Here is a 140,905-nt window from a genome sequence, read left to right on the forward strand (position 1 = left end):
TATTACTAAAACCAAAATAAAACCCTAGCTCCAATTGAAGCTCTAATTTGTCCCCAAAAAAAGTGATCTATAAACATGTGGAAAGACACCAAGGTGATGTGTGCTAAATGCCAAAACTTGCGTGGTTTGATTTAAAATATTGCGTGGATAACGATTAAGACGGGAGTAGTAACCCTAATTAATAGCTATAGCTAGGTGTTGAAATCTAACAAACCCTAGATAATAGCTCTATGAATATGCTATGATTTGTGACTATGCATAGCACCCAATTTTTTTATTTTTTATATTATGTACGTATTTAGATGCAATCAAAATTCAGCACCTAATTGTGTTCTTGTTTTGTGTGTGGCTGAAAATTAAGATTATAGCAGCCTAGTAATAATAAGTTAGACCTCAAAATTGATTCTAATAATAATATCTATACATAGATATAGATATTAGCTTTAAGTTGCTTTGTGGCATTCACGTCATGATTTGCTGTCACACTACACCAAGAAATTAAACCTAGCTATATATATATATTGATGAGATGAGAGGGAAAGCAAGTTTAATTTCTTCATTTATTTGATTCTATCTCTCAACTAAAATCTAACTTAGAAGTTCAGAAGTTGGGAGAATTTTGTCTTTAATTCATCACCTCAAATATTAAGAGTTAGATAAAAGGATGTCAAATATTATATTACGGATCAAGCAAAATCAATATCAATCACGCTACGTTACCAACAGCATTTCTGCTAACATCTGCCAACTCTTATTTATAACTGTTTAATAAAAGTGTATTTGTGGATGTGTCTAATAAAAATATCTTTTTTATGACTGTGTTTAATAAAAATGTCTTTATAGATATATTTTCTAGATGTGTCTTTTTATATATATGTTTAAAATATAATAATTAATTATTGTTGACAATAAATTGGCAGATAATATGTTAGTACCCTATACTTCTATATAATTTACTTAAAATTATATGATGAAATTCTAAACCCAAAATGTTAAGAAAAATGTAGGGTAAGAGAAGTGGGGAATGTCATGATATGTACAGTCACATGTCTCGCGCATATATATATATATATATACGTCTATGTTACAGTAATTACAATAAGTATAATATTTTAAATAATATTATTAAAATTAAAATAATATTTTTTATTATTTAATAATACTTGTTTTATATATGATGTTTTTTATGACCATTTATTGTAGGTGGTTAAATTGACTAGATATATATGATAGACGATGAAAAATTTAGCACTTGATTATAGAGAATTTAAGATATATAATCCTATCATATATATTTTATCTCCATCTCTAATATTATATATATAAATTATGTATGTAATGAAAAAAAAAAGTAGGTATTGAATTCATAATTTTTTTTTTATAAAAATTTGTAATAATTATTAAACTAACTGTTTAATTTACTAATTTAATATATTTATTGTTTTTATAAAATTAGTCTAAAATAAAAATAAAATTTAAAAATAAAATTTAGATTAAGATATCATATATTACACCAAGTGAATTCAGAAATCTTAATGCCGTTTCTTAAATTAGGTTCACTCAGTTTTTTATTAATATATATGAAATTTGAAATGATTGAATTTTATATTTGTTTGAAAAAATTTGATTTTCTACGAGTAAGGTAGAGTTTAGAATCTTAAGGTGTGCGTAGGGTTAAGGTTGAGAATTTCTTAATCCGCAGTTAGAATATGATATATTTTTTAAAAAATTTTTAATATGTAGATAAGTTAAGATTAGGATAATGTCCAAACCCTACTCTACCATATCCATTGCCATTTTTACTGGACAATTATCAAAAGATAAGGTCAATCGAAATTGATGATACTATAGCATTTTTTCACTTAAATCAGTCTATAAAAAAAGATAACCCTAACCAAAAGAAAGTACATTATTTATTTTAAATATATTTTATACTAATTTCACACTCTTTTATACTTGAGCGTCGGAGTGTCTTTACAGGTGTACACAGCTACCATTTTTCTTGAAGTCGACATATACTTCATCTATTCCAACACAAAGAAGAGCTCAACCTTAAACAGAACGAATTATACATCACCTAAAATTTACTATATAGGAGCATCTAGTATATTTTGTTTGTATTTTTAAAATTGCTAAAGAAAAATTGAAGAAATGAGGGAATAAATATGCATGATAACCTGTTGAAAGGTGTTAAATATCATGGAATAGAATATAAGTAGAAGATGTGTGCATGTGAGATGGGTGAGAGTAGTTAGTTGAATGTCACGACAGTGTTGATGCATTGGTCCATGAAATGATTCGTTCACATGGCGTGTAAAGTAAATTTAAATGATGTGGATAAGGATTTCATTTCTAAACTTTTCTTTTTTTCTTATCGTCATCGTCGTCATATCCTTCCTTTTTCTTCCCGTTTTGCATGCACTCTTTCTTCCTTTATTAAAGATTTGCATCACCATGTTTCGTAGCAAATATATTATTATTCATATATATGCATGCATTATGCAATAATGCTTTTTCTAATTGTTTTCTAATATTTTGCTTTAATTTGGTCATTTAGTTAATATCATAAAATTATTTTTTTTTAAAATTAAATTGATAATAATAATAATAAGACATGAATTATTATGTATTTAATACATATGTTTGCCGAATAACTCTGGTGGCGGTTATTCCAGCAATTCTTTAAAACCGTCGCTGTTGCTGTGCCGACGGTTGACCTGATCGCGTTTTATTCACCGCCGGTAGCTAATTCTAGCGGCAATACCCCCAAAATAACCGCCGTCGCGCTTTTTTATTGTAGTGTTGTGTTATGAATGTTGATTTAAATATTTTGGTTATGAAAAATATAATTTTGATATTATGTTTATCTCAAAAATTAAGTTGATTAGTAAGACAAATAAATAATTATTAATTATGCTATGTATGTACAAAAAATTAACTATAAAATCAATCATTTGTATGAAATATATGTTAGAATATATACAAAATATATATTAAAAATAAATTAAATATATATTATTATATGTGTATTTATATATAAATATATAGTAATAACTAATTTGGTTTTTAATATATATCCATGTAATATTTTTGAGTAACTAACTAACTATATATCTAAACTAATGTTAACAAAGTTTTTAAAAAATAACACCAAAATTAAATCATTTTTCTTTCCATTTATCATATATATGGTTGAATCTGAAAAGATGACATAATGAGGATGGGGACGAGACGAATATACGAAGAAGAACAATGAGGGGATTTTAATATGAAAGCGATAACATTACAAAAAATACTAAATGATTTTATATATATATATAAAAGAAGGGTAGTGTAAGAGAAAAGAACAAACAAGATGAAAAGTAGAGTCAAAGGAAGGAAATACCGAAAAAGTTAAAAAGCAATATATATATATATATATAGAGAGAGAGAGAGAGAGAGAGAGAGAGATGAAAAAAGTAACAAGGATTGGCTTTTCACGTTGTAAAAAAATTTCAAGATATTGTTTCCTCTTTAAAGTGTGCCTTTCATTAATTTGATGAATCTCCTTTTTCTTTGCAAATTCTATTGTTTCATAAATGTTTTATTATTATTGTATTTTAGGGTGTATTATTTTAGCATAATATATATTTTTGAGTTTTAATTTTTAACCTTTGAAACAACCTGAAAACTATATATCAACACATCAAAACATGTAAAAAAAGTATGTTCTGTTTTTTCTCTAACCAATTAGAGACTTTATAAATATAATATATTATTAAATAATGTATAATAATAACTTTAAGAAACTCATTTAATTTGGCATAATATAATTATTAATTAATAAACCTTGTACTTCAAATGTATTACAGAATTAGAAAGCTTTGAAGGGAAACCAAAAGTGATTCTTGCAAATGCAAAAGTTGGTAAACAACAATATTATTAGCAGGGGCGGATGCAAGTGCAGTGGTGTGTGGCAAGCCCTCCACTATAATTTGGAATTTTTTTGAGTAGTATATGATAATAATATTTATTTGTTTCCATTAGATTATTAAATTTGATCCTACAATAATTTTTTATTCAACTTTTGGAACTTAATCGTTAATTTAAAAATTTTATATTAGATATTTGTTAGAAGATCAATTCTCAGATTTAAACGAAATTAGTGTTTTTTTTTTTTTAAATCAACTCAAAGAATATTATTTATCTTATTTTCAAATTAGCTTTAATTTTTGCGTAGCAACTATATTAATTGAAAGAACTTTTTTAACTAAGAATATCAATAAGAGTCGGCTTCTAATTGTGTTGGGAAGTGAATTTTTAAATAATTATTTAGTAATATATATGGAAAGAGAGAAATTTTGATGGTAGTGTTAAGAGAAAAATTACTTAATTTTTTAAAAATATAAAACCTAAAAGAATAGAATTTTAAATTATATATTATTATTTAAATTACTATTTTAGTGTTTTAGTTTGTATATTAGATATTTTAAAGGCTAATCATATTTTACAATAACAAAATATAATCATAACAATAATCATGCTATATGTACATAAAAAATAATTATCTATATAAAATATACAATACATGTATTTATACATAGATATATAGTAGTTAATAGATAATTTAATATTTAATTTTTATATACACATATTATTTTTATTATAAAAATTATTATCATATTATATACATTTTGCCCCACTACTAAAATTTTCTGGATCCGTCACTGATTATTAGTATTTTCAAACTTTCTTTGAGAATTCGATCATATGCAGTTATTTTTACATAAAATTGATATTTAAAAATTATTAAATAATTTAATAAATTTAATTAAATTATCATCTAATAATTTTTAACTATTAATTTTATATAAAAATAACTATATATAAATTTTACTAAATTTTAATTTTTATTAGTTACTTTTCTCCGGTGAATAATGATCAATTAGTAACATAGGAATTGCACATGTGTTTGAGAATCTTTGAGATTATATGTGCCAATTGCCCAATTGACATTACAACACCAATCCTTAGTTTAAATTATGAAATCTATTATATGTGCCAATTCAATCATATGTATGTATACTAACATAGAAATTGCACATGTAACTCTGCCATTACTTTATGTTAGTATACATATACATGTGTATATGGATAGGACAAATTATTTAAGTAATTAAATGAATAATTTAATATTTTTGTTATTACCTTATCATTTTTAATTACTTCATATGGCAAGATATTGTTTAGAATTATATATAGTAAGACTAAAATTCTATATTTCTGAGAATATGAATTCCAAATTAATATTTGTTTGCGGTATTAAACAATATAAATTAATTAATTAATTAATTAATTAATTAAAGCTATATATATGTGTGTGTCTGAACACATACATATTCTATATAATTATTTGTTGATAGACAATGAAAAATCTTACATCATGATCACAAATAGAGTTTTATACCTAAGCAATAGTAGGTAAAGTGAAAAGGATCTAATTAATTCTATACATATCCACCTTTAATTTTGGTAGTAACTTTTTCAGCTTCATTATATATTAAGATGTATAAAGTAACACACAAATTTTAAAAATAAAAATATTATTATTTCTTTAAATACTTTTATAATAAAAACGAGTTCCACTAGCTAATTTTGTTTAAAATTATAGTTTTGGTCGATTATAAATACCCAAACTTTTTCATATGGTACCGAAATTTTAATACTATATATAATAAGTAGAAACTTTTCTAAATATGGAATATAGAATTGTCAACTACCACACCGAAAGATGCAAAGATAACAACATGGTTGCGGTTCATATAGGTTTTTTTTTTTTTTTTTTTTAATTAAGAGTGAGATTTGAACCCCAAACTTCTATTTGAAAAAAGAGAGATTATATCATTTAAAATATAGTTTATTGGCCGATTCATATATGTTTTACTTTCTCATTTTAGTATAATATACATTGTTTAACCTATAAATATTTCGGTGGTTGATTTTACAATTTGAATATGTAATTTTAAAGTTTTACAAAAATAACTCAATTATTATCCTAGGTTTTTTTTTATATAAAATGTACAAAAAAAATGTGTTTTATGATAATTAATCCTAATAAATATCACAAAAGGGTTTTATGTTTAGTTACAGACAATTATATTCAATTCAAGTAAAATGTTTTAGATATAGATTATGTCACGTGTATATAAAAATTAACAATTAATCAACTACTCTTATAGAATATATATAATAAAAATTTATAAAATAAAACAAGTAAAAAATTTTAATAGTATTTTTATTAAGAATTTGTTTCCTCCAAGCTTTAACAGAGTTGTACATTTAAAACTTGAAAGCTCAAACCTCTACTAAGAATTTAAGATAATATAGTGACCCACCCCCTTAGCCTCGCTCCCATACCAATTAATTGACCTATGTACTTATGAATTTAAATATGGTTAAAAATACAATTTGTATATAATATTTGTTTGATAATATCTTAATACACTATTAACCACAATTAATTGTCTGATGAAGTTATTACGTAGAGAAGAGTATACTAATTAACATGATATCTCACAATGACACACATATAATTGCTTTTCCTTCTTTTTTTTTTTTTTGAAAAACCACAATACAAGTTTGTCGCTAAAAAACATTAACGGCCCATAAGTTAAAGGCAAAGTTATGGGCTGATTATTTAAACACTTTTGTGAAGCCCACTAAATATTTCACTTTTGTTTCGTCATTTTTTTAATTTCTGTTATTAATTTAATAATAATATAGCAAAATTTGATAGTAGCGGATTAAAACATTTAAAAAAAAAAAAGATGTATGTAGATGAGATGAGATATATAGGTCAAAATTTTTAAATTTCTCTCTCAAATGTACATTCTTAATAAATATTAAATTTTAACCTACAAAAATAACATTACTTTCTTGTACAATTAATATTCAATTTCACCATGCTAATGAGGTGTGTTCCATTGGGTTGTTCTTCTCACTAAACATTCATTTAATTGAATCTCCACCAAAATGAAACTAAAATAGCAGTAATAGCTATTGTCATGTAAGTGGCTGATTCATGTTTGTGCTTGTGGCCTCTAGAGATATCTGCTGCCGTTGGAAATTTTCCATTTACTACCTTCATTGAACTGCATCAGTTAATCCTTAGGTCAATTTTCAGTTGTTAATTTGATAAAAAAATAAAAATAAAAAAGACAAATAAGTTTATAATCTTTTAATTCGAAGACACATAAGTTTTTAATTAATTAAAAATATAAAAAAAAATCATTACATTTTAAAATATGATATATTTAAGTCTTTTCATCTAAAATATATAAAGATAAATTAGTCTCTCAAAAAAATTATTTTTTAAAAATGTGAAATATTTTTATATTTTTAATTAATCGATAATTTATTTATTGTTAAAATAAAAGGTAAGAAAATATTACGTGTACATAAAAAATAGTCACTATTATATAAATGTATGTGATATTTAACATATATTTTATATTGACTATGTTATGTATACACTAAAATTAACTACTAAAATCAATCACAAATATAAAATACATATTAAAATATAAATACACATTAAAAATAAATTATTTATATAAAAATATATTAATAACTAATTTTAATAGCTAATTTTAGTATATAAATTACATTTTTGAATTTATATTAGGGACTAATCTAGTTACTGAGCGTAGTACATGCCTAATATAGTTGATTTGATTTGGATATGTATCACACTATCACATACTTTACTTGGCCAAAGCTATTGAATTTGGTCTCTAGTTTTTAAGATTGGAAAAAAATTTTAAGATATAGATATGTTAATTAAATAACATGTAACAAAATGATGAATACCAAGAATTTTAGTACCTTTTGGGAGGTTTGGGACAGAAAGTGATGAGATAATCCGCAGAAGCACAAGTGAAGGTGCTGGTGCCATCATCATAAGCGTAGCTATAAGCGCGTGGGCACGCGCTCTTGAAGAACTGCGAGTACGAAGTGGGCTTGCAACTCTGCGGCGTCGCGTAATCTCCACTGCAACAGTACTTCGGATCGCCGAACGCTTCACACGCGCTCTTGCAAGCCACGCCCTCGTCACGCGCTTCCTCTCTTCCCGCCTTCACCTTCAGCTCTGATGGACACCCACCATTCAAATCCGCCACGCATCCAGTCGCCGTACAGTTTCCGCTGCCGTGAGGCACCACCATCATCGGGAGGTTGTAACCGTCAACCAGGCTCACGTCATAGAAATCTAGTCCTCCGGCGCCGTTTAGGGTGAATTCCGCCAGGGTCGCCGGAGGTACGGCGCCGGCGCCGCCACATTCTACGGCGGAAGAACCGCAATCTCCGGTGAGACATGAGAATTTTCCGACGGAGTCTGTGGAGCAAAGGGTCCGGCCCCATACACGGCCGGACCATCCGGCTGGGATGGACACCACATTAGATTCGCCCGGTTGAAGGGCGAATCCGGTAGTGGAGAGTTGTGGTGTTCCGGCGCCGGACAAAAGTCCCGGCCAAACTGGGTAGCTGCACTTGTTTACAATATTGAATGTGGCTGAATTTGCACCTGTAAAACAACCATAATATTTAATTAACTTTTGATTTCCTCATTTAATTTGAGGTTGCTAATTTCAAACTAATTATAATGTGCATCATGTTCGTTAAAAAAACTAATTACTAAAAATGCATGTTGCATTATTTACTCATCAAATTAATCAATATATATGTTTTATTTTATATTTTTTTTAATATAAGTTATATTCTAATATATATTTTTATGTTAGTAATTGATTTAATAATTAATTTTTATGTATATAAGGTTAAATATAATGGTATAAATTTAAAAGGATTTTCGTATCCCTAATTATAGACGCATAATTTATACGACATTATAACTATATACTATTTATTTTATACGACAGAAAAATAATCAAAATTTATTTTATTTACCATTTATTAATAGTAAACTTTTGGCTAATTGTAACTAATTTTTTTTAGTTATCAAACATTTTCTAACCTAATTATGTACTCCATGAATGTCACCTATATACTCTACTAAATTAATATGGCTAAAAATAATTAAGTTGCACCTCATGTTGCATGGAAATATACGACGAACCACTGACTTTGACCTGAGTTTTAGTAGTTCAATTTTTATATTAACATTCAATTAAAATATATATATATATGAGTGAATTTTGTTGTATAATAGATGTATAACCGCAATTGATCGAATATCATTTCTAAGACAACTAAAACTCTATAGAAACGAACAAGATTCATTAAGTGATGATGAATCCAAAATGAATAACATAAAATGAATAATGTATGTTTACTTAGAAATGTTTAAAACATGCCATGATATGGAAGAATCACCTGTGATGAAGTGAAAGAGTGAGATGAAGAGTAGAATAGCAACTGCCATTGCTGAAAATGAATTAGCAAATTGATGAACTAATGCAGCATAAAATGTGAAATGTGAAATGACAATGGAGTATTAATCTCTATATATATGAATGAGTGAAGTGAAAGGGGTATTGTATTATATAGAGAGAATATTTGTGTGGGGAACATGTGAATAAGGGCAGAATATGGGTATGTTTATGCAATGCACATGTATGCATTATCCGTCATACTCTAGCTAGGTTTGAGAAAGTGTGTCTGTTTTTTCCTTTCAGCATATAAGATCCAGATCCAAAGAACCTATGCATATTAAAACATGGAGATTATCAGGCTTTTCGAATAAATCAAGAGTAGTTTGTTTTGTTCAGTGTACTGTGGACCCTTCTTGTTGAAAGCGGTCCAATGGGATTAAGGATGGAGCTACCAATTTTACACCATATTTAGGGGTATAAAATGAATATCTCAAATTAGACGCAATGACATATAATGTGTTAAATGTACTAGGTTAAAAGGACTTGGTGCACTAAGTCATTTATCGTACACTTTTTTCATGAAGTTTGATAAAATCCTGTCCATGATATAAGTTATAATTTATCGTAAATATTCTTTCAGGGAATGAATCACCTATATTATTTATAAAGTAGTGTTTGATAGAGAGACAAAGATCGAAAGACAGAGATTGAAATAAATCTCAATATTCTGCTTAGTGTAAATTGGGAGACAGAAATTAAAATAAGAATAAAGCTCTAATTTAATTTACACAAAGAGTAAAATTGAAATTAATTAATTACAATGAGAGTATTTTAGGTATAAAATGTTATTAAAATTTCAGCCTCTGTCTCTAAAAATTTCAATCTCCTGTGTTTCTATTTTAGTGTCTGTCCCAATATCTCAAAACAAACGCTACTTATAAATGTATTATTGTCATATTTTATAAAATATAAACATATCAAATATAATATATTACTTAATGAAATAAGATGAAATATATTTTTTTTTAAGAAATAAAGAGAAATTTGGTTGAATTTTACCAAATATTAAAAGAATTATATTTAATTTACCCTTAGAATTAGATTGTCTGTTTAGAATGAATGAATGATATTTAATCAGACGGAGCAATTATGAACAAATATTTGAGGTCACTTTAGGATTGAGCAGTGGAAGTAGTAGTAGTAGTGGTGCTTTTTGTAGTTAAAGTATTGTAGTTTCAATGTGACTTTTGTCCCTCTTGAATCTTGATACTGTCATCAAAAGTTGTCAGCTACTTGTGATCACATGCTTCCTACTATGAATCCCATAAACCCATATGCAATACGATGCATTTTGCAATTATAGATGTTTTATTTTCATTTCAAAGTTCAAACAGAATAATTGGCTTAAAAGCTTTTGTTTAAAAAAATATATCAGATTCCATTTGTCTTCTAAAAGCAGCTCTCAGTGAACATTAACTAAGTAGAAGAAGATTACAAAGATTTTTTTAATTAATTTATTAATCAATAATCAATTGTAGCTTCAAGGAATATTCAACGCTACCACAATTAATTACTCCATTCTATTTAAAATAATTGAGCTTTAGATGGATGTACGAGATTAGAAAGGTTAATATTTTTTTACTAACACAAGTAACCAATTGTACATAAGAAGAATCATGTAGCTAGATGACTCATCCTAATGCAAGTTGATGCATCACTTAAATGCCCCTTGATTAGTCTATTGGGCAAAAACATGAATACTACTATGAGGAACTGTTTTTTGATGAATTTTAATTCTCATACATCCATCAATTGAGAACCAATTCTAATTTTTAGCCTCATCAAAATTCACCTTTTTTGATGAGTAAGAAACTGACCAGCATTATCATCAGAACCATGAACATCACATTCTCAATGGTTGTTAGAAGTTAGAACATAATACAGTCGTTATATTAACAAATAATCAAAATACTTGTGACTTCTCCAATGAAAAAGTTAACTTTGATTCTAAATTTATATCAAAGTTGGCTATCTTCAAAGAGAATTTGATTCTTTTAGGTAAGACTACAAAAAGATAACTATATGAAAATATCTTTATATAAAAATAATAGTTCAAAATTGTTAAGTGAATAAAGTGATTTAACATGTTTTACCTAAAGAGAAAGTCTATGGACCAGCAACTTTTGTGTTTTGTGGCCAGCACTTAACCATCAAAGGAAAAGTGAGTGATCTCCCACCATTGGATGTAATCTCACACCATTAAAAACACTATTGATGGTTACAAAACACAAAAATTGCTGACCCCGTAGCACTCCTCATAGTTAAAATGTTGATATGTGTCAATGTTATGTTAAGTTTAGTTAAGAACATTGACACATATCAACATTTTAACTTTTTATCTTTATACGAAAATATTTTCATGTGAATAACACCATACAAAAACGATGCTTATTCTTCAAGCAGATATGATCTTCAATGAAAAAGGGTGCCATTAGGGATGTGTCTGTAGCATATCCTTTTTAGTTGTGAAAATACACACAACTACACCAGAAATAACCAGATTTTCTTTGGGGCAAGTAATAACAATTCGATCGAATGACCAAAACCATCTAGATTATTTGGTATTGACAACCATCTAGAATTGGAAGTTACCAAACACCAAAAGTTCCCAAGACCCAAGGAAAGGTCATCAGAAGAGAATCACTTCTATGTCAATGCAGAACTGAAAATATAAGAAACTTGTAATATTTGCCAAAGTACTAGGATTAAATCCAATCTAAATATCAGGTCAAATGGCTGCACTAAGATTAAAGGCAAAATTGCAGATGGAGTTAGTCATCTTTTTCATCTGCTGTTCTGACTTCTGAGTTAGTTAATGCAAGCTCCCATTGTTACAAATCTCAATCCAACTATTCTAAATGATAAATGAATAACCTGTGATCAAGTCCAACTCCACAAGACATGCATATTTGAAAAGATAAAGTCATAGTGCTTTAACATTCCAACATAAGAAAGACTCTACCATGGACTAATATCAAATTTTCGTTCTGCTTGTAAAAGGGAAAAACTTCACATTCACAATGTCCCATGAATTTCAGTCAAACCTACAAATTACAATCCTAAGTGGTGGAACCTTTCAGTTTACACTAACAATGTCAATGAACTCTATGCCACAACGCAGCAACATCCTTCTTGGGCCAAGGCTAACCCCTTCTCACACAAAAAAACTAGGATAAATTTTTTTTTCTACAACTCAACCTAACATTGCAGACTATAAAATCAGAACAAGGTATTAACACATGTCTGTTAATGACAAGACACACCAATAATGCATAAATATAAAATATAAATTAACAAGTGCAAATCAAGGCAAAATTGCCTATGAACTAGTACTTACTAATAGTCAAAATTAAGATTAAGATTCTATCTATAAACATCCCCAAAAAGAGATTAATAAGAGACTAATAACAATAATAATAACAATAATAAATAGGTTAACTGTTAAAAGAGTAGCCAAAAGAAAAACAAAAAGAGTTATGTACCATTCAACCTTTTTCACCCTTTCTTTGCAAAATGTACTAACCCCTCTGCTCCATATTCATCACTATTTTTTATTTTTTTTTATTTTATGTTTTTCTTTTCAATTCAACCAGAGGCTTCAACGCACTCCCTTGCAAAATGCCCAGGCTTACCACAATTGAAGCAAGTGCTTCTAGAACCATTACCATTGCCACCGCCGCCTCCGCCACCATACCTTCCACCTTCATTGCTGCAATCCCTAGCCAAGTGACCAACCTCACCGCACCTATAGCAACCACCACCACCAGCGCCGCCACCTGCACCGCCGCCAGTTCTCGCGGTAGCACAGTCCCTCGCCATGTGACCAAATCCACCGCATCTAAAGCACGAAACACCACCGACACCTCCACCACCACCACCACCGTGAACATTACCGTTACCGCCACCGCTTCCTCGCAAGCAATCCCTAGCGAGATGCCCAAATCCGCCGCAATTAAAACATGCACCACCACTACCGCCACCAGCGCCACCAGAATTGTTGCTCCGGTTGCAATCCCTAGCCAGGTGTCCGACTTCGCCGCAGTGGTAGCACCCGGCGCCACCTGATCCCGCAGCACCACCTCCACCTCCACCGGCGCCGCCGTTTCGCCTCCATCCGGCGCCAAATCCGGATCCGCCGGATTCCTTGGGACGAGAGTGTAGGGGATTGCCGTCGGGAGCAGTTACATCAACGGCCTTGGTCTTGTGGTTGTCGCCGGTGGCGATGGAGAACTGGACGCGATCGCCTTCGTGGAGAGTGCGGTAACCGTCGGATCTGATGGAAGACTGGTGGACGAAGAGATCTTCGCCGCCATCGTCGGGCTTGATGAAGCCGAAGCCCTTGGTGTTGTTGAACCACATAACAACGCCGGTGAACCGCTCTTCCGCCATCGGAGAATTTTTTTTTCCCTTCTTTATCTTCTGTGAGAGCAAACCCTAAACAGTGTTGGATTTGCGAAAGCAGTAAGAGTTTGTAACAGAATCTGTTTATATATATAGTGACGCCACTTGTGATAGGTGAAAAAGCAAAATAACCACCAATATATCATATCAGAAGAAAATAATTTTATTTTTTTAAGAAAAAAATTATTTTTATTTAAAATTCAATTCTATTACTTAAAATAATTATAATATATTATAGAATAAAAGTTAACTTTTAAAAATGTAAAAGTTGATTCAGAAATCAAATTTCTTTTAATTTAATTTACAAACGAAGAAAAAATGAGAATTATACTTTTTAAAAAAATTTAAATTATTATTTTTAATTATTTCAAAATAAAAAAATCAACTCTTGAATAAATTTTAATTTCTAACATTTTAAACAAGTTTTAAATAACTAAATTAATGATTTAATTAGTAAATTATTAGCAGGATTAGAAGTAAATTAAAGCACAACTCATCTCAAATTCAGCTCATTAACAATTTGATCAGGATTTATGGATATGTGTGAAATTTAAGCTTTAAATAAACTCAATTCATTGATTCATGAATTGATTATTACAAACACACACATAATTGTAATATTTATATTTATGTTTGTTAAATATAAGAAAAGATATTGTTTTCTTGTCATATCAAAATTATAATATATTTATTTATTTTATTGTAGGTTGAATAGATAATAAATTATAACCTAATAAATTTAATTAAATTATTTGTGAAAAAAAGAGCAATATATTTATATATTGATGTTTATAAAACATTATATTCATCTTTTTATATATAAATTTAATAAAAGATATAAATGATAATTAATAGATAAATAATAAATATAAATAATATTTTTATATAGGTTAATTTATTGTTAGAGAATGGTAAATTATAAATTACATGCTCATTACTTTTTGCTAAACTTCGTAAGTTCAGGCCAGTTAATAAATTTTTGGTGAATTAAACTTAGGTTTGGCCTAACTTAAGTTAGATGGGTTCACTTGGGCCCTAGTTATTAATCAAATCATTTATGAAGCTGAAAGATTTGTATGGATAATTAAGTTAGGTCAATTTAGTAATTAGCTTACTAGATTATTTAAGTGTTGAGAGTTTGAATTTTATACTGAATATATAACAATTTATTAATTAATGATAAATTTATAAAAAAAAAAGACTTGTATGCTGACTTTTCATCCAAAGTCACTTATTAATTGTGTAATTAGTGGAATTGAAAAATAATTATTTTTTAAAATTCTTTATATTAAAAATACGTGAAAATTAAATCTAAATTTAGTACTTATAAATTTATTTTATATTTCATCAAACATATTTATTATCTTTAAATAAATTTAAGGATTTAGTTAACATATATTTTAATAATACAAGTTAATGTTATTAATTAAAAAAATAAACAAAATACAAAATTTATTTTTAATGTATTTATTGTATATTTATTAAAATAAAAGATTTAAAAACTTTTATTAATAATAATCTTAATATATGTTCTAAAGACACATGATAACTAAACTCTAGATTTAATTAATATTGGTTTACATTCTAAGAACCGAATTTTTTCTAAAAAAATTGATCCTTTCAAATGAGAAGATGTTTATGAAAATTTTAGGAATAAATGACTATTTTAATACTAAAAAAAATATATTTTCCAATGAAATAATTTTTCGAAAAAAAAATGACATTGATATCCTAAAAGTCAACTATAGTTAATTCATTTTATTACTTAATATCAATTATTTTAATATATATTCCCTATCATATTAAATATTGTTTTTCAAAGGGATTAACTTTTTGCCCATTAACACTGAAACGATTTACCAAAGATTGTTTACAAGTACCGCTAACAACATGCTTAAATCATTTAAAATAGAAAACTTTCACCATTCACCAAGGTGTTTAATTTGAAGTATGATATGTATAATTTACTAATCTTCAACAAAAGGCATGAAATTAGGAAAATTGGTACAAATATGAAGGTGTGAATTTTGTCTATACTGCATCATCCCTCAAAAATTAAGGCCTTTTTTCCAACGAAGTTGTTACATAAACATGGTAAAAACAAATCATGAAAGAAAAATTACAAGTTGGTAATTTATCTACAGAATGCAGAGAAAGGGTAGTGACTATTTTGTTTCATCATAAAGCATGAGTTGATATATCTAATCAACTGAACTTAGTACACTTCCACATTCCATTGCTCTGCTTTCTTCAATTGTCTCTTGTACTCAATCCAGTCAATTCCTACAATATATTATGAAACACAATACATAAAAATGTTTAAAGTAAATTGAAATTTTGTTATGAGCACTCTTAGTCTTATAATATTAAAAGTTACTTCAAAGAGCAGAAATGTATAAGATTTATAAAAGTTATTTACACCTTATTTCTAAATAGTGTAAGACTTTAGTAGTACATTATTTTACTCTCAAAATTAGATAATGAATTAGAATTTGAAATTGATTAACTTGACAAATACATGAACTAACTCAATAAATATTGTCAAAGACTCAAAACTATTTGAGTTTATCTTTATTTCTAATTGATTGAAGACTCTAATAAGAAAATGACTTCTAAGTGAGACAAGAATTCAATAGAGAAAAAGAAGGTGGTTAAGATGCTAGAGGTGCTCTAAAATGCTAATATGGCAAAAGGAAAATGATTTTTTCTTTTTTAAGAAAAAATTGTTACCATCTCTAGCAGCCAAAGAGACCATAATGTCATCAATTCCTTTCTCCATTCCTTTAAGTCCACACATGTAAACAAAAGTGTTATCTTTCTTGAGCAACTCCCAAAGCTCTTCTGCATACTCAGCCATTCTGGTTTGGATGTACATCTTCTCTCCTTTCTCATTTGTTTGCTCTCTGCTCACAGCAAAGTCAAGCCTGAAGTTCTCAGGTGCTTTCTCCTTCATCTTCTCAAATTCCTGCCCCCCCAAAATCCATGTAATTGGAGTTCAATCACCAAATATATAACTCAACTTTTCGAGTAATGATTAATCACTGTCACGAAACTACTTATCCTAAAAATTTAAGTTGATACGAAAACATACACAAATGATTATATCTCTAACATGTCTACTCTTTTTATATTTGAAGCGTGAATTATTTTATTAAAGATATAACTATTTATGTATCACTTTCTATATCAGATAACTTTTGGGATAACTGGCTTCATGAATGAATGAAAATGCTTTGATTCTTCTTACCTCCTTGTAAAGCAGTGAGCTGCTTGTGGGAACACCCAAGAAGAGCCATGCCAAACCATTGAACTACACATGTGTAAATATATCAAAACATGGTTAATAATCAAATGTGATCACTACAATCACATTCTATTTTAACAATTGACAACAAAGAAGGATCGACTATATAGATCAAACAACTGTCACAATTCTCTATTATCTTTGATAGCAGTCAAATTTTAGTTGGCATATGCTAATAGAATTTTTTTTTTTTTTTGCTAATTCAGCAATACCTTAGAGCTAAGAACTATGAATACATATCAGTTATCAGTGTCTGGGCTTCAAATTTGTTTTATGATACTGATTGATATTCTAGGAATTCTATAGCATATATTGTCCATGTTAATGTTCATGCTAGATACTCTCAAGAAAGATGCTAGTTTCTGTGAACACTTACCTTGTAATCGTCGTGCTTTTCGAAGAACATTTTCCATAAAAATGAGCGGAATGGGGCAATTCCAGTTCCAGTTGCCAACTGTAAACGAAATCTCAATGATTTAATGGTACTAAAAATCAAAACAGCAGTGATGATCATCACATATATATAATATTCCTTTATATCTACTGATTAAGATGGTAAAATGAATGATAATGTACCATGACGATGGTGGCATTAGGATCTTTTGGCATAAGCATTTCTTTCCCAACAGGTCCAGTAATTGTTACTTCAGCTCCAGGCTTCAAGTCACCTGCATCAACAGGACCATTGTTAGTGACTGGAACAAAAGAAAATGAAAACAATTTCTTGATTATAAAAGACTATAAATTTCTTCTAAAACTATTGATTCTCACACAAGAAATTTGAGCAAACTCCTTTGACAATCTCTCCATTTTCATTTGTGTAAACAAGCCTCTTCACACATAGTGAAACCTGCATGAAAACATATACAACTCAATGTTGATGTCACTGATGAATGTTAGCATGCACTTTCTGAACTCTCTAATTAATTTGGCACAAAAGTTGATAAAGGCTCTATGAATGAATTTATGCAATCAAACTCTAACAATGACTCACAGTTTTGGAGTCTCCAAAGTCACCAAGGGCACTGCTGGCAATGGAATACAATCTGAGTTTATGAGGCTTCCCATTCTTGTCAACTCCCTCTGGAATTACCCCAATTGATTGCCCTTCTCTGTATGGAACCTCTCCTGAAATATATAATAATACACACTCAAACTTTTTTGCTCAAAACAATAACTTCTAATAGAAATCTTAGATATAAATGTTTAAATAAAGGATATGTTCAATTGGCCTAATGAAAATATTTCATAAACATCAATTGTTTTTATATAAATACGATAGTTGAGAACCATTAAATAATTTGACAATAAATATCTATATATCAGCTGTCATATTCGCATGAAAATATCTTCGTATAAATAGCCCTTACTAAGGTTAGATTAGATTATAGATTAACATAATAAAACTTTGGTAAAATTCAGGTATAGTTAATTTCATGTGAAGTTGATAGCTGAGAGTCAGTAAATAAAAATTTAGTCAAACATATTAAATTATTTAATGACTATGAAGTTAACTGCACCTGAGTTTCTCCCTAAAATTTTTAGAAATTGAATTAGGAAAATTGAAAATGTATTACCCTCAGTGCTAAAGACCATGTGCCAAGTTTCACCAGGAGCATCATCACCAGTGATCTTAGTGTTGAGCAAGCACCTTCCAATGTATGGGTTCTTAGGCTTGAACTTGTTCACAACCACACCTTCTTCCTGCTTCTTGTGCTCCTTCTCCACCTTTGTTGGTGTCTGTGTCGTCTCTGTCTCCGTGGTTGTAACTTGAGCTCTTATTGAGACCGAAACATCTCTCCATTGCAATGAAGCCTGAAAATTAAAGATTGATCAAAACCATTACATCAATTAAATTATTATCTAACAGTTTTTAACTACACAAAAATATTTGTACCTTTTTGAATACGACTCTCTCCGGAGCGACGATGGAGGTGCGGCTCGAGAGAGAGGCAGACTTGGTAGATGGGAAGGAGACTGAGGCCGTAACGGCGGCAGCCATTTTTTGAGCAGAAAAGAGTGAGAGAGAGCAATGTAGAAAAGAAGTGGTGGTGTCAAGTGAAGGTAGTTTAAACTTGAAAGGTTGTTATGTTGTGTTATTTTTTGTTTTGGTTTTTGCAGAGAAAGAGAGAAAGGATGGATTGGCGATTATTAATTGATTGAGTGGACGAGAATTGGAAAGCAATGCAGTGGAGGATATGACATGAGGATAAAATGTACGTTCTAGTGTGGAATCTATGACACTCATAAATTAGGAAAAGTTTAGGGGCAGCAACTTTTGTATTTTTTGGTCAGCACTTAACTATCAAAATAAAAGTGAGCAATTTTCTACTATTAGATATAATCTCACACCATTAAAAACATTATTGATGGTCAATTGATGGTTACAAAACACCAAAATTAATGGCCCCTTAACATTCCTCCATAAATTATTATGTGATATTTTCATCATTAACATGTGCCATATGATTTCCCAAAATAATAAATATTTGAATAAATATTTTTTTTCCTTTGGTGAACCTTTGAATAAACATTTAAGTTAGTCCAATGAATTTTTTATGAGATATTTTAGTTTTTAATAATTTTATGTTATTTTAGAAATTCTGAAAATTACTTATGTGTTTCAATAAAATTATACACTCAAATTAATCTTTACAAATTTCAGAACATTTTGGTTTTTAATAATTTGCATATGGAAACAAATGCTCATTTCATTTTCATTTTGTCCATACAAAAATAAACAATACAAAATAAAATGTGAACTAATAAAGTCCAATGTAGGTTGGCCCAACTCTAAGCCCAATTTGGGCCCAATACCATGTGCAGAATCAGATTACGCGGGAGTTGGGCTAAAAACGTTAGAAACTGGCGCCTTTAGGCGCTACGGAGCAGAAGCTTGAATTTTGTTTATTCTGAATAAATCTGTGTCACTCCTTTCACATTAACAAAACGCCATGAACTCATTACCGAATCACATTGCTTCAGCATGTAATTTGAATTTAAATAAAAAATTATATTTAATGTGCATACATGACTGAAATTTGTTTCTCTCAGAAACTACGTGCATGAGGAAGAAAGAACTGAAGAATCCAGCGTCGATTCGAGTGTCCTTTTCTCCTCGTCGGATTCAGATTTCAGGTACGCCGATTTCTCCGTTTGGACATTGATTTGATGCTATTATTATGTATGCTGCAATTTTGGTGATTATGTTTCTGATTAACACATTGCGAGAATCTGATCCAATTAGGTAATTTTATTTTCGATCTTTGTTCCTTGGTAGAGACTAGGGAACAGATCAGTAGATGCAGCATTTGAGTTTGTTTAGTTGCCAGCTGCTGGCTCTCCTTTTTTTATTGTTCAGATTTATTAATTTATATTTTCTAGAACTTAGATTTGTGTGCATTGCACTCAAGAAATTTTTGTGAGAATTGTTGAATTAGATATGTTACATTTTTAATTAGCCAATAGTGATTGCAATGTCTTGGAGATTCATAAATTATAAATTATAAGTTAATTGAAAGTTAGCTGGTAGATATGGAGAGGATTTTGATGTGATTTATGTAGAATCTGCTGGTTCTGCTCTCATGTCGACTTGTATAGCAAGTCAATTATTGTTGTAAAGATTTTCATGAAACTTGAGTTACTGTATAAATATATGTGGTCTGCACTTACTGTTTAATACTTTAATCAATGTTCATTTGTTATTGATTTATTTCCCTCCTTTTCTGTCTATGTTGTGTGAAAATGGAATATTAGATTGGTTATGATGTGGCTGATAGTTCCTTAAATAGTTTGAGAGAGAGAATACAAGATTTACATATTATTCTGAATTCTGGTTTACAATAAAAAAAATAGCAAGAGATTATTGAAGATTTGAAGTAATACCTATCACGTGAGAAGAAGAACAATGATAGATACTCAGTTGATAAAAGTGAATCAAATAGAAGATATAGTCTTCTCAAAAAGGGGCAATGGAAGACAAATATAAACATTTGGAGAAACCATTTAAAAGATGCTAATACTCTAAAATGGTTTTACTAAAAATATCAGTTTTTGATAGAGTAACATGGTTACATACATGGCATCGAATAATTCATTTAGCTACGTGGTGGCATAGGAAACTTTTGTGGATGTTACTTTATATGCCCAATTGGACAATAGGAAAGAAAAAACCCAACTTTTTCTCTTGCACTGCTCTGATTTTTTTTTTTTGTGACTTTGCAATGCTCTGATTTGGATCTTCATTTCAAGCTTTAGGATTTTTCTTTTAATTTTTTCATTTCTTGCTTTCTGTTTTATCTATTGTGAATAGAGGGATTCTCTTGTTTGGTTGAATTGATTCTCTTTGATATCTTGTTTGGTTTCTTGTCATGGTAGAAAGATACATATCAGTTTCTTAGTCTTTGTATTTTATTTCTTAATGGATAGTTTTTTATAAAAGATAGGATCTGAATTGTATAGTCATTTATTCCTTGTTAGAGTTTAGATGAAGCCTTATTCTTATTTATCTTATTGGATGTTAATATTCATTCATATGGGATTGGAAAATTTTTTTACAACACCAGCTTATGTGCATTAACCATTCCATTTTTTTAGCTAGTATCTAGATTCTTTTCAGTTTGACTAATTCGATCCGAAAAATTGTGACAATGTCTCTTAAATGAGTTCTTTTCATTTACAAAAACTCGATCTCAAGGCCAATGAGAAGAGCGCATTCATTAACCATTGCATTTGGAATGCTCATGTTCTATTTACCTTAACAAGATAAATCCTTAAGCCATCACCCATCAAAATTTAAACACATTATTTTGACTATTTAATACTTTTTTAGGGTTTATCTTTTGACCAAGTGCCGTGTGGATAATGATAAAACTATTCAAAATTATATATTCGTCAATTGATTGGTTATTAGAATCTCTAAATGCATACCACAAATGTGATCTTATTCAATAATTGACCCATGCCAATGACTTTACCGTTTGCAAGCCACGTGCTTTGACTGTCCTAAGGTCCATAGAGTTCTTTCTTTTGATCTTGCATTTGATTCTGAGTTCTTGTTTTTTACCTATTCCTACCATATTATTAGTTTCCTAAGAAAAGAAGAATTGTGATTTGTAAGAATATAGATAACTACTTTTTTTTTACCTTTTAAATGGTTGTTAGCGAGCAATTGGGAGGTTGTTTTCACTTTGCATAGACAGATACACAAGTTTATGGTCTTGGTTGTTATGACAGACTGTATGCCTTTGCAAGTTGCAATTAGTTGACACTTGACACTAGTGGCATACCTTAATCATGGTTCCACTTTTATCCTTTTAAAAAGTATAGTCAATTTCGCCTTTATTAGTGCATGATGAGGGATGATATTGTTTTAGAAAACGAGTGAGTTACTTGCATGTTTGCATAGTATTTTTTTTCTTGGTCAAAATTGGTGTGGCCATGTGTGACTGATAGTTACTTCAACCAAAATGAAAGAGATTAGAGTACATGTCAAATAAGTTGATTTACTGAATTACACATGGTGCATCATGAATCAACATTATTCAAATGTTTAGATATATTACAAATTACTTATACGAAGTTATATTAAAATTTATAACATTAGTTTTTCTCAGTGCATGATATATCAAAATAATAAAACACTTGGCGCCTTTGGATCAAATAAAATTTTCTTGTTAATCTGCATATGAAATTATGAACAGATGAGAAAATTATTAGAGTATTATTCTCACGGTATACCTTTGTGTTTCTTACTTTCTTCTGTATGAGCCCTTTTTCATATTAATAGAAATTAGTTTCTTACTTTCTTCGGTTAATTGAAATTAGTTCAAAAATAAATAATGAAAAAAATTGGGATGAGTTACAATTTCTTATATATATATCATAAATATTTAATAGTAGATTACCGGTTATCGAATCCTTGACCAAGAAAGATTAGCTACAGCAAAAGATCATTCCATTAGACTCTGCAAACATTCCATGTTGGTCATCATCCCTTCCCCCAAAATCTATTCAACTAGAATGCGGGAAAAATATCGGTGCTATAGTTAAAAGGGAAATAGAAACATCAAATAAGATGGGTTAAAAACTAAAAATAGCAGATGATGATGATGATGATAAATAAAAAATAAATAAAAAAGAAGAAAAACGAAAAAAGAAAGTGAGGGAAATGATATAATTTCATGTGGTACGTGTCAGTTGTTGTCCATGTAACTAAAACTACCTAAAGTGAAGTGTTTCCATCTGTTTGATATTACGAGTTGATTTACACAAAATCTATAACTTGATATTGACGTGTGGGGTCTTTACATTCTGCTACAATTGCCAATGCATAATTGGATTTGTTTCTGTTTTCAGGGTCGCAAACTATAAATTGACAAGTTACAATAAAGAAAACTTTTACCTAAACTTTATGTGTAGGTTATAGCTTTCTACACCAAACAACTCTGCAGGTAACTGAAAACTAAATCTTATCAATTTAAGAAGGCATTACATTTGATTGTATATACACTCACAAGAACAATAAATTAGAGATAAGAATAAATTGATTGAATAATGAAACCTTACAGAATAAATAACAACAATAACGCATTTGTCTTGCTATTGATGTAGTTTATGGAACCCTCTAGAACCTCTAGACTGGTAAAGCTCTAGCCTACTCTTGGATTCTTGCAACAAGGCTTCCAGCGCCTCATCTTGAGTCACATTAGGTTGTTTGGATGCCCATTCAAGCACTCCAAGAACCTCGGCTTGGGCTAGCTCTTCGCTATCCGGCACGTGCAATGCAATGTAAGATAGCAATACCAGTGCTGATTTTTGAACAATTTGTTCTCCTAGATACACAAGCTGAACCAAGTGTTTAGCGCCACCAGCGCTAATAATTGCCTTAGAGTGATCAACATGGAGGTAGTTGTCTTTGCCAGCGAACTTTGTGAGCGAAATTGATGCCTCTCTTGATATCTCGGCCTCCCTTTCGTCCAGAAGCCGCACCAAGGGGCCAATTATCCTTGTCTCTGTCGCCCTGAATGTCCTTGCCAGATTCCCAATAGCCTTGACACAAGGAATGAGGAGGTCCGAATCGCCTTTGTCTATGATCTTGAGCACTTGATCAACAACTGCCTTGCAAGCAGGGGAGTTAGGCTTGAAGGCAGACCTCCTTAACTCTGCATCTTTCTCTGCCACAGCCGTTATCTCCATCACGGCCATGGCAGAATTGTACTGCACATCTTCGCGCCCTCTCTCGAGCAAAACAGCAAAACAAAGCAACGCCCTTGATTCCGTGATGCTACGACAAATAGCCGAGTTTTCCTTGGCCAAGTGCCATAAGGCTCTGGCAGCCATGGCCTTCATATAAGCCTTAGTCTCAGGATCCTCAAGCTCCCTCCCCTTCATGTTAATGCCTGAATACGAATAGCTTTGCTGATGACTCTGCTTCCCATGATTCTGATTCACATCATTCCCTTGATTCACTTGCTGCTGGGACGGCTGCTGTTGCTGCTGCTGCTTGGAAGCAGCATGCATAGCCATAGTACTAGTAACCACTCTATGCATCTGGTTTGTAGAACGATCCCCCAAAGGATGCTGCACTCTACTCTTATCCTCATCTTCATTCCCATTAATCTTCTTCAAACCATTCCCATTCCCATTAACATTATTGGTATTATTTGCCATCACAACAGCGTGAATCGAATTTGGCTTATTACTAACAATAGCATACTTACTATGCTCCTGAACAGTCTCAAAAGCAAGATGACCAACTAACAATCTTATGATATTATGCTGAGCAAAAAGATCTTGGCATTTAGGGTAGTTACCTGCAAGCTCAGAAACAGCCCAAGCTACCACTGCTTGAACCTTCATAGGTCCTTCTTTAAGGATCTTAGCAAAAACAGAACAAACACCAGAATGGATCATATGCTCCACGCTCTCGGGATCACGCGCCAACAACCCAATCGCTCTTGCAGCGTTTTCCTGACCTTCCATCTTCCCTTCTTTCACAAGCTTCAGTAACGGACCAACGCCACCTTCTTCAATTATGAGCTTCCCGTAACGGTCATTATCACGCGCCAAAGAAACAAGCTGCGCCGCGGCATCGGCGCGTTCATCCACGGAGCTCGTGTGGAGCGTCGCGATGTATTCCCAGATTAGGCCGAGTATTGGCTCGTTGGCGGCGATTGGAGGAAGGCCGAGATACTCGTCGGCGCGGTCGTCGGCGGGGGCGGAGACGCGGAGAAGCCACGACACATCCCCGACGGAATTCTCAAGCTGTGACGACATCTTGCGAAACGCGGCGGCGGGGATGATGGTGAAGACGCGCTTTACGAGGCCGTTGTTGCGGCACTTGAGGACTAACGAGAGTGCCTTCTCGAGAACTATATCGGTATCGGCGACGATGCGGCGCGTGGGTCGGTCGTAGAGGTCGCCGCTTACTCTTGCGGCCTGGCGGAGGAGGGCGGCGAGCTTCTCCGCCTTGGATTTGAGCTCCTGACAATCGTTCTTGAAAGATGCGCTGGCCTCGTCGGCCGCCTTGGTTACTTGGTCTGCCAGCTGGATCGGCCTTGCCAGTAACTGCTTCACTGAGTCTCCCATTGGATCGATCTCTGATCTCAAAAGTCAAAACTTGACGAGACTTACAGTTGACCGTTTATTTGGCACTGGGAATTGTTTGATTGCTGCTTTGATGAAGGATCGGAATTTGTTTTATAAAAAGCAAAAGGTTTAGATGAAAGAAGATTGGAATTGTGAGGAAATGATTGATTAAGTGAATGAATGATTGGTTATGATAATGGAGTGAGAAAGGTGAAGAGGGTGGTGAGGGGGGTGGGGCTTATAGGTTTGGTGAGTGAAAGGAGAATGTATTGAACAGACGAATCTCAAGACTGAAGAAGTGTATACCCATGGTGCTGTGGTGTTCGACGGGGTTTACAACACACCAAACGCGGTTTCTTCTTTCTCTCTCTTGAGTAAACTTTGCCAAAATTTAGGACTTCAAATTTAGGAGACTATATTTGACTCATTTTAATAAATGGTTAAATCTACGTATTTATAGATTTAGATATTTTAAATTTTAAATTTTTATTTTAGAAAATAAAATAAAATATTTTATTTTTTAATAATTTTTTGTATTTTTTTATTTTATCTATAAAATAAATAATAAAAAATTATTTTTTATTTTCTAAAATAAAATTTAAAATTTAAATGATTCAAATTTCTTAGACTGCGTTTGTTTACAGAGACAGGACACTGAGACAGACAGGGACATTGAAACACAAAATTGTGTTTGGCAGAGGAGACATGGACAGAGACAATGTGTCCAGAGATATTGAATTAGTGTATTTTGTGTCCATCCTGACAGGAATGACATAGAAACACTAACAAGAGACACAACTTATAATTATATTTTTTATTGTTATATTTTTCATCTCAAATTTTTTGAATAAAAAAATAAGAATAAATTGAATTTTCATAATTTATTCTAGTTTATCACCAAACAAAATACAATAACACAAAATTTTGTGTCTTTGTTCATGTGTCTTGTCTTATCTTATTCTCAGTGTCTTGTCCTGTCCTCTTCTTAGAAACAAACGCACCCTTACTTATAACCAACTTAGTTGATTTAACACAATTCACTTAAATAAATATCAAGTATTTGAGTTTTACTTTATGTACACAGTAATTTATTGATTAGTTTTTGGTCAATTGAGATGAGTGATATTATTTTTTAAAAAAATCCATTTATTAACCCTCTAAGTTTTTAGGCTTGTGGTAAGATACTTACATCAAAATGGATAAAGTGGTTACTTGATTTTATATAAAAGGAATAGTTAAAATATTAGTACTATTATATCAGATAATATAATTAAATATATTAAACTATTTAACAGTTTTAATTATTATTTTTATATAGAAATATTTTTATCTGAATAATTACTCATAGATAATCAACTTGTGATTACTACAAACTCTTATGTTTTATATTAGTTTTATGAAAATCATCATTTTGACTTGTAAAATAAAAATCTATTGACAAACAACTATATTATTTTTGAAACTTATTATTTGGTTCACTTTCTTTTGCAACTTAATGTGCATATGTTTTCTTTCATTTTTAAGAGTGTATAGTGAGAAAATTTCATTTTTATCTCAACATATTACCAAGTATACCATTCACCATCAAAATTTGTTTTCACGTAACTTTCTATGTTAAAAAAAAAAAATCTTTCCATATTAGATGAATTTACACGCAAAACTAATCTTGCTTGTGGATATTATTATAAGGGAATTAATTTCTATGATGCACGGATACTAATATAGACACGGGACACGATACGATACGGATACGCAGATACACGAATTTTAAAATTTTATAAGATATAGAAATACATACATATAAAATATAAAGAATTTGTTAGATAAATCGTAATGATATTTTGATATTTTATTGATATTAAAATATAAATTAATTTTTTAATTATTTTTAATATCTTATTTTAATTATATCAAATATTTAAAATATTTTTTATTTTAATAAAAAATAATATATACTATATCTAAATTTATTTCAAGAATATATGTTAACAATAAAATTGGACACGCTAACACGGGATGGTATTTAGATGTGTCAAAACATGTTCGGAAAAAAAAATTTATTAAGACATGGTTAGACACAGCTGACACGCATGTCGGACGAATATCGGTGAGTGTCGTATCTGAAATGTGTCCGATACGCGAATATGACAGTTTAACAAAATGTCCGTGCTTCATAGAAAATTACTAACCTTTAAAGAATAAACCTATTTGTAAAATAATTTTCTAAAATTAAAATGATTTTTACATGAATAATAATGTTAAATCAAATATCATTTCATATCTCCCTCCGTTTCTTTTTTTTTTTTTTTTCCCAGTTTAAACCATTTAGGAATCAAACTCTATATCAAGTAGATCTTAAGCTATTTAACTACATGCTCCATCTTCTTTTGGTAATAAATTTATGTGAAGTGTAGTATTTTGAAGGGGTAAGTACGATTTTGGTCCCTTAAATTTAGTGCTAGAATCGAATTCGTCTCTCTTGTTATTTTGCCATTAAAGTCGTGCTTAATATTTTTTTTCGTATTAAAATCGTCATTTTCAATAAATTTTTTTGTTTTATTCCTAAACTACCCCTATCCTATTTTAATAATAAAAATAATAAAATTAAAAAAAAAAAGAAAACGCGTAAAAACGCGTTGGGGGGTGGGGGAAGAAAAGGGTATACGAAGGGGGGAGGGGAGGGGAGGGGAGGGGAAGGGAAGAGGGGGAGGGGGAAGGGGGGGAGGGGGACGGCGCCAGGGAGCCTCCGTCGTCGCCGCCGCCTCCTCCAGAACTCTGATGATGATGACGATGAATGGAGAAGAGAAGTCGCCGTCCCGCCGCTGCAGCCGCTGCCTTTCTTCGAACCAAATCTCTTCGTTGTGCTTTGAATTTCTGTTTCTCTGTGTTTGTCTATTTCTCTATTTCTCTGGCTTTGTGTTTCTCTGTTTCTGTTTGGGGGTGGGGGGAAGGGGAGACGGGGAGGGAGAGGGGACGCGGGGTGGGGGTGGGGGGAAGGGAAGACGCGCGGTGGGGGAAGGGAAGACGCGTGGGGTGGGGGTGGGGGGAAGGGGAGGCGGAGAGGGGGAGTGGACGTCGGGGTGGGGGGAAGGGGAAGGGGCGGGGAGGGGGAGGGGAGGGGGAAGGGAAAAGGGGGAGGGGGATGGTGGCGGCATTGGTGGTGGTGTTGGGGAGGGGAGGGGACGTCGGGGTGGGGGGAAGGGGAAGGGGAGGTGGGGGCGGGGAGGGGGAGGTTGTGGTGGTGCTGTTGGTGGTGGTCGTGGTGCTGGTGGTGGTGTTGGTGATGCTGTTGGTGGAGGTTGTGGCGGTGGTGTTAGTGTTGGTGGTGGTGGTGGTGGAGGAGGTAATTGTGTTGGTAGTGGTGAGGGTATTTTTGTCCAAAAAAAATAAAAAGGACAATTTTAATACAAAAAAAAAATATTAAGGACGACTTTAATGGCAAAATAACAAGAGGGACGAATTCGATTCTGACACTAAACTTAAGGGACCAAAATCGTACTTACCCCTATTCTGAACAACTAATTTTACTAGTCCACACATTATTTTTCCAATTTTCTTAGTTTCATTACTATAAGAAAGCAATGAATTGAAATCGTGCGCTTGGAGAATTATAAAAGTATAAATGTTACCATAGATGCTTTTTTCTACTCTTGCCTTTTCTTTAAAGCGATTCAAAACACCTACTCCAAAAAGCAAAGAACTAAAGAAGTTTAATTTATTTGATGTGTAGCTTATGTCTTATTAAAAAAAATATATTTTTAATAAAAGAAAAAAAAGAAAATCCTTGAATGGTTTTGGATGGGGAAAGAGTTGTTTTCTTTTTGTAGAAAAGAAAAAGCAAATGGCAAAAAAAAACTAATATTAACGGAGCACTACGTATCAATGGAAAGAAAAGTATTTTAAATAGTGTATACACACGTTTAAAGTTAGGGGAAATATAACAGGTTCTTAATTCTTAGAACTAAATTAGGAAACACAAAAATTATAACATAATCTCATTTACATTTTGTGTAAGATTAGTGAATAAGATTCAATGGTTTTATTGAGTATAGTATACACATAATGAATTATGACATTTGGAATGGTTTAAGAAACTATGGTTAGTAATTAGTAAAAAATAAAAGGGAAGTGTGAGGTGGTATTTGCATATAGTTAAAAGGAAGAAAGACACCTAAAAAAAGGAAAAACAAATTTTTATATTTTGACATCATAGCGATTCTGCAAACTGGCAACAAGATAAAATAAATGTCATATAATGGCGTGGTGGTGTCGAAGAATGTACTCAAATACTATGATTTATATATATGTGCTGTTTCCTTTCTTTTTTTTTTCTTTTTTTTTTTTTCATATTAAATTTTCTTTTCGTTCTTCTTTGTTCTCGCTCAAAGCGATTGTTTTAATATTCTCATCGTGTGTATCTGTCAACGCATATATTTAGTATTTACACGTAGATCTTATATTCCAACACATTTATGTGTGGATGATTTTTTTCTAGTTCTGTTTTATATATATAGAAAAAAAATGATGATCACCAGCCTTTAATAAATCGCCGAATGATATATTCCATGAGCCCCCCAACATCAAATCAAACACATTTGTGGTTCATACAAATAAACCATATTAGAAATAAGAGATTAAATTAAAAAAAATATGGTGTATCGTTGAGTCAATTTAAAATGATACAATATATAACAGTATATATAAGTATTAGAAGAATTAAAATAATAAAAATATAATATTTTATGATAAATATATAGATATACTAAATAATGTTAATTGATCTAATGATTCTAATTATATTTTAATATTCCCCTCAAACTCAAGTGGGAGTTAAAGATACTATTTTAAATTTGGACACTAGAGTTCGAAACGAGTAGGATTATGAGCTTTCGTGAAGATATCAACAGTCTGATCCAGAGTCCCAATAGCTACGAGACGAACAGCATCAATAAGAAGGTGTTGTCGGACAAAATGGTAATCAATCTCAATGTGTTTGATGCGTTCATGAAAAACGTCATTATGAGTAATCTGAATAGCACTGTGGTTGTCATAATAAATATCAGTTGGGGATAATTGAGGGGCACCCAAGTCTTCGAGAAGCCAACGAATCAAGACAACCTCAGTAGTGGTATCAGGGAGAGCACGGTATTCAACTTCGGTGCTTAATCGAGCAGTGAACGTTTGTTTCTTGGCTCACAAAGAAATGAGAGAATCACCAAGAAACAACCAATAACTAGTAGTAGAATAACGATTAGCGGGATTACTAGCCCAATTAGCATCTGAGTACACTTGAAGGGTTAAGGATGAATGAGCAGAAAAATGAAGACCATCAAATAGAGTACCTTTGATGTAGCGAAGAATGCGAAAAACTGCAATATAGTGAGTAGTACGGGGAGCTGACAAGAACTGGCTAAGAACATAAACTGGATAGGCGATGTCTAGTCTTGTGACAATCAAGTAGACGAGATCAACTAACCGTCGATAAAGAGTAGGGTTATCCAAAATAGTGCCATCCATAGGAGTAAACAGAATATTAGGCTCAAAAGGGGTAGACATAGTGCGACTATTTGTAATTTCGGCTCGAGTAAAAAGATCAGAAGCATACTTAACTTGAGAGAGATAGATGCCATCATCTGAGGATATGACTTCAAGACCAAGGAAATAACTGAGAGAACCAAGATCTTTCATCTTAAAAGTGTGGTGAAGGGATGCTTTAAGATTAGAGATACCATCAACATCATCTCCAGTAATGATCATGTCATCAACATACAAAAGTAGAAGAATACAAACCGCGTCCACTTTTACGAATAAAGAGAGCATTCTCATGAGGGTTGCAAGTGAAACTGAGATTGCATATAGTGGTGCTAAACTTTTCAAACCATTCACGAGGAGCTTGCTTAAGACTATAAAGTGTCTTACGAAGGAGACAGATTTTGCTAGAAGGACAAGGATATCTCCGGGGTGGTTTCTTATAGACCTTCTTTTTCAAATCCCAATTAAAAAATGTATTCTTCATATCCATCTTACTGAGAGACTATTTTCTGACCGCAGCAATAGCAAGGAGAGCGCGAACAGATGTGAGACGAGCAACAGGAGCAAAAGTCTTTTCATAATCAATACCATACTCTTGAGTACATCCTTGAGCGACTAATCGTACTTTATAACGGTCAATAAAACTATCAGAGCGAATCTTGATCTTATATACCCATCTGCTACCCACAATTTCATGATCAAAAGGAGGATCAACAAAGTTCCAAGTGTGTGCTTTTTAAGTGCCTGAATTTCTTCCTGCATTGATTGCTGCCAATTTAGATTTTTTAAGACTTCTCGAAATGACTGAGGCTCATGATGAAGAATTGTAGAAAAACAATGATAATCAAGAAGATGATGAGGTGAATTTCTTACCCTAAAAAAATGATTGGAGGGAGGAGGCATGACAGTAGGAGCAGGATCATCATCCGGTCTGGAATCATTGGGAGATAGAGAAAGAGGAAGAGTAGAAGGCTCGAGGGGTTGACTGGATATAGAACCTATAGAATTATCACTAGAAAAAAGATCAACATTGAGGTTAGTAAAAAACGGTGACTGAGTATAAGGAATAGACCCAAATGAGGAGAACTTAGAAAACATGTGATGCTCCCAGAATATAACATAACAAGATATATGAATACGTCTAGAAAGAGGATCCCAACAACAATAACCCTTGTGTTCAATGTCATAACCAAGGAAACAACACATGCGAGCCCAAAGTTCAAGTTTATTATGTTTGAGGCTGAAGGAGAACAAAACAGACACAACCAAAAACTCGAAGAGAACTGTAATCTGGAGAAGTATGATAAAGACGCTTAAAGGGAGTAATGTTACCAATGACAGAAGAAGGGAGTTTATTGATAACATAGACAGCAGTAAAAACAACTTCACCCGAAGTACGCTCAGGACACGAAGAAAAAATAAGCATTGCATGAACAGAGTCAAGAATGTAATGGTATTTGCGTTCGACTCATCCATTTTGTTGAGACGTACCAAGGCAAGAAAACTCAGACAAAATACACTGTTCAGCAAGAAAAGTTAAAAGTTTGGAGTTACAGTATTCCATTGCATTATCGCGTCAAAAAACTTTAATGACCTTGAAAAATTGAGTTTTAATCATAGTGGCAAAGTTAATATAAATCTAAGATAGCTCATGGCGATTAGTCATTAAATAAACCCAAGTAAAGTGTGAATATCATCAATGGAAACTACAAAATATCGAGTCCCTCTCATAGAAACAGTGGGAGTGGAGTCCCAAATATCAGAATGGATAAGATTAAAAGGAGAGCAAGTAAGAAATAAATTATTGTGAAAAGACAAAGCAGGTTGTTTGGCAGTTTGACAAGGAATGCAATCAAAATACTCATTATTAACCAGACCCAAAACACCCTTAGACACAAAAGGACGTAATTTTTCTAAAGAGCTGTGGACAAGACGGTAATGCCATAAGTGAAGGGTAGATGGAGAAAAAATAGTACAGAGATTTGACATAGGAATATGAAGATTCTCGAGCTCAAACAACTTTTTGACCTTACGTCTAATCCTGGTGATCTGTCCCATCCGACGATCCTGGACACAATAACCAGAAATAGAAAAATTGGCATCAAAATCGAGTTTAACAAGTTGACTAATAGAGATAAGATTAAAGTTTAATTTTTGAATAAAATAAATATAAGGGGATTAAGATTGGACTGTGAAATAAAATCTTTATGTGTCGCATGCAAGAGGGAACCATTAGTAGTGTTGACAGAAGGTGCATTTGTGGTGGTAAACAAAGATGAAAAAGAATGACGCAAAGGAAATATGTGATTAAAGCAACCATAATGAAAATACTATTTAGAATTACCTGAAGGAGTGAAAAGAGTAGCAAAGGTATTACCAGAAAAAGAGAGAAGTAGCTTAAGAAGAGACTCAATGTTGGATGGAGAGAGAAGGTGGATTGAGAGAAGCAGAGTTTGTGGATTCAGTAGTATCAACGGTAGAAGCAGGCACATTCTGATTAGTGTAGTTGGAACAAAAATGATACTTGTTTTGATCTAAACATGGTGGGTGAGTAGGACAAGTAGTAATCAAATGTCCCAAGAGCTTGCAATAATGGCATAACAGTGTTGGACAATTGGAGCCAATGTGACCTTTCTGTTTGCATTTTCAATATTCAATAGAAAGACAGTCTAAAAAGAGGTACCCAAAACGGTTACAGTTGCAACAGAATGTACTCTTTCTCTTTGTGACAGCAAAAATATCTTATTGTTCCATGATAGTAGATACAAAGACGAGAAAGAGAAGGAACTGCGAAATCAAGGCAGAAATCGAAAAAATGGAGGCTAGAATCGGAAAGAGCTTACAAAAAAATTAGGGAGAGTTCCACTATCCGCCATGTCAGTATGGGAGGACACGTGGTGAGACCGGATTGGAGGAAGAAGATACGTCAAGGATGACACAGTGATGAACTGGAGCGTGGAGCTGGCATTGGGTCGGGTCGAGACAACGTGCAGATCTGGCATCGGGTTAACTGAGGCAACGCGTCTTCGACACGTGGACGGTTCGGGAGCGTTGAACTTCGACGCAGATCAACAGTTTTGGATGCGTCTGGAAGGGAGAAGAGGTGATGGCGGGCAGGGAGCTTGCAGCGACGCGTCAAGGCGTTTCTAGCGACGTGGTTGGACTACAATATATAATAGTATATATAGGTGCTAAAAGAATTAAAGTAATAAAAGTATAATATCTTGTATAAATATACAAATATGTTAAATATGCTAATTGATTTAATTCATCTTTATAATAATAATAATAATAATAATAATAATAATAATAATTTGTTAAGGTGCATTTTGTTCTGAACGACAATTCCACCACGGCTTTCTACTCTATTTGAACAAATTCAATTCTGAAAAATAGTAAACTACTTATGTTTATGTACTAGTATCGATTAGTTGAACAGCTAATTATTTAGATCAAATGAATAATCAATTAATTAATTCATCCTCCTCCTCCTCCCCCGGGAATTGTTTTTTACTAACTAGAACTTTCCAAAGATCAATGGTATTTAATTTGTGGTCCTATAATTGTTTTTATTTACCATATGCAACAACGTTTCTAGCTTGGCAAAATTGTTAGCTAGCACATAAGTATAATTCAATTAACCATGTGAAAGCAATGAAGAAGATGTTAGGTTGTTCATATTAATTTTTGTTACCAGCAAAATTATATATGATAATATACTACGGAATACTCACCAATCTAGCCTATGCAACGTGTCTTGCACAATCATTTTGTTGCTTTAATCTTATTCTTATATACGGGACATTCAGAATTCAATGTTTTGAAAATTAGATTAAATTATATTAATTTAACTAAAGTGTGATTGTGTAACAATTATAGATTTAATAATTTAATCAATCAATTCAATACCCATATGCGATAGTTCTATCTCCCATTAAGAACTCACCAAAAGAATAAAATAAATAAGGAGATGTTACCATAAAGACGCAAAAAATGTCTTTTAAAAAGATATTTTTTAATAATTAAAATTTAACATATATAATTACTTAAATTATGTTATTTTTGTCAAAATTAGGTCAGACAAATTAATTTAATCGAAAAATAGTGAATCAAATTTTGAATTTGTCTAAATTAATATTATTTATATAAAAAATGACTACAATATTCTTATTATATAAAATGACTAAAATACTCTTATTATATATATATTAATTTTGAAAATTCTAAATTCTAGCCATTTTCTTTTCTATCGTTATAGGGTTAAAATTTAAAATTTTAAATATATATATATATAATAAGAATATTTTAGTTGTGTTTTATAATAGGAATATTGTAGTAATTTTTTATAAAAAATATTAATTTATACCAATTTAAAATTTAATTTATTAATTTTTTTTACTAAACTAATTTGTCCAGTCTAATTTTAATAAAAATAATACAATTTAATTGATTATATGTGTTAAATTTTAATTTTTTAAAAAACATATTTAAAAAAAGACGTTTTTAACATCTTTATCTAAGTGGCTCCCAATAAATAAACATAGTTTGGGTTGGTTTAATCTTCAAATCTTAAAACCTTGCTACAAATATAGTACATTTTATGATTGATAAATGGTTAACCCTAAAAAGTCGAAGCAAAATTTTGTACTAAAGATTCTTGGGACCCCATTGTTATTGTATACAAGATTGCTTGAAAAGAAATCTGCATCGAACAATGTTCAATAAGAACAATTTGCATCTTTAAATTTTAGTGGCAACAACACCAACCACCAATGGAAACTATATAAGCAAATTGAAATTTCACTAATATATTATGTTGCTTTTTTTTGTGTACCCTATTTTTCCTAACATCAAATGTTGTATCGTGGAAGCATCATGGTTTTGGACTATATATCTATGCACAAACTACAATGAAAAAAAGTTATAGCTTTCAATATTGTGATGATGTTTGCACATTGGTAGCATCTTGGCCATAGTAATGGTACATAACTACATATAGACATATTTTATGTCTAACTCTCATTATGTTTAATTTAATTTCTTAGTACTTATAATATATCCTATCATTAGAACATTGCATATAAACACCATTGAAGTTTCCTATTAACTTATTAACTATGTGACAGATTACTTTGTTTCTCACAAGAATTATGTGTATGAATTCGCCACATCTTAATTTGTAATTAGTTGGTAATAATGGAGTGCTAAATTTTATGTCCGAAAAATTTAAAATTCGATCTTTTGGTGAAGTCCAAAAATATAAAAAATAGCATAAGATAAATAAAAAAAATTAAAAAAAATCTATACAAAAGTCAAACAAATTTAAAATAAACTCTTACTTAAAAAAAATATTAGAAATATATCTATTTATATTGTCTTTTCTTATGAAAAAGTGAGATCACAACGGTTATTAAATTTGTGAAATGAACATTAACCAACAAATACAAAAGTATTTCTTGAGTTTAGTTGCTCCTTACACCTTCAAAAATAAATAAATAAATAATAAATAATTTGCATATTGTATTGTAAGATAAAATTACTGAAATAAGGTTTTAGTAAAACTTGGTGTAGATAATTCTAAAACTATAAATAAAAGAAAATTGTATATATTCTTTTTCTTTCTCCCCTTATATAGATTCCAAATGCTCAATCCTTACATGCATGTTGGGTTTAAAGTTCTTAAAAAATCCTCCAAGATCAAGATGATTCACATTAACGAATTAAGAGAGGAAAAAAATAAATATACATTTTAATTAATCTAAATTTAAATTATATGAGACTTTAAAATTCACACATGATTATATGAAATTGAAAACCAATATATAGTGCTAGCCCTTTTCTTCCTTACCTTTTCTCTTTTTGGTCTTGGCTGGGCCGAAGCCTCGAAAACGCACCCTGGTTTGTAGCATGTTGCATTGTTTTCAGCCCATTATAATTATTCGCCTATAATGTTTTTGTAGCCCATTTTTGTGCAATGAGAAAAAATATTTATCTTAAAAAGAATTTAAGGATCTTCTCATCTTCTGAACCGTGACAAATAAAAAAAAAAATCTTCTGACCAAAAGAGAAAAGTTTAAGAACCTAGTTCATGATACTTTAATTTAGTCACAAATTTTGGTGTCTCTTAAGATGTTATATCCACCTGACAAAAAAAAAAAAAAAGAGATCCTATACTGGATTTATTATAATGCTTAGGATTAAGAGGTTGTTGTTCAATCCCTCTAACAAAAAACCTAGTTCCACAATATTTTTTTTATTTATTTTTGTTTTCTCTTATTTACCAAAATAATTCCTACCTTTAACGAAATTTACTTTCGTTTACACTGTAAATGAGATATATACGTTTTTTCATCCATCTGTCTTATCTCGTTTACACTGAAAACGAGATACATACAAAATTATCTCGTTTACAGTATAAACGAAATAAGAGAGGGATATTTATTTCGGTAAATATTTTTTAAATTATTTATTTCGATAATTATTATAATTAATTTATGTATTAAAATAAAAATCCCTTTAACGTGTCGATCGTAACTTTTCATGAAATAATAATACACCATTCTAAATTTTTCTCAGAGTATGAGGTCATCTTGGAATAATGTAAAGTATATTTATTCATAACATATGATTTGATATATATAGAAAGAATGCTTGAATTCTTTATTGAATACATTAAATGTGTAAAACATAAAAAATTAAGGCTATTAATTCTCAAAATCAAAATTATATAGTTTATAATATATACATAATTATCTAAATTTGGTAAAGTAAATTTCAAAGATGAAAAATACTAAAATGTTCGTATATCTATGCCTAAAAGGTAAAAAAGGTTGAATTTTATGTGTGTTTCCTGTGTCAACATTTATGATTGATCTCTGTTTTGTGATTAAAATTATATATTTTTTTCTCAGTCCGAAAACCTAAATTGGTCAATTAGACATGCATAAATAATATTATTATTTGTAAAGAAATTCTACAAATATAAAATTAAATGAAAAATATCCAAAAAAAAAAAAAAACAAGTGGAGTTATATTGACGTAAAGAGATATGAATTAAATACGAGCATAGTTTATTAATTAGTTATAGAAATCAAAAGATTACGTTTGTGTGTACATTAATTGTATTATCATTGATGATTGATAATAAACGGATGAAGGGAATGAGAATATTTGGGTAAATAGATGGAATAAAAGAAATAGGTATAATATAATTATTTAAATTTTAAATTAATAAAATGAATAAAAATGAGAATACGTGCACTCTTATTTAAGTTGTTTATTAGTTATACACTACATGTTATATCAAATAAAATCCTCAAGAGTTTTGTGTGTATATAATATATAGTAAAAATTGAGATGTAGTTAATTTTATGTAAAATTAATAATTAAAAATAATTAAATAATTTAATTAATTTGATTAAATTTTTATTTAATAATTATTAATTATTAATTTTACATAAAATTGACTACATCATATATATATATATATATATATATATATATATATATATATATATATATATATATATATATATATATATATATATATATATATGTTTTTCATGGCTATCTATATTCTTGGCCTTTCCCTTTCAAGCACTAAAGTATTAACTTTTCCATCCAAACACGTATTGGAAGATTGAGAATAATAATGGAATTTTCAATCTTTTATAACCAGATATCCTTAGTCAATATCAATGGAGACTGAAGTTGAAGTGTATCCATTTTCTTCTAAAGACATTTTCAAATTGAATTAATCCAATCAATACAATTACACATGAATTCGTTACTTATAGCCCTAGCTAGAAGGTGTTGACTTTGGGTGCAATAAAAACTTTAGGATTCTAATTAATTGCACCGATGTAATGTTATTACTTATTACTTTTTACATTTCATTTCCACATAAGAAACCAATTAACGGGTTTTAATTGTTGACTTTTTGGTTAGTTCTTCAACTAGACTTTGTCCCACTCATATTATTATTAGAGTTTCATTTTGATGTATTAATATACGAAGACTAACAAATTTTATACAATTATCTAATAAATTCATATATTCAAATATTGCTTTTATAATAAATATAAAAATTAGTTATTTTATTAATGTGACAATAAAAATTAATTAAACGTATTATACAAAAGATAAAACTAAAAACATTGGGAGATTAATTACAAGAGAATCAACTTTCTAAGGATTTTTAACCTATTAAAATTAGCGGCACTCTTCTTCTTCTACGCATTTTTATACCGTAGTTGTAATAAGTAGAATACTTAAAAAAAGTGTACTAATAAATAGAGAGGTGCTTCTTTCTTTTGTATGGAATAGTAATGACATGTAGAATGTAACATATGTTGCACGCACCAACGTAATTAACTACTAATTAAACTCAAATTACAATCAAAGGCGAATTTAATAACCACGCCTAAGAATTAAGAGTTTAAGATCCAAAGTCCAGCTAACTAACTCGTTCCTCCTTAACTCACACCGAGTCAGCTCGCTACCAGCACTGATCCGTTTCCCATCTTCGCCCACCGTAACCGGGAAACCTTGACTCCGGCGTCGCCGCCGTCAGTGGAATCCGCCGTCGCTGATGCAAGCTCCTATCATAGCTGGCGCGCTTCTCAGGATCCGATAACGTGGAGTAAGCAGCATGGATCTTCATGAACTCGTCCGACGATACGTTCCGACCGCCGATCACAGTCGCGGCGTCGGGATGGCAAACCCTGGCTAGTCGGCGGTACGCAGTCTTGATCTCGAGGATCGACGCGGAGGCGGGGATCCCGAGGATCTCGTAAAACGACGCTGTTGCGTGGAGAGAAAGACTCGATGATTGTTGATTCTCCGACGTCGGAGAAGTGGTGGTTCCGGCAGCGAGTGTTGGCCGGGATCTGACGTGGCGCAGCGAAGAGAAAGATGAGGATAGCATGATACGACACCGTTTCGTTTCGTTTCGTTAAGTTGAAGAGTTTTAGAGGAAGGGAAGAAGAGCAATTTGCGGTGCCATATATAACGAAACCAAGAAAAAGTGAATTGTGTGATACGTGAACTCTCAAGAGTAAGAGTTGGAAAGTGGTGGGTCCCGGTGTTGTTTTCTGTTTTTTTTTTTTTAAATCGAACTCTCGCTGTTACGAGTTAAATTTTCATTTATTCATATTTTTTTAACTAATAAATTAATACATATATAAAATAACATTCAAATTATTGATATTTGTTTATGTTAATTAGTAAATTGACTATTTGATTGGCTGGTCCCAGTGTTAATTTATCCAATACAAATCAGACTTCAGCTTTTTTTATTCTTTATCCGTGCTGACTCATAGCATGAGTGGACACCTTATCGGCTTATCCTATCTTGCATATGGATTAATTCTTATTTATTGAGTTATATATATATATATATATATATATATATATATATATATTAAAATTAAGTTAACTATTAATATATTTGTGTATAAATATATGTATAGTTTAATTTATTTTTAATATGTATTTATATTTTAATTTATATTTTATATTAATAACTAATTTTAATGATTAATTTTAATGTATATGTAACATACTAGATCTAATAATTTTATAATTTAAATTTTATTAAAATTTTAGTTTTACTTACTTCATTTACTTTCTTGATTTCACGCTAAAATTTCAATTTTTTTCCTATTTTTGCATATGACAATAACTTCTACTTTGAATGAGAGCAATTGATTGATCATGATTAAAACTTTTATAATTTAATCGAATTAAGAAAGTCTTCTAAAAGAGAAATCAACTGTGCTACGAAATTCAAATCTTAGTGGTCTTATTGGGGAAACGTAAACTTGTATGTGAACATGCACACAACAGCTTCTTGAAATTATAATAATGGAAACAAATCATCAAACCGACATAAATAATTTATTTTTTTTGAGCGAAAATACTTTATTCAAATTAGTGTTTTTACTCATAATAACATTATGAGAATATAAACCTTTTAAAATTATGTCAAATACTATAGATTTTAACACAACAAATTTGTAAAATCAAATTACTTTTAAAAAAATCGTATGTATGAGACAAAAGTTTCTATCCAATAAAAAGATCATGATCTTCGTAGATTCAACGTGCATATGCGAAAATGTGCCTTATGAATCACTATTGTCTTTTCGTCTGGCCTAATTTAATCACAATCGGAGAAATGGATAACATTACATGTGGGGAAGAGTAGTTTTGTCATCACTCATCACTCATCACTCGCGTGGTTCCATGTTTTCGCCTAAAGTATATTTCCTCATGCATTGCACTTTGAACATGATTTGCGGAACAAATAATATTTAGGATTACCTTGGTAGTGACACAAGGAATGAAAGTAACACATCATATGAAATGAAAGTGTAAATAGTAAATACACTTCACTTCGCTTTACGATCAATCACAAATCACGCAAATCACAATAACTATTAACTTCGGTACTTTCCCCAAGTTTCAAACCCAAAGCTAAAATGAAGTAACTATGTTTTTGTCCACAGGTTGAGCTCGTATATGTCAAGTTTTTGTAGGCTTTTTTCTTTCTACTTTTTGTAGTTACATTTTCACTACTTTGGATTCACATTAGGCCCATTAGGCCCATTTTCATGTTAATAGGCCCACTTATTTATTATTCATCTTACATATAAAAAAGGCCCAATAAAACAAAACAAAAAAAAACGATATACAAAGACAAAGTCAATTCCCGTACCAGTCGCCACTCATTATTTCCACATAACCAAAACGACAACTGAAAACAACACAAAACGACAACGTGATACCAAGATAAGCAACAAAAGAAGGAAGGCGGAGCCACCGCCACCGCCACCGCCGATGACGGCGGAAATCAAGCAGCGGCGGTCTTAGAAGCTTCGAGATCTGCAGCTTTCTGGAGCAAGCTGTTGTCATCATCTTCGAGAACCATCTGGATCGGAAAAGATCCCAAACCGTCAGCGATTGCGAGCATGATCTTCTTCATCTCGGATCTGAACTCGTTCTTGTCGACGTCGCCGCTTCCATCACCATCGAACCTCTCGAAGATGGAATCGTAGAGTTTCTTGAGTTCCTCCGGCGAAGTAGCGACGTCGATGCCGAAGTGCGTCTCGATGAGCCTCATGGACTCGAAGGCGGTGCGGAGCTCCGAGCGTGACAAAACGCCGTCGTTGTTGGTATCAAGCGCCGTGAATTGTTCATCAACGCTCTTGTTGAAGTGTGCGTCGTCGTTAACGAAATCCCTAACGGTCGTGCCGTCAATAACCACCACTCCCATCCCTTCTCTCTTATCTGTGATGTGCTTTGTGGGATCTTAATTATAATAATCTTATGGCTACGGTGAAGTGAGATGAGATAATCTTACTAGTCTTGTTATATACTCAAAAAACAATAAATGAAAGATGGCAATAAGATTAAAAGGGAATAATAATTTTGGTACTCACATCAACATGAAAAAAAAAAATAAGATGCAGACATATGTTATATTAGATAATTTAATTAGATATATAAAACTTTTAACCATTGTCATTTAATTATATTTACTTTTTTTTATATAATTATTTATACAATTAATATAAAAAAATGTTTTTATTAATATAATGTTATATAATTAGATACATGTAAAAGTTTATACCGAATCAAAATTAAATTTTATTTTGATACAAGTGATCACCAATAATTTTATTAAGCTCACTGAATATAATTGATGCGTGGGCTAAAGGTGTCCATTCGATTTTTCAAGTTGAGAAGAAGGAAGATATTTTTCACGAAAATAATAATCAAATTGGTTTTTAAATGATAAGCAGATGGAATAAAATAATATTTCATAAAATCTGTGAACCGACGCTTGATTTGGTTTTACTTTATCAGGTTTTTCGCGGTATCACTATACTATATAGTATAGTGATGATATCATCATGTAAAAGCACTTTAGGATATATTTCCCACTCGTAATTAATTTATTTAGTCTATTAATTAAGCAATGAGAATTTGATGCCTTATTTTTTATGAATAAAAAGTATTTGTTTATTGAGAAGGGTATTTTGTTGAATTAATATTTAATTTAATTTATGAATTTATATGTAAGTTTTGAATTTCTAAAATTTTAATTGTTTTTATTTAGTTTTTAAATTTTACAAACGTGACAAATATTAGTCTCTAAAATAATTTTTGACATACATACGTTAGTAGAGTGTTAATATGAACATGCAAATTATAAAATCTATAAAATGACATTGTTTTAGTTTTGAAGTCTAAATAATCTAAAGATATTATCACATCACTTGCTTTGAGAAGATCAGTTTCAATTAACATCGTATCACTTATAATGTTATTTTTGGACTATTTAAGTATCAAAACTAAAATAATATCATTTTACGAAATTTAATGTGATATTCGACTGTTTTCGTTAATGTTCTATTAACATCTATACGTTAAAAATTGTTCTAAAAATTAACATGAATTACATTCATAAAATTTAAAAATTAAATATAAATAATTAAAATTTTATAAATAAATTGAAACTCATATATAAATTTAAAAATTAAATTAAATATCATCTCCTATTACCAATAAACTTATGAATTTCTCAACAACTTCAAAGAAAGGTTTATTAGAGTTTCATGTTGATGAGATATAGAGCTTGTCCTTTTTTCTTTTCATTGAACGAACCAATATCTAGGATTGATGAAATTCAGACAACTCTAACACAATGCTAAATTCTTTTTCTATATTTCTGTAAAAAAAAGTTAACCTGTAAATGTTCTATTTTGAACATAAATGAGATATATTCTATTGTCTAAAAGTATCTAAAATGAATTCAAAAGGTCATACCCAAAGAAACCCAAAACACACATGCAACCAAGAAAAAAAAAAACTGGTAAATTTTTTTTTTATTCTCCATAGTATTTTTCAATCCGACAGATTAAGAACTAATCCATCGTGGATCTGAGCTTCATTTAAGGGTTTGCCGCTAGTCAATGGATTGCTGCATGTATAAGGCGGGATTCGAACTCTCGACACTACGGATCTAAGCTTTATTTAAGGGTCTGCCAATAAGGCGGGATTTGAACTCTCGACACTACGGATCTAAGCTTTATTTAAGGGTCTGCCGTTAGTCAATGAATTGCTGCATGTACAAGGTGGGATTCGAACTCCCGACACTTGCTTAAGCACAAGGCGGGATTCAAACTCCCGACACTTGCTTAAGCGGACGAATGAGCTGACCACTCGACCAACTCAAGTTGGTTAAACAGGTAAATTACTTTAATCGCTGTTATTTATTTATTTATTTGATTTTTTTTTTTTTTGGTTCCGATGATCACTGTATATGAAAGTGACCAGTGTAAACCACTTTTAAGGATTTAGGGTTTTACCCAATGACATTCCTAACAGTGAACAAGTCTATGTTTGTGTGAGGCCTAAGGGCTAAGGAGGATTAGCATAATTGGCACAACTATAAGGTAGCGTTTGTTTTGAGGTACTGAGACAGAGACTGAGAAACTGAGACTCAGTATCGTGTTTGTTAGTTCAGAGACTGGTACTAAAATTTCTGTCTCTGTCTCTAAAATTTCAGTATTTCAGTACCTCCAAAAAGTAGAGACACAGGGGACTAAAATTTTTAGAGATGGAGACTGAAACTTTAATAACATTTTATACCTAAAATACTTTCATTTCAATTAATTAATTCCAATTTTACCCTTTGTGCAAATTAAATTAGAGTTTTATTTTTGTTTCAATTCCTGTCTCCCATTTTGCACCAAACAGAATACTGAGATTTATTTCAATCCCTGTCTCTTAGTCTCTGTCTCTCAGTCTCAGTCTTTCCGTCTCTGTCTCTCCACCAAACGCTACCTAAATGAAGCACACAGCTATGTTCAGTCCTATAAATATATTGAGCACAGTTTCGTTGAGCTTCAACCTCTAATTTAATGTGACTACTAACTGCTATTTTCTTGGGCTTTGGGGGTTGACAATGGGCCTCCCTACCCCTTTTTTCCTGCAATGAAAATGACTTTTCTATCAATAAATTCTACCTCTGCATTTTTAACTTTCCCAACTTCTATTTCTATGTTAATATTTTTTTGGTAATATATATATTGATATATTAATTTATTGTAATTAGTATAGTAATTTTTTTTACCAACTATTTGAGTTAAATTTCAATCATATTATTTATTTACAACAAATCAGTAATTAAACTAAGGGTAAAGTATATTTTTTGTCCCTAAAGTTTGACAAAAATTTTAAAAATATCTATAAGTTTTATTTTGTTTTAATTTTATCCTAGAAGTTTTTTATTTGCATCAAATATACCCCTGACATCTAATTTTTCAAAAAATTTAAGACTAATTCAATAATAATTTCATAAGAATAACCCTCAATACAAGCAAATCAAGCATAATTTTCATGCATTATTGTTAGATTAGTCTTAATTTTTTTGAAAATTTAGTCGTTGAGAATATATTTAATGCAAATCGAAAAATTTTGGGACAAAATTGAAACAAAATAAAATTTAGGGGTATTTTTAAAACTTTTGTCAAACTTCAAAGATAAAAAGTATACTTTACCCTTAAACTAAATATTTATAAAAAATAATACTTATTAAAATAAATGATAACATATGATATTAAATATATGATAGTAAATTTATACATGAATATATGATAATAAATTTGATAACTAGACTTTTTATGTATAAATAGTATATTTGGTTAAATTTAATTTTTTAATATTATAAAACTATTTTACATCGCAAATACATAATTAAATTTAATATATTGCTAGTATAAGATCTAAATGTTACAAAAATGATAATAAAAATAAGAGAGTTAAAATCAAGTATTAATAAATAAAAATATTATTTGTATACTAAAATTAATCACTAAAATTATTTTCTATATATTTTTATATAAAATATGTGTTGTTTGACTTATTTTCAATATATATTTATATATACTAGTAATTAATTTTAGTAGCTGACTTTAGTACATACATAATATAGTTCATTAATAAATTTTAAAAAAATAGATATAACTTTTCTTTATTTTTTTACAATATTTTATGCATTTATGTGGTGATAATTTAAAAAAAAATAATTTAAAAAATACAATAACATTATTATAGTCACTTTCCAACATTTTTCGAACATACATTATTTCAACTAGAGTACTAGCAGAGAATAATTATTGAAAGACATGGACCCAAAGGACAAGAGATGGAGAAGATCTCAAAAAATAATTTATACGGCTTTGCTTCCTCTTTTTTCTTATTCTAATCATTCTAATTATGATTTATACTAGAAATCATTATTTATCCGGTTTGGGAATAGGTGAAAACTCAGCCGAAGTCGACTTCACGTGAAATTGATATCTGAGAGCTGTTAGATAAAAATTTAGTCAAATCAGTCAAATTATCTAACAATTTTCAAGTATCAACTTTACGTGAAGTCGACTGCAGCTGAGTTTCCACTTTGGGAATAATGAAGTACTTGATCACAAATATCATATTAGTATATTGTTTTTTTTAGTTACACATAAGACTTTTTTTTTTACTAAATAAAAATGATTATGTTCTGTTACATTAAAATCCGTCACTAAAATTAATCATTACTATAAAATACATGTTAAAATATAAATACACATTAAAATTAAATTAAATCACATATATATTTATATATAAATATATTAGTGACTAATTTTAGTGTACGATGCACTTTTTTAATGAAAATTCAAGTTGCTATGTGTGTATGGTTCATACATATTTGTATGCATATGCAATTTCGTCATTTGATGTAACATTATTCTTGAGGCATTAAGGATGGTAATTGAAATGGAGCTTTCATGCATGGAGACATTGAAGTTTCACTTTCACCCCTTCTCTTAGTTCTGTGTTCTGTTCTGAAATGCTACCATTTATTACAGAAGACAAAATCTTGTTTTTCCTTTCTATTTGTATGTGTATGCACATGCCCTTTTGATATTTACATAAACTCTTGGAGTATATTCAAAATATATAGCTGTCTCCTTTGTTTTATTCTCCGGTGGTGATGTAGTCTTGTATCATTTCCAACAAGGATGAAAATTGAAATATATAAGGTAAAAAAGATAGAGAAAAATCCAAAACAGCTATTGACAATTACTTCGAAAGGATAACGAGGTTTTTGTGCCAAAAAAAAGTCAATGTTATTTTTTTTAGTATAGGGGTTAATCAGTCCAAAAAAAAAAAGATCAAGAGCTGGATTGAGTGTTTTTTTTTTTCTTGAGAACCTCGTTATCCTTTCGAAATAATTGTCCAGAGTCGGATGGGGTATTCACTCAAAAAGATATGAATAAAAATGAGGGCGATTCACTTTTATAAGATTTTTATGGGTTGATAGTGAAAATAATTTTTAATTAAAAGATATAATTATTAGTCAAATTAATCTTTTTAAGTTAAAATACGATAGACAATATAATTATTCTATCATATATCATTGTCTAACTGATGAAAAAATTAATTTAATTTATTTTTATTTGACTTATTTCTTTTAGAAATTAATTTAAAATATCTAATTTTTGAAGAACAAATCCGTACCATCATAAGTTTTCTAAAGTTATTTTGACTATTAACACAAACTTTATCTTCACATTTTAGTTTTGGATATCAAAGAGATCTTAAATATTAAATTAAAAGTTTAGTTTTGTAAGTTTTTTTAAAAATAAAATAAACTACTAAAATAATATTTAAAAATTTATGTCATTGATAAAAATAACTTGAAAATCGAATGATAAATAAACACTTAAAATATTTAAAAAATAATTAAAAATATATATTAGATATATATCTTCAAAAATTAGTTTAGAAATCAGATTTTGATTATGTTTTGAAGTTAAACTTCTACTATGAATTTTGGGGAGAGAATTGAATAATAAGTTACATACTACTTGTTCTATAACTATGAACATTTTACGGATTTAGTTAATATGTGGTCTAAGAAAATATGATAAATTTATTATTAGTAAAAAATTTTAAATATTTTTATTTAATAAATATAAAATAAATATATTAAAAACTTAAATTTTTCATATTTTTAATAAAAATTTTATTAATTTATAAATTTAATATGTGCTCATATTAGGACATAAGATAATTAACCCCATACCTTAATTACAATATTTAGATAATTTGTGCCAAAAATTTCTTGTGAATTAACATTCCCTTTTTGGAGCAGTGTCAGTGTGTCACATTGAAGTGTAGAAATGAATAAACAGTTAAAAACAAAATTGGTGGGCTACTGTGCTATAGGGCCTATACCATACTTGACCTGACAAAAAAAGAAAAATTAAAATTACTAGTAATTGGTAATTATGAGTGCAATCTAAAAATAAAGCATTGATAGAGGTCTAATTCTGCTTTTCAACTTTTCATGAATGTCTCATCACGTTTGCACATTGAAAGATGACTATTCTTCATATCAGGACCAACAGATGAATGTCGTGTTCGTGACAAGACATTTTAATATATGGTAATCTTTAAATAATATAAAATTATTTCATTTTCATAGATATATAAATTAATTTACCTAATTTAATAGATCATTTCTAGACAAATATTAATGTGCTCTTTATAAAAGTAAAAAGTCTAACTTTTTAAAAATTAATTTAAAATAAATATAAAATAAACAAAAGCAAAATATTATAAATTTTAAATTTTAAACTCTAAATTATAACCTCTGTTTTGATAAGTAATAAAATAGAAAAATCAAGAGAAAAAACAAATTATACTGTCATTATTTTAAAAAATATAGTTCCAACTAATCTGTAAAAACTAAGCATATATATATATATAAAACTATAAAAAATAAAAAAATATAAATAATTTTTATTGTATATTATTGTATATGAGAGAATAATACTATCTATTTATATTAATTATTAAACTAATTTTAAATTTTAAAATAAAATAAACAATTAGAATCTTTAGATAATTCTATTAGAAAAAGATAAACATAACTTATTTAAAAAAATAAACATAACAATAGCATATGTAACATATGAATTTATATAACAATAGCATATGTTATACGAATATATTACTCTTACATATGTAAGACTAATATATTCGTATAAGAATTTATTTCTCTAAATTCATAATGAAAACATCAATTTTTCAAGGTGTCATTAAAGTTTAGAGTAACTAATACTAAAAAATCTAAAAAATAAGACCAATCGAATCTTGAGAATACATAACCACAATTAATTTTAAGTCAATTTTTATATTTACATGAGCGAAATTCATAATTCTAAATAATAAATTGGAATAATTAATATGAAATATCATAAATAAAAATATAATTGATTTAATTAATCAAAAATAAAATAATTTAAAAAATTCATTTTTAGAGTAATTTGTATATATAAAAAAATTGATAAACACGTATTGTTTATAATAAACGGTAGTAGCTGTTTATTTATTTGTATATTTTTGTTGAAATAATTGAATAATGATTAACAACATTTGTTGCTGAATCCAGTTTGTTTTTTTTATAGGCTTAGTTAGCTTAAAACATGGAGAGTATAAAGAAGTGAGAAAGGACAAATGGTGTCGGAGAAAGAGGACACGTGGCAAGAGGAAAGGTATGTAGGTAGATGGGACTACCGGCTACGCCAGTGACCTGTGTGTTGTTGGCATCAGAAAAGACAGTGTCAGAGTCAGACTCAGCACCACCACCGCCACATCCAATGCCTTTGCTTCCGCTAACTATTTTACTCTTTCCGTTTCCGCTTTCTTTTCTTCCTTGTTATTATTTTTTTGGGTAAAGTATACTTTTTGTCCTTGAAGTTTGGCAAAAGTTTTAAAAATATCCTTAAATTTTATTTTGTTTTAATTTTGTCCCAAAAGTTTTCGATTTGCATCAAATATACCCCCGACGTCTAAATTTTCAAAAAATTTAAAACCAATCTAACAATAATGCATGAAAATGATGCTTGATTTGCTTGTGTTGAGAGTTGTTCTTATGAGATTGTTATTGAATTGATCTTAAATTTTTTGAAAAATTACCCGTCAATGGTATATTTGATGCAAATCGAAAACTTCTGGGATAAAATTGAAACAAAATAAAACTTAGGGATATTTTTAAAACTTTTATCAAACTTTAGGGACAAAAAATATACTTTACCCTATTTTTTTTTATTAAAGATAAAAGACTCGAACCCGCAACCTCTTAATTGAGTATATGGAAACTATGTCATTTGAGTTATTACTCATTGGCTTCCTTGTTATTTTCTTATTCCTGCTCTATAAAAACATGTTATTGACTTTTTTTTTTACTAAAGATAGGAGATTCGAACTCGCAATCTTTTAATTAAGTATAGAGATTGTTAATTAAAATGAGTTTAATTTTAATATATTCGGACAATATAAAATATTTTATAGTTGTATAATTATATTATTTTTTTAGATTATTATTTACGAATTAATATAAAAAATAATTATTTTTACTTTTTAATAATATAATATCATATATTTAAATGTGTAAAATTATTTTATATTGACTATGTATTAAAATTAAATTTAATTAAAATATGATGTAATTATGTAAATACGGTAATTACTTACATAAATATCTCTATGTAAATATTATAATTAAGATATTAATATATTATATTAAATATATTAAAAGTACTATGGAGAAAAGTACTATCAATGTCTTTGTTTTCAAAGATGTAATTAATCCTTGCACCCTGTCCAGAACTTCTAAATCAGAAGTTGCTGCAAAATCCAATCCATCACCTCTCATCTACAGCAACTTCCATCAACATGTCAACAAACTTGGGTCAAGACATGAATTCTCCAAAAAATTACCATTAAAAATCTTGTTTGCCTAAACATTTCTCATCAAAAAGAGAATATATTCAATGTATAAATTATTTATATATTTTTATTTAACTGTATTTAGAAAAAAAAATCACTATGTCATTTTTTTTGTTTACAATACATATTATACAATTTATAATAATTTTAATATTTAGGTTTTGTTAACTTGTGCCATAAAGACAAAAATTAAATATACCATAAAATAAATTTTTTTATTATTATATTTTTAAAATATACTTTTAAGACACAAATTAATTAAATTGTTAAAATATTTCTACTAAAAGAAATAGATAAATTTTCAAGTTAAACAAATAAAATTAAATTCTAATAAAAAAAACACTATTAATAGTTTAATACTAACCAGAGCTTAGCAGAGAGAGAGAGAGAGAGAGAGAGAGAGAGAGAGAGAGAGAGAGAGAGAGAGAGAGAGAGATTCATTGCATCCCTGTTCACATTCACATTCCACTTCAATTCCAATTCCAATTGCATTTGCATTTGCATTGCAGTTTTGTTTCTCTCTCTCTCTCTCTCTCTCTCTCTGCTCAGAGATTCTCCATTTTTTCTCACTCCTCAGCTGAAGAAGCCACAACCCCCTAAACCGAAAAACCGCTAAAGGTGGCTCCTTTATTACCCCAACTAACTAACTGTTTCATCGTTTTTCCTCCTTTTGTTCTTCATTTCCCAAGAGATTCTTTTTCTCTGAGCTCAGCCTTCATAACTCTCTCTCTATGCTATTGTTATTGTTACTGCACATTCCTCTCATTACATTGCATTGCAACGAAAACTCAACAACAATGCTGCATTGGATCCATTGAACCCGAAAACTGAAAAGATTCCCTCCACTGGTACTGGAATTTACAGAAATGCTTCCCATTTTTAACATTCACATTTACACAAACACTTCATCTACATATACAAATACAAGTACTAATTTTTCTTTTCCATTTAAACAGTCACTGAAATGGACTCAAATCAAGTTTCAGGTATGTTATGCTAATTGAGTTAAATAAATTATTATTCCTTTATTGGGTATATAAATAAATAATGTGGTAATTGTTGAAATGTGGTGTGGAAAAAAAAAGGGGGTTTTGAAGATGGGTTTGGTTTTGGTGTTGGTGTTGATGGTGAGAGCTGTGAAGAGGAAAGGAAGAGATCAAAGATTGGGAGCTTGAAGAAGAAGGCCATAAGTGCTTCATGCAGGTTCACTCATTCTCTGAAGAAGAGAGGGGGGAAAAGCAGAATTGTAGATTCTAACAGTAACAACAACAATAGGGTTCACATTGAAGATGTGAGAGATGCACAAGAGGAATCAGCTGTGCAAAAATTACGTCTGAAACTGCTACAAAGGTGTTCTTTGCGTCCAACTCATGATGATTATCATGCATTGTTAAGGTAATCTGTTCTTCTTTTGGTTTTTTTTCCCCCTTTTTTTCACCTCTATATACTCACATTAGTTCAAGTGAAAAAGTATCATCCTAATTTAGTGAAAATGACAGTTATTTTGAAACTGAGTGACTATAATGTTATATTATATCTAATGTATAGTAGATAGTGTCATTGATTTATTTATTGTTTGTTCTTAGTTGTGTTGTAGATTTCTTCTCATTCACTCTTGTGGTTTTCATTATTTGTGGGTGTGGTAGGTTTCTGAAAGCAAGGGACTTTGACATTGAGAAGACTATTCAGATGTGGGAAGACATGTTAAGCTGGAGAAAAGAATATGGAACTGATACCATCCTTCAGGTTAATGCTGCGACTTTATGAATGTAGAAAACTTAGTAAAAGTTTCAACTTTCAATGGATGCTTCAAAGTGTTGGAGATTAATTACTTCGGTACTGCCAAATTTTTTTTTCTCTTTTTCCAAGGTGTCGGTTAAATATTCCTGGGTTTCTGTTAAGGGAGGAAAGAATATATTTATATAAGGTAGGAGTAAAAACACTTAAAAAAATAACTTATTTGTTACACCGTAGAGTTTTAAAATATTTCTTAGAATTATCTAATCTTGGGTTGTGAACCTTAGTAAAAATGTTTGACTTGTATAAATATCATCTTAGTATAAATGTTGACTTAAATAAATATCATCTCTAAAGTTGGTACAAAATGAATACAAGATAACACTCACTGAATCTGTGAATCTGAATCATATGTTGATTCATGAATTGAAGGGATTGACCTCTCTAGATTAGATGATAGAGGGATTCTTAAATGAGTACATGAAAGTGGGTACTAATTTTATTCAAGATACTCACCCATTCACAGATCCCACCAACTTTTATGACAGAAAACTTGTGCTATACAACAATTTTTTTGGTTGATGAAGTAAAATAGGATAGTGTAAGTTTTTACTGTTATACAGATTCGTATACTCTTTGTATGATTTGTATATGTTAGCATTAGCATGGATTCTGTGCTTGGATTGGATACACTTGTTTCATGTACTAGTCAGCTAAGTGTGATGCCATGGTGTTTTGAAGGATTTTGAATTTGAAGAGTTGGAAGAAGTACTGCAGCATTATCCTCAAGGGTATCATGGAGTTGACAAAGAAGGTAGGCCAGTTTACATTGAGAGGCTTGGGAAAGCTCATCCGAGCCGCTTGATGCGCATTACCACAATAGATAGATATTTGAAGTACCATGTTCAGGAGTTTGAGAGAGCTCTACAGGAGAAATTTCCAGCATGTTCTGTTGCCGCAAAGAGACGGATTTCTTCAACCACAACAATTTTGGACGTGCAGGGCTTGGTATGTTGCATTACACTGAAAAAAAATTATCTGATTTCCAAAACACTGAAGCTTTGATGTGGTTCTGCGGGTTTTCAGCTTTTCACTCTTTGTATGTCTTATAGTTTGTTCTGATTTGAGGTAGCTGATTAGTCATTCACCTGTTCTGTAACAATGTATCAATTCTGGTAGTCACATTCTGTGTGCTAAACTCCTATTTGGAAGGGTGTTCTTAGTTAGCTAGATTTCAAAGTTAGGAGCTCCCCTGATTTTTGGTGCTACTTTTTCTGAACCTTAGCTGGCTCTTGATTGTGTATGATTCAGGGAATGAAAAATTTCTCACCTACTGCTGCAAATCTCTTGGCTGCTATGACAAGAATAGATAACAATTACTATCCTGAGGTTTCGTCCATATACCTTCTCAAAGTAACATGTTATTTAGTCCTTTCTCTTTGTATAAAACACTCCCTTGATATATTTACAGACATTACATCGGATGTATATAGTAAATGCTGGTACTGGCTTCAAGAAGATGCTTTGGCCTGCTGCACAGAAGTTTCTTGATCCCAAAACTATCGCAAAGATACAGGTAATGGATATAGCTTTTATTTCTGTCATGAATATTGTTCAATGTTTTTCCTGAAGTCCCTTTGATACTACATAAATTCCCAAATTTCCAGGTTTATGAACCAAAGTCTTTATGCAAGTTACTGGATGTCATTGACTCAAGGTATGCATTTATTCCTTTATATTGCCTCGAATATTCTGTTCATTGTAATTGAGTCATTTGTAATATGTAAATGCATCTGTACAGTCAGTTGCCAGATTTTTTGGGTGGTTCATGTACATGTCCTGGAGAAGGTGGATGTCTAAGGTCTAGCATGGGTCCATGGAAAGATCCTGATATCATGAAGGTATTGCCTTGTTCACGACTAAGGTGGTTTATGTCCTTTACATTTTGAGGGTTTTTTTTTTTATTCTCAGAATTGCCTTGTTCACGACTAATAAATGTTTTGATTGTAGGTGGTACATAGTTTGGAGGCAACTGTTATGAGACAAATCACTGAACTACCCGGTGAACAAGGGAAATTGGACTCTTTTTGGATTCACTCGCATAAGGTAAGTCTTGGCATTAGATAACTAGGATGTTAGAATTTTTTGTAGGATATTGTTTGGGTATTTCATCATATTCTTGAATCAATAGAAACATCTTAGAACTCTCTTTATATTTCTTGTTTGTTTCCAAAATTAGGTTATTAATCTTATTGTTTAGCGGGCTTAGAGATGAGCTAGTATCGATCGGACATGACCTAACATTACATCCCGTCCTTGATATGTTGGCCGAAGTTCTTAGCAGATATGGTTTGCACTAGTATGTGATTTACCTTATCTTCTCTCATCTTCCAGGAGCGATGGGGTGATGCATCACCGGTAGAATCAGGGTCTGATATTGATGATTGTTGCTCACCATACATACAAAGAAGCTTTACATTTCCTCGGTTAGCCCCAGTTCTTGAAGAAGTGAGTTTTGAATTTGATACCGTTCAATCTGATTCAGCTTATGATCACTTTGTTGTCTTTACATACTGTTTTCATGTTATGTGGGCGTCATCGAGCTTTTTATCATACAAAAGCTGGTTGTTCTGCAGCTCAGGGTATCGGATAGCTACTTCAGTTGCAATGGTAGCACACCTAGAGCTGAGAAAGTGCCCACAAGTGATGAATTTCATCGTCCTAACAAACAGTCATTGCACAATGATGTGGGGAAAATTGTTTCTAGCAAAAACTGTCAAGGTACTTTGTGTGGAAGTTAGGAAGTTACCATGGTTATATCACTAGCAAGTATTTCAGTATTGCATAATCTTATGGGCTTATTACAAATTTACATAATTTTCAGAAACCTTTTTTGGCATCAGCAATTGGTTCAGTCTTGTCAAAGCAATGGTGGCGAAAACCAAGTTCTTAAATGTGTCAAGAGTGCTTACATATCTATTGCAAAGACTAGTTACATTCTTCTGCAGTTTAAGATTTGAATTTGGTAGAATACAGAACGATGTTCTGCCGTCTATCCCCATCGAACCTAACACTGATAACATTTTGGCAACCAGTGAAGTTGTTTCCGAAAGGGATCATATTCTACCATGTTTACAACGCCTTCAGAGACTAGAAAATGCTGTTGAGGAACTTCGCGATAAACCAGCAAGTATACCTCTTGAAAAGGATGAAATGCTTAAGGGTTCATTGGATAGGATTAAATCTGTTGAGTTTGATCTTGAAAAGACTAAGAGGGTATTATATCTCTCTTACTTTCTTAAGTCAGCTACATCTTTTAGTTGACAATATGATACTTAATAGTTTGTGCTGTTAAATCATTCAGGTACTACATGCTATGGTGATGAAGCAACTTGAGATTTCAGATCTGCTCGAGAAGTTTCAGGTGTCCAAATTTCAAGTGAGTTGCTTTTCGCCTTTACGTGTCGTGCCATATATTCAATCTTAAAAAGAGTAATGATACAACATGTTAAACATGTTCCAAGATATCCAATTAAATACTAAGTAGATATATATAAATGTTTTGAAATGTTCTTTCTTTCAGTAATTAGGAGGAGGATGTTTAAGTAAATTTAATAGGAATATAGATAAATCACTTCTTGCAATTATTATTTTTTATTGGTGTTGACTGATTAACAATCATTATTGCAGAAAAGAAGGCTTTTCTGTTAAACAGTTGGAACCAAGATGGTTAGCAGCTCAGAAGATTAGTTTTTGTAATAGTCTATTGAATAGCATTTTCATGGTAAATAGATGGCAAAATTTTAGTTATGCTTAGATGGAAATGCTCCTGTATTCTGGGTTTTCAGTTTAATGAGGAAACTACCACTTCAAATGGGCGAAATCACAATCTTAATATTTAGTTCGAGGCATTCCTATGCAATATCAAAAGGAAAAATAAAATCCGAAAAAAAAAGGGTCCTATAAAAAATCGTGAGAGTTTGTTCTCCAATCCAATATTAAAATGCTAATATGTATCAATCATGCTATGCGTAACACCAATAGTGTGCCTCATTTTTGAAGTTTGTATATTTGCGTATGTTTGTAAATATTAAATTTTATTTAAACTAAAAAACCTATAAACTTTGCCCTAGTGAGAAAGGTCCATTTTCTTGATGACAAATAGAACAAAATAAATATTTAAATACTCTTAATAATGTAAAAACTTATGATTCCTAGTTTAACAATAGTTCTTCTCAAAAATAAAAATTTAATGTTACGAACGATTTTTATTGAACTTTATTTTGGCTCTTAGTAATTGTGCATTGCTTTTCTCTCTTTTTTAACCTCAGTTCCTAGATGGTGTCCTGAATGAATATCCACAAGAACCAGAACCTTTGAAATCACCCGCAAATTGGTTTAGAAATAATATAATTTGGAGTTGAAATTGTGCAGACAACAATTTTGATTACAAACAACAACGATTTAAAACAGACATGTTGGTTGGGAAGAATGATTCTTGTTTGCAGGTAAAATGACAAGTGGGAGAGTCACAAGGATCCATATTATAATGCCTTTTTATAAATTATTTGTTTAGTTTGTTGAGTACGAGGCAGACAAACTTTGTTCTTGGCCACAGTATCACACATCTTCCAAACATAAGAAAGAAAAACCAATAAAAAAAAATACAAATCCATCACAAGTTTTTTCTTGGCTCACCAAGGCAAACACAAATTAAATGACATTCTAATACACTTGAGTTCAACCAATGCAAAAGAAAGCTGACTTAATCACTAGATTTCAAAACTGACAATATTTTATGTCACTGTCACTACACTAGGAAAACATTTAAAAAAAAAACCTACAGATTTTAATATTATATGTTTCTCATTTCTCAAGGCTTAAATATTCAATTTTGGAGGGTTCAACTTCAAACCTTTAACTGTCATTCATTTCCCGGAACCTGGCAAGTGCCTTTTTATGAATAAGCATCTTATAACTGTCCCCTGCCTGCACCTCAAGGCTAGGATCTAACTTCTTCTGCTGACTTCCAAGTCCTGCTCTATTCTCCATGGCTTGTGCCTGCACTGGCTCTACCATTCCACTCCCATCCTTTCCAAGTCCCTGTGCATCAAATTATACATTCAAGAACAAACAAGCACAATATTAAAATCCTAGAATTCTTCAAATCATAGATATGTTGCAAGAGAACATCAAATTTCCAGGGATATCCCATCCAAGTCTACAGGTGCAATTTGATAAAATAAAATAAAAAGGGCAGCTCAGTGCACAAGCATCCCATGTTAACTAAGGATCCAGGAAAATACCGCACCTAAAGGGTGTAATGTATGCAGCCCAATCTGATAATTACATCAGTGGCTGTTTCCACGGCTTGAACCTGTGACCTTGTGGTCACACGGAGACAACTAATGCCTTTAGGATGTGTTTTGCCGGAGGGTGAAAATGGGGAGGAAAAATTTACATGGATGAGCTCCATATGTAATTTTACTCAAGAAGCTCATTCATGGAATTTCCACCCTCATTTTTAGCTTGCAACAAAGCATATCCTTAATATCAATAATAAACTAATGTAGTGCAGAGAGAATGAAATGATACCAAGCCTTCCTGCCATCCCATGTTGCGAAGCATACGATTGCCAACATTGTTTTCATCAAGTGCTTTTTCTGCTGTAATCACCTCAAAAGTATCAAGGTTGACTTCTCCAACTGCACGTCCTCCACCAACCCCAGGAGGAAAAGGCATAGGATCACCCTTCCTCGACACAAAATCTCGATCTTCAGGGTCACATAAGGTAGAAACAATTGTTTCTTAAAAGTCAGTCCATGTGTCCAGGATATAAAGTTACCAGTGAACCTAATGGCTAATGGCTTCTTGATTACTATTCCGTTACTCAAAACTCCAAATATCAAATAGTAATATCATACGAAGCATCAACAATTTGATACAAGAAATTTTTTTCTAATGCGCCACCCAAGCCTCACTAAAAATAAAATAAAATGAAAATGCAAATTCCTTTCTACCGGCTGGAATTGATCAGCACTTAGAGACTTAATAGAAATAATGGTTAATTTATATTTGTACAAAACATATATCCTAAATCATAAATATATTAAAATATATTTCACATACAACCCTACTAAAGTTTGATTTCCTTGCCTTGAAGATTTCTGAAATTCCCCTTGAGAATTATCACAAAAATAAGAGACAATCCTACATATTTACAGGCCTACATATCCCAATCTCAAAAATACAAGTAGAAGAGCAAGGCCTTACTTAGCACCTAATGTGAAGTTAAAGCTTCCTCTTCTACCAGAGCCTTTCAAAAGGCAGAGGACAATGATTTCAAATATGAGGAAATAATTGCTCTCTTAAGCAAATACTTTCTATTCACCTCAGTTATTTTTCAAAAGTAGTTGAACTCAAGAAATAATAAAAAATAATTTAAGCAGTCTTACTTGAATCCCCAATTTCATAATCAGCCAAATCATTCCCACCCGATGATGATGAGCCATACAAACTTCTCCTCTCAGCTGCACGATCCCTATAGGTTGTTTGAGGTTGCTCCTTATGAATTGAAGCGGAACTAGGCGCTTCTGAAAACCTTCTTCTGCCACTTCCAGCAGCCACTGATGGTGTATATGAACCCAAGGCAGAGACATCTGTTCTAAAAGGAGTTGAACTTATCTGTGCATCGACACTTGCAGCTGAAGAACTTGAGAATGATGATGGAGAAGCTGTAGAACCAGGGTAGGTATCTGACTTGACAACCCCTCTTCCTGAACCCCTTATAACTCCCATAATAGTTCCACCAAGACTATTACTAACAGGGCGTGCCTGCGCCTGAGAGTCCAAACCAGCAGCCTGGATAACAGTTGTATGTGTTCCCAAGCTAGATACATTGGTTTCCCTAGGCATAGATTCACCTTTTAACCTGTTCTTTGTAGGGTATGACCTATCGTCGGTGGAAACAGAGAGTTGATTGTCCTCCAAGGCTACTCGAGTAGCCTGCCCTTCATGGCTCCTCTGCTTCCACATTGACAACACATTGTTCATTTTTTTCTTGTTTGCTAGAATACTGCTTTTTGAGGCAAGTTTTATCTCCTTTGCCTTCTCTTTTTCTTTCTTCTCAGCAGCTAAAGCAGCCGTTGCAGCAGCCTGCACAGCATCTGCCAATGATGCAGGCTTCTCAACTGATGCAACAGTAGAAGCCGGTGCAGAAATTACCACCTTTTTACTACTGGCACCATCAGATGCCTTGGAAGGTTCAGACTGCTGGTTAGCTGTGTTGTTTTGGTTTTGTTCAGTGCAAGGGATGTACTGTTGAGTTTGGTGGTCATACGTATACCATATCCCATTATTACCATCGTAGTAAAGACCTACATGCCATAAAATGCAGAAAATGAAAATAAAATAAAAGGTAATATCGTTTGACAAGTATTTTAGTGTTTCTAAATCATAATGCTGCCCAAACTATGCCAAACCCATAAAAATAAAGGCCCAAACAATAAACTAAAATCCTAAAATTGAGAAGGTAACTCAAGAATTACTTCAGAAAAATGTTTTTTGAGAAACTTCAGTATGAGTTTTGTATCGAATAGCAACATACGCACCAGTATTTCCATCGTAGTAAAACCCAGATGCGGCATCATAGTAATAACCGGATGCTTCATCCCAAACAAAGCCTGATTGTGGAGCACCACCTGCGGTGCTTTGCTCAGGAGCAGTAGCTTGCTTATCATCGGGATTGTATTCTTTTGGAGCCCACCCCACAGAATCATACTGAACAGTAGGAAAAGTACAAGACAACAATCATATTCAGGACAAGTTGACAATTAAGAACACTGAAATTCATTAAGTACACGAAAATGAGGCAATATTATCAATGAAAGATTACTGCTTAAAATTCTACATCATACCTAAAATCAAAGAAAACTGCCGAAAACAGAGTGAAACTTCCAACAAAAGGGGGAAAAAAGGGCCTAAGTAGCTCTATGTCAAATTAGGAAATGAGCTCAGAACTATTTAACTACATATATTATTCTTAAAATATTGAGGATTCGAACAACTTTGGATAATGCTCACATTGCATAAAATCTTTTAAAATTAAAATGCTTTGTAATTTTTTTTAATCATCATTTGAAATCGACAATAATCACTTCAACAATACAAAATATATCTTAGTCATTTATAAATTCCAATAATATATATGTAAAGAATAGAACACCTGTTGAGCAAAGGTCGCAGCCTCAATAGCAGCTGCTGCAAGGCTGCTTGATTGGGAAGTTCCTGGTGCTCCTGATCCAGGGCCCAAGATACTTTTAGCATATGCCACTCTTAGAATTTGTCCATTCTTCTCAAGAGTAGTCCCATTTGTTGCCTCAAGAGCTTTGGTAGCATCCTCCACCTAAAAGTAAGTATCTTGTCAGATTATTAACCTTTTTCAGTTTTCACCACCATAGAAAAAAGAAAAAACTCTACTATTACCCTAAACTGTAACAGTGACATGACAATTAATAGGGATGTTAAATGAGTTAACCTAACAAGTTTAAGCAATGGATCCTCTCATGTAACCATTTAATAAGCAAAATGAGTCAATTCAATAGGTTTGGACTTGTTCTAATGGCACTAGGTTGCGCTATTGCAAATAGGAAATCAAATGCATACAATTTATTAAAATTAAGTTCTTACTGACCAATTCACGGCAAAGATATTACTTTTTAACGGAGAAAAAAGAAGGAATAGATGAGGTCATGAGGAGAGCATGCAAAAATAATTCTCAAGCATTTATCATAACTTGTACCCACCGAATAAAAGTGTACAAATGCAAATCCCCTTGAGACATGTGTAAACTTGTCTCTCACAAGACGCAGATCCTGTAATTGATGATAAAATTACTCTTAGCACATAGATGATAAAAGCAGATGCAAAACAAGACTCGTAGCATCCCAATCTAGAAGAAGGATGAATCATTTTAATAAAATTATTTATCAATAGAACCTTAATTGGAGCATGTTTAGAAAACTCATAGCGGAGCATTTCCTCATCAGCATTTTCATCCAATCCGCGAACAACCAAAACATGAGTTGGACCTGATTACATAGAAACTTCATTAATAACAGATAAATTTAGGGCGCATTTATTTCTAGTTCTGAAACAAGTGATTCCACAACTTAAATTTTCTATTTAACGGAAAATGTTGAACATTGATTTTTAAAAAAAAAAGTGAAAAAGGTGAATTTTGTTTGTCCAAAAAATGCATCCACACACACACAATTTATATTAATCTCAAATAAGAGTGCTATACTAACCTGCCTCCAGACCCTTCTTCCCTATGGCTGATGAATTTGTTAATGAAATATCTGCTGCAGGAGCATCCTCAGTTCGTGGCTCATTACACTGCAATTATGATAGTGAAAAAATTACTTAATAATAGAAGCCCATTTTCATGCTGCTATTGATCTAGTATGGTCCAGTGTGTACTACTTTTTACAATCAATGGAAGTACCTTATCTGGGGGTGGTTAGCATATAAATCAGGGAGAATATGGCTTATTATTAGCACCAAAAACTAATTTAGTCATTGCCAAAGTTCAAAGCAATATCCAAGAATGAATACTAAGCTTCAAGATAGCAAAACCAATTACTGAACCAATGCAAGGGAAAGTATGAACCTGATAACAAGAGGTACGACGTGCAAAATTGATGTAGCCACATATAGTGCACATCCAATCAGATGGTATTGTAATGCTCTTATGATTATGGCCTGATTTCATAGCTCCATCAGGACCTGGACCACCAGTAGGTTTACTACTGCAACAAAGTACGGCTGTCATATTACAGATGCTCATAAAAAGGCAATTTTACAGAATTTGAGAATGAAATAAAAAATACCTATATTCGAAGAAAAGCTTTCTGCCATCCACAACAAGACCATCATCTCCTAGCTTGTCCATCATTGCTTGTGCGGCTCCCTAATCATAATATTATTCTCATTTCAACATTCTAGAAACTGCCATAAAAATGACATTGGAAACCAGACATGATTATTACCACAGAAGGAAAATCGATAAACGCAAATCCCCGAGAAATGCCAGAATTTCTTTCCTTTATAACACGAACATGACGAAGGGGTCCCCACTCCGCCTAAAGAGATCCATGATAATGTCAGTAAAATAAGACCACAAAAGCCACATAAGTACATAATAATGCTGAAGCAAATTCAGGGGCACATACAAGTATTTGGTACAGATCCTCCTCAGTAGTTTTCTGTGAGAGACCTTTCACAACAATAGTTGCAGATGGGGCCTGGTAGAATAGCTTTTTACATCAGATCGTCCAGAATTTGTAAGATACTCAATTAAAACATATAAGTTACATTGGGCGCATACCACTGAATAATGTTCACGCTGACGTTTATCCTCACGATCCCTGCGTCTTTCACTTCTATCGTATCGACTGTCACTATAGCTATCTTCTCTATAACTCCGACTATGGCTTCGACCTCGAGGGGACCTTGATCTTGGATGATCGTCGTATCCACGAGACTGGGAGCGGGATCGGGAATGGGACTGAGATTTGGACCGGGACCGGGAACGGGACCGGGACCTAGAATGAGAATGCTCACGCCTCTTACGCGGGCTTACATCTCTTTCCCGACTAAGACCTCTTCTATCATGTTCTCGATCACGTGATCCACGTCGCCTCCAGTTACTATCTCTTCTACTGCCTCTTTCATAATCAGAATCATAACTATGGCGGCCATGATCATAATCCCTCTCATGGCTATCCTCCCTACGATGATGAGAAGCACGGGACTTGTAGCCATAGTCATCATATGCATAATCATCACGGTCATGTCCTCCAAACCTGGCAGGTTTATCATATCCTCGATCACCATAGTTTTCAATGCTGCCATAACCATCTCGAAACTTATCATATTCTGGGAACGTGTCAATATCGGCTTCCCTGTAGGCATCAATCTGATTATATGGCTCATGATAAGGCCTCTGAAAACGTCTAGATTCTCTGTCAATTGGATAATCTTCCTCATAACCTCTCCTTTTGGATTGATTCCAGTGGCCAACAGGAGGTCCTGGTGGCATATAGCCCTCCCTATCCAAAATGTCACGATGGAAAGCATTTCTCTGGTATATGGCATCCCTTGGATATCTTTCATCTACAAAGCGTCTATCCTCATAAGCACCCCCAACCCTGCCAAACAAATGGATAAAATGGGAGGAAGGAAAAGATAAAACTCGATAATATGCATCCAAACAAATACATTATGCAGCACAAAGATCAATAGAAGATCTTGAGACAATCATGTACCATATTATACCATAATGAAGCATTTCTATCTATAAAGTATAAAATAATATAAATTACATATACAAATTTGCCCAAGGCTTTATATTACCGTAGTGATGATAAGCAACAAGCAGTTGCACTCACCGATAATTTGGCTCATGGACCGCACCATAACCCTCAAGAGCCTGTGGATTCAAGAGAATAAGCTATGTCAGCAACAAATAATCAATGATGAGAGGAGTGTTAGGCAAATCCAGTCCTTATCCTCACTGCCCCCACAGCTAGCTTTCTTTCATAATTTCTCTAAGGATGACATGACATTTTCCCCGGTAAAAAATTCAATCACATTGAAACCCCCTAATAGTTTCTTTGAATAATCATCCCCACTATAGGTGAATTTATTTAAGGAGGAAACCACAATTACGCTGTTATTATCCCAGCCTTGATGAAGACCATAGCGACCAGGATCCATTTCTTGCCGAGCCAATAGCCCCCCGAGGCGAGAAACTCTCTCAAGATGGATTTCGAATTCGAGAATGCAAAATTGGGTCTCAAAACCTCTCTCCCCTGTAATATGCATACAAACAGATAGAGTTATCCACCATTGAACCAACAACCAATAATTCCCATGACCTTTTGTTGGCCCTCTCTTCTTTCATAACTCGAATAGGAATTTGCAATCCTCAAAAACATAATTACCTTCTTCCAAATCCTCCCCTTAGGTATACCACACAACAAAATTCATCAGCTCTACAACTAATTTAAAATTAAATCACATAACAAATTGAGCTTTAACATTTAAACAACCATCAAATATGAAAAAGTCCAATCGACAGTAACGAAATCAGCACAATCACACAAAAACAATGAATATAATGTTTCCGATTATCATATGAAAATCAAAGGCCAGAATAGTTAGGGTTTTTACCGATGATAGGACAGGTTTGGTAAGATTAAGTCGGATACCGCGATTCAGGTGCCCAAAATGAAGATCTAGGGTTTTCAGTTGGCAGGGAGATAGCGCCAAATTGGAACTCAGAGAGAGGTATTTTGTGTTGTTGGAGAAGGGGAAACGATTTGTTTGTGTTTCAACTTTCAAATGAATGTGCTGCTAAGTGGCAATGATTCCATAGGCCAGTACATTAATCATGCAAAAAATCAAGATCCTATTTAATTATTTAATTAATAATTAATAAATTAATACATGTATTCATAACTATTCATCGTTTAATTTTTTAATCTATAAATAAAGAATTTTATACATGAACAATAAATTTTTTTACATGTTATATAAAATGAGAGATTAATCTCTTTTTATTATATTAATATATAAAAATACTATTTATATAATAAAATCAATCATTAATATATTTATGTATAAATATATTATTTTATTATAAAAATTTATTAATATTTATCTATTAATACTAGTAATTATTATTTTTAACTTAAAAAAATCTTTGTATAAAAATTAATTATACATTGCATAACACTGTTCCATCCTCTATTTATAAAAGTCAAAATAATTTTATTATTTTTTTAGTATATATTAGTAGATTCTACTTAAATATAAAAAACTATTATGTTTGTATATTTAAATAAATGTTACATTCTGTTACTATTATACAATCAAACAAAAAATTGACAAAAATAGTTTATATTGTATTCATATAAACAGTGAATACTAATTAAGTGATATTTAGTTATATTATTAAATTTTTAGTGTATAATTCACTAGGTGCAGATGATCTACTTAATCTATTTTAATACTATCACACATATAATTATACTCAATTCGATTGAATTGTTTGATCTTAAAAGGGATCTTCTATAATTTCGTACGTGAGGAGTTATTTTTTAATTACATTCTATCATTGATAACTTAATTATTTTTAGATAATAGTTAATAAGCTTATAAAGAAGTCCTGTTGAAACTAATAAATATAGCCTGCCTGCCATCCACACCAGAATAAATGAAATTTTTCGAAAAAATCTGTTAGTAGAGGAAGACATCCTAAGGATAAGAGATATAGGGCTAAGAGAGAGTAAAAATAGATCTTTCGTATATAATCCTACATAATCTCAAATGTTATCAATTTCGGTACGTAGACCAAATAATATAATGTAAGCAAAGTTTTTAGATTCATAGAGATATAGAACAGCATATATTGTACTTGTATATTCACCATTTGAGTCTATAAATTGCAAAATTATCTTTTTTTCTTATGTCTATCCTTATTAGTCGAAACCAACGCTTTGATTTTTTGGTTGAGTAATAGTTCGAGTAAGTCATTTATATGAATACTAAAATGACTTTAGGACATTATAATAATTAATAATATGTCTCCTCACTTTTTTTTGAAAGAAACTAGCTCAACACAACAGGTGGAGCATACGAAGACGATAATAAGATCAGCACAAACTATATAAAAAAGAACTAGGCAACACAAAGAACGCTAAACTTTATCCTTTATCATTTTCGGCATTGCTATCAACAACAGAAAGGATTCACATCTAACCACTTCTTGTAGTTTGTAAAGGAAAAATGGATAATCTCGTCAATCCCTTTTTCCTTGTGCTGGAAATCCTTCTATTTCTTTTTAACCAAATGTTCCAAATAATCATATAGAAACACACCATCCATTTCTTAGGCACCTCTTTACTAATGGATATCTCAGTCCAACTTAGAAAATGTTCTTTCAACATTCTTGGGAACGATCATTGCCTACTAAAAAATGATAGTCAAGCACACCAAACCTGTAAAAAAAAAACACAACCAAAAAACAAATAGTATCCATATTTCACATCTTTGTTACATAACACAATACAAATTAGACAAACAATTCAACTCTTAACGACACTAATTCTTTTCAAATTGTCCTAATAAAATTGTAACTTGTTATATCGTCCGGAGTTATTTCCGCAAGCAATATGTTTCCTCACTTCCGTCGCATTTTAAAAGATTAAACAATTGAAAGTTTGAAACTCAATTATTATATCCATATTCACCTTTCTAGATGACAAATTTTGTATTTCTCCCAAGGGATAAGGTTTGTTCATTACCATCCAAAAAAAATTGCATAACATTTCATATACTAATTGACTATTTGGCTCTTTAGGTAAACTGTAGCTGCAATTCAATACACAGAAGATTTATAAGTATGTTTTATATGAATCAAGAATATGTGAATTTTCATCCAACAAATCCTACAAACCAAGAATGTGTAAATTTACAATAAAATTATACTCAACCAATAAAAATTTGACAATATATTCTTATTAGTTTACAAACCCTAAAAAGCACATTCTAGTTCTTCTATCTATGCTATACACACTTATTTTATGAGGTGCGGAGAATCCAACATACAACAATTGAGTACATATATAATTTTGGGGGCTTTATTTGCAAGTGCATATAAATACCATCATCTCCTTTGGAAATTGAAGGATTTAATTGCAAAGGCAAATATTATTGCAAAAAATAGGCAGAAGGCAGCAACCATAATAGCGGCAACGCACAAGAAATCATGCCTGTATCCAAACACAACTCTGAGTACTTGCGAAATAGCCATGGAATTCCCATTAGATAGCTTCACAGATTTTTCATCACCACCATACTGTGAAGTCAGGAGACCATAAAGACTCCAGGCTACAGGGTTTGCCCAGTAATACCATCTCCACCAAACAGGGATTCTCTGAGAAAATTAAAGCCACATCCAGAAAAAAGTTCTTAAATGGATCATTTTAAAGTAATGTATGAAATTTAACCGGAAAATCTAACTAAAATATAGACTTGTTTGGAGCTTTTAAAAAAATATGATGCACGACACGATACGGGACACGACATGGATGACACATAAATTTTAAAATTTTACAAGACACGGGGACACACATATATAAAATATAAAATATTTTTTTGGATAAATAGTAATAATATTTTGAAATTTTATTGATATTAAAAAATAAATTAATTTTTTTAATTATTTTTAATGTCTTATTTTAATTATATAAAGTATTTAAAATATTTTTTGTTATAATAAATAATAATAATATATACTATTTTTGAATTTATTTTAAGAATACATGTTAAGAATAAGGCTAGACACGTTGACACGTGATAGTATTTAGGTGTGTCCAAATTTGCCTCGACAAGAATTTTTTACACTCGTCCGACACGCGGACACGGCAACTCAACGAAGTGTCCGTGTTTTATAGTAAAAAAGTAAAAGTAATTTTATGTTTGGATATTTTTATTTATCAATTATGTTTGGGTATAACAATATAAAAATATTTTTTTGTTTATTTATTACGTGAAAATTTTTTTTTAAAAAAAATCTTTTAAAAAAATGTAAATTGTAACTTCTAAAAAAGATATATTTTTTTTTTATTTTTCTAATACTTTTACTTTTACTACTAAAAATTTACCAAACACACTAAAAAATAAATAAAAAACTTTTTTTAATCAATTTAATAGTGTCCAAATAAACACTATATGTAGTAGTAAATAATAGTTACTGGCTGCTGGTTATTCAACAGAGTAAACTATTATTATATTCATCAAGATTTTCTTCATTAATTAAATCCTTGAAAGAATGCTACATCATCAAATCATTCTGTTAACACCAAATAGTCCAAAGTTACAGTTTAATTACTCAAGACCTTGGCAAATAATGCAGAATAAATGAATTAAAGATTGAGGTTGAGGTTTCATACCTTATGAGGAATCATAAAACCACTGAAAAGGTTCCATAACATATAAAATGGAGCAGCGATAATGGCAGCAACATTATGATTTGGTGTGACAGCCGTTGTCATCATTCCATAGAAGGTAAAATACAGCATAGTAACATACATGAAGAACAGGTACCATAGGAACCTATCAACACTCCAGGCAAAGGAAGCCATGGAATAGAAAATTGTGGAGTATATCATAGCCTGTGCCAACACATAAGGAAACTCAATAATAACCTGCACATCCAAGAAGTACAACATATTAATCTACTTATTACAAAATAAATCTTTCTCATCTGAAATTGTGGGTGTTCATGGATCGGGTGAAACCGAGTTTGATGTGACTCAGACTCAGCCCGAAATATATACCGAGTCTATTTGTTAGATCTGAATCCAACCCTAGACCCGATGAAACCTACACACTTTCGGGCTATGATTATACCGGATAGAAATCGGGTAAAAACCGGGCCGTTAACATTACCTTATTATAAGTTAACATGTAAAAATATCCAAATGTCTAAGACTCCAACCATTATTTGACATGGTAAAATTCACTTAGAAAAATATAACAAAAATCAACCCTTTCCTAAAATTAAACATAACCACAATCAATATTAATATTGTCTAATAATACCAAATATTTAAATAAATACAAATAACACAATATTATGCATTAGTCTAAAGTCTTATGTATTTTAAGTATAAAACATTAACTTATAGTCTTATAATGACTAATAACACAAAATATTAAGATTTATAATACTTAAACTCCATATAAAAATAGCCATCATCTATCAATAATAACACAAAATATTAATTGTGTATGATGACTGAGCCACCGGCTGAGTTCGGGTGACCCGAACTATGGACCGGACCGGACCCGAAATAATGACTGGGTCTATTTTTGAGACCCTTACCCAGCTCTAGACCAGGTAAAATCACACAAAATTAGCTCCTAAAAGATTCGGGACCAGGCCGGGTCTTCGGGCCGGACCGGACCATGAACACCCCTATCTGAAATGTAAGATACCTGAGCAAAAGCAAATGGTAAGGCCGAGTACATCCCAGCAGCTCTTTCTCTATATGAAACAAATCTTTCAACCGAAACAACAGGTTGAACGGCTGTGCCATTTGTTATGCCAATGAAGAGGATTGCAGAATACATGGATCCCATGGCATTGAATAGATCTTGCTGCATGTCTCTGAAAACGGTAAGCAAGAGTAAAACATGTTGAGAAATTCATGAGATTCAGTGGGAGTGTAAAACAAACTAAAATTAGCATGAAAAAGAAAAAAGACCTTTTAGCACCAAATCTCCAGCATATTGTGCCAAGCATCAAGGAGATGATGACAGTGTAAAAGAAGCGAACAGCAGTGTAGTGTGGGTTACGCCAGTAAGATAGATTTTGCTTCCAAAGACAAGTTAGGAACTGATCAAAATATGACCGACAATACTTGGTTGGAAAATGCAACTCTTTTGAATTATTGCTCGGCTTGCTCAAGCTTTCAACCAATTCTTCATTATACCTTTACATGAATGGTGTATTAGTATACAGAAACTGGTTATTTATTTAGTACTAATTTGAAATTTATACATACTGGTATAAACTTGATCTTCTGTATATTTCTGCAAAGTCCACTCCTAAACGGTTTTCTTCTGTTGAAGAAGTAACCTCCAACATCCATGTTGCAGGGTTATATCCAGACCTGATCTTCGGAACCCCTTCCACTGCCTACAATCACATAGATAAGTAATTGAGGATTGTTTCATCACCATTCATATATCACATAAATAAGTGAAAGCTAAGCATCAATTAGCTAACCTCGAAATAATTGATAAGTTCACTAGATTTAGGGCCAAGTGGACCAGCATATATGAGCTCTCCTCCACGCTTCATAAACAGAAGCTATAAAAGGAATTGGATTTTGGTTAGACTAGTGTGTCCAAGGCCGTGACGCTAAGCTATAAAGTATAAACTATACATTTATATAACAGAAACTAGCATATGTTGCATGTAGTTATAGACAAAAGGATATGAAAACTGAAAAGCTTCCTACTGGCCTACAATATGTACCTCATCAAACGATTCGAATATGTCTATGCTAGGCTGATGGATTGTGCACACAATGGTTCGGCCAGTATTCACTATATTCCTAACAGTTCTCATTACAATGGCTGCAGCCCTGGCATCCAATCCAGAAGTGGGCTCATCCATGAAAACTATAGATGGGTTTGCAACCAGTTCAACTGCTATTGTTAATCTTTTTCGTTGTTCTGTTGACAAGCCATCAATTCCAGGTAGACCAACTAGTGCCCCTTTCAATGGAGTGAGTTCCACCAGTTCCATTACCTCCTCAACAAAGGCCTGCCATGCCAATCAAACTCTTCAAAAGCAATAATGCATACTTTCAAAAATGAAATAGTAATGACAAGTTCATATGATTTTGGTAACTGTATTGTCTAGTGTCTAAACAAAGACTGAGTTCAAATAATATAACTCTTCACCTTTTGCGTTTCAAAGTCAACATCTGAAGATAACCGGAGCCAAGCAGAGAACAATAAGGACTCCCAGACAGTCAAGCAAGGGGAATGAACATCTGTCTGCTCACAATAACCAGAAATTCTTGCAAAACTGTCTTGCCTTTTGGGATAACCAGATATGTATATGTTCCCTTCTATAACACCTCCAGTTTTTCTTCCAGCCAAGACATCCATTAGCGTGGTTTTTCCAGCTCCGCTTACTCCAACCAATGCTGTCAACACTCCAGGCCTAAAAGCTCCAGTAACATTAACAAGCAGCTGCAGCCTTTCTTCTTGTATCCCTTCTTGTTTCAATTCCTGAAGAAATAATAAATCAAATATCTTTAAGAACACTTTTTAGGGGCGAAAGGGGGTTTCTTTTTACGCACCAAAGGGACATCCACATAGTAATTGATATTGCTGAAAGCCATGGAAAGAGGTTGAAATGGGAGAACCATTCCTCTTTGTTTGAAATGCTTTCCTGGGATGACAATACAATAAAATGAATGTCATATTTCCCAGCTGAACAGAAACAGGCAAAGAAAATATGTATAGACATTTTACAAACCACTAGATGCTGAATGCTGCAAGTACTCTCTCAACTCAACAATAACACTTTCACCTTTCCTTCTCTTTTCTCTTTCTTCTAGCTCACTCTTTGAAACTACAGCTTGTTGTTTTCCCAAAGCTGAAGAAAATAAGGAGAACAAGATCTTAAATTGTCCTATTTTAAACAATTAAGGGGACTAGTATACAGAGGAATTTGTCTTACGATTAAGGTAAGCTAAGAAGATAGTAAATAATGTGTTGAACAAAATTGTATATCCAACCATTGCTCCAAGACCAATCCAATACCAATAGCTCTCTTGATACAAACTTCGCTGTTTCAACACTAGCTTACCCAAGGGATAGTTGGTGATCTGATTTTGTACTGTCTGTAATAAAGAGAAGAATTTCAAGGGAGTAAGGAAATTGTTGGATTGAATGCATACTAAATAGAGATCATCACTTTACAGCATTAACCTGTGAATAAATACTGTTACATAGCTCTCAAAGTTATGATTAAAACGGTTTAAATGATACCTTATCCCAGGAATGCCCAAGGAACTCATTCACGGAAGCCGAATTTTGTGCATACATTAAAGGAGAAATCCAAAAACCCCATATCCACCAACTTGGAATGCGATCTATCAAAAAATGACAAAGACTTCATAAAACACAGTTCAATAAATAAATCAAACTAGGAGAATGCAGAGTGGAATTCCTATATAACCTCTTGAAATGATGTATCCGCCAAGAGCCATCACAATCAACATGGCAAAGGATCCAAAAGTATTGGCCACTATCATATTCCGCCCCAAGGATCCTATCAGACGAAATAGGCCTAGAGACATCTGGTGCAGAAAGAAATAAAGCAAGAATTGCCGAAAAAATCTGCAAATCAAGAAACACAAAAATGGCTCATGAAAAAAACTTAAGAATACACAAAAGTCCAGTTAGAATTGAGAGTTACCTGATAATTGAAGGATCATATCCAATTGTATAGTAAGAGACAGCAACCCAGCAACCAGCTTCCATGAGAGAAGTTGGGATGCTAAGGAACCAAGAAGGGATTGTATATGCCCAGCTAGGATAGAAGTGCAAATCTCTATGCTTGTACAAAACTGGAAGCTTTGCAACCAACATTGACACCTCGGTAAAACCATTGAAGAGAATAATAACCATTGAAAAGTACAGTGAACCAAGATATAATCCACCGTCATCAATTGTATTATGGTGCATCGTTGTCCGGAAAAATACACTCATTGTAATTAAAGCTACCAAAAACAGCTGCAAAGAATAAATACATTCTTCTTTGTCGGCTTCTGAAGGTGGTTGATTCAATAAAAACAAAATCTAAAATTAGTGGAAACTCAGGTACAGTCGACTTCACGTGAAGTTGATAGTTGAGAGCCGTTAGATAGTTTGATTGATTTGACTAAATTTTTATCTAACTGCTTTCAGCTATCAATTTCACCTGAAGTCCATTGCACCTGAGTTTCCACCTTTAACTATATAGGCTAAACACAGTACCTGAACAAATTTGAAAACATAGATGAATGAATTCCGTTTCATAAGAAGCTTCTGCCACTGGTAATTTGTCCTGAGAAGGTCAAGCCTGGTGGCGCCATAGGTACAAGTAGCCAAGGCTGCGGGATGATTGTAGCGTTTATCGAAAGGAACTCTTAGCTCCTCTGATAAGTTCTTTCCCTCGCGATACAATGAAAACGCTTGGGCAAACTTCCCAACAGCTATGTACTGATAAGGCTGGTCCAGAGCAGACCAGTACTGCTCCTGGTCCTTCTTTGACGTAACCTGTTAACAAAAAATTAGTTAGAAAGTTTCAGAGGCCAGCACTTTTATTAAAAGAATCTCACTAGGAACCAATGGAGTATTTGTACAATGTGTACAATGAGCTATTTATTTGGTCCAATATGAATTAAAAAATGAACGTCCAGAGTAAAATACTACTAATTTCTCAAACACAATACACTCATATTATCCAGAATAACCATCCGGATACCAGAACATCTGATATTCTACTGAATCTAACATCCCTAAAATAAAGAATCAAATATTGCTACCACTTACTTCTTGTAAGAAATCTGCTACATTCTTTCGCTCAGGACAAGTGAACCCCATCATTTTGAAAAACTCAAGAGCAGATTCACGGGGCCCTTGATAAACAATCTGACCCTCGCACAATAGAATGACATCATCAAACAATTCATAGGTCTCAGGAGCTGGTTGGAGAAGAGATATGATAGTGGTTGTATCAAGTGCACGGGTAGAATGTTTAAGATATCTAATGATTTGGTAAGTGGTTGCACTATCGAGGCCGGTTGATATCTCGTCCATGTACAGAACTCTTGCTGGACCAATTAGTAACTCGCCTACAAATCTCACACATCAATTGGTTAGCATAGCTCATACTAAAATGTAAGACAAATTATATGTCAATGTTATAATAAACCTGTTGTAAGTCGCTTCTTTTGTCCTCCTGAGATTCCCTTGAGCATTTCATCTCCCACCAATGTGTCTCCACATATGTCCAAACCTAATATCTTTGTGAGAAATATCTCAGCTCTATTCTTACATTTTTATCGACTCAACAAATACTAAACTATTTCGCAATTTGCATAATGAATACCTTTATGATGTACTCTACCAAAAGATCTGTTTCCTGTCCTCCAAGAGCAATTGACTACAAAAGACAATAGATTCGATTATTAGTTTGTGTAACAAGTTTTCGTAATTAATGAAGAGCATACCTTCATGAAGAGATCAAGATCAACATCTGGTTTTATTCCAGCACTCTTTTCTCTCCTAGCAAGCTCTAGCAGCATATCTGTTAACGCTCAAAACTTTAGTACTTAGAATTGGAAGTATTTTCCAAGGTAGCTTTTGTTTTGAGGTACTTAGACAGAGACTGAAGTTCACTATCATATTTGTTGGTTCAGAGACTCGTATTTAAATTTCTGTCTCTGCCCCTAAAATTTTAGTATTTTAAGGGACACAGGGACTAAAATATTTAGAGATAGAGACTGAAACTTTAATAATATTTTATACCTAAAATATCTTCATTTCAATTAATTAATTCCAATTTTACCTTTTGTACAAATTAAATTAGAATTTCATTCTTGTTTTAATTTTTGTCTTTCACTTTATACCAAACAAAATACTTATTTCAATCTCTATCTCTCCATCAAATACTACCTAATGAACTGAATATAAAAATCAACAACTCAACTTAACTTGTTTATCATAACACATTACCAAATTTAAATCCGACGCCTTGACAGCGGCCTGCAAACTGGAGAGTTTCCCTCACGGTCATCTCTGCCACGTGCCAATCTTGTTGACTGACATATGCAGACGTTCTCTGAGGAACAAACTCATTCAAACCATGTCCATTGTAAGTAATGTTCCCTGACATCTGTGGATGACATAAGAACAAAAATGAGGTGGTGACAAAAAGAAAAGAAGACAAAGATACAAGTCCAAAATAAAATGTAGACATAACTCCTACCAGTGCTTATTGCCTTCGGTTATTATCAATTTCAAAACCCAAACAACCTATTGCTCCATTCACATGATGATTCATGTTATTAATTTTTTTTTTCCAAAATTAGGAGTAAGACTCAAACGAGATTATGTCATTTGAACTAGAGCTCGTTGGCTCATGTTATCAAGTTTAAAAGAGACTCTAGCAAGGATTCTTATACTATTGTTCAACGTGAGTGTAATTAGCCTACTTAATTAGTATACCTGTAAACCAGGTCCCAGCCTACCAGCAAGAGCTAATAGAAGTGTCGTTTTTCCAGAGCTTGGTGGACCCAACAGTAGCGTTAGTCTGCAACAATGACAAAACAATATCCTATCATATACATAGCGAATTAATTTATTAATGGTTATTTTAAACAATCTTGCTACGTCTGTAATTTTTTTATTGTAAATACCATTTGACTCCTGACAACCAATATTTTTTTATTTTATTGATTAAAAAATAATTTAAATACATAATTAATTAATAACAATCATATTTTAATTTAATTTATCAATATTTTTATTGTTTTTTATATGTGAAATTATGAATAAATTTTGAATAGAAAACTTTAGCCAACATGGATGATAACAAGTTGCGACAACTAAAAATTAAACAAAATTTTTTTTCTATTGTTCGGCACATATCAATGTAATACAGGGACAATGATTCTACAAAAGGATGCATTATTAAATACCCAAAAAGAAAAAGGGAAAATAATTGATAGAAAATAAAAATTCGAAGGAAAATACTTGACGGGATTGTGTGATGAAGTACGCTGATAATAATATTTTAGTTTTTTTTTCTTAAATTATTTATTGTCAATTGTAAAAAAATTTGTATAGATGTGTATTGCTATATAAGTAATAAATTCTTAAATTCATTACTTAAAAAATTATTTAAACATGAATCTAATTGATTGAATGACCATATCAAATTTTTTATATTATCAATAAAATTGAACTTAACAAAAATTGAGAAGAAAAACTTTAAAAAATAATAATAACCATTCTTCTATTAAAGAATATTCTATTTGGCCAATGCAAATCTATAAGCAATTAGGCATAACCACATATTAAAATAGACAAAAAAAAAAAAAAAAAACACATTAAAACTTAAATAAAAAAGTTTTAACAAACAAGCAGGAATACTCTCTGACTCTCTGTTCCCACCAATTATGTACTCATTAATTTCTTTTAAAAAAATTTAAGCATCCATAATTTCCACCAAACCACTTAAAAATGATCATGGCTAATAATTGTATATATTATCTAACAAGGTTCGCATCCAACAAATCGTGAACAATATCAGCACTCCAAAAAGGACAGAAATTAAACATTTAGGATTTCTATTTATGAAAGATACAGCCGACTGTAATACTAACTTTGTCTTTCAATTTTGAAATCTCCAATATTACACAAATTTGCGATAAAAAATACTCAAACTATTTCTTGTGGTTCTCAATAAGACATTAAGGCCAGTATGAATCTAATAAAATATTAGAATTAAGTGAATAATAACTTTGATCACTGACCTTGAAGGTCTTATAATCCCACTAATATCAGCAATAATTGTCAATTTGCTTCTCTTCCTTCTTAATATTCTCATTTGTCGTAGAAGAGCCTATAATACAAACCGAAATCAAATTAAAAAACTATATAAAAAAACAAAAAAAATTGTTGATTCAAGTCAACCTAAGAGAAATACAGGAAATACTATATATTACCTCACTCATATTGCAAATGAAATTGGAAATTGTAGGCAATGCTCTGCTTCCTACATGGACAAAAGTCTCTATTGTCAAGTTTTGAAACCGAACTTCAATCTTCGGAAACTCCAAATCTACTCTGCGGACACATAAAAAAATAAAAGGATTATTAGCTACATTCAAAGCAAAAACGAAAGATCCAGTCAAAATAATAAGTATACAACAAATCACAAACACTATTTCCAACTACACATGGAAGAAACAGAGTAAAGACAGTACTTATTACCTACATCATTTTCTATTAACAATAATATAGACTCAATTATAATTAATTTTATAGTAAGAGTACATAACGAGTACATCAAATGTAACACCTAACAAATATTTTTTTTAGATTTTTATTTTGAAAAATATACTACTTCTGATTTCAGAACTCTGAATTATAAGTTTACTAGATTCTACATTTTCCTTATGAATGCACAGAAAAGAAGTTATCATTACGCGTCGAATCGACTTCTCATGAGCTGAAAGAACGTCTCGGGATCATCATCGAGTGCATCGGCGAGCCTCTCGAGAAGGATCCGATGCTCCTGCATACCAAGGTCTGCGACGTCGACCTCCCTCTTGTCGCCGCCAAGATTCTTAAAGATTCCCCTCCGCGCTCGCCTGTAGGTAGGGAGCCTCTCAAGCGCGGCCCACCGCAGCGCCTCCTCATCCTCCCCTTCCTTCCGAAATGACGTCGATCTCGCAAACGCATTATCCGTCGAATTCCACATTGCGCCCCCTCGGCCACCTTCTCTGCCAGCGGGCAGCTCACGAAACCCCTGACTGTCTAACAAACTCGAACAAAATAGAATATAATAACAATAATAACGTGAGATGTTGGTGGTGGTGTGAGGGTGGTTACTGGTCAGTTCAACGGTGGTGTTAGTGTGTGAGAGACAGAAAGAGATGAGAAATGACGAAAAACTGAAGAAGGTACAACGATACAACTACTATTACTGCTACTACAAATATAGATTAAGTGTTGTTTGGACAGGTAGTTGAGGTGTGCATTAAATGATAGAGACTTGAATATTTCTTCCCTCTCCACATATATTGAGGTTTGAGTTGGTGCACTACGATAAAGAGCACAACACTCTGGTGTCTTTCTTTATCTCTCCAGTTAGACCTTCCCTCATTTAATAGCCGCGGGAAAGGATAAACAAACAATAATTCAGAAAAATCAAAATCAAACACGAGGCTCTCGCACTGTGACTGTCACGCGCTACCGCTAACTAACTACCCTCGCGATAATGCCTTTTAATCCTTAACACTTTAACACTAACACTGTCTCTGGATTATGATTTTAGAAATAAATAAATAGATTTGACTTTGATAAAGAGTTAAATAAATGCATAACTGTACCTGTACTTGTATGTGTATGGACTTGTTAATGGGTGTAAAATACTAATGGTTTCGACTTTCAGCCACAAATTTTAATATGAATTTTACTTTTCAATTAATTTACAAACACTGTGAAACATATTCCCTTTAATTCTTAATATTTGTGAAAAGATAGATCGAATAATATTTTCAATAAAAGCCAGTTATTGGAAAAAAAAATATACTTTTTTCAGTATCGGAAGAGTACGGTGGTCATTTAGAATGATATAACAAGTAGACTAGAACGGGATGGAGAATTTACAATCTCATCCTTGTGGTGAGTGGTGAGTGGTGACCACGATCCAACGGTAGACATGGTGGGTTAGTACTGTCCCGATTTTGGGAAAAGGGCCACAACTTGAAAATGAAGTATGAAGCATTATTGTACATTACGGTGGTTTACTAGTCGTGATGATTGAAGGGGCAAGCGTTTTCGGAACTTTTACGTTTGATTTTACTTGCAACTTACCTCCCTTTTCAGCTTGTATTTTGGATTTAAGTGTTGTTGCGAGTTATATCTCCCTTTTTCTTTCTTTACTTCCATGCACAAAGCCAAGAATCATCAAATGGAAACACACGTAAAACGTTATTCTCCTCTATTTGTTCTACGTTATTGAAAGAGGTTCATGCACGAGATTTAGTCTAAAGAAAATACTCACATACATATTAAAATAATATATAAAATATAAAAAAATATACATTACAACAAAAAAAATTCACATATTGATTTGTCTTCTTTTTTATCTTTGCACACTTGCAAAGTGGTTGCAATATATATGAGAGCACAGATATTTTAACCTAAAACAAAACTGATTTTATACAAATTATTTTAATTATTATATTACAGACCTACTGAAAATTAGTCGTCTATTTACATAAAATACATATTAAAATATAAAATATACATAAAAATATGTATAACAATACATGTATATATATAAAAATGATATGTAATAATTGATTTGATGATTAAATTTTTAGTGTATACATACTATTTTTTATTATTTTAATCTCTTAAATGGTTGTTGATCAGAGGTGAAATTAATTCTCTTATTGAAATAATTTTTTTTGTTGTAAGGGATCACGAAGGATTATAATCACGTGACATGTCACATAATAATTGATGATATGTCACATATATCATATAACATGTCACTATCCCACCAACGAGACTAAGAAACAAAATTAAGTTTAAGAAACTAATTTAAATCAAGACTATTTCATAAATTGAAATATTTAAATCCGTGTAACTATGGATAACACAACTAAATTAAAAACTGATCCGCTATTAAACCTAAAATGATTCCAAATTTCCAATTCTAGAAGACGTAGTTGAGTGTATCACAAATTCGAGTAGTTTGAGAATTGATCGCTATAGGCATATATAGTTATATTAGTTTGATGTCACTATAACTTTATCTCAAAAAAGAAGGTTTCACAAAAATAATCCATCACAGCTCGATCTTTCTTTAACACCAAAAGGACAAAAAGAGTGGTTATAATAAATCATATTTAAGATGCTAATTAGAACCATCCCATGATAATATTGATCTTAGTCCATGTTAAAAATTAATGCCATGTGAAAGGTATTGAATTTTCAAGACTCAGAAGAATGAGAATTAGAACACAAAATATAGAGATATCAGAGATATGTAAAAGAAAAAAAAAAAAAAAAGTAAAAATTGTATTAAAATTAGAGTACATAAGAGTACAATTTATGTTAGGTTATATACATAGACTTAACTAATTTCATTAGCTGTCATTTACTATTATATCCTTTTGCCATGTAACTTATGATGGCCCATTTAAAAACATATCTCATAAAGCATATTCATTGATGCTAGCATAATGCAATGTACGTATATAATTGTCAACTTTAAATATTATTTTAAAAAAGAAAAAAATTGTTTAAGAGTGAATTTGCCTAAATAAAAATTATTAGTAATAAGCTAGTAATAGGTCATGATTAAGTAATAAATAAATGGTCAAAGATTTAAATATCTGTAATTTTAAAATATATACTCTATCGTCTATATATATGCAAGAGAGGATGAGAATGGATAAATATATATGTGACAAGCTTGAGTTAAAAAATAAGTTATCAATCAAGTTTCAAATAAAGAGAACATAAATAATATTTGAAAATTCCTTTTCTTACAAGGATATTTTGAATTCCTTAATTCAATATTTTAATAATAAAAAAGAACATTCTTTAAAAAATCAATATTATTCTTAATTAAACTAATAAGGAACACATATAGGTGAGATTATTTGCCACTCAGTCAAAATGTCCAATAGCAAAATGAATGTATGCGTGCTACTCAAATATAACCCACCAATAAACGGTGAAAATATTATTAAATAATGAATTCAAGTGAAAATTGAACCAAAACATACAATGCAATCACCACACATATATAAGGCCTAACGAACTTGCTTCAACCTTTTTCTATTTATATATCCAATGAATTTTCTTGTAGGGTCTTTGTCATTCCAAACATTTGGTAGATTTCTCGTTTAATAATCTTATGATATATATTATATTGACTTATTGAGAATAAGGTCACCCACTTGATAGAAGCGTATATCTATATATGACAAAGTGCACATTAAGGAACAAATGGTAAGTTTTTGAAAAAGTACAAGACATGGAATGACACTTATATGGATCTTGTTTATGTTTTTTTTCCCATGAGTTGGGCAACTACTGTGGAATCGTCAGAGATCATATTAGGTGAACTAGTTTTGTAAATTGGTGCCAGAAAGAATAATATGGAGGAGTAATTATCTCTGAAACTAGGTTTTGACAGACATAATTTAATTTACCTCTTTCTAAACATAGCTATTGTTGGGAGATTCAATAATATTTGGTGCAATTAAAAAAGAGGAATGCTAGGGACAGCAATTTTTGTTATTTGTAGCCATCAAATAGCCATCAATGATAGTTTTAATGGTGTGAGATTGGTGTGAGATTTCATTCAATGACTCACTTTTCTTTGCTGGTTACATGCTGACCAGAATTGAACAAAGTTGCTGGCCCCCTAGACTTTTCATTTAAAAAATATCATTAACCATAGTATACCAATCTCTTTTTTTTTCTAACTTTTTGTTTTACAATATAATGAGTATTGAAACTAATTAATTATAGGATAAAGCATATTTTGTCTCTAAAATTATCCAAAATTTTTAAAAAATTTTCTAAATTTTATTTTGTATCAATTTTATTCCAAAAGTTTTCGATTTGCATCAAATATATTTTTGGCAGCTAATTTTTCAAAAAATTTATGACTAATTCAGCAATAATAATTTCACAAGAACAATCTTTCATATAAGCAAATTAGACATAATTGTCATGGATTATTATTAGATTAGTCTTAAATTTTCTGAAAATTTAGCTGTCAATAGTATATTTGATGTAAATCGAAAATTTTTCAAACAAAATAAAATTTAAGAGTATTTTTAAAACTTTTAACAATCTTTTGAGACAAAATATACTTTCCTCTTAATTATATTGAGGAACTTCTCTCATTGATCTAGTAGGTATGTTAATAATGTTATGTTATATACTGATATATATGCATATTAAATTAAAATGACCAAAAATTATATATACATTGTATATTTTTATAATTACATATACGACATATATGTTATGTTTAATAATTTATTATAATTTATGATGAGAACTGACTTTATTTCTTTTTAAAATATCTAAAATGCTAAAAAAAATCTAGAAATAAGATTTAAAGGAAAATTCTTCATAAAATTTCATAAAAATTCTATTATTAATGAATTTGATGATTTAAAAGAATATTGTATACTACTTCATATACTCTCTTTATAAAAATACAACATATATTTTAATGCTTATATGATGGTAATTGATATCAATTTTTAGTCTATGTATTATGTATATATATTCTTGGTCTCTCTGTTTTCTATTATTCTATTTTGACTTTTTTTTTTAATGTGAATAACTCTTTTATGGACACATCTTGATTTGTGAATGTGAGATTTATTCTCCATGGAACGTAAGCAGAAGTAGTACATTATTCATGAGAATATAAATTTTTATTTCAAGAAGAGGTTTCCCACCGGAAAAATGTACCTTCTCCCTTATGTCATGTAAACTTGCAAGAAAATGTTGGTGGGTCCTGGCTGAATCCCATTCAACAAATATTATTAGAAAATTAAAATTTTTTATTCTTAAAATTGATAATTTTATGACAAGTGAATTTAAAAAAAATGTGAATGACCAAATCTTATTGAAAAATAAAAAATTCTAGAAATCAAATTTTGATTCGATTTTTGTATGCACCTTCAAAATAATTATTCAAGTGTCACCACAAAAAATTTAGATCAAATAAATAAATCGTTTGCTAAATACAATTTTTTTTGTCACTTATAAAAATGTAATATTTGTTGATTATTTTTGTCATATTTTTAAATTATTCAAAAGACTTATTCATTATTTATATTTTGAAGGTTTTTTTATCTGTAGCATAATATTTCGAGTACCAAAAAACAATTCTCTTTGGTGCATTTTAATCTTTTTATTATAAGTATATTGATCTTATCAATAAAGATATAATTTTAAACAAGTAATTATTCATATGAAGATATTTTTTTATATAAAAATATAACTGAAAATTGTAAGATGATTCAGAATGTTAACTAGATATTTTCTTTTCAAATAATACATACATGTAATGCTTAACGAAAATTACAAACTAATATACATGTTTGAATTTAATGCCTTCCAATAGAAATTTACATTATGGGAATCATACAGTTACTGGTGCATATTGCCAGCATAATTGAGAAAAATAGTAACTTGAGATGCAAGTAATCACCATATCCGATTAGTTTTATGCTTTTGACGGAACTGCTTCTTTGTTATACACCATGGACCAGGAAAGGTACTTAACTGTACATAATCCATAAACAGTTAGAAATTAGAGTTACTATTATTGAGTAATCAAGATAATAATGAAAATTAAACATGAGTATAGTAATAAAAAAAGAAAAAAGCAAAACATTATAAAAATACGATTAAGTCTTTATAAAACATTCAACATGAAATATATTGGATTGATAAACACAAGTTTGTCAATGTTAGTGAATAGCTCACATTGCCAATCATCTTTGCTCCAAACCATGCCGAATCCGCGCCATATGGAGGAGGTATGACTGTGATTCTGTCTGACAGGTTGGGATCAACCAAGGCATGAAGTTCTTTCTCTAATCTCTCTGAACCAGAGTGATCACAGAAGTAGCATTATTAGAACTTGTTGCTAGTATCTCATCACCATGTGTTCTCAGTAAGTTTTTAGTTCAATTTCATTTTTCAGCTCTGTTATAAGGATTTAAAAGATAGAATGCAACAATTAAAGGGATATTTACCTGCCAAACCTGGTAAACATGCACTGCCCCCACATAAGACTACGGTCTTGAACCAATTCGTGTCCGCGGTTAATTCTGCAGAATGGCAATGGTCGATGCACAGAGCAACGGCCTGGTGCAAACCCATTGCTCGTCTGTAAAACAAGTGCGAAATGTGCTTAAGCTACAATTGAGCAAAAATCTTGAAGAAATAAATAAGATAGTGACTAAGAACTCTCTAGATGTTGAATGAAATATTTGTCCATAGATAAATGTAGATGAAGATTTTCATTTGAATTTTAAACTGAATCCCATATTTGTCCAACAAAATGTCCTCATCCTTTTCAGAAAACATCATGATGAATCAATCTTTTTTGGATAGAAAGATGAAGGATCAAATTAGAAGCTTAATAAAATCCTATTCATTTTTTCGAGACTTTGAAGCAATGATTGAGTTGTCTCTATTTGACTTCAAGGTCATCGATTCAAGTCATGGAATCAGCCACTGATACAACTATCAATTAGGCTACCTAGATTACACTCTTTGCATGCGGCTGTTCGAACTATACATTAAAGAGGGTCAGAGGGATGCTTATGGTGCTCTTTTTCTTTGTTGATATTTGTTGACATATCTACTAAAATTAAAAAATATTGGCACTAACAAATGGCTCAACTATAAGCTTAGGTAACAAAACCCAAGTTCATTCAAAGCACCAAAAAAAGGAAGAAAAAATAAATTGCAATTTAAGTTTTATTTTAGATGATTGAGATGCATTTTTCCTATAATGAAACTGTTGAAACGGTATTGTAAGAAAGTACGAAAACTTACACTCCGGCAAGACGTGGCTGGAATAAGATCTCTCCGGTTTGAAAGCGCTCTTTTTTAAGTATAAACCATCCTTCTCCTGCAGCTTCAAATGATGCTTGTGTATCTTTAGATAGCTCTGCTTCATAATCAATAGCAACATAGCATAGCTTCTGTTACCATGCAACCAACAAAATATCAGACAATAACACTGAGATTATTTCAATGTAGAAGTAGTCCCTCTCACCACACTGCAGAGAAAAATCATATGAAAGGGGGAAAGAATAATGAAAGTCACAAAAGAAATCAGCAATCCTATTCCTGTTCCGTGCATTTAATTACTCATAAACAAAACTCAACTCCACCTGAATTGTTAATTTAACCTTGGTCTTATGGAATCATATATAGGAATACATTACATTGCTCTTCTAAAATTCAAGCAAAAACAAAAAGGAATGGTATTAATAGTTTAGTACCTCTTTCAGCATTCGAACAGTGTACATTGATTCAAAACTCATGTTATTCTGTTGCATTTGTTCTCTAAGGAATCCAGTGAGCTTTAGGGCTCCCAACCCCACAACCTCCACACCCACTTTTCGCATCACTTTGCCATTTAAAACTGTAAAACAAACCATTTAGATATGCTTCGGACAAAAACTTTATACATCACGATGCAAGAGGTGATTATTAAGAATTGACTACCTCTTAAAGCCACTAAGGCAGCAGATTTCAAAGGTACTTCATGCAAGAAATTCATTGTTATACATAAACTAGAAATTTAGAGAGAGAGATATGAGGAAAGAAGTTACAGAACATACTTGGAACAACAGATGTGACTTGAAAACCTATATTCACAACTATTCCAGAAGTTTGTTTGGCAGCAAAAAGAGCTAGAACTGCCTACATTTGCAAAAGCGAAATATACAATTAAAAACATTAATCGTAAAATGGAACCGGATTGCAGTTCTTTTCATTTTTTTTATTCTTTATTTTAGTACTATCAAAAGTTACCTGATTTAGAGCACAAACAGCAGGAACATTCATGTCAAACAGGGCAGTATAGATTGCTTCCTTAAGCTGCCGCCTTGAGGCTTTGGCTGATTCAGTATCTGCAATGAGAAACATATATAACAAATATTTCACTTGGGTGATGACATATAAAAAAGTGTGTTGTATAAGCTTCTTCTTTATCTACAATATTGACCTGGATAGATTGCAACTCATAACAGCTTTTGAATATAAAAGCATCAAAAACAGTATATCATGTTTGCAGCCCATTTTTCATTTTTCTTTCAAATTCCAAAACAATGGAAGAAAATCATAAAATGTAACTGACCGTCATAGTGGCATATTGGTATAGAAACAACAACTGGTTGAGAACTTGGTTTCGCCTTCATCCTGCGAGAAAGCAACAAATATATTATACAGATTAGACATAAGTAGCAATATTTCTATCAGCAGCATACTAATCATCACCGAAGCATAATAAATTACTCATTTATCAGCAGTGAATTATTGCACCAAGAATGACTTGCACCTGCTATAAATAGTCCAAAAAAAGTGTCTGAGTCTGGTGTATATTGGCGTTTCCACATTACCAAATTCCTGCATATCAAATTCCCAAACATATATTAACCTTTTAAATACCATGTAAGCAGCAATGTTGAACCTTGCAATCATTTGTTTCAAACCAAGATAGCCTTACCAGAAAGGTCGCCGACCGCCATGATGGACAAGGGAGTGTGCTCCAACCATATTTGCAATAGCCAGAACCACCTGGACAAGAAGAAAAAGAACACCAACTAAGTAACCACATTAAATATGACAACAAAAGCAAGCATACACTCAAGCAAATTGCGAGACTCACCATCAATGATAACAGAACAAGGCAGTCTTGCACGCTGGCCATAAACTTGCTTGAATGACACAGATGGCATCTCAGCAACTGAGGTTCTGCAGTTGCAAATGCATTTGGATAATAGTTAAAAATTACAACCATAGTACACAAAAGTAGTTAGTTACTAAACGAGTATAAAATACACGTTGAAAATGAGTTAATAAGCACATGTGCTAACACAAATATATAATAACAATTTGGTGGGTGGAAACTCAAGTGCAATCGACTTCACGTGAAAATTGATACTTGAGAGCCATGATTTGACTGATTTGACTAAATTTTTATCTAACAGGCTCTCAGATATCAACTTCACGTGAAGTCGATTTCACCTAATTTTTCACCCAATTTGGTGACTATTTTTGGTATGTACGCAGAAATCATATTATTGTTCAAACGAATAAAAATGAAAAAAATTCTAGAAATCGAATTTAGTATCGTACTTTCTACTTAATTATCTAAATATTCCAAAACAAATTCTATCAAATACATCAGTCTCCCACTAAAATCTAGAATTCAACGCCAACATGAAGATACGACAACTCATTTCCTAACCTCTAACCAAGCATGAATAATATCACTATCGCAGAGCAAAACAGCGCATACAAAATCACCAAACAAAGATAATCACAACGATTTGTAATCCATAGTTCCAAGATGGAAGGTGCGTTACTCACGGAAGAGGAAGAAGAGGGTAAGCAGAGGCCAGAAAAGTCTCGGAGAAAAGCACGGAATCCCATGGCTGAGGATGGTGGACCTCAAGAAAGTGGGCCCAGAGTTCGTTATCGGAGATGAGGGATCGCCACTTTCTGTTAACCACGCTGAGCTGAGCGGCCTGCTTTGGGCCCAATAACCGTACGATCTGCATCACAATCTCGTTTGGAAGTGATTCCAGCAACGAACCTGAAGAAGCAGCAGCTTCGGATGAGGGTCGGGGGTTGTTATACGACGCCGTTTCACTGCAAACGCATAGTTTTCTGAAGAGTGTTGCCATCATGGTTTGTGTTTCAGAGTCAGAGGAGTGTGGACTTGCAACTTGCAACTTCCGAAAAATCATGAAAGCGGTTAGCTCTTTCAGTACTTACATTTTATTTCTTCCTCTCCTCGCTTAACACGTGGCAGAAATAAGATAGGAAGAGTTTCAGGTATACGGAGAATACGGTGTTCCAATTATTTTAACTGTTGATTTTAATTATAAAAACGGTTAAAATAATTAGAACATCGGTGTTCTCCGGTACACCTGATAACTTTCCAATAAGATATGAGTAAATAGTTAAATTAGTCTCAGAAAAATGATTCGTTTTTTAACTTGTTCTTCTAAATATTTTTTTAATCAAATTCGTTTTTTAAATATTTTAAATTAGTCATGTAAATCATTTTGCCACTTTTTTTTATGGTGTCAAAATTTGTTAAGGTAGCACATTAAATGACACTACAACACACTTTTAAAAGTTTCAATTGACTATTAATATAATAAACGAAAAAATTTGAGGTATTGAAATTCATCAAGATTGATTTGATCTAATTTCTTAAATTAACCATGTTAATAGTCAATTAAGATTACTAAGTATGTGTTGTGATATTACTTAACGTACCACATCAACAAACTTTGACACCGTTAGTAATAAAAATGACAGAAAAACTAATATAATTAATTTAAAATCTTTAAATGATGAATTTGATTAAAAAAATCTTTTAATATTTAATTTGAAGAATGAGTAATTTTTCAAGTAGTAATTTGATTATTTATTCAATAAAATATCATCAAATCAAATGGAGTGCAATTACCTTCACATAAGATTAATAGTTAGAACTGTTGGATGATTTGTATAATAATTCTTAATTATCAACTTTACAAAAAAATTATTTACATATAAAGTTTTACTTTGAAAAAATTCTTTTTGAATTATATTTGACTGAAAAAATATGAAACTAGTTTATAATTCGAAACTAATAATTTTAAGCTAAAAAGTAATTTATAAACAAAAAAATAATTTTTATAGTAGATGATTATAAGCAAAAATTTAGTTTTTAAATTATAATAATGATATCAATCTGACTTTATAAGTATTAAATATCAAATAATGTAAATAATCCTTTTATACCTATTAAGTATTAAATATCAAAGAATGTGTGTGTAAGTGAATGCACATTATTAGCATTATTTTAATCTCTTAGGTTAATAACAATGAGTCAATGATATGATAGTTTTTAGAGATTAAAAACCACTCAAAACCATAGAAAATGATAAAAATTATACTTCAATTTTTGTTGTGGATATTAATATTACTTTATTACTATTTTTGTAAAAAAGTAAAGAAGAAACAAAAAGTTTAACTATCATGTATTAGAATATATATTAAAGTTATTACTTATTACTAATAAAAGTTTTTGAGAATTTTAATTTTAATAAATAATAAAAAAATTTAATTAATAACTTCAAGTTGTGCATTAAACCAAAAAAATATATAAAATAAATAAATAAAGTATCTCTCCAATTTTTCGCAATCCTTCGTGTTCTGTTTCGAATTTGAGGTAACTATCTCTATTCTCCTTCTTTTATTCTACTTTGGCATTCTTAATTTCCCTCTGTAGTTAAAATTTCAAGATCAAGTTCTTCTCTTTGTGTCATTACCAAAAGAGAATTTCAAACTATTAACAGAAATTGTTCCTTTTTTTTTCTTGGTGGCCAAGTTAACTCAATCTCTTAGTTTACCCTCTTCCGTTTCCTTAACTTCAATCTATTTATGCTTTTTGGGTTCAAATAATTAACATTCTCTCTTACTCTCCATCGATCACCCCAAAAAACCCAATAAAGTTCGTTTCTTTTTTGTTTTCTTAGCTAAATTCTTTCATGGAAGAAGACCAAGAGTCACACCCACAAAAGGGTCATCATCAACAAGATGACAATTACCAAAACAACCCTTTTGATGATGATCAATTCAAGCCTAGCAACAAGAAGTTATGCATCAAGTTCAAGGTCACAAACACAACAGAAGAAGCTCATAACAACAAGAAGATCAGGAAGAATGAGCATGATCTTGATCATAATGTGTGCCTTTTGTGCTATAAATCATTTGGTTCATGTAAAGCTCTAGCTGGACACATGAGGGTTCATGCCTTAAGCACCAAGAAATTAGTTCGTGATGATGCTAAACAAGGAACAACAAAGGACTCAAAAAGTTCCAAACTTTCGCTTACCCTTTTGAAAGGTTGGTCTGTGACAGCCAAGAGAGGCAGAAAAGGTATATCCTTTGGTGAAAAATCAGGTTCTGTTGGTGTCAATTTGGAATATGACAATGATGAGATTGAGATGCAAGAAGCAGCCAATGAACTAATGCTCTTAGCTACCGGATTCAATCACAAATGCGAAGATTTCTCTAAGGTTGGTGTTGATCAGGTTGAGTTGTTGCCAGTTTCTGGCATCAAGGAGCTGAAGATTGAAGAGAAGAAGCCATTAAGTCATGAAGAGGGGTTTGCAACTGTTTGGGGTTCTCAGGCTTCTAATGGCAGCATTGTTAGCATTAATAAGAAGAAGAAATGGATAAAAAAAATGAAGTTAACTGAATTAAGAACAGCTGAGGAGAAGAAGAAGGAGGATTTGGATAATGGCTCGGTGAAAAGGAAATTAAGAAAATCAAATAACATTCAGAAGATTATGAACAATGAATCTAAATCATGTTTTGTGTCTGCCACAGAGAAAGTAGCAGGATTAGTAGTGAAGGAAGAACATCAAGTCAGTGTTGTTGTTGATGAATCTCATGAAAATGGGAATGAGAATTGTCCCAAGATTTTGAGTTTTGATCTTAATGAGGTTCCAACTATGGATGAAGAAGGTGATACTTTTCAATCAGAGTTATTTATGGCATCATCATCATCATCATCTAGTTATGCTTCTTCCCAAAGTTCAGTTACTCATTGGTGAGTTTAATGTTTCAATGTTCTGAAGATTAAAGTATTAGATTCTGATGTTCCAATTGGTTTTTGTCTTAGTCTCAAGTCTTTGGACACTTGCAAGTGAAACCATTAGTCATAATAGATAAGGAACCATCATGGTTGTTTCTTTAGTTTTTTGGTAGGGTCATAAAGGTCTTTGTCTTTATGTGTTTTACTTCATTCATGTGAAGCATGATGTTTCAGCAAGTTTGTTTTGAAGGAAAACAACCAAATAGGCCTAAAAGCTTAAATGCAATTTGACAATACCTTTTTCATTGTTACAAATTATTAGATAATCATTTAACCATTATCACTTTCTTTGTGGATTATTTACTTGTGGCCCCTTTTTTTTTTTGTATTAGTGCCTAATTAAACTTTGTTTAACTTCATTTTAAATTCTCTAGTGCCTAAATGGCATTCTTATTTTCACACTAGTATTTAAAAATAAAGATAATAAAAGGAAGAAAACAAAAAGAAGGAGGAAAACATAAAATTACATGAAGGATTTATCCTAGACTTGTTCTTACTATTTGATGATTAATATCCTCTCAAATTTTGCGCATAAAAATGTCTATAAAAAGGATGAAGACAAAAATAAACAATTCTCAACTTGAAATAATTTTTATTGTCAATTTTTGTCCATTCAAAAATTTAAAAACTACAAATCCAAAATCCATGCAGGTCGATTATTAGTTTATCACAAATTTATCCTAATTATTAATACCATAACTATTGTACTTTCAAATTAGAGGAATAGGACAAAAATGTCTTACAGCCCGTTTGGGAAGTAGTAGAAGCTACCTTTTTTTTTAACTTTTTTTTTTCACGCAAGGTCTGCTAGAAGTATTGGCCTTCCACCATCATTCCACCATCATTCTCACTCAATGTTCCAAACTTCACCATTTTCACGTAATGATTCATGTGATGGAAGTATTGATCCTCCATCACCATTTTCATTTTAGACAATATTGCATCTGAACAACCTACTACATATATTCCTTCTAAGTATTTTTTTTTATCATTTTATCACTCTATTTTTTATTATTAAATTTGTATTTAACTGTGGTATGAAATTTCAGTTTTAATTTTATTTTTTTCACATGTGATTTTATAACTTGTTATTATTTTCATAGTTAATTATAGCAAGTTCTTGACCTCAATAAAGGAGAAGGAAGTTCTAATAGGAGTAAAAAAATAAAAAACAGCAACAAAATATACATTGACACACATTTTATATTTATTTTTTATTTTCACCTATCATATCATACACAATATTAGTGATTAGGTTATGTAAAATCAACATTCGATATTGGAAAGTATTTGTTATCATTGTTATTTTAATATTCATTCTCTTCTGTAAAAAAATTTTATTTTTTGAGTTATTTATCCAAACACTACAACTTTAAAATAAGTACTTTTATAACTAAAAATCCAAACACAAAATAACTTATTTATAAGCTGAAATTAATAAAGTTCTTATGCTTTAAGCTCTTTTTCCAAAAGAACTTATTTAAGTTATTTATCCAAACTGGACCTTATACTCTTATGGATGATATTGAAGCCTATTTTCGTAATTTCCAAGACATAAACCAAACTATAGGCAAAGAAATGGAAACCTCTTGGAAGTAACTTAATTTGTTCTGAATTGAGCCATTGGAAAGAGTGGTGTATTTGAATGTGCAAAGTTAAAAATATAAGGAAAAAAAAATGAAAAACTTCTGAAAATTTATTTCATTTGAAGTAGCTCAATTTTTTTTTCCATGTCAAAGTAGTTCTTTCACAATCCATTTTATGTTGTAAACTGTTAAGCATTTATTCTAGCACAAATTTGAAGTTCTGAAAAGAAAAACACTTGATATTCAAAGAATAGTTTATAGAAGTAAACAAAATGAGATTAGCATACATAATGAGACTGAAATTTAAGATTCAAACATAGAATCTTCTGAGAATGAACACAGTGAAGGTAACTAAACTCCTCGGATTCATGTCGGAGCAACGACAGCAGAATCAATTGATAACCGGGAGTCAAAAAGTAAAAAAACCAAGATCAATAATATGAACTGTAATGAAAATAAAAATGTGAGCTTACACACACTTCTCTCAATCATACAAGTTTCCACAACTGCTATGATGTCACCAAAATCTTCAATTTTGTTAGGAACTTGCACTTGAATTCTAGATAGTGATCCTTGCTTCTCCAGTGTCTTGACAGAGACTGAATTCGCATCGGCGAGGTACTCATCCTTGGAATCTTCCGATTTGCTCAATGCCTTGAGTTCCAAGGAAGTTGAAGCAGATAACAGAGGTTGGTTCCAAATGTCACCAAATTTTTTCACTTCTGAAGGAGAAAAGAATGTTTCTTAAGAAGCATGCAAATCAAAATTTTTACAATGTTAATTACATAGTAGTAAGAATCAAAGAGAAGCAAACCTTGTTCAAGTGCTTCCTTTGCAATCTGAAGGCTATAAATGGACTCAGTTAAAGGATCCTTGGCCTCAAAAGATTGATGATACTCCATTTGTTCATCCTTTAACTTCTCCATTACTGCATAGTTTTGTAACCACCAACTTAACTTTGAGACATAACTCTACTCTTCTTTTAATAACTGTCTCTAGAAATTTTGATTGTAAATTGTTTTTAGCACAAAACATTTATCCAAAACAATCCTCTAGTCCTACACTACAATTAAGGTTCTCATTAATAGTCACAATAAAGATGCCTTGCTTAAAGTTGGAGTTCCTTGAATCACACTCAATCTAGAAATGAGAATTTTATCCTTCTCCCCTTTTCAACTAGATTTTAGTTCAGGGTTTTTATTTTTATTTTTTTCCCCCTAAAGAGTAGAATTGGATGAAGAATGAAAATTTTCACTAAATTTGTAGAGAATAATATATTTTTTGACTTTTTCTGTAATAAAAAAAATTACAATCTTCATTTTATTTAAAGATGCAATGCATCATATCATTATTCTCCACTATAAGACAATGCTATAATAAACACCAAGTCTTTAACATAATTTAATATCAACAATTTCCATTAAATGTACATTTCACTTATTTTAGTGTATCATTCATCATGGAAACAATTAAATAAATTCTTCTAGTTATATATATTACTATTGAGATTTTGTATTTTAATTATTTTACCAATTTTATTTATTATACTACTAACATATCGTATAATATTTTGTATTTTCATGTGATATTTGTTTACATATCTCACATTATCTATTTGCATGATAATTAAATACACCAATAATTACTTTTTGGGGGTAATATTCTTAAATGTTGTAAAACAAAACAATGACAGTAATCGTACAATCAGTAATCAGTAATGGATTTCAATAGATGAGTTATAACTTCTAATTCAGGAAAAAAAAAATTTCTTGTTCCTACACGAATGAATTCCCCTTGACAAATAGAGATGGTATTAGAGACCTGCAAAATATGGAATACTCTCTAATCTAAATCATGTTCTCAGAATGAGAATGAAACAAATAAAATAGCATTTAAGAATACAATAATAATAAATAGAAGAGAAAATTTGGAAGCAAAAATAGTTGAAAACTTTTGCACACTACTAACAAATATATCATTAATTAACCACAAGAAACCCCTTTTTTTTACCAAAAATGTATAAGCCATATGCGGATTTGAACCACCATTCACCAAACACCAATACCCAAATAAATGATCAATGGCATGCAATTTGCAAACTATATAAGCATAAATTATTTTTATGCAGCAATCACAATAAATAATCAAAGGTACAAAAGGGGTCGCTAATCAACTTTTGGGTACTGGCTTTTTTTTTCCTTTTCTTTAGTATTTTCCAAATTTTTCAACCACTTTTTTCACTTTTTGGGGGGCCTTTAAGACTCGGCTCGTCATGCATGCTGATCTTTCACCAGATATGTGGTGTTGTTCAGCTTTAGTCAATCCTTGCATAATCTTTTCTTGCGCGAGATGTTGGTGGCATGCTTGAAACCGGAGGATTCATTCTTCGCCCTATAACGATTCAACTCAAGTTAGAGATTATAGATATAGTTGCATGGTAATAGTCTCTTACTATAAGAATAGCATACTATATACCCCATGTCATGTTGTTGGAGAATGAGCTATTCCTGGGAGAGCGTTGGCCTACACTACCGAAACTAGGAGGAGGAGGTGCAACCTTAAGCTGATTCCAGTCGCCACTCTGGGGAGGTCTACCATGTGGAAACCTTTGAGTAGGTTGGTGACCGAATCGGCTTGGAGAATTTTGTAAAACATGAGGTATATAATGAAAAGGCTTTGACATGTATTGAAGATCATGATGCATTGGAGAGCTACCCATCTCACCAGAAAATGCTTGACCTGATGCGGGTATTCTGAGGCATACAGATAATATAATATATTTAGATTTTAACTCGATAGCAATTGCAAGAGAAGACAATATTATATGGATTTCTCCCTAAAAGTTTACAAATAAAATTTCAAGAAATATTAATGTTCTGATAGTTTTATGACCATAAGAGTTTACCCTCTTAAAAGTAATGTTATAAGGAAATTAGATCAATAAAAAAACCTTCAACCAAATCTTTGACCATGGAACCACTCATCAGCACGTCAAACAAAATCTGTACATGGGATAATACAAAAACTGAGGAGCAAGCAAAGCTAATTTGAGAAACATTCTGCAGCAGACAACTCACCTCTGTACGATCATTGGAGAGCTTGTACTGGTTCCATGGTTCAACCTTCCCAATCCAACCCACGGTTCCGTGGAACCAAGACTCATGCTTCTAGAAAAATCATTTGTCAAGGAACTTTCATCTGCACCATCATCTTGCAGTAGTAGTTCATCACTGAAATTAAGTTAAAGTTGTTCAGTTCATGTTATAATATCTTGTGTTGCTGTTAAAAATAATAATAATAATAATAACATACTCTTTTATAAAAAAAATTACATTTCAATTTTAATTCTTTTAGAAAAACCAAATCAAAATATCTGTCAGGGAGCTAAAAGTATACCTATAATTAGGATCCCAATCTCCAGGATCAGGCATGCCTGAATCTGCATTGTCATGAGCCAACTCTGTTGACTGCACTGCCAAATTCGAAGATAACCCTCCACTTCCTCGCTGCTTCCAGGTTCCAGGATTCATATTTGACTGCACGTAAGACGGGGAGCTGCCAAAGGCTTGGGATGTTCCCTCGGGAAGGCTTGAGTTGTCAGGACCTTGTCCTTGCCAATGTGAAGAAAATACTGTTTCTTGAGGTTGAGGACTTCCCGAATATCCCCAGTTTTTCCGTCGATTAAATTGGCTAACTGCAGGTGTCTTCCCTAAAGGTGATCCATGAGTGGTTCCTCTCGCTGGAGATGTAGGTCCATAGTGTCCGGGAGAACCAACTTGACCAAAGGAACTAGGCGGAGTGAACTGAGAGGGGCTGGCACCAAGAGGCATGGGGGTAAAATTTCCTGCTGAAGGGCTTATACCGAGCCCACTCCCGGGTTGATACTTAACTCTCCTCCGAGCATCAGGACTATTTCCAAGCATTGCCATACCACCTTGGTTATGCATGTTCATACCAGATGGACCAACCGGTGAATAGTAAGGAAACATGTTACTATTGTCTCCATAACTTCCATAGCTGCTACCAAGCCCAATGCTCTCATTATAGCTCCCATGGCTTCCTACGCTACCATAACTATTAGAAGGAGGATACTGCATCATCTGAAAATGTGCGTTGCTATAGATCGAAGCTCTATTTTTTCCTGGAACCTGGATCGATTACATATAACAAAATAAAAGTAAAAAATGAAAAATAATTATTTCTGAACTGAAAATGGTGTACATTACTCCGAATTCTGTAGTAGCCGAATTGAAGAGAGTAAATAGGAGTTTCCATTAGAGGCTGCATGACCACTTTAGAGAAGTATGTCTCGGGGAGGAGAGATGGAAGCTTTGCTATATTGTTTTTTTTTTCTTTCATCTGCCTAATCTTTTGTTTAAGTTGGTGACAATAATTGTGTTTCACCCTATTAATGTATTCTTCGATGAAATGCACTCAACTTCTCTACAGATATTAAGGCAGTAATATTTACAAAAGTAGCAGGCTCACATTAGGTGATAGGCCAGCAGCAAACCAGTGCCCTCCACCTGGATGATTATCCACCTTGACAGTTTGAACCACCGGCTAAACAGAAAAATAAGATGTATATTACATGAGGTAGATATTAGAATGAAAATATAGTAACAACCAGACAAATTAAATGGCAGAGTTAATTTAAGTCAAATATTAAAAGTATAACCTACTACCTTATGAGAAAAAATAGATCCTTTAGGATTGGAAGTTACTTACCACACGAGGGGTCTCTGGGGGAGGCTGATAAGGTTGTGTAAAAGGCTCTCCAGTTACAAAAGGGTGTTTTGAGGCCTAAAGGAACATAAATTAACAATCTAAGGACTTACAGATTAAACTTCACATCAATACAAGCCGAACTTTAGTTTGAAAATGAGTCAAGCAGGGGTAATGGGACAAAGGGAATTTACCTGGAAAGGTGACCATCGTTTCGCAGGATCGAACTCAACAAGTCCTCTCAAAAAATCAATAAGAGCCAATCTTATTTGACTTTCTGAAACAAGTTTGCACAACATCCCTTAATACTGTCAATTTTGATGCAAGAAATAAAATATAAAATATGGACATATATGGTTGAATAAAACAAAACAGCAAAATCATGCTGTGCATGCATTTCCAGCCTCTGGCTTTTACCAAATTATGGAAAAGCTAACCTTTGACAATATCTTCCTTGGGAAGGTTTTTCCTATAGGGATAGTTTGTAACAATTGCTTCAAGGTTCATATGATTAAAATACTCCTTTCCAACAGTTGGCTTCTTCAATTCTCTCTGAACAAAATCAGAAATGTAATGATAAACATCTAACCTTAAGAAAAAGCGGGGGAGCGGGCGCAGGCAAATGAAAACATTTAGAACCATTTTCTACGAGAGATGTGACAATGTTAGTTTTGGAGAAAACATCCTAAAATAGATAAAAAGAAGCATGTAAAACTTACAACTTCATACTCTTCCTCCGTCAATGCTTGATAAACACTTCTTCCATTTTTGGAACCCTCACTAATCTCTATGCTCTGGAGACTTCCAATACACTTGAAGAATTTACTTGTGTTTTTGGCCTCCCTCAATACATAATCAGGTGGCTGTCCTCTGCAATATATTCACAAAATCTAAAATCTTATTCAAAGCAGGGAAACAAAGGAAGCTAACTGATTTGCATACTAGAACAAAATAAAATTGTTTAGGCTTTATTCTGGCTTGTTCTTTATTTAAAGAAATTGGCATGCGCTGTTATATAGTTGAGAGACAGTAACTATGTAAGATGTTACTAGCATCCCATTTGCTTTTGGCATAGAAAAATTGAATATAGTAGGATAAGTAAGGAGAACCAAAGAGAGAAAATATCTATAAAAAAAAAAAGATCAAATAAGAAGAAAGAGGTATAAAGTGGTTAGAGAGGAAGATACGCGTTATATATAACCCGTTAGTTGTTTTTGCTCTTGTATAGAGTAATTCTTATCCTCTATCTTTTATTATTCTTCTCTTATTCTCAATGAAATTCTTCTTTTATAAAAATAAAATAAATGAATAAATAAAAAGAGTGATATTCTCTGAAATCGGAATCTCAAATGGGGTAATTCCTTTATAATTTGAGTTCCTAATCAATCCTTTCAGTCCTACACACTATCTTGAAGACCTAATTATATTTCAGAGTAACCTTATTGCTACCGTTTGCTGTCAATTTGGTGTTCAAATGTAGGACCATTCTGTTTCCATATGATTGCTGAAAAGACACTGTTAAATGAATATAAATACTTGAATTTTATTTTTGACCATTTATCTTTTTGGCTGGATATATATAAGTTCGACGGACAAAGGAAGAAAATATGTTGTTGATATCATATTTTTTCTACACATATATTGGAAGCACCAGATATAAAATATGCATCCAACTTGAGAGATAGAAGCATACCCAAGTATTTCAATCATCCGCCTCAAAAGATCAAATTCTGAAGCCCCGGGAAATAATGGTAATCCAAGAAACAATTCAGCCACTATGCACCCAAAGGACCACATATCAATAGCTGTTGTGTACCTTTTAAGCGTTAAGGACAAATATGAAGCAAAGAAGAGTATCTCAAAATAATCTGACAAGGTAATCATTAAAAAACAACCTTCTTCCAAACAGTATGCAATAAGGTTTTCAGGCATGCAATCAATTTAAACAAAAGCATGCCTCTCATGTACAAAGGACTGCATGTTCTAATTACCATTACGAATTACAACACTTGCGGATATCAACAAATTAGCCAAATTCTTTAACACACACCCTGCCCCAACAAAGCCCCAACTATGGCTACCCCATCCGTAAACAAGGAAGGAAAACATGTAACGTGTAACTCTAAAATGTTCAATTGCTTCCCAATCTGAACCCACAGTATGCACGAGTTTGACATCGTCGACACAGACCAAACTATAGCTCCAAATGCTAAAGCACAACCTCGACTTTGGTTAAAAACGTTCAATGCAAATACTTAGCCAATCAAACACAGGTATCACACTGCAGCAAGAAGCAGCAGCAAAAGAAAAAAGATAGAGCAGTGAAAAGAAACATCAAAAATTGAAAAACCATGAGGAAAAAAGTTTCAACAACAAATTTCATTGATTAGGATACTGATATCCAAGAAGAACCTCAGGGGATCTGTAATATCGACTCTGCATAAAAAGGGAAAGATTGTAAGTACCAGACAACTATAATTACAACAGGAAGGATCAAAACGGCTATGTTCAACAGTAAATGTAAACCTGAATATAGGAGTAAACAGTGCGGTTTTCCATGCATGCTGATCCAAAGTCAATAATTTTGATTTCTGCTGGCTTCACAGTGCTACACATGAGACACAATTTCATTAAACCACAAGATGAAATAGCTACAACACTCATTTCATTATGTACACCACGTAAAAAACCAACCTTGTACATAAAAGAATGTTTTCTGGCTTCAGATCACAATGAATAATGCCAGCATCCTTTAATAGAGCCAGTCCACATAAAATCTTAAAAATATAAATTAAAAAAAAAAGATTATGGTAAGATATCAAAGCCAGCGGAAGATAAAGCATAAAGGTCATTCAGAGATTTGACATACCTGCTTAGAGAATAGCTGAACAATGCTAAGCGATAATCCTCTGAAATGATTCATCTTGATAAGCTCATACCTATATGGCTACAATGTCAATACCAAAATATGCAACAAGATAACAAATCCAGAATTGTAATATTGCAAAATCCATCAAATATTTTAATCCAAAATTTCAACTGGAACTTGAACACCAATCATGCTTTACATGCATTTTCAATGATCATAGCAGGACAGATACTAATGGGAATAGAAGTCCAGAAGGACCAAAACTTACAAGTTTGTGTCCAGTAGTTCAAAGCATATGCACAAATGCCGTTGATACACAAAATAATCATATATACGAACAATATGATGCTTATCCTCAGGATCATACTTCTTATTTAACTGCAAGAATGAAATGATATATCAAATTAACTTCTCTTGGTTGCATTTTAAAGAAAATAATTACAATTAAAAAAAATCATAATATGATACGTTACCGTCGTCAATATAGTTACTTCAACCAGTGCCTGTTGATAGTATGCAGGTTGATTTTTAATGATCTTCACAGCAACAAAACTGTTGGTATCTGAATCCCAGCACTTCGCCACTTGACCAAATGTCCCATGGCCAAGAAGATCTTTGACAATATATCTGCAATATCAGAAAGCCAATTCATAAAAGACATGCTGATATTACTAGGTGAAGGGCAACATGACACGCTTGCTATCAACTACCAATCTGTCTGCACTCTGTATTGATTTTGATATTCAAATAAACATAAAGCGTAAAGGAAAGAAATATTTATGACAAACCTTTTATTTTTCTCTACATGGACCAAGACAAAATTCACTGTCAGAATAAGATCTGAGTTTACATTATCATAGCCATCATTAAGCACTCCAATTGATGGACTCGTCAAAAATCTTTTTGGATTTAGATCTTCAGAATATTTAAACTTTGGATTGCATGTTTGATATGTTTCAACTATCTCCTTGGTCAATCTTGCCACCAACTGCAAAATACAAGCAAAGCCAAAGCTCCGAACAGTCAGATATTATTGGGCACAAGATCATGTATCAATTGATGACAAAAAAACACAAGTTAGTAATTTTTAATCGCCTAGCTTGACGAGTGATGATAATGAAATCACTTGCTAAATCATACCATAAGTTATCTAGACAAATTGAAAAAGAAATATTATTAGAATAGAAGAGAATATAAAGATAAGCCATCATGGCATATATACAAAAGGTAAAGGTAAAACATAAAAAGCATGTAATAAGGTATGCTAGTCTCTTTGCATATTAGCTAAAGAAACTCCAATGGCCATTGAACAGCCCAAGTTCTGAGCACCAAGAGGAAGTCAAAAAATATAATCGTATCCCAAATGAAATCAATATTAAAAAAATATTAAAAACCCTAGAATTTCTTTCCGATCATATGCACCAAAGCACCGCAAACACTGCGGACTACCATAGAATCTTTACTTTTTTATGCAAGCCAGAACTTCAATTAGTGAGGAGAAACTTATGCAAGTCTATAGGGCAAACCAACAAGTCTCAAAGATACCAAAAAGCCCTGTTTTGGATGAAAGCAATTCTTTTTCTCCCATAATCTAAACATTAGACACAGAGTAAACTAAGGTTGAATTTTTTAATCACCGTCACTGAAAAGGAAACTAAAATTGAACTAGGACTGTGCAGATCCCACTACTTCTTCCATAGGCCATACCAAAGCACAACCCCAAAAATTAACACAACTGCTAGCAGAGCCCACAAATTCCATATGAAAGCTCAATATTTCTGACATTGCTCATCCAAACATAGGCATGATCCCCTACAAACATTGGAGTATTCAACCTTCTACATTTTCTGCTCTCCTTGTCATTGAGCTTAGAAAGAAATTGCAGCGACATCCCATTAACCCCATCATTCCAAATCAAAGTTTTGATACCATTTATACATGGCACCAAATTGGCAAACACTGTTGCATTGACATCACACTAAAACACCTGCTGCTGTTGATATTCGACGGATACTAGACTCAATTTAGGAGGAAGGTGCGTATATACTCATAAATGAGAAAGGTGGAACAAAAAAAAGAAAGGCTAAGATGCTGCAAAACATTGCAGGTCTCCTTCCTCCCCACCTAAAGCCTCCAATTCCTCACTCAATAATTACATGGCCCCTAAAGGATCCTTCATAAACATTTCAAATTTGCTTCCCAATGTGATGCTACTTGTGAGCCAGCATCTTGCCTTGGCATGCACAAAGAGAACTAGAGTAATCAAACCATGGCACTTGATAATGAACATGAGTACAAAGATTTGCACCCTAAATAAAAGCTATAGCTCTTAGTCTAGTAGCATTTGTGAGTTTGATTCCTATAGCATTCTACATTGGGAAGGCCTAACAGGGCCAACAAGAAGTATTAAAGCTACATTCAAGAGTTTGATTCCTATAGCATTCTACTGTGGGAGTCGCAAGGCCTAATGGACAATAGTCCGATTGATTGGATAGTAGATTCTCAAAAACCCCTTAACTATGCAATGTAGGTGTTAGAGTGGATTTTCTGTTATGGACAAACATCTAAACTCACGTCCATTATATGGTCAATGTCAGATTGCATCTACTTGATAATGTTCTTAACCAAAAGTATTTACAATTTAACTAAAAATCGCAACTTTTGACCTAGTGATATACACACAGTAAGTTAACAGTTAATTAAGCTAATTCAAACAAAGCACATCTATGACATCTAACTATGATTATAAGGGAATAACTTTCAAACACAATCATTTAAAAGATCCAAAAAGAAACTTACAGGCTTCCTCACTGTCACTGCCACTCTCAATCTCTGTGGCCTTTGAGCTGTGGCTTCTTCACCCTGTGGTGGCCCATAAGGAGCAAACACAGCCCGGCTCGGACGCCATCCGGAAGACACCGGCAACCGCGAAGCTGAAGGCGATGATGATGATGCAGCAGTTTCATTATTCCGAGGTCTAGCCTCATCCATGACACAGCAAGAAAAAGACCACCCTCAAAGATTAAAGAACAAAAGCTCCTCCAAACTCAAAGATTCACTTTCCCCAATTCCAATTCCACTTCCACCATCATCATTGCTCTTCCTCTTCTAATATCTATTGCATCATCACCACACCAATCACAACATCACAAAGACATAAAATCAAACACCTAAAGGGCAATCCCCAAAAGGGAAAGAAGAAAAGAGATTACCCCCAATCAAATAATCAAAAACACCCACCTTTTGTGCTACAATCGGTGTTTAGCGAAGAACCCACCAACGGATTTCAATCCCATCGTAAACAGAACCTTCTAGAATCATCGCCGAACGCCAAGATACCCAAGATCCATTCAAGGATTTTTCCAATTGAATCCAACACAGAAGCGAAGACAGAAACTATTTTCTCTGGGTATGAAGATAACAACAAGAGAAATCGTTGGATCGGAAGTGTTCTCACGAAAGTGGGACACCTTTTTTGCCCCAATTTTTTTGTGGTTTTTGGTGTAAGGGTGGTTTTGGTGTATGCTTGGAAAGAAGAGAGTAAATGGTATAAGAGGGTTGATGATGATGATGATGATGATGATGATGACGATGATGCAAATTGGATGTTTTTGTTTCGTTGGTGTCTCTGTGCGGAGAGAGAGAGAGAGAGAGAGAGAGAGAACAACGCCGTCTTGCTTCGATCATATGAAATAACAAATAATTATAATTATAATTATTTCTATTTATTTTGTTAATTATTAAATAATAATTATTATATAAGTAGTTTTGTTTCTTGTACGTTTCTGTGTGTGATTGTGAACAATAATTCTCACTTCACTTGAGTCATACGCTCGGTAACTATTTTATTTTTTTAAATAAAATATTTTTTAATGATTAGAGATTTTATCTGAAATTGAAATTTTATCTTGAATTGGAATTTTATCTTAAATAATAAGAGATCTCTAACTTACATTTTTAGTGATACCAAAATTAGTTTCAAAAAAATTTCAATTTTAACAAAATTTTATATCCAAAAAATTTTGAGAATGGTTGCTATCAAACACAATGGATTTTTTCTAAATTTAGTTTGCCAACAAAAAATAACATTTTTTATATGACCGTCAATATACTTACATAATCGTTATCTATAATGTATTAAAATAATAAATTAAATTTTTAAAAAAAATTAACTTTTTGGAATAAGAAATTTTATCATACATTACAAATTTATCTTAAATTTATTTTATCTTGAATTAAAATTTGGTAGGTTAAAAATTTAATAACAAGAGATCTTTACTTATATTTTTAGTGATACACTAATATTCTGAATTAGTTTTTTAAACTTTTCGGTTCGAATATATTAGTTCCAACAAAATCTTATATCTAAAAAGTCATAAAAATTATTGCTATCAAATAGACAGATTTTTTATTAATTTAATTTGTTGATAATTAATACAAGTTTTTCATGTGATTAACAATTCGCTGACACATGATCGTTATCTACGATGTATTAAAATGATAAATTGATTTTGTTTTTAACACAAATAACAATGTTCTTTTGTAAAAGTATAAAATAGTATTATTTTTAATAACTTAAATAGATTTTATCTTCAATATAGAATTTTGATTGGTTTAATCTTTAACAATAAAAAGAGATAAAAGAAATCCTACTTTTTATTTTGTGATACACTAATATTTAAAATTGGTTTTAAAAAATTTTTAACTTCAACAAAATTTTATATCTAAAAAGTATTGAGAATTAATGTTATCATCCAACAGACAAGTTTTTTCTAAATTTAGTTTGGTAACAATCAATAAAATTTTTTATGCGATCGTTAATTTGCTTACATAATCTTTATCTCCAACATGTTAAAATAATAAATTGATTTTTTTTAACACAAAAAATAATGTAATTTTATGAAAGTATAAAGGTGGAAACTCAGATGCAGTCAATTTTTCGTGAAATTGATACTTGATAGCCTTTAGATGAAAATTTAATCAAATCAGTTAAATTATTTAACGACTCTTAACTATCAACTTTACGTGAAGTTGACTGCACCTGAGTTTTCACTAAATATAAAATAGTATTTTAAAAAGGTTATTTGTCTTAGAGTAAACTTTATTTTTTGAGTATACTTTTGGTAACTATTTCATTTTAAAACATTTTTTTCTGATACACTAATATCAAAAATTTGTTTCAAAAAAAAAACAATTTCAATAAAATTTTATATCTAAAAAGTCTTGATAATTATTGCTATAAAAAAAACCAATTTGTTCTGAATTTAGATGCCGACAATTAATAAAAGTTTTTATGTGATCATCAATTTGCTTACATAATCGTTATCTACAATGTGTTAAAATAATAAATTAAATTTTAAAAAAAGGATATTAGTTTTTTGGGATAAGAGATTTTATCTTAAATTAAAATTTGGTAGGTTAAAAATTTAATAATAAGAGATCTCTACTTATATTTTTGGTGATATACTAATATTCTGAATTAGTTTTTAAAAAATTTTCAATTCGAATATATTAGTTCCAACAAAATGTTATATCTGAAAAGTCATAAAAATTATTGCTATCATACAGATAGATTTTTTGTTAATTTTATTTGCTGACAATTAACACAAGTTTTTCATGTGATCACTAATTCGCCGAGATAATCGTTATATGTGATGTGTTAAAATGATAAATTGATTTTGTTTTTAACACAAATAATAATATTGTTCTGTGAAAGTATAGAATAGCATTATTTTTAATAACTTAAATAGATTTTATCTTAAATAGAATTTTCATCGATTTAATCTTTAATAATAAAAAGAGATAATAAGAAATCCTACTTTTTATTTTTACTAATATACTAATATCCAAAATTGGTTTTTAAATTTTTTTAACTTCAACAAAATTTTATATCTAAAAAGTATCGAGGATTGCTGTTATCTTCGAATAGACAAGTTTTTTTTAAATTTAGTTTGTCGACAATTAATAAAATTTTTATATGATCGTTAATTTGTTTACATAATATTTACCTGCAACATGTTAAAATAGTAAATTGATTTTTTAACAAAAAAAAAAAACAATGTAATTTTATGAAAGTATAAAATTGTATTTTAAAAAGGTTATTTGTCTTAGAGTAAACTTTATTTGAATATACTTTTGGTAACTATTTAATTTTAAAACATTTTCATTCATACACTAATATCAAAAATTTGTTTCAAAAAAAAAAATTAACTTCAACAAAATTTTATATCTAAAAGTCTTGATAATTGTTGCTATCAAACAGAACAAATTTTTTCTGAATTGAGTTTGTCAACAATTAATAAAATTTTGTATATGATCATCAATTTGCTTACATAATCATTATCAACAATGTGTTAAAATATATTAGATTTTTAAAAAATATATTAGTTTTTTGGAATAAGAGATATTATCTTAAATTAAAATTTGGTAGGTAAAAAATTTAATAATAAGAGATCTCTACTTATATTTTTGGTGATACACTAATATTCTGAATTGATTTTTAAAGAAATTTCAATTCAAAAATATTAATTCCAACAAAATGTTATATCTAAAAAGTCATAAAAATTATTGCTATCAAATAGATAGATTTTTTGTTAATTTAATTTGCTGACAATTAATACAATTTTTTCATATGATCATTAATTCGCTGACATGATCGTTATATATGATGTGTTAAATTGATAAATTGATTTTGTTTTTAACACAAATAACAATGTTGTATTTTGAAAGTATAAAATAGTATTATTTTTAATAATTTATTAGATTTTATCTTGAATAGAATTTTTTATCGGTTTAATCTTTAATAATAAAAAGAGAAAATAGAAAATCCTATTTTTTATTTTTACTGATACACTAATATTCAAAATTGGTTTTAAAATTTTTTTTAAGTTTAACAAAATTTTATATCTAAAAAGTATTAAGAATTGCTGTTATCGTCGAACAGACAAGTTTTTTCTAAATTTAGTTTGTCGACAATTAATAAAAAATTTTATGCGATCGTTAATTTGCTTACATAATCTTTATCTGCAATATGTTAAAATAGTAAATTATTTTTTTTTAACACAAAAAGCAATGTAATTTTATAAAAATTTAAAATAGTATTTTAAAAAAAAATTAGTTGTCTTAGAGTAAACTTTACCTGAGAACACTTTTGATAACTATTTCATTTTAGAACATTTTCACTGATACACCAATATTCTAAATTGATTTTTAAAAAATTTTCAATTCGAATATATTAGTTCCAACAAAATGTTATATCTAAAAAGTTATAAAAGTTATTGCTATCAAATAGATAGATTTTTTTATTAATTTAATTTGCTGACAATTAATACAAGTTTTTTATGTGATCACTAATTCGTTGACATGATTGTTAATTTGTTATTTGTGATGAGTTAAAATAATAAATTGATTTTGTTTTTAACACAAATAACAATGTTGTTTTGTGAAAGTATAAAATAGTATTATCTTTAATAACTTATTAGATTTTATCTTGAATAGAATTTTTAATCAGTTTAATCTTTAATAATAAAAAGAAAAATAGGAAATCCTATTTTTTATTTTTATTGATACATACACTATTATCGAAAATTGGTTTTAAATTTTTTTTAAGTTCAACAAAATTTTATATCTAAAACGTATTGAGAATTACTGTTATTGTCAAACAAACAATTTTTTTTTTAAATTTAGTTTGTCGATAATTAATAAAAAATTTTATGCGTTCGTTAATTTACTTACATAATCTTTATCTGTAGCATGATAAAATAGTAAATTGATTTTTTTTAACACAAAAAATAATGTAACAGTTTAATCTTTAATAATAAAAAGAAAAATAGGAAATCCTATTTTTTATTTTTATTGATACATACACTATTATCGAAAATTGGTTTTAAATTTTTTTTAAGTTCAACAAAATTTTATATCTAAAACGTATTGAGAATTACTGTTATTGTCAAACAAACAATTTTTTTTTTAAATTTAGTTTGTCGATAATTAATAAAAAATTTTATGCGTTCGTTAATTTACTTACATAATCTTTATCTGTAGCATGATAAAATAGTAAATTGATTTTTTTTAACACAAAAAATAATGTAATTTTATGAAAGTTTAAAATAGCATTTTAAAAACATTATTTGTCTTAGAGTAAACTTTTTTTTTTTTACCAAAGATAGGAGACTCGAACCCGCAACCTCTTAATTGAGTATGGGGGAGACTATGCCATTTGAGCTATTACTCATTGGCTAGAGTAAACTTTACTTGAGTACACTTTTGATAACTATTTCATTTTAAAACATTTTCACTAATATCGAAAATTTGTTTCAAAAAATTTTCAATTTTAAAAAAATTTTATGTCTAAAAAATCTTGATAATTGTTACTATCAAACAGAACAGATTTTTTCTAAATTTAGTTTGTCGACAATTAATAACATTTTTTATGTGATCATCAATTTACTTACATAATTGTTATCTACATTGTGTTCAAATAATGAATTAGATTTTTACAAAAAGATATTAGTTTTTTGGAATAAAAGATTTTATCTTAAATTAAGATTTAGTAGGTTAAAAATTTAATAATAAGAGATCTGTACTTATATTTTTGGAGATACATTAATATTCTGAATTGGTTTTTAAAAAAATTTCAATTCAAATATATTAATTCTAACAAAATGTTATATTTAAAAAGTCATAAAAATTATTGCTATCAAATAGATAGATTTTTTGTTAATTTAATTTGCTTGATAATTAATACAATTTTTTCAAGTGATCATTAATTCACTGACATGATCGTTATCTGCGATGTGTTAAAATAATAAATTGAATTTATTTTCAACACAAATTACAATGTTATTTTATGAAAGTATAAAATAGTATTATTTTTAATAACTTATTAGATTTTAACTTGAACAGAATTTTTGATCGGTTTAATCTTTAATAATAAAAAGAGAAAATAGAAAATTCTATTTTTTATTTTTACTCGTACACCAATATCCAAAATTGGTTTTAAATTTTTTTATGTTTAACAAAATTTTATATCTAAAAAGTATTGAGAATTGCTGTTATCGTCGAACAGAAATTTTTTTTTTAAATTTAGTTTTTAAAAATTAATAAATTCTTTTATACGATCGTTAATTTGCTTACATAATCTTTATATGTGTCATGTTAAAATAGTAAATTTATTTTTTTAACACAAAAAACAATGTAATTTTATGAAAGTTTAAAATAATATTTTAAAAAATTTATTTGTCTTAGAATAAACTCTACTTGAGAACACTTTTGATAACTATTTCATTTTAAAATATTTTCACTGATACACTTATATCGATAATTGTTGCTATCAAACAGAACAAATTTTTTCTAAATTTAGTTTGTCCACAATTAATAAATTTTTTTATGTGATCATCAATGTGCTTACATTATCGTTATCTACAATGTGTTAAAATAATGAATTAGATTTTTAAAAAATGCATTAATTTTTTGGAATGAGAGATTTTATCTTAAATTAAAATTTGGTAGGTTAAAAATTTAATAATAAGATATCTCTACTTATATTTTTGGTGATACATTAATATTCTGAATTGATTTTTAAAAAATTTTCAATTCGAATATATTAGTTCCAACAAAATGTTATATCTAAAAAGTCATAAAAATTATTGCTATCAAACAAATAGATTTTTTGTTAATTTAATTTGCTGACAATTAATACAAGGTTTTCATGTGGTCACTAATTCGCTGACATGATTGTTAATTTCTTATCTGTGATGAGTTAAAATGATAAATTGATTTTGTTTTTAACACAAATAACAATGTTGTTTCGTAAAAATATAAAATAGTATTATTTTTAATAACTTATTAGATTTTATCTTAAATAGAATTTTTGATCGGTTTAATCTTTAATAATAAAAAGAGAAAATAGGAAATCCTATTTTTTATTTTTACTGATACACTAATATCCAAAATTGGTTTTAAAATTTTGTTAAGTTTAACAAAATTTTATATCTAAAAAATATGGAAAATTGCTGTTATCGTCGAACAGACAAGTTTTTTATAAATTTAGTTTGTGGATAAATAATAAAATTTTTTATGCGATCCTTAATTTACTTACATAATCTTTATCTGCAACATGTTAAAATAGTAAATTGATTTTTTTAACACAAAAAATAATGTAATTTTATGAAAGTATATAATAGTATTTTAAAAAGGTTATTTATCTTAGAGTAAAATTTATTTGAGTATACTTTTGGTGACTATTTTATTTTAAAACATTTTTAATGATACACTAATATAAAAAATTTGTTTCAAAAAAATATTCAATTTCAACAAAACTTTATATCTAAAAAGTCTTGATAATTGTTGCTATCAAATAGAACAAATTTGTTCTGAATTTAGTTTGCCGATAATTAATAAAAAAATTTTATGTGATCATCAATTTGCTTACATATAATCGTTATGTACAGTGTGTTAAAATAATAAATTTGATTTTTAAAAACGATATTTGTTTTTTGGAATAAGAGATTCTATCTTAAATTAAAATTTGGTAAGTTAAAAACTTAATAATAAGAGATCTCTTCTACTTATATTTTTGGTGATACACTAATATTCTGAATTAGTTTTTAAAAAAAATTCAATTTGAATATATTAGTTCTAACAAAATGTTATATCTAAAAAGTCATAAAAATGATTGCTATTAAACAGATAGATTTTTTATTAATTTAATTTGCTGACTTTAATACAAATTTTTCATGTAATCACTAATTTGCTGACGTGATTGTTATTTACGATGTGTTAAAATAATAAATTGATTTTGTTTTTAACACAAATAACAATGTTGTTTTGTGAAAGTATAAAATATTATTATTTTTAATAACTTAAATAGATTTATCTTAAATAGAATTTTTTATCGGTTTAATCTTTGATAATAAAAAGAGATAATAAAAAATCCTACTTTTTATTTTTAGTAATACTCTAATATTCAAAATTGGTTTTAAAATTTTTTTAACTTCAACAAAATTTTATATTTAAAAAGTATTGAGAATTGCTGTGATCGTCGAACAGACAAGTTTTTTCTAAATTTAGTTTGTCGACAATTAATAAAATTTTTTATGCTATGTTAATTTGCTTACATAATCTTTATCTGCAACATGTTAAGATAGTAAATTGATTTTTTTAATACAAAAAATAATATAATTTTATGAATGTATAAAATAGTATTTTAAAAAATTTATTTATCTTAGAGTAAACTTTATTTGAGTATATTTTGGTAACTATTTCTTTTTAAAAGATTTTCACTGATACACTAATATCAAAAACTTGTTTAAAAAAAGAAATCAATTTCAACAAAATTTTATTTCTAAAAAGTCATGATAATTGTTGCTATCAAACAGGACAGATTTTTTCTAAATTTAGTTTGCTGACAATTAATAAAACTTTTTATGTGATCATTAATTTGCTTATATAATCTTTATCTACAATGTGTTAAAATAATAAATTATATTTGTAAAAAAGATATTAGTTTTTGGAATAAGAGATTTGATCTTAAATTTAAATTTTATCTTAAAAATTTATTTTATCTTAAATTAAATTTGATAGGTTAAAAATTTAATGATAAGAGATCTCTACTTATATTTTTGGTGATACACTAATATCTTAAATTGGTTTTTAAAAAATTTTCAATTCGAATATATTAGTTCTAACAAAATCTTATCTCTAAAGAGTCATAAAAATCTTATATCGTTTTTGAACACAAACAACAATGTTGTTTGTGAAAGTATAAAATTGTATTAAAAAATATTTATCTTATAATAATATTTTTAATAACTTAATTATTTTATAATAAAATTAATTTGATTCTCAAATACTCTTTTTAATATTTTGGATATCCAACTAAAAATGATAAGTATGCCAGAAAACAGTTTCAAATATCATTTTTTAGATTTACATGTAAAAATGATCTAGCTACTTGCTAAATTTGATGGATCTCATATAAAAATGACAATTTCGTTGGTTAAGAAGATATATGGAATTTAACGGTTGTCCTAGCCAAAAATTCCTAAAAATATAACATATTAAGAGATTAAAGGATATTTGGAAAAAAAAAGTATATACACACACTAGTATATTAAATTTAGAATAATTAGAAGTAGCTGATTAAAATAATTGAAATGAGATACATTTAAATGTTATGTTTATGTTAGTAATTTTTAATTATATAATTTTTAAGATTATAAATTACTATTATTTTATTTACTTTTTATTATAACTTATAATGAAAATGAAAGTGCAAATATATATAAAAATAAATAAAGCAATCTATTTTGGAAAGGGGTAAGATTTGACAAAATGATATTAGAAGAATTACCATAAACCCATTTCTTTTATCATTATCGTGGTTTTCATCATTATATTATTCTAATACTAAACTCCATTTGTATCTCTAAAAAAAGTAATGATATTGAGACTTGTAAAAAGCTAATAATGAGATTTAATGAATAAGGAAAGAATCAATAATTAATAATAAAATTCTAAGAAAAAAAATCAATTATAAGATATATTTTAGAATGTAATCACTTTGAAATTTATTTATTATAAAATATCAATTCGTAGAAGTAATTGAGATATAATGAGAATCAATCTCAAATATAAAAAAGTTTAATAGTTTGAGTTGGGAGAGAAACCTATAACATACAAGATGCCTTTTGGTGTGAGCTTTTTAATCGATTTTTTACTATATTATTCTATTAAGGAAATATTCAACCATGATATATAATTAAAAATGAGATTTTATCGATTAAAGATTTTGAAAAATCAATGGGGATTTAATTGAAGAATAAATTATCATTTATATTCATAAAAAATGTAAATACTGATAAAATGTATTTATGAAATAAAAAACTCACATTGTAATCACGGAAGATGATTTTTATATGCTAAGTCTGAGTATTGATTTTTTTTTTAAGTTTTTTTATGGTAGTATTGAAGTCTTTCTACGTACACATTTTTATCTGTTTGTCATTCTACTTCTTTCTAAAATTTTGTTATATATGCATGGAATAAAATCTGTGGTTGATTCCTGAATACAATTTTTCTACCGTCAATATTAACCCTTGACAGCAAACAGCATAACCAACAATAAAAATTATGATTACTTCACTTATTTAAATCAATGAAATGAGAAACTAATACAAATTACTATACTAAACCAAAAACAGTGGCAAATTCTGAAATTAATACACATCAATAACAAGAGCACAATTCTATAGATAATACATATCAATAAACAGAATAATTCACTATACATGGTCTCACTAATTATGCAAATCATACATATTTAAAAATCAATAAATCAGTCATTACACTAAGTCACTAAATTCAGTAAGTATATTAAGGCCCACTTTGGATAAACAACTTAATTAAATTACTTTTGAAGAAATAACTTAAATAATAAATGTTTATATTAAAAGTAGCTTATAAATAAGTTATTTTGTGTTGGGTTTTTTAATTCTAAAAGTACTTATTTTAAGAGAAAAGTGATAAAAAACTTTTTATTAAGAAAGAAGTCATTTTTTAAAGAGTGAATATCCCACCCGACCCTGACAATTACCTCACTGGCAAATTTGGTTGGACTCTTATTCTCTCCTCTAATTCTTCTACAATTCGTTTTACATCAGCTGACTTATAATGGTTGTCTCTACTGCAGGTGTGTTCATTAACAAACGTCTTCATCTGATAACTCAGAGAAAAGGATCTCTTAACACAGTATATTTGTCAAAGACATTCCTCATCACAGCATATAGATTTGCTTCTGGTTGAATCATATCTAGGAAAGAATATGCTCCTTTCAATGTTGATGTTGAACTTCCGAACTATCTTTTTGAAATGGTTGAGGTGTTTCAAACTCCATCTCCAACTCCAACCAGAGTTGCTAACAGGAGCATCGACGTTGCTCTGAGGAAAGACTGAAGATTGATCAGCATCTTTATCACTTGCTATGCTTCTCAATTCTTCTGACTTATAGCAATGATATCTAGAATTTTCATCAGAGAATTCTTCCACATCAGCAGGGACATAGAAGGTTAGAGGCTTGTCAGAATTAGGGTTGGGTATGAAGGATTGTCCAGTAGAGGAAGGCCTCTTTACTGATCTTCTCTTGTTCACCTTAGACCTTCCCTCAACATGTTCATCTAGGATGGTTTCATTATTATAGGGAGTACTATTTATACTAGAGAATGGAATTGGATCTGAATCAGAGTTTGAATGTGAAAGTGAGTTTCTATATAGTTGTAGAATGTATTGTGTTACTTATTCAGCTCCTTGAGCTTTATTTTGACTGAATTCTGAGGCAAAAATTGTACTTAGAGATGTTGAATCAACAGTATGTATTAGCTGTTGGTCTTGCTCATTCGGGTACTATGAAGGCTGGGATTAATTGGATGGTAGCTCATCTGGTTGCACAAGTATTATAGGAGGATGAGACATCTGTTTTGATATATAGGTTGGTGGAGGTGGTTATTGAGGTCCTTGTTGGGCCACATTGCCACTGTTCTCCTTTTGGTCTTAACTTCAACCTGGTTACTTGTTTTATGGGACTCTTCCCTATTCTGGGCCTCTCCTTTACTATGGCCATCCCTCAAAACTTATACATGTCCCAGTATTTTAGCATCATTATTATCTTCAACAATTATAAATAGAAAAAAAAAAAAAAATATATATATATATATATATATATATATATATATATATATCTATATATCAGCTTCATAGAGATATCAAATCAACTCAATCACTTGATATAAATAGAAAAAAAATATATAATTAACTAAAGATTTTATTCATTATAGAAATTAAAGATTCAATAGTTTTCGAATTGCGTTCCTCAATCGTAAGAATTTAAAGAAGAATAATCAATCACTACATATAAGAGAATTTTTTTCAACTAATTTAGATTAGTTAAGTAGTCAGTTCAATTTATTTATGTGTTTAAATAAATATTGAGTGTTTGAATTTCACTTTATATATACAATAATTTATTTAATAATAAACTCAAAAATAAAATTTAAATCTAAAATAAATTAGTCATTAATATGTCAGATTAAAAAATAATGTGAACATCAAAAAATTAAGATATAAAAAAATTTCTTAATTGTTTCAGGAGCAAATAAAACTTTTTAATTTGCTTTATTTCATTCATGTTATGACACATCAACGATGTTGAAAAGAAAAAAAATATTATTTCAAAGAAAATAAGTTTTTAAAATTTTAAAAATTTAATTTATAAAAATGACCCATATTACTAATATATATATTATAGAAGAGTTAGTGTCTATTTTTTTCAAATATTTTTTTATTATATATAATTCATAAAAAATGTTATTTTCAAAATTTAAACCTAAAATATTTTTATTAAATTAGAAATTACTTGTCATCTCAATTTATTCATTTTTTATTATTTTTATATACATTTAAAATAAATAGAATAAACCAAAAATTTTCATTTGTTCTTAGAATATCTAAGGAACTCTCCATAACATTGTTAAAAAAATATGTAATCACTTAGATATTTTACTTTTCTTTTTCTTTTAAAAAAAATCAACTATTAATTTTTTTTTTTTTGTCATAGCTAGACATACTCTAAGAACGAATTCTCTCAGGTGAAAAAAAAAATTGGATGATGTCAATTGTTTAATTTAAATTTTTATTAGTTTTTTTTATATTTATTTTTTGTTTCACTTATAAAATTAATAATAAAAAATCACACTTTATTCTTTCTTAAAAAAAAAAATGAAAGGATCTATTTCCCTAACTCACACACACTAGAAAAGCTCTTCAATCACAATTCACAACCTAATTAAGTAATTATTGTTGTCATCCAATGACATCTTAGGAGGCAAATAGGTTTGTCATTAGTAAAAGCATTCTAATCACTTTATATTACTTGTTATTATAACTTAAATAAATGTTCTCTTTTAAATAACTCATAACAAGGATTCAAGAAATTGACCGAATTTTCTTCTTAAATTTATATATATAAACTCAAATGAAATTAAGATTGCTTTTACTCTGCCACATTTCTCTCCCTAAACATTAGTTTTCTTTTTTCCCTTCCAAACAAAAAAAAGGCTAACCATTTTAGTTCGAAAATGAAAAATAAAAGGAAGAACTACTACATGTCTGATTTGTGTTTTTTTCATTTATTTTTATTTTTAATATTTTCTAGTTCTAGAATTTTGCAAAAAAAATATAAAAATAAACAAATAAAATTTTATTATTTCACTTCTATTTCTATAAAATCTTAAAAATAAAAAATACTAAAAATAAAATTAAAAACATTTTCCCAAACCAAACATACTTTAATATCTCAAAAAAAAAAAAAAAAAAACAGTAAAGTTATTTGCACAAAAGTAAAAATATTAAGAGTAGAGACACAAAATATGATTTATTTACTAGGTTAAATTACATAGTTAGTCTCTACACTTTTAGTGAAATTACAAATTGGTCCCTACACTTTAAAAGTTTGTAATTGGATCCCTAAAGAGAATTAAAATTTGCAATTTAGTCCCCGTCGGTCAAGAAGTGTTGATTTAACAGAATATTCTCAGAATATGCTGAGAATATTCTGTTAAAATAGAGAATATACTAAGAATATTCTATTAAATCAAATACTTTTTGAACGACGGGGACTAAATTACAAATTTTAGTTATCTTTAGGGACCCAATTACAAACTTTTAAAGTATAGGGACCAATTTGCAATTTCACTGAAAGTGTAGGGATCAACTGTGTAATTTAACCTATTTACTATCATCAATATTTTGTGTCATGAATCTTAAACACAATAACTCTTAACATCCACTTCTTGATGTACAAATAGCATTACTACCACTACTACCAAGAACATGTATATATATATAACATAATATTTATCTATTTTGGTTCAACTTTTGCTGAAATTGTGTATCCTCCACTGTAGTCAAAGGCACTGTTGTTGTCACTCACATTATCCTTATTCTTTGCAAAATTTGAAGTATCAATGTAAGGATGTTTCATCATTGCTCCACCCTTGGTGGCTCCAAAATCAGTGGCAGATGAAGAAGCAGAGGTTGAGTTTGTGTTCATTCCATCATTTTGCAAGATTGTCTCAAGTGCCTTAACAACCTCACTCATTGTTGGACGGTCAACGGCTGATTCCTCAACACATTGCAAAGTCAACTCTAGGAACCTACCAAACCCAATGAGGTTTGGTGTGTTCCTCAAAGTTTGATCCATTAGTTCTCTCATTCCATAGTGTTCTTCGTCGTGCCGGTTGAACGCCGTCCGAGCTTCCCGGACAATGTACTTACCCTTTTCAATGGGCTGCCTCGAACTTATGAGCTCTAGCATAACTACTCCGAAGCTATACACATCACTTTTTTCAGTTAGTTGTTGTGTCATGTAGTATTCCGGGTCCAAATAGCCCTGTAAAGATGTTAAATTTTGTCACCAAGAACTAGAATGAATCTTGTCACAAATTAAAAAATTCACTTCTCATGCACAAACAGTATAAAATAGTTTTACACGGACATTTAATCGTGTAATTTGGGTCTAAATAGCCCTGCAAAAGATGGTAACTTCCTCATCAAGTTATTGAGATAAAATCAGAACAAAGATTTTGAACAACATAAGTGATAGTGCAAATGTTTCTTACCAATGTTCCTTTAACCTGAGTAGAAACATGTCCTTTCTCACTGTCTGATACTAACTTAGATAGTCCAAAATCTGCAACCTTTGCTGTCAAATTTTCATCTAGTAAGATGTTAGTGGATTTCACATCTCTGTGGATAATTGGAGGGTTGGCAAGTTCATGAAGGTAAGCGAGTCCTCTGGCCGAGCCAAGGGCGATTCGAAGTCTCCTCTTCCAATCAAGATGAATGTCAGATCTTCCTACAACTCAGAATTGAAAACAGAGAACATTATTTTTCTTTTTTTGTTCATTTTTTCTTTTTCAAATGCTAAAAATGAAAATACAAATCAATCAGTTAAGCATGGAAACTAACCTGACAAACTCTCTCTAAGTGTTCCATTAGGCATGAATTCATAGACCAACATTTGTTCTCCTTGTTCGAAGCAAAATCCGACGAGTCCAACGAGGTTCTTGTGATGAACTCTTGAAAGCAACTCAATTTCAGTCTTGAACTCTAGGCCTCCTTGCATTGATCCTTGCTGAGCTCGCTTGATCGCGACGATTTTTCCATCAGGAAGCACCCCTTTGTACACCTGAATTAACAAACATTCACTAGAACTAAAATGAAAGAAAAAAAAAATGTTAACAATTAACATAGAAGCATTAAAAGTCTAACATACCTTGCCATAACCACCAAATCCTAACTCATTGCTTTCAGAGAAATTACTAGTGCTCTTTTTCAGTTCATCATATGAGAACCATCTTGCACCCTTTAATTGTGGTGCACCTCCACTATCCTTTCCACTTGGTGCCCAAGATGCTGGATCACAAAGATGAATTCACATTGATTCTCAAAGTTACACAAGTGATGATATAATAAGACTTTAAATACAATCAAATAGATAAAGGAATTACCAAAAGGTCTGCTTAATCCTATGGCTCGCTCCGCGCGCTTCTTTTGCAGGATTGCATATACTGCTAAAGCTATCAGGCTCAGAAACAGAACTGATGAGCCTACTGCTATACCAATAATAGCACCAGTGCTAAGAGAATTTCCTTTGTTAGAATCTGAAATAATTCCAGGTTAGTTGCATAAAGTTGCAAAGATAAGGCTTTGTTTGGTAAGTGTCTAGGGACAAGAAATAAAGAGACATTGAGATTCGAAGTAGCAATTTCATACTTGAAGTTACATTCGATGATTCACTCTATTAAAGGGACTAAAGTGAATCACGAATTGTAACTTCAAGAACAAACTTGCTATTTCTGAAATCTCGACGACTAATTTGAATCATGAACCTTTACTCAAGAGTTAAGGTGTAATATATTTCTATGTACCTGGGAAAGCATAAGGGAATGCAATGAAGTAATAAGGTCCAAACTCCTTAGGAGGCTTGTAAGTTTGGTTGGTCAAATCAAACCCAATTCTTTGAACTTCAGTCCTATTGAAATATTGTCCTGATGGAGGAAACAAAGCTAGTTGCACTTGAAGATAATCATCACCATTGAAGAAAGGGTTTTGCAAAGAAACTGAGCCAGGTGTTAGGTCCAACTTCACCCACAAACTCATCTCAAGTTCATGGAAAATGTTAACATTTGAGAGTTCTCTAAACAAGGGTCCTCTGAAGTACAACATCCCTTCATAAGGGTATGCACATTCACAGCTTTGAGGGCTAAGCTTTTGATCCGGCGGACAAGATTTGCCTGCGCAATTCGCCAAGCTTGTCGAGTAAGGCTGCTTAGGCTGCTGCTGAAGTTGGCAGTAGTTTGTGTTTGAGAGAACACTGCACACTGGATTTCCTATAAGGCTGTGAAATTCAAGAAGAGATTAAACATTTATAATCATTAATCAACTTCCTAAACCATGCAAATGTTTTCTAACCAGATAATTACATCAATGTGTTCTTGTATTGCGAACGGAGGATTACTGAGGAAATCTGGTTGTCTTGAAGATCAACAAGCTGCAATTGTGGACAAATGTTGTCACCTAAGTCTAATGTATTGTTCAATGCATTGTTCCTCAGTTTCCTGCAATGCAAGTAACATAAATTTTTATATAACACAATAAAGGTAGGTTCAAAACAAGGATCTTAGGAACCTACACTTGCTGAATTTGAGGAATGCTGAAGAGCTTTGATGGAAGAGGACCTTCCAAGGATCCAAACTCCATAACACTTCAAAACAAATGTACATTAATTTTTCAATATATCAGTTTATTTGTTCGAATCGGTCGTTACTTGGAAACGAAGTTAGTAGTTGGTAAGTTCTTACAGAGTGGTGAGTGATGGTAGAGATGAGAACCAGACTGGAGGTTCAGAGGGATCAAAGGAGTTGTTACTAAGATCCCTACACAATATTATAATTTGATTAACATCATAAGTAAGATAATATCATATTAGAGGAAAAATTAATTAACATAAACTCATGCTAATTTACTTACACATAGTTGAGGGTATCCATGTGACTTAAATCTGGCAAAGAACCTGTCAAATTATTGTGTGCTAAGTTCCTGAAAGATAACACAACATTATTATTATCATTATTATCATGATTACTAAGGTTATTATAAAATACTAATGTGTTCATATCTAAATATAAGTACTCACAATTCATTGATGTTTGTAAGGTTATTGAGATTCGTAGGAACCTCTCCTGTCAGGGAATTTCTATCAAGCCGACTGTTATAAATTGAAATTATAATCATTAGAAACAATATATAACTAGTCAAATAATATAAAGAGAAAAAATAAAATTAGATTGGTAGAAAGAGTTGAAAAAAATTTATTAAAAAACTGAAATATGAGGCAATTACTTACAGAACCTCAAGTGTCTGAACTAGTCCTAATGTTTCTGGTATAGCACCAGATAAATCATTTCCATCAAATAATCTGCAAGGAAAAAGAAAAAGTTGTTAAAAATGGTAAAATAGATGACATCACAAGCTTATAAACACCAATTTTTGGAAAAATAAAATAAAATACATGAACTTACACATGTATGAGCACCATGTCAGAGCTGAAAAGTTTGGGGGAAATGGTACCTGAAAGCTGGTTCTTATTGAAATGGCTGCATTAGATTACAAATACAATTCAAAACAGTTATTATAAGATGAAGGGAATAGTATACTGCTTCTTACATTATTCTTTCTCTAAAAAAAAAAACTAAACATAAATAATTTTTCAGTATTTAAACATGACAAATTCATCGAAATTTCGTCTTTCCCACTTCAAAAAAAGAACATACAAGTCTTTTCTCGTACAGGTACAAGTTGGTTATAAGTTTGTTATTTTTAAATCGGAATGATTTTACCCTTTATATTTTATTAAAGGGTCGAATTAAGTGATTACTCGAGAAATAATAAATAAAAAAAATGAGTCAAAATACTAACAAGTGCTTAGCCTTTAGAAGTTGGTCTAATCCAGGGGTGGTGGAGGTTGAAACTGGAATAGGTCCTGTGAGTTGATTATCTGCCAAGTCTAACCAATAAAGTTTGGAGAGTTTACCCAATGAAGGTGGTATTTTTCCAGTGAAGTTGTTTGAGTTTAAGGCCCTGTGTATTCAACCACACCATTATACAAATACAAATACAAATACAGATACAAATACAAGATTTGTTCTTACAGAAAGGATAGCTGTGAAAGATTTCCCAATGCATCCGGAATGCTGCCACTGAAGCTACAACCAGCCAAGATGCTGACACAAATTAAGGAAAGAAAGTATTAGTATGCATTTTTTTTTTTTGTGAATATAAAAAAAATGGATCTTGTTTCTTAAGGAATCTTACAGAATATTCAGATTGCTTAAGTCTCCTATCTCTGGAGACAGGGAACCTTTTAAACCTTTGTTGAATGACAAGTCCCTACAGTTCAATAATATAGTTAGCATAAAACATGCTAGGAAAAATTTCTTCTTAATTTTTTTTTTTTTTTTTGTATAAATTACCATGAAAGATCATGTCACTTTGTAGCTATGTGTAAATTTCATTTTCATTTTATGCATGCATTAATTTCACGACATGATATCAGTAAGTTTAAGCTTTTAAGAGAAACGATTTCATGACAATTATTATTCAGTCAGTGATGAAAATCAACACATAACGAGGTCTAATAGTGATTGTAACTGATTAAATTAGTAACATGATGTTGTTGTTATCACCTTAAGTAACAAGAAAGATCAAAGAAATCATACTTACAAAGATCTAAGTTCTGTTAGTCCACCAATGTCCCCACTTAGTTTACCTTTGAGGCCCATGGTTGAAAGTCCCCTACACATTCAAAATGCAAGTATGATTAAAAAAAAAAAAACAAAAAAAAAATGGATGACATTAACATGGCTTGATTAATTGATAATAAATAATTACAATGAAGTAACCCTTGATTTGTTGCATGTAACTCCTTCCCATGGTGCTCCACAAGGGTCATCTGATTTATCCCAATTTGGTGGTGTATTTACCCATATATCCTTCAAAGATCTAAGTACAGCAGCTACACCACAATGCATACCATAATTCACAAAGTTCTTTATAATAAGGTACATGAATATATGCTAATTAAGTGACTAATTTTCTTACTAATCTCATAATTTATAATACCAACCAACCAATGGTGAATTAACTAATGTGTTAATTAATTAGCAGTTGACTTCAAAAAAAAAAAAGTATTTAAATGAATAAAAAAAAATTGTATATATTATAAGGTATAAGTTAGCATTTTTATTTTATTTCATTCAAATCATATAGAAAATTGCAAGAAACCACAGCATATTTTCAAGTAATTAAGCAGAAAAAGTATTATATATAAACACTAACAAAACCAGATGAATACTCCAAATCAAGATTAGCTATATCTAAAAGAAAATGATTACAATAACAAAAAGATAGAGAATTTAGTAACACATTACCATCTTGGGGATCAGTATAAGAAGAAATGACATGAATCTCAGCCAACAAAATTCCCAAAGACACCAACAAATGGAGGAACATTCCCATCTTGGGGAGAGACAAAACTCTCAACACTTGTTTCTTCTTCTTCTTGTTATTGTACAAAACAAACTAAACATCAAAACATGATATCATAAAAAAAAATAATGAAAAATATATTGCATGTTTATCATGGCAAGCATAGAAGGAAGAAGAGGGAGAAGCATTTGAAAAAGAAAGAGAAAGGGTATCATGGAATTGAATTGGTTCCAATTTTATTCATTTTTTCTTGTCTTAGAAGCTAATCAAACGGTTGCCACTACCTCTAACAACATCATAGTCATTTTCTCACTACTACTACTACTACTTTTTTTCCCTTTGTTGTTGTTGTAATAATCATAATCATTAACAAATTGACACTTATTCCGTTACCTTCACTCTTCATTCACCAGTACTGAGCCTCCAAAATGGAATAACATCACTTTTTTCTTTTTAGCTACTTTGACCTTTATCATCATCATCATATATATATATTGTCATTATTTTAGAAATACTTGCATATTTCTCAAACATATATTTAATATGCATTTAATAAAATTACTATATACGTGTATATTTATGTATAAATATATGTGTTTCTTACACTCGGTTAATATATATTTTGTATTTTAATACATATTTTATACTGATAACTATTTTTTTTGTGTACATAATATGATTGATTTTAAAAATGGTTTAATTACTCTGCTGGTTCCTATAGTTTTGTAAAATTTTCAATTAGGTCTCTATACTTTTTTTTATTTTCAATTAGGTTCCTGCACCAATTTTTTTTTTTAATTGGGTTCCTACACTTTTTTTTTTCCTTTTATTTAGGTCCCTGTACCAATTCTTTTCTTTTTTTAGTTAGGTCCCTATAAAATTAAGCCAATTACTACTAATAGGGACTTAATTGAAAAAAAATTTGGTGCAGGGACCCAATTAAAAAGAAAAAAAATATAGGAATCTAATTAAAAATTTTACGAAATTATAGGGACCAGTAGAGTAATTAAACCTTTAAAAATTTTTATAGTGGCTAACTTTTAATCTTATATATATATAACTTTTAAATATTATAATTGAAAATAAATTATTATGATCTATAATATATAAACAAATAATCAGTCATTTATTATTTGTTGCATAAAAATACATATTTGATATTCACGAAAATTTTAATTACGCTATATACAAAAATTTGATTATTCTTTTTATTAAATTTTTTTATAAAACAATACAACATAAATAATTAATACTGATTTTTAACGTTTATAATTTGTTAAGTATATTATAATAAATATACTAAAAAGTATGCAAGAATTTTGGATCACTATTTCTCATTCTTGATAGACACTAAAGAAATATCTTAGCATCTATGGCGACAGTACATTGGTTTAATGGATAAGTGGCACATAGTGTGTGTGGTTAATGATAGTGGTTAGGTTGGTGTGACATGGTCCCACATCACTAATGTTCTATAGATCTGCATCAAAGAAGTGTATGCAAAGTTTATTAGATAATAACTGAATTAATTTAAAATTCTATGTGTAATTGTGACTTGACTTTACTTAAAGCTTTGTTGGCCAAAAGAAGTGAAGAGCTTTACTAAGATGGCTATCTAGGTACCCACTTTTTTTTTTTTTTTTGGTTCTTTATTTAATTATGTATTTTATAATTTTTTTTATTTTTGATGTAATTTTTTTTAGATGAATATGAAGACTATATCATTTGAACTATAATTCGATGGCTCATCTTTAATGTAATTATTATTATTATTATTATTATTATTATTATTATTATTATTATTATTATTATTATTATATTTTAATTGATAATGTCACTTTTTTATTTATTGTTTATTATTTTAAAATTAGTTTTTGAGATTTTTTTTTTTTTTTTGATCTTTGAGATAGTTTGATGAAAGTATCAAGAAAGATTATTGGTTCAGCCATCATTTTTCTTTGCCTTTTTTTTGGTCAAGATTATTTTTCTTTTCCAAAGACCTCTAACATTGTGAGAAGAAAGCCCAATAGTTACATAAGGCCCAATAGTTTCGTTAAGCCCAATAGATTATTGTTTTTAGTGTAATTTTTTTTTCTCACACTTATGTAAGTAGATTTAAATAAGATTAGTTGTCTCACGTTTCATCTAATATTAAAAAGGTATATATCAATTCAATATGCAAAATAATAATAATAATAATAATAATAATAATAATAATAATAATAATAATAATAATAATAATAATAATAAGAAGAAGAAGACAAATTTTTCTTTGCTTTTCAAGTTCAACTAATTATTTTTATAGCAAATGATATGAAAGTTACTCCTATAGTAGTGTAGTTCTTCAAGAACAACCCCAATATAACACATTATTGTTTGGTTTATTGCATCACTAAAATTAATAATGAATGATTAATTATTACATCATGATAGAAATTACACCAAAGTAATTATATATCTTCACATACTCTTACACAACATAACATAACACAAATGCGACTTAAATAACAACATTATTGACAACAACAATATAATAGATCCTCTCAATTTCTTTTTTAATTTATGTTATAAAATATAATTTCTCATCATAAATAGATAATTTAAGTGGAATAAAAAATATTTAAAAAAATTGAGAAGATGTATTATTTTTTTTATCATCAGAAGACTTAAAACAACATACATGAAAATTAATTATTAATCCACCAAAATTAAAGCACATTGTTCGTTTTCAAATTTTCACAATCATGATCATGGATCTAAGGGCATTTATGGAATTGGTGACGGGTGGTGAGGCTTTTATAGCAAGGGCAAGAATCATGGTGGCCAGAGGTGCCTTCAGGAACACACTTGCAAATCTTACAGCAACTTCCACATGCCCTTTTGCATAGATTTGGCCTTGATGATAATTTGCACCTTCTTTCACATTCTAATCCACAATCTACATTATTCATATATAAATTAAATTAAAATTTATTTTATATTAACTATAATATGTACTTAAAAAAATAAAATCATATTATACATATGGTAGAAATTTAGGTACAGTCAACTTTACATAAAATTTGATCATTGACAGCCGTTAGATAAAAATTTAATCAAATCAGTCAAATTATTGAACCGTTTTTAATTATCAACTTCACGTGAAGTTGACTGTATCTGAGTTTTTACGTATATATATACCAATTGTTTGTGGAAGAGGAGTTGGTGTTGGAGCTCCAATGTTGGTGGTGCTCATTGTCATCATCTGTGAATGGAGATCAGATTCACGACAAATTAATTTTTAATCTGTTGAATTAGAAAATACTGTAACCAACCAAAAAAATAATAATAAAATAATTTTGAGTTCATTTCTTCAAATGAACACGAATTTTAATACAAAATATATTAAAATTATTTTTTTATCAATATAAAAAAATTCTATTATTAGAAATTCGAATTTATTCGTCACTCGTCAAATTTAAAGTTGATGATCCATTTTATGAAAAGAGAAAAATAAAAAAAAAACTATTATTTCTTCAAGATAATTAGTACATGTATATACTAAATAAGCATGTTATAACTAATTTAGTACTAATTAAATTAGTAATAGATGATAATGATAGATTATAGGAGGCATAATATAGGTTTACCGTTTGGTGTGATTCAGCAATGTGAAGAATGAGAAGAGTGAGGAGAAGTGAAGAAGCAATGAGAGTTCTAGAGAATGCCATTATAGTAGTGTGTATCTAAGTGATGAGTGAAATACAATAATATTATTGGTGACAATGAAATGGGAAGTAAGATTATGATGAGTATTTATAGGAGGAATTAACAACACTTTTAAGAGTGAGATATGGTTTGTTTTCAGAGAGTAAATTAATTGTATAATGCAAATTGAATTGGATGCAAACAAAAGAGATCACTACCTAGAAGGTGCTTTTGACAGGCTAGTCCAGCAAAGACAGAGATCAAACCCTAATTCATCTAGTTGCTTCTTGTTGACTTTAGCTTAGCTTGGACCTCTCACATGGATGCTAATTTTAAATAAATAATAAAAAATAATTTTAAATTTATTAATGAGATGTTAGAGATATAATTATTAATGTTATCTTCTTCTATCAGGTTAAACTGTTAGGATGAGTAATTTTATGATATGATATTTCGAATTTTATGTCCAAAAGTCAATAATTCGATCATTAGTGAATCTCAAAAGTCAAAAATAAAAAAAAATAGCATAAAATAAATAAAAAAGAGAAAAAGTCCATGTCAAAATCAAATTTAAAAAAAAAAAGTATTAGAGATATAACTATTAATATTATCTTTTTTTATTAGTTTAAACTTTTAAAATGATTGATTTTATAACATGAAAAAAATTATTATTTTTATTAAATATTCACTTTGCTAAAAAGTATTTGACAGTGATAATTTCTATAAGTGATTAATATTTTTTCCCTATCATTAAAATTTAAAATTTTTGTCTAATTAAAATACAAAAAATAAAAACAAAAATAAAAATTTTCTTAAATAAAATATATTATATAAATACTAAAAAAAATTATTATTATATATTACATATAAATATATATTATTTTATATATTTTAAAAATATATTTTATATTTTAAAAATATATAAATTTTATTTATATAAATAATATATAAATTTTTTTATTATATATTCTTAAATAAAATATATTATATAAATACTAAAAATTTATTATTATATATTACATATAAATATATATTATTTTATATTTTAATATATATTCGATACGAATAACTGAATATTTTATATAAGTTACTAAACAATAGTCTTTAATTTGAACTAGGGTTAGTATATCAAGTCAAATTCAACACTAATAAGTGAGTGTATATTCGAAAATAGAAATTCTCCATTGTGAGCTAGAGATATAAACATGATAAAATTAATAAATTAATTAGTATTTAGCCCACAGCCCCACACTTCTTTCTAAGAAGAAAGAAAAGAGAGAATATAGGGAGACAGCAACTTGTGATTTTAAAAATGCTAAGCAAGAGCATCGTACAACTACACACATACTTTTTAAGATTTGATGTCGGCATATACATCTTAGAAGCATCCAATGTAACCTTATATTATACCCATGTGTTATATTTGTTTTATTATATCTAATTATGCAAAAACAATAACTACAAATACAAAATATAGTTTTTTTTTTCTCTCTCTCTTTCTTTTGATATAATGCATACATTAATAATGTAGCAGGACTAAATTTTCATTTTGGTGCTTTGATATTCACGCGATTACTCATTTTGATTTTCGAAATTCAAAATTATTTATACTGATCTTCTAGATTCAAGTTTCGGCACCAATGTGATCCTTCGACTCTTTTCGACGATGACTAAACAAACAGAATGCTGAGATGGCACCCTTCCTACCACGCTGGATAATGAGTAAACGACATCATTTACCCTTGCCATCCAAACAAGTAAGAAATGTCGTCACTTTGTATATGAATGGAGAAGAAACGATGGAGATTCAAAATAAAGTATTCTTCTTCTTCTCTACCTCTACTATTCTTTATTTCTGACTTGTTTGGGTGCCAAGGGTAAACAACGTCGTTTACTCATCATCCAGCGTAGTAGGGAGGGTGCTATATCAGCACTCCGTTTGGCTAGTCATCGCGGGAAAGAGTCGAGGGATCATATTAGTGTCCTGAATTAAATTTGGAGGACTAGTATAGGTAATTTTTAATTTCGAGAACCAAATTGAATAATCGCGTGAATTTCAGAACCAAAATGGGTATTTAGTCAATGTAGCGGTATCAAATAAAGATGCTGCTTAAATAAATAAATAAATAACACTTTTTTTTGTGTGTGTTTATGTGTACACACTACACACACTTACCCACAAGACCAAACTTTTTTTTGGTCTTGGGCCACAAAACTAAATTTAAAACTTCAGTATTTGTTGGGCATGGAATCTATGCCTAACCCAACCAAGAGTTAAGAAGCCCAAATAAAATCAAAATTTAACTATATGACTTAAGCGGCCCAATATGTCCAAAAAGAGAGGCCCAAATGACGAAGGGTTCCCTCAAAATAATAATTCAACCCATGACAAAAAAAAAAAACTCAACAGTGCGAGGAGCCGCCACGCTTGAAGGCTGCTAAAATTTTAAACAAAAACAAAAGCTACTAAAAATATCTCATAAATACTAAAAAATAAAATTTAATTATTATATATTTATGTGTTGCTTTATATTTTTTAGAAAGTAATTAAAATTTTCAAAATATACTTATAAAAGTAAATTATTATTACATTTTAATACTTTGAATTATTTATTTATAAAATTTTATTATAGATATAAATATTTGACTATTTTGTTTTTCAATGTAGATTTGAAAGATGATGCTATAGAGTTTGATTGCATGCAGGAGTCAATATATCATCTAAATTGTTAGAGGAGTTTGTGTAGAAGCTTTGATATGTGTTACAAAATGTTGTTACAAAGAGAGTTAGGTAGCAACGTGATTGTGAGTTGTGACTTGTGACATTGAATGGTTGAAACTTCTTCCAACTCACCATTTCTCTAGACAAGTTAGTAGGAGCTACCCTTTTTAATAAATCTAATGTGTTTTAAAAACTATTAGAAATATCATCATCAATAAAGTTTTTTTTTCCCTAAAATTTGTCAAAAAAAAAATTATCATTTATTTTATTTTATTTTAATTTAATTTATCTAAAAAAATTTCAATTTCCATCAAATATATTCCTAATAGTTAATTTTTTTTAAATTTAGGATCAATTCAACAATAATACATGACAATTATGCTTAATTTACTTGTGTTGAAAGTTGTTCTTGTAAAATTATTATTAAATTGATCTTAAATTTTTGAAAAAATTAGTCCTTAAAATATATTTGATACAAATCAAAATTTTTTTAAGATAAAATTCAAAATAAAATTTAGATATATTTTTAAAAATGGACAAAATATATATTTTGTCCTATCATTATTTATATACGTTTTATCAATTTAAATTTTTTAAAAAATAATTTTATAATGGAATATCAAAATTTGTATGATTAAAAGGTTTAAAATTTTATTCTTGTTAACTCGAAATTAAAATTTTAAACACAACACAAAATGGAAAAAAAAAAAAAAAAAAACTAACATATAATATAAGTCTTTTAGACATTTATTTATCTTAAACGATCGTGGCATACCATGATACCATTTATCAGTTTCATAATAATATAAAATAAATAATTAAAATCTTATATTTACTCGTATTTTTAAGTTTATGGACACTACTGTACACACTTAGCTTATTTAATTGATTTCTTAATATATTTATAAATTAATTTTATATTTTATATTTTATATTGTTTATTGTTTAGTGTCTAGAGCACTAACTACACAAAACAATGTATCTCAGTATCTCCGTCCTCTTTATTTATTATTATTTAACATATAAAATTAATGTAAATTCATAAGTATCATCATTTCATCACAAATAGAATATGTTGGAGGTATTTATGAAAATATTCATATTTATATATTATAATGACTAATTAATTAAATTTGGGTGCGTGTGAAATTCAAACCTACCACGCCATCACTAGTACTATATAAACCCAAGAAACCCCATCTTCCATTCCCATATCTCATCCAACCATCAAAAATCACAAAAAAAAACATCACTCACACCCTTTAAACACCAAATTAAATAATAAAATTTTTCAAAAAAAAAAAAATTCATATGGCGCCAGCAAAAACCCTCACTCACTTGGCGGAGCAAAAAACTCTTGAGTCCAGCTTTGTGAGGGATGAAGATGAGAGGCCAAAAGTTGCCTACAACCAATTCAGCGACGTGATTCCGGTCATATCATTGGCCGGAATCAACGACGCAGATGGTCGTAGGGCCGAGATATGCAAGAAGATTGTAGAAGCATGCGAGGATTGGGGAATATTTCAGGTTGTGGATCATGGTGTGGATACCAAGCTCATTTCCGAGATGACATCTCTCGCTAGGGAGTTTTTCGCCTTGCCACCGGACGAGAAGCTTCGCTTCGACATGTCCGGTGGCAAGAAGGGTGGTTTCATTGTCTCTAGCCATCTCCAAGTAAGAATTTATCTAATTTTTCTTTTTCTTTTCATAATAAGTATCTAAAAAGATTTATAGATTATAAATCACACCAATTAATAATAATATTTTTAACTTTAAATGAATGATTTGTAAAATCTCTCCAAATTCAGATATTAAATTATGAACAATAATTGTTCGTACTAAAATTATTCATTAGTATAAAATATATTTTAAAAATAAATTAAATTATATATATTTACAGGGAGAAGCCGTGCAAGATTGGAGGGAAATAGTGACATATTTTTCATACCCAATTCGCAACCGCGACTATTCGAGGTGGCCGGACAAGCCGGAAGGATGGATGGAAGTGACGAAAAAGTACAGTGAGGACCTCATGGGGCTTGCATGCAAGCTCCTAGAGGTCCTCTCGGAGGCAATGGGGCTAGAAAAAGAAGCATTGACAAAAGCATGTGTGGACATGGACCAAAAGGTTGTGGTGAATTATTACCCAAAATGCCCTCAACCTGACCTAACACTTGGATTGAAGAGGCACACAGACCCAGGCACCATTACACTCCTTCTTCAAGATCAGGTTGGTGGGCTTCAAGCTACAAGGGATAATGGTAAGACTTGGATCACTGTTCAGCCTGTGGAAGGTGCCTTTGTTGTCAATCTTGGAGATCATGGTCATGTGAGTATGCACTATGCAATCTTTTCTTATTTCTCTCTCTCTCTCCAATATATATATATATATATATATATATATATATATATATGAATTTAAGTTTGATGTATTGACAAAAAATTGGATAGGGTGCAGTGTTTAATCTAATCATTTATTATTTTCTCCCTTATTTATTTTTGGTCTCACTTATAGAATTAAAAGTGAGAGATCACAATGGATTCTATTAAGTATTAAAAAAACTGGAGAGGATCCATTTCCGGGATGACCACTCATGTGGTCAATGTCAAAAACAGTTGTTTTTAGGTTTAATTACCTTGTTGGTTTCTATAGTTTTGCGAAATTTTTAATTATGTCCCTATACTTTTTTTTCTTTTAATTGAGTCTTTACACCAATTTTTTTTAATTGGGTCCCTACACTTTTTTTTTCTTTTATTTAGGTCTCTATATGAAATTTTTTTGTAGTTGAGTCCCTATAAAATTAAGTCAATTACTACTAAGAGAAACTTAATTGGAAAAAAAATTAGTGTAGAGACCCAATTAAAAAGAAAAAAAGTACAGGAACCTAATTAAAAATTATACGAAACTATAGGACTAACAGAATAATTAAACCTTATTTTTACTAATGTAACGTTACATAATTAAATGCATTTGTAAAACTACATTACACTTACCATACATCAAATTATATATATATAACATAAATCCTAAAAGAAGAAAATAATATTTGACCCTTTAGTTTGATAAAATAAACTAAATATAAGAAGACTTATTTAAAAAGAATATACAGATTAGATTTTGACTCAAAAGTCTACTTAAAAAATAAATTTTTTTACCTTTTAATTTTTTTTTCTAAGAGAATTATTTTTGCGACTTTTTTTTTATATGGACGACCGAAAAAATTCAATTAAATTTGAAAAAAAATAGAGATCAAGTTCAAGTGCAATTCTTGAATTTTTCTTTTTTACGTATTTTCTAAATAATTTTTTAAATATTTTAATGAAAAATTAAATCAAATTTATGAGTTGTTTAATTTCTCACTTAAAAAAAGATATGTATTTTGTCAGATTAAAATTATCCCTCGAAGATTAAACTATTTTTTCTTCAAAAGTCATTATCAAAAATTATATCTTACTAAAATCATAGTTTACCTTTTTTTGGTAAATAAAATGTCAACTAACTCAGACTGTTACTGAAAATGATAATGTGAATTTAGTTTACAATAGCTCATAATTCATATCTTATGCAATGTTGACTGGCATCATAAGTACACATAATAATTTCTTTTTCTTTTTTCTGGATTTTTTTAAAATAAATTTAGATAAAAAAAATGTCAACGCATTAGAGATTAATTTACATTTTTATCCAAATCTTTTACATGTAATAATATTTTCAACAAGTGCTTTAAATAACACAATTTTTTTTAAGACACCAAAAAAAAACACCATTTTTTTAATTCCAAATTTTTATAGTTCAGCCTATTAACACTTATCACAATTTACATCACCTTTAGAATTATTTAACGTGATTCCATTTAAATGTTCATAGACTTCTTAATTGAATTTTGGGTGTGCAAGTCATCAACCGTTTTCTCTCACTTTCCTATCTTCTAAGTTCTAACAACAATAACTCATTTTTGAAAATCAAAGAGACTAGAATTAATAGATGAAACCTATGAACTATGGACACTTTGTTGAGTTGTCGTATTCGTGTGTCGGACACATTTTGGACACGACACTCATCGACACTCGTTCGACACGCGTGTTTGATGTGTCCAACCGTGTCTTAATAAAAAGTAAAAAATTCTTTTTCGGACACACATGGACACACCTAAATACCATCACGTGTTAGCGTGTCCTGTCTTATTCCTAACATATATTTTTAAAATAAATTTAGATATAGTATATATTATTATTTATTAAAACAAAAAAATATTTTAAATACTTTATATAATTAAAATAAAAAATTAAAAATAATTAAAAATTTTAATTTATATTTTAAAATCAATAAAATATCAAAATATCATTATGATTTATCTAAAAAATACTTTATATTTTATATGTATGCGTGTCCCTGTGTCATGTAAGATTTTAAAATTTGCGTGTCGACGTGTCCCGTGTCGTGTCGTGTCTCATCTCATATTCGTGTTAGTGTCTATGCATCATAGGATAAAACAATATACATGCAAATTAATACAGGGTCAATTAAGTAATTTAATAAGCTATATAATTAATTCACCGAAAAAACAGGTGCCAAGTAGAATTCATCTCATGTGGAAAGAAGGATAGAGTCCTTTCATCAATTCTCCTCCATCTTTGAATGTTTATTAATAATCACATTTTTCAATATTTATCATTAAAGAAAAATCTTTCCACATCACTATTTTATGAAAAAATCCACACACACGCATGCTACACATTTAGCTCTTTTTTAGTATATTTATTTTTAATATAAATTTTTGGTCCACTTTGGTAGACTTTTGAAATGTTCTAAATTCAACTATTTTAATAAATATATGCTGAATCAATAAATTTAGTTGACTAATATATATATTAGGTGGGCCTACTAATACCCAAGCTAAAGGAGAGGCTGCGAAATAAAATACACTAATAAATAAATGCAATAATAATGCAAGTGGTTTGACTCCGGTGATTTTAATAGTGTATTTTAAAATTTATTTAATATAATATAACTAGCAGATATTTTTGAACGAAATATTATTACTATTATTAGGTCAAGTAAGTAGAACTTTAATTAGGGTTCGACCAAAGAACTATTAATTAATGGTGGAAATTCAGATGTAGTCGACTTCACGTGAAGTTGATAATTCAGAGCCTTTAGATGCTTTGATTGATTTGACAAAATTTTCATCTAACGATTTTCAGCTATCAATTTTATATGAAGTCGACTATACTTGAGTTTTCACCTTAATTAATGCTTATATATGGTGAATTGCTTTAATTTCTCCCATTAAGTTAAAATTACGGTATGGGTTGGTTAAGTATAAGTTATCGTAACATACATTTTTCAAAAAATTATTATATTTGTGGTGATTATATTTTAATAATTTAAACTTTCAAATGATTTAACCACATTTTATTTAAAACAAATAGTATATTTATTTTTTAATAACTACGTCATAAGCATAAATTGTTGGAAATAATTAATTATGTGTTGGAAATGAATTAATAATTTTCAAAAAATATAAAAAAAAAAACTAATCACTTGGTATAGATTTTAAATGATAATCTAAATTGAACCATTTTCTAATAAAATCAAAATATGCTCAATAAATCAATTTATGTTATTATTATCATCATTAATTAGTAGGGCCTACTAATCTCCGAACATTAAGTAAAATTATAGTTTTTTTTTTTGTATGTAAATGACTAATTCATTGCGAAAAACAAAAGGTAGAGGGCAAAAATGTAAACCCAAAGCACAAAACCCTAATAAATAAACACAAAGATAGATGGTTTGACTCTGCTGATTTTTGTAGCCTATTTTAAAATGTTAATTTATTTTGGATAATTATTTTAATTTCTATCCATTTTTTTATAATAAATACTTTGAAAATTTAAAAAATGTTTAGCCTTTTATAAAAAGTTTTTGCATTTAACACTGTATCATCTAAATTATTGACAAGAATTATACTAATTTTTAGGTTTTATAAAATAATGACATTTTATTTTATTAGAAATTAGTTAATCATCATTTCATAATATTTTTCAAAAAATAGAAATAATAGTAATAATCTATACTTTTCTATAGTAATTTTCTTCATTCATATATATATATTTTTTTTGTAACATACAATCTCTTTATTTAATTTATCTATTTTTTTTTTGTAGTTCTTAAGTAATGGTAGGTTCAAGAATGCTGATCACCAAGCCGTTGTGAACTCAAACTCTAGCCGTTTATCCATAGCCACATTCCAAAATCCGGCACCGGATGCGATCGTATACCCTCTTAAGGTCGAGGAGGGAGAGAAGCCGGTGATGGAGGAGCCGATCACCTTCGCCGAGATGTATAGGAGGAAGATGAGCAAGGACCTTGAGCTTGCTAACCTAAAGAAGCTAGCCAAGGAGAGGCAACACCTCCAAGACTTGGACAACAAAAACAAATTAGAAGCCAAGCCTCTTGATCAAATTCTTGCTTGAGTAATAAATAGTTGCAACTTTTATGGGCTATTTAAAATTACTTTAATAAGAATATATTTATAATTCGCGACGGAATAGTCATTCGCCTGGCACGTTAAAATATATTGTGAAAAAAAAAAAAAGATATCTTTATATATTACCTTTAAGCTTTGTGATTTTGTATGTTTAAAGTATAGGCCCATGTGTTTTTTTTTTTTTTCTTTGTTTTGTGTTATGTTAAATTAAAGCTTAATCATATGAGGGTATGGCTTTAATTTGTTGTTTCTTTGCCTAGGTCATAGGATCCATGAATATCTATGTAAACACTACTTTATAAATGAGAAATAAGAAACAACGAATTGATATTTGTTGGAATTGGTATATTTAATTTGTTAACACAAATGATCTTATATTTAAATTAATATTAATTAATTTTTATTTTTTTATTACAAATATTGGTTCTTAGAATTATCAATCTTTTAACATTTCTTGTCTCACAACACAACACATATATATTAATTTACTATGATGTTGAGGCTTTAGTATGTTTTTTTGTTTTTTAAATTAAACCCTATTATATTTCTTTGATTGTTAATTATTATGTGGATATGGCTTTAATTATATTAATTTACTATAATAAGTAGTATAGTATTTCTTTGATTGTTAAGAGTTAAGGCCATTATGTTGAGAGTAAAATATATTTTCTTGATTATATATAGGATATAAAAAATATTTTATATACACTAACAATGAATAATTATTATGTATTTATATATAAAATATTTTTTATATAATTTTAATATATATTTTATATTTTAATAATATTGTATATACATAGTTGATTTAATAACTATTTTTTTAATACGTAATATAATTGATATGACATTCAAAAATAAATACTATAATATTATGTGAAATTAATTTTGACTAAAGTTAATCACAACCGCCAAGTACACCAACATCCATAGATGTATTAAACTAACGGCTTGAGATCTATCAGAGTGTATAGGTTGAATCTAAACCGTTGACGGCACCTACTACATACTCGTCCTGAAAGGGAGGGAAGCTACAGATAGATACTATGATTGAGGCAATTATTACTTTTGTCTTTTCCTTTTTTGCTTGTACGGTTTAAAAAAAAAAAAAGTTTGATTTTAACAATAAAATTATATAGTCATTGTTCATACCTCAACCTAACACTAAGGTTCATGTTTAAATAAAAGGCCCAATTTAAAGATTGGCCTTCTCTCGACACCGACCTTCTCACAAGAAGTCGGATCCTACACAGATTTACTCTAAGAAAGTCGGATCGAAGATTAGCTAGCAGATAACCCTTATTCCAATAAGTAACTGCCCATAAAATCTTTCAACCCACTTCCAGGAGCCATATCTCAACTTCCTTAAGATAAAGAGACGATTATCCACCTAAAAATGTGGAACGACTCCACACGGTGGTCATTGGTTCATCACTATAAATACCCTGACACCCTTCAGGTATCACTAAGTTTTAATACTCTCTAAACCTGCTCAAACTATTTGCTAACTTAAGTATCGAAGTGTCTTTGCATGTACCATCCCCCTATTCTTTCACATACACAAGTCAGACGGTAGTTCTCAGACGCAAATTTAGTCGGAGACTATCTCCACTCAACGCGTGGGCCAGTTTTACAAGCCCAACCCATTAACTTCAGGTTACCCACGTAACAATTATCATAATTATATTTAGGGTAAATACCTTTCAGATTCTTAACTATTTTTTCGTAGGACATATTTCTCTATAATTATCACTAAATTTGTACTCTATGAGAAAATTTCATCTATTTAGTTCAATAAGTTTTAACAATTTAAAAGATAAAAAAAAATTAAATGACAGATGAATATAGTGAAAATAATTTGACTTGCACTATAGAATTATTACAATTTTTTTTCTTGTTTTAGATATGGATATTGATTTAAGTCATTAAACTATTAAAATGGTTTTTTGTTTTTGGACAGTCTCTTTTTGTGTTTTTTTTTTTGTTTCCAACTTTTGTTTTTGTCATTGGTTTTCAACTATTTTTCAGGTTTTAGCTTACATTGGAGCCTTTTGGAAGTCCACAAAAGAAGAATAAAAACCCAAACAAAAATAATACTATAATGTCCAAAAAAATAAAAAAGACTAGTAGATATTGGGCTTTTAAGTATTTCAACCAATACAAAAAAAAGAGTATACTTTTCAATGCAAGATTTGGGCTATGAGCCCTAGACTACCTTATGAAGAAACGAATAAAAAGTTACTACCAAAATGCAAAGACAAGAAAATAATAAAAAATTAATAAGACCGCATTTGGAAGAAAGGTTGAGATTGAGCACAAAATTTGAAAGATTGAAACTAAATTAAGTTTTTATATTATGTTTGGTATAAGGGTATAGGATTGAGTTATATTTTAATATTTTATTTAATTTAAAATAAATATATAGATGAAATAAGAATATTTATTAAAATAAATTTAATTATTAAAAAATATTAAAATTTTACTTTCTGTCTTAAAAATTTTCAGTTTTTTGTGTCATTATTTTCTAAAAATACTAAAAAAATTAAAATTTTATATTTCGAGACTAAAATTTTAGTTTCAATCTCTAACCACCAAATACAATAGAAAATTTTATAAAATATAAAAAATAAAATAAAAAATAAATGTACCCTAAATTAGGGCTTAATTCTAGACAGATTACAACATACTACTAATATTTTGTTTTTGAAACCAACATACTATTAATTAAATTTGGATCATTTAAATTTTAAATTTTATTTAAAAAAATATAATTTCTCACTATTTATTTTATAAGTGAAATAAAAAATATATAAAAAACTATTAAAAAATAAATAATCATACTTTACCTTCTAAAATAAAAATTCAAATTTTAGAAAATTCAAATTTCTACTAATATTACTACCATTAAGAAAGTATTCGTTCTGATTTTCAAAATGTGACTAATTATCTGTGTATTTGTTTATTGTTTATGAACTTAATTATTTGTGCCAACCTGCTTTGATTTTTGTGACCTAAAATATGAACATGTAACCAAGTAACCCCACCATTATTTATTATCTCAACAAAAAGTGTGTTCACATTGGCTATCTAATAAATATAATTTTATATAGTATAACATAATATAATACAGACTTTTCATATGATGATGGCAAAAGTTTCTATAAATATAAATATGATATATTTACAAGTAATATTTTAAATTTATTCTAAAAAAAAAGTCGACATTCTAATTTTTAATAAATTTTAATTATTAAATTAATTCTTAATTTTTTATTTACTTAGACAAATTAATTTTTATATCAAATTTAAAAAAAATTAAATAAATTTATTTTTATCGTTATTTAAAATAAAATATAACAGACTCTGAAAATTTTTAGAACTTTTATACTGGTCCTTTAATTATATAGATTAATAATTTGATATGGATCTAATTCATTATGACGAAATTAAAATTTAGAGATTAATTTAAATATTTAGTGAATAAAATATATTGAAAACTATAATATTTGGTTTAAATTTTCTTATGCTAATTTAGGGTATACTTTATATTTATTTACTTTATTTGGTTGTCCACGGTATCTTCTAATTCGACAGATCAATGACTAATTCATCGCGGATCAAAGCTTCATTTAAGGCGGGATTCGAAACTTCGACACTTATTTAAACGGACGAATTGCTGGCATGTATAAAGTGAGATTCGAATCCCCGACATTTGTTTAAGCGGACGAGTGAGTTTACTATTCGACCAATTCAAATTAATTTTTATATTTATTTATTTTTTTCGGTTGTTTACCGTATCTTCCAATTCGACAGGTCAATGACTAATTTATCGCGGATCGAAGCTCCATTTGAGGCGGGACTCGAAACCCCGACACTTATTTAAGCGGACGAATTGCTGCATGTATAAAACGGGATTCGAACCCTCGACACTTATTTAAGCGGACGAGTAAACTTATTCGACTAATCCAAATTAATTTTTATATTTATTTACTTAATTATGATGTTACTTGACGTATGAGCTAGATTAAAGAGAAACATTCTCAACCTAAGCTTTTTAAGACCAGGTCTTCCACAAGTCATAAAGTAGAATTATGCATAACGTAAAGAGATAATAGATGAACGAATTATTACAAAAATCTAGAATCTCATCGTATATAGTTGCATGTGAAATTGTGGATTACTACAAACAAATTACACATATATACATTATAATAATGCACCAATTTCAACATTTTTAAGCCTCTAATAATGGTTATCTCTTATTCAATTGGTCAAAGTAAGACTTGGTTATTAGCTTGAATTGTCCTCCAATAAATCAATGGCACGTCAAAGAATTCAATTTTAATTATCAGAATATATATTTCCTTTTAATAAAGTTTAAAAATTAATTTGGAACTGGAATTGTTTAAAAAAATTACAATTTAATAATTTTCAATGGTATTTTTTAGTTTTCTCTCTCTCTCTATATATATATATATATATAGGGGCGGAGCTACATGGAGAGAAAGGGGGTAACGGTCTCCCTAATTTTAATTTTACATGTAAATTATATGTAAATTTCAGTTTAACCCCTTTAAAATTTTATTTTAGTTTTATTTTATTGTGTAAATATTTTTTGTTCTCCTCTAATATTTTATCTAACTCTGTCTTTGTATATATATATATATCATATTAGATGTGCACAAAAAATTAATTATTAATTTAAAATAAATATTAAAATTTAAAATATATATTAAAAATATATAAATTAATATATATATATATATATATATATAAATATATAATAATTAATTTTTTTATGTGTCCATAATATATATATATCAACTTGATTTTATTGATTTACAAATAATGTTGAGTGTTATTCCACTTTATTGATTCAACTTGGTTTTTTTGTTTTTAATTTTGTTGGACTAAAATTACAATTCGTTGTTAGCATTGTTCACCATTTCTATTGTCTACTTAGCAGAATTAGAATCGTATTTCAATATATATTTTATATTAGTAATTAATTATAATTTATATCTAATATATATAGTTGTATCAACTATCAATCTTCATCACCAAAACAATACAAGTGTACCTTCTCATGTTTTACTTGCTTATGACTAGTTTGAAAAATTAAAGTTGTTTTCCCATATGATGTTTTGTGACATCGTGTCTTAAATATAATCTATGCTTTAAGTTTTGTCAGTGAAAAATATCAGCCATGATGAAAGAATTTGACAAGAACTACATACATTCATTCATTCAAATTTTGCGTGGTTTGGAGGGATATATTGCATGTGAAATTCAGAACCACATGTAATAAAAGAGAGATTTATTTGTTTAAAAAATAAAAAAAAATTTCAAAAGCTCTAAATATAATAAAATTAAGTTAAAATAAAAGTATCTGATCTAAAATTTTTTAAAGTTACGTTTGGTTCACAAGATAAAATACTAAAAACAAGACATAAATGATAAAAATACAAAAATTAGTATTCATCTATTTTATATAATAATAAATTTAAATGAATGATGAAAGTTAATTATCCTCATTTTTTAATTCAAAAAATTTAG

General features: G+C 30.2%; 14 protein-coding genes and 1 non-coding gene across 36 annotated transcripts; 2 read left to right on the top strand and 13 right to left on the bottom strand.

Moving 5' to 3' along the window:
• Positions 1 to 6,829: 6,829 nt before the first annotated feature.
• On the bottom strand, positions 6,830 to 9,753 carry LOC112719669 (thaumatin-like protein 1b). The gene is made up of 4 exons (XM_025770310.3): positions 9,630 to 9,753; positions 9,370 to 9,420; positions 7,864 to 8,560; positions 6,830 to 7,130 (listed from the first exon to the last, which is right to left on the bottom strand). The coding sequence occupies exons 2-4, from the start codon at positions 9,416 to 9,418 to the stop codon at positions 6,992 to 6,994; spliced, it is 885 nt and encodes a 294-aa protein (XP_025626095.1). The 5' UTR covers positions 9,419 to 9,420; positions 9,630 to 9,753; the 3' UTR covers positions 6,830 to 6,991.
• Positions 9,754 to 12,674: 2,921 nt separating this feature from the next.
• Positions 12,675 to 13,935, bottom strand: LOC112719670 (uncharacterized). The gene has a single exon (XM_025770311.3). The coding sequence runs from the start codon at positions 13,815 to 13,817 to the stop codon at positions 13,014 to 13,016; it is 804 nt and encodes a 267-aa protein (XP_025626096.1). The 5' UTR covers positions 13,818 to 13,935; the 3' UTR covers positions 12,675 to 13,013.
• A 1,907-nt stretch (positions 13,936 to 15,842) lies between these two features.
• Positions 15,843 to 19,370, bottom strand: LOC112719671 (ferredoxin--NADP reductase, leaf isozyme 1, chloroplastic). Its single transcript, XM_025770313.2, has 9 exons — positions 19,031 to 19,370; positions 18,711 to 18,948; positions 18,128 to 18,261; positions 17,905 to 17,983; positions 17,710 to 17,801; positions 17,510 to 17,587; positions 17,077 to 17,139; positions 16,560 to 16,794; positions 15,843 to 16,112 (listed from the first exon to the last, which is right to left on the bottom strand). Exons 1-9 carry the CDS (start codon positions 19,133 to 19,135, stop codon positions 16,045 to 16,047), a joined length of 1,092 nt encoding a protein of 363 aa, XP_025626098.1. The 5' UTR covers positions 19,136 to 19,370; the 3' UTR covers positions 15,843 to 16,044.
• Positions 19,371 to 23,586: 4,216 nt separating this feature from the next.
• On the bottom strand, positions 23,587 to 26,146 carry LOC112719672 (uncharacterized). Its single transcript, XM_025770314.3, has one exon. It carries the CDS (start codon positions 25,720 to 25,722, stop codon positions 23,734 to 23,736), a length of 1,989 nt encoding a protein of 662 aa, XP_025626099.1. The 5' UTR covers positions 25,723 to 26,146; the 3' UTR covers positions 23,587 to 23,733.
• Positions 26,147 to 39,751: 13,605 nt separating this feature from the next.
• On the bottom strand, positions 39,752 to 40,180 carry LOC112719673 (chaperone protein dnaJ 11, chloroplastic). Its single transcript, XM_025770315.2, has one exon. The coding sequence runs from the start codon at positions 40,178 to 40,180 to the stop codon at positions 39,752 to 39,754; it is 429 nt and encodes a 142-aa protein (XP_025626100.1).
• Positions 40,181 to 41,862: 1,682 nt separating this feature from the next.
• Positions 41,863 to 42,957, bottom strand: LOC112719674 (uncharacterized). The gene has a single exon (XM_025770316.3). The coding sequence runs from the start codon at positions 42,527 to 42,529 to the stop codon at positions 42,107 to 42,109; it is 423 nt and encodes a 140-aa protein (XP_025626101.1). The 5' UTR covers positions 42,530 to 42,957; the 3' UTR covers positions 41,863 to 42,106.
• An 8,587-nt stretch (positions 42,958 to 51,544) lies between these two features.
• Positions 51,545 to 56,725, top strand: LOC112719675 (phosphatidylinositol/phosphatidylcholine transfer protein SFH13). Its single transcript, XM_025770317.3, has 15 exons — positions 51,545 to 51,953; positions 52,062 to 52,091; positions 52,191 to 52,500; positions 52,752 to 52,851; positions 53,584 to 53,850; positions 54,154 to 54,231; positions 54,314 to 54,418; positions 54,510 to 54,559; positions 54,644 to 54,743; positions 54,853 to 54,948; positions 55,237 to 55,350; positions 55,479 to 55,623; positions 55,727 to 56,118; positions 56,207 to 56,281; positions 56,533 to 56,725. Exons 2-15 carry the CDS (start codon positions 52,070 to 52,072, stop codon positions 56,551 to 56,553), a joined length of 1,875 nt encoding a protein of 624 aa, XP_025626102.1. The 5' UTR covers positions 51,545 to 51,953; positions 52,062 to 52,069; the 3' UTR covers positions 56,554 to 56,725.
• A 655-nt stretch (positions 56,726 to 57,380) lies between these two features.
• Positions 57,381 to 65,315, bottom strand: LOC112719676 (SUPPRESSOR OF ABI3-5). 13 transcript variants are annotated; one of them, XM_025770318.3, is made up of 16 exons: positions 65,077 to 65,289; positions 64,573 to 64,715; positions 64,293 to 64,333; positions 63,230 to 64,052; positions 63,075 to 63,146; positions 62,892 to 62,984; positions 62,733 to 62,812; positions 62,513 to 62,651; positions 62,151 to 62,238; positions 61,840 to 61,931; positions 61,647 to 61,715; positions 61,067 to 61,246; positions 60,453 to 60,621; positions 59,298 to 60,218; positions 58,438 to 58,616; positions 57,381 to 57,945 (listed from the first exon to the last, which is right to left on the bottom strand). In XM_025770318.3, exons 2-16 carry the CDS (start codon positions 64,618 to 64,620, stop codon positions 57,760 to 57,762), a joined length of 3,180 nt encoding a protein of 1,059 aa, XP_025626103.1. In that variant the 5' UTR covers positions 64,621 to 64,715; positions 65,077 to 65,289; the 3' UTR covers positions 57,381 to 57,759. The 13 variants fall into 13 exon arrangements, with proteins under 13 accessions (XP_025626103.1, XP_025626104.1, XP_072063947.1 ...); XM_025770319.3 differs by having other exon boundaries at positions 62,513 to 62,648; positions 65,077 to 65,285; XM_072207846.1 differs by having other exon boundaries at positions 62,513 to 62,648; positions 64,573 to 64,865; positions 65,077 to 65,261.
• Positions 65,316 to 67,300: 1,985 nt separating this feature from the next.
• Positions 67,301 to 78,347, bottom strand: LOC112719678 (ABC transporter G family member 32). Of its 2 annotated transcripts, XM_025770321.3 has the most exons (24): positions 77,694 to 78,347; positions 77,211 to 77,331; positions 77,019 to 77,107; positions 75,709 to 75,793; positions 75,217 to 75,376; positions 74,712 to 74,788; positions 74,591 to 74,644; positions 74,414 to 74,504; positions 74,032 to 74,333; positions 73,474 to 73,755; positions 72,914 to 73,230; positions 72,674 to 72,834; positions 72,484 to 72,587; positions 72,173 to 72,335; positions 71,969 to 72,088; positions 71,790 to 71,881; positions 71,386 to 71,718; positions 70,955 to 71,245; positions 70,703 to 70,786; positions 70,479 to 70,612; positions 70,179 to 70,406; positions 69,910 to 70,081; positions 68,862 to 69,116; positions 67,301 to 67,843 (listed from the first exon to the last, which is right to left on the bottom strand). In XM_025770321.3, exons 1-24 carry the CDS (start codon positions 77,966 to 77,968, stop codon positions 67,574 to 67,576), a joined length of 4,260 nt encoding a protein of 1,419 aa, XP_025626106.1. In that variant the 5' UTR covers positions 77,969 to 78,347; the 3' UTR covers positions 67,301 to 67,573. The 2 variants fall into 2 exon arrangements, with proteins under 2 accessions (XP_025626106.1, XP_025626107.1); XM_025770322.3 differs by lacking the exon at positions 74,712 to 74,788 and having other exon boundaries at positions 74,414 to 74,497.
• Positions 78,348 to 83,275: 4,928 nt separating this feature from the next.
• Positions 83,276 to 87,802, bottom strand: LOC112719679 (actin-related protein 8). The gene is made up of 12 exons (XM_025770324.2): positions 87,376 to 87,802; positions 86,672 to 86,757; positions 86,510 to 86,580; positions 86,342 to 86,409; positions 86,141 to 86,202; positions 85,816 to 85,913; positions 85,623 to 85,704; positions 85,281 to 85,423; positions 84,829 to 84,977; positions 84,021 to 84,154; positions 83,749 to 83,867; positions 83,276 to 83,544 (listed from the first exon to the last, which is right to left on the bottom strand). The coding sequence occupies exons 1-12, from the start codon at positions 87,753 to 87,755 to the stop codon at positions 83,467 to 83,469; spliced, it is 1,470 nt and encodes a 489-aa protein (XP_025626109.1). The 5' UTR covers positions 87,756 to 87,802; the 3' UTR covers positions 83,276 to 83,466.
• Positions 87,803 to 92,468: 4,666 nt separating this feature from the next.
• Positions 92,469 to 93,318, bottom strand: LOC112723709 (uncharacterized). The gene is made up of 2 exons (XM_025775161.3): positions 93,065 to 93,318; positions 92,469 to 92,972 (listed from the first exon to the last, which is right to left on the bottom strand). The coding sequence occupies exons 1-2, from the start codon at positions 93,174 to 93,176 to the stop codon at positions 92,617 to 92,619; spliced, it is 468 nt and encodes a 155-aa protein (XP_025630946.1). The 5' UTR covers positions 93,177 to 93,318; the 3' UTR covers positions 92,469 to 92,616.
• Positions 93,319 to 94,176: 858 nt separating this feature from the next.
• LOC112719680 (dual specificity protein kinase YAK1 homolog) lies at positions 94,177 to 103,571 on the bottom strand. Of its 3 annotated transcripts, XR_011868005.1 has the most exons (20): positions 103,085 to 103,571; positions 102,644 to 102,959; positions 100,633 to 100,832; positions 100,318 to 100,471; positions 100,113 to 100,222; positions 99,845 to 99,914; positions 99,670 to 99,752; positions 99,502 to 99,583; positions 99,371 to 99,411; positions 98,669 to 98,791; positions 97,695 to 97,845; positions 97,413 to 97,527; positions 97,170 to 97,252; positions 96,979 to 97,053; positions 96,739 to 96,813; positions 95,647 to 96,398; positions 95,328 to 95,480; positions 95,156 to 95,252; positions 94,726 to 95,003; positions 94,177 to 94,641 (listed from the first exon to the last, which is right to left on the bottom strand). XR_011868005.1 is itself a non-coding variant. In XM_025770325.3 (19 exons), exons 2-19 carry the CDS (start codon positions 102,833 to 102,835, stop codon positions 94,565 to 94,567), a joined length of 2,814 nt encoding a protein of 937 aa, XP_025626110.1. In that variant the 5' UTR covers positions 102,836 to 102,959; positions 103,085 to 103,571; the 3' UTR covers positions 94,177 to 94,564. The 3 variants fall into 3 exon arrangements, 2 of the variants coding, with proteins under 2 accessions (XP_025626110.1, XP_025626111.1); XM_025770325.3 differs by lacking the exon at positions 95,156 to 95,252; XM_025770326.3 differs by lacking the exons at positions 95,156 to 95,252; positions 103,085 to 103,571 and having other exon boundaries at positions 102,644 to 103,061.
• A 13,028-nt stretch (positions 103,572 to 116,599) lies between these two features.
• On the bottom strand, positions 116,600 to 122,948 carry LOC112719682 (leucine-rich repeat receptor protein kinase HPCA1). Of its 7 annotated transcripts, none has more exons than XM_025770329.3 (20): positions 122,840 to 122,948; positions 122,389 to 122,518; positions 121,850 to 121,973; positions 121,682 to 121,753; positions 121,274 to 121,348; positions 121,111 to 121,182; positions 120,878 to 121,039; positions 120,481 to 120,555; positions 120,306 to 120,377; positions 120,096 to 120,167; positions 119,930 to 119,998; positions 119,761 to 119,835; positions 119,592 to 119,663; positions 119,383 to 119,517; positions 118,828 to 119,297; positions 118,408 to 118,560; positions 118,173 to 118,312; positions 117,866 to 118,085; positions 117,517 to 117,752; positions 116,600 to 117,287 (listed from the first exon to the last, which is right to left on the bottom strand). In XM_025770329.3, the coding sequence occupies exons 2-20, from the start codon at positions 122,474 to 122,476 to the stop codon at positions 116,757 to 116,759; spliced, it is 2,913 nt and encodes a 970-aa protein (XP_025626114.1). In that variant the 5' UTR covers positions 122,477 to 122,518; positions 122,840 to 122,948; the 3' UTR covers positions 116,600 to 116,756. The 7 variants fall into 7 exon arrangements, with proteins under 7 accessions (XP_025626114.1, XP_072063958.1, XP_072063956.1 ...); XM_072207857.1 differs by having other exon boundaries at positions 116,600 to 117,423; XM_072207855.1 differs by having other exon boundaries at positions 122,389 to 122,539; positions 122,840 to 122,907.
• A 1,864-nt stretch (positions 122,949 to 124,812) lies between these two features.
• LOC112719683 (uncharacterized) lies at positions 124,813 to 126,212 on the bottom strand. The gene is made up of 3 exons (XR_011868006.1): positions 126,076 to 126,212; positions 125,627 to 125,690; positions 124,813 to 125,384 (listed from the first exon to the last, which is right to left on the bottom strand). It is a non-coding gene; the product is annotated as an uncharacterized protein (transcript).
• Positions 126,213 to 129,809: 3,597 nt separating this feature from the next.
• Positions 129,810 to 135,689, top strand: LOC112719684 (naringenin,2-oxoglutarate 3-dioxygenase). Its single transcript, XM_025770333.3, has 3 exons — positions 129,810 to 130,529; positions 130,756 to 131,184; positions 135,027 to 135,689. The coding sequence occupies exons 1-3, from the start codon at positions 130,167 to 130,169 to the stop codon at positions 135,333 to 135,335; spliced, it is 1,101 nt and encodes a 366-aa protein (XP_025626118.1). The 5' UTR covers positions 129,810 to 130,166; the 3' UTR covers positions 135,336 to 135,689.
• Positions 135,690 to 140,905: the final 5,216 nt, after the last annotated feature.

Source organism: Arachis hypogaea, chromosome 11 (assembly GCF_003086295.3).
Source record: "Arachis hypogaea cultivar Tifrunner chromosome 11, arahy.Tifrunner.gnm2.J5K5, whole genome shotgun sequence".
Classification (NCBI taxonomy): domain Eukaryota; kingdom Viridiplantae; phylum Streptophyta; class Magnoliopsida; order Fabales; family Fabaceae; genus Arachis; species Arachis hypogaea.

Coding starts and splice junctions, on each gene's coding strand:
- LOC112719679 (XM_025770324.2), bottom strand. CDS start 87,755: ATGATTTTTCGGAAGTTGCAAGTTGCAAGTCCACACTCCTCTGACTCT. Junction 85,705..85,815: donor CTGTTTGTGCTCTAAATCAG/GTAACTTTTGAT, acceptor TTGCAAATGTAG/GCAGTTCTAGCTCTTTTTGC. Junction 84,155..84,828: donor CAGCCACGTCTTGCCGGAGT/GTAAGTTTTCGT, acceptor CTTGTTTTACAG/ACGAGCAATGGGTTTGCACC.
- LOC112719678 (XM_025770321.3), bottom strand. CDS start 77,968: ATGTGGAATTCGACGGATAATGCGTTTGCGAGATCGACGTCATTTCGG. Junction 74,505..74,590: donor TGGTAGAGTACATCATAAAG/GTATTCATTATG, acceptor TTTCTCACAAAG/ATATTAGGTTTGGACATATG. Junction 71,246..71,385: donor TTGACTTTGAAACGCAAAAG/GTGAAGAGTTAT, acceptor TTGGCATGGCAG/GCCTTTGTTGAGGAGGTAAT.
- LOC112719676 (XM_072207845.1), bottom strand. CDS start 64,728: ATGCATATTACAGGGGAGAGAGGTTTTGAGACCCAATTTTGCATTCTC. Junction 62,652..62,732: donor AAGCTTTTCTTCGAATATAG/GTATTTTTTATT, acceptor ACTTTGTTGCAG/TAGTAAACCTACTGGTGGTC. Junction 60,622..61,066: donor CTGCGACCTTTGCTCAACAG/GTGTTCTATTCT, acceptor CCTACTGTTCAG/TATGATTCTGTGGGGTGGGC.
- LOC112719671 (XM_025770313.2), bottom strand. CDS start 19,135: ATGGCTGCCGCCGTTACGGCCTCAGTCTCCTTCCCATCTACCAAGTCT. Junction 18,949..19,030: donor AGAGAGTCGTATTCAAAAAG/GTACAAATATTT, acceptor TTTAATTTTCAG/GCTTCATTGCAATGGAGAGA. Junction 17,984..18,127: donor ACTTTGGAGACTCCAAAACT/GTGAGTCATTGT, acceptor GTTTTCATGCAG/GTTTCACTATGTGTGAAGAG.
- LOC112719675 (XM_025770317.3), top strand. CDS start 52,070: ATGGACTCAAATCAAGTTTCAG. Junction 54,419..54,509: donor AAACTATCGCAAAGATACAG/GTAATGGATATA, acceptor CCAAATTTCCAG/GTTTATGAACCAAAGTCTTT. Junction 54,560..54,643: donor CTGGATGTCATTGACTCAAG/GTATGCATTTAT, acceptor GCATCTGTACAG/TCAGTTGCCAGATTTTTTGG.
- LOC112719673 (XM_025770315.2), bottom strand. CDS start 40,180: ATGCTATCCTCATCTTTCTCTTCGCTGCGCCACGTCAGATCCCGGCCA.
- LOC112719669 (XM_025770310.3), bottom strand. CDS start 9,418: ATGGCAGTTGCTATTCTACTCTTCATCTCACTCTTTCACTTCATCACA. Junction 8,561..9,369: donor ACTCTTTCACTTCATCACAG/GTGATTCTTCCA, acceptor GTTGTTTTACAG/GTGCAAATTCAGCCACATTC. Junction 7,131..7,863: donor TGTCCCAAACCTCCCAAAAG/GTACTAAAATTC, acceptor TAACTGATGCAG/TTCAATGAAGGTAGTAAATG.
- LOC112723709 (XM_025775161.3), bottom strand. CDS start 93,176: ATGGAGAAGTTAAAGGATGAACAAATGGAGTATCATCAATCTTTTGAG. Junction 92,973..93,064: donor AAAGGAAGCACTTGAACAAG/GTTTGCTTCTCT, acceptor TTTCTCCTTCAG/AAGTGAAAAAATTTGGTGAC.
- LOC112719682 (XM_025770328.2), bottom strand. CDS start 122,751: ATGACTATGATGTTGTTAGAG. Junction 121,183..121,273: donor TTAAGCAATCTGAATATTCT/GTAAGATTCCTT, acceptor AATTTGTGTCAG/CATCTTGGCTGGTTGTAGCT. Junction 119,664..119,760: donor CTACCATCACTCACCACTCT/GTAAGAACTTAC, acceptor TTTGTTTTGAAG/TGTTATGGAGTTTGGATCCT.
- LOC112719670 (XM_025770311.3), bottom strand. CDS start 13,817: ATGGCGGAAGAGCGGTTCACCGGCGTTGTTATGTGGTTCAACAACACC.
- LOC112719684 (XM_025770333.3), top strand. CDS start 130,167: ATGGCGCCAGCAAAAACCCTCACTCACTTGGCGGAGCAAAAAACTCTT. Junction 130,530..130,755: donor TTGTCTCTAGCCATCTCCAA/GTAAGAATTTAT, acceptor ATATATTTACAG/GGAGAAGCCGTGCAAGATTG. Junction 131,185..135,026: donor ATCTTGGAGATCATGGTCAT/GTGAGTATGCAC, acceptor TTTTTTTTGTAG/TTCTTAAGTAATGGTAGGTT.
- LOC112719680 (XM_025770325.3), bottom strand. CDS start 102,835: ATGGATGAGGCTAGACCTCGGAATAATGAAACTGCTGCATCATCATCA. Junction 96,814..96,978: donor CCCCAGAGACCCCTCGTGTG/GTAAGTAACTTC, acceptor TTTTCTGTTTAG/CCGGTGGTTCAAACTGTCAA. Junction 96,399..96,738: donor CTGCTGGCCTATCACCTAAT/GTGAGCCTGCTA, acceptor TAATCGATCCAG/GTTCCAGGAAAAAATAGAGC.
- LOC112719672 (XM_025770314.3), bottom strand. CDS start 25,722: ATGGGAGACTCAGTGAAGCAGTTACTGGCAAGGCCGATCCAGCTGGCA.
- LOC112719674 (XM_025770316.3), bottom strand. CDS start 42,529: ATGGGAGTGGTGGTTATTGACGGCACGACCGTTAGGGATTTCGTTAAC.